General features: G+C 46.4%; 7 protein-coding genes and 1 pseudogene across 13 annotated transcripts; 3 read left to right on the top strand and 5 right to left on the bottom strand.

Moving 5' to 3' along the window:
- Positions 1-6,707: 6,707 nt before the first annotated feature.
- Positions 6,708-8,252, bottom strand: LOC114197960 (protein FAM209). Its single transcript, XM_028089185.2, has 2 exons — positions 7,980-8,252; positions 6,708-7,016 (listed from the first exon to the last, which is right to left on the bottom strand). The coding sequence occupies exons 1-2, from the start codon at positions 8,226-8,228 to the stop codon at positions 6,756-6,758; spliced, it is 510 nt and encodes a 169-aa protein (XP_027944986.1). The 5' UTR covers positions 8,229-8,252; the 3' UTR covers positions 6,708-6,755.
- A 4,009-nt stretch (positions 8,253-12,261) lies between these two features.
- RTF2 (replication termination factor 2) lies at positions 12,262-51,137 on the bottom strand. Of its 2 annotated transcripts, none has more exons than XM_028089133.2 (9): positions 50,973-51,137; positions 46,544-46,638; positions 45,743-45,836; positions 43,872-44,011; positions 39,745-39,823; positions 16,948-17,061; positions 13,724-13,778; positions 13,503-13,598; positions 12,262-12,550 (listed from the first exon to the last, which is right to left on the bottom strand). In XM_028089133.2, the coding sequence occupies exons 1-9, from the start codon at positions 51,039-51,041 to the stop codon at positions 12,372-12,374; spliced, it is 921 nt and encodes a 306-aa protein (XP_027944934.1). In that variant the 5' UTR covers positions 51,042-51,137; the 3' UTR covers positions 12,262-12,371. The 2 variants fall into 2 exon arrangements, with proteins under 2 accessions (XP_027944934.1, XP_027944935.1); XM_028089134.2 differs by having other exon boundaries at positions 12,262-12,547.
- On the top strand, positions 26,668-32,176 carry LOC114197927 (putative beta-1,3-galactosyl-O-glycosyl-glycoprotein beta-1,6-N-acetylglucosaminyltransferase 7). The gene is made up of 3 exons (XM_028089136.2): positions 26,668-27,637; positions 28,579-28,674; positions 31,826-32,176. The coding sequence occupies exons 1-3, from the start codon at positions 26,668-26,670 to the stop codon at positions 32,047-32,049; spliced, it is 1,290 nt and encodes a 429-aa protein (XP_027944937.1). The 3' UTR covers positions 32,050-32,176.
- LOC114197926 (SRA stem-loop-interacting RNA-binding protein, mitochondrial pseudogene) lies at positions 32,209-32,557 on the top strand (annotated as a pseudogene).
- A 4,555-nt stretch (positions 51,138-55,692) lies between the features above and the next one.
- On the bottom strand, positions 55,693-90,598 carry CASS4 (Cas scaffold protein family member 4). Of its 2 annotated transcripts, none has more exons than XM_028089180.2 (7): positions 90,289-90,598; positions 70,984-71,406; positions 65,782-65,883; positions 64,780-64,860; positions 62,513-63,823; positions 61,163-61,240; positions 55,693-59,121 (listed from the first exon to the last, which is right to left on the bottom strand). In XM_028089180.2, the coding sequence occupies exons 1-7, from the start codon at positions 90,322-90,324 to the stop codon at positions 58,711-58,713; spliced, it is 2,442 nt and encodes an 813-aa protein (XP_027944981.1). In that variant the 5' UTR covers positions 90,325-90,598; the 3' UTR covers positions 55,693-58,710. The 2 variants fall into 2 exon arrangements, with proteins under 2 accessions (XP_027944981.1, XP_087882937.1); XM_088026811.1 differs by having other exon boundaries at positions 61,163-61,237.
- A 7,453-nt stretch (positions 90,599-98,051) lies between these two features.
- CSTF1 (cleavage stimulation factor subunit 1) lies at positions 98,052-108,657 on the bottom strand. Of its 3 annotated transcripts, none has more exons than XM_028089139.2 (6): positions 108,491-108,657; positions 105,715-105,915; positions 103,844-104,121; positions 103,502-103,699; positions 102,272-102,662; positions 98,052-98,871 (listed from the first exon to the last, which is right to left on the bottom strand). In XM_028089139.2, the coding sequence occupies exons 2-6, from the start codon at positions 105,881-105,883 to the stop codon at positions 98,612-98,614; spliced, it is 1,296 nt and encodes a 431-aa protein (XP_027944940.1). In that variant the 5' UTR covers positions 105,884-105,915; positions 108,491-108,657; the 3' UTR covers positions 98,052-98,611. The 3 variants fall into 3 exon arrangements, with proteins under 3 accessions (XP_027944940.1, XP_027944939.1, XP_027944938.1); XM_028089138.2 differs by having other exon boundaries at positions 108,532-108,657; XM_028089137.1 differs by lacking the exon at positions 108,491-108,657 and adding an exon at positions 108,316-108,394.
- A 16-nt stretch (positions 108,658-108,673) lies between these two features.
- On the top strand, positions 108,674-127,072 carry AURKA (aurora kinase A). 3 transcript variants are annotated; one of them, XM_088026809.1, is made up of 9 exons: positions 108,674-108,879; positions 112,587-112,633; positions 115,303-115,582; positions 117,116-117,170; positions 118,658-118,846; positions 119,736-119,874; positions 123,308-123,456; positions 126,030-126,204; positions 126,332-127,072. In XM_088026809.1, exons 2-9 carry the CDS (start codon positions 112,592-112,594, stop codon positions 126,515-126,517), a joined length of 1,215 nt encoding a protein of 404 aa, XP_087882935.1. In that variant the 5' UTR covers positions 108,674-108,879; positions 112,587-112,591; the 3' UTR covers positions 126,518-127,072. The 3 variants fall into 3 exon arrangements, with proteins under 3 accessions (XP_087882935.1, XP_027944941.2, XP_087882936.1); XM_028089140.2 differs by having other exon boundaries at positions 108,676-108,879; positions 118,655-118,846; XM_088026810.1 differs by lacking the exons at positions 108,674-108,879; positions 112,587-112,633 and adding an exon at positions 116,269-116,380 and having other exon boundaries at positions 115,467-115,582; positions 118,655-118,846.
- A 1,855-nt stretch (positions 127,073-128,927) lies between these two features.
- MIMS2 (mitochondrial inner membrane scaffold 2) lies at positions 128,928-138,044 on the bottom strand. The gene is made up of 3 exons (XM_028089163.1): positions 137,822-138,044; positions 131,360-131,535; positions 128,928-131,159 (listed from the first exon to the last, which is right to left on the bottom strand). Exons 1-3 carry the CDS (start codon positions 138,005-138,007, stop codon positions 130,943-130,945), a joined length of 579 nt encoding a protein of 192 aa, XP_027944964.1. The 5' UTR covers positions 138,008-138,044; the 3' UTR covers positions 128,928-130,942.
- Between the last annotated feature and the right edge of the window lie 2,206 nt (positions 138,045-140,250).

Below are 140,250 nucleotides of genomic sequence, written 5' to 3'. Positions count from 1 at the left end.
TTAGTCATTGTGCCATTATTTGTCATTTCAAACTATTGGAAACCACCTGAATGTCTGCGTTGACCAGTTAAGCAAACTACTCTCAGTTTTGCTACGTGCACACAAAGGAGGACTCTGCGGGCAGGAAAAAGAACGAGGAAGGTCTCTGTGAGCCCATGAGGAGCCATGTCCAGGACCTGCTTTCAAGCAAAAAAAAAAAAAAAAAAAAGGCAAAGCCCCATAGAATATTGATAACATGGCATCCTTCACGTGAGAAAGAGGAGTTCTAAGAAAACACACGTCTGTTCATTAGTGCAAGAGAAACACAAGAAGGATAAAAGTGAAACCAAAGAAGCTGATTCTTATTCCGTGGGAAAGAGGAGGGGAAGAGGGAATGGGGTCCACGCACCAGGGACAGGGACAGAGCAGCAGTTCTTTGGGAATATCTTTTCCTACGTCTTTGACTCTCAGAACCACTGCGCTACGTCATATACCTTCACATACAATGAAACAAGCAAAACCAGCCTGGATATGGGGGAACCCAAACTGGAACGGACCTAACACACGCCCATGGACTCACCATCCCACTGAAGAGGGGGCAGGAAAGGAAGTCGTCCAAGGAACTCTGGAAGAAGCGCCTTGACTGGATGCGGCAAGGCTGTGGTCTGGTTAGTAAGTGTGCTCCTCGTGGGGTCGGGGCTCGAATCCTGAACTACTTCATGTGTGTACAAATCCATAAACACACATCTTGAGAGCTGGGTCTGTCACCGTAGGAGGAAGGAATTATAAATGGGGGGGGGTGGCTAGAATGAACCGAGGTGTTGGACTGGAATCAGAGGCATTGGGATTAAGTCACGGTCCCTGATACAGAAATACAGACCGGGGTGGGGGACGGGTAAGTCAGGCGCATTTCCCTGGTCCCCGCGGAGGGGGCTGAGAGCTGGGACAGCCCCGTGCAGACCAGCACAGCCAAGCGCCCTTCTCCAATGCAAGGAACAAGGGCTATTTGGAGCGGTGGTTGATTCCAAGGCAGGGAATGAACAAGATGACCCTGGAACGTCTGGAGTCGCCAGAAAGTGAGAAATTGCTCCAAAGAGGGTGCGGCTTGTTCAAAGTACACAGGAGCCAACCTGAAGGAACTGTGTGAGCAGTGTGGGTGTGAGCAAGGAAATAAATAACAACAAGATTGGATTCTGGGGCGCCTGGGTGGCTCAGTCGGGTGGGCCTCTGCCTTCCGCTCAGGTCATGATCCTGGGGGTCCCAAGACCGAGCCCCACATCGGGCTCCCTGCTCCGCGGAGAGCCTGCTTCTCCCTCTGCCTCTGCCCCTCCCCCCATGCTCCTCTCTCTCTCAAATGGATAAATAAAATCTTTAAAAAATATTGGATTTTGATACAATAAAATAAATATGTCTATACTGATACCAATAATCAAATAAATGGGGGAGAAAGGACAGATGTTCCTTACGGTGGTCTTCCAGTTAATAAATGAAGAAGGAAAGAGGGAAATCAAAATCACCATCAGGCAAATACCAATACCACTGAAGTAATTATTGCAGAAAAGAGCCGCTGACGGATGCTCACATTAGTGGGTGAACGTTTGAGGGGCCGACTGGTGTAGACTCAGGGCATCCTCTAAGATATTTCTACCTTACAGTGAAGAACCCAGGCGGCACCACTCTAATCAAATGATGAAGGTCAATATCAACGGTGTTGGGGCGCGTACACCAGGACATGCTACCACGTCTCTGGTGCTCTTGCCGGAAAGGCCTAACCTCATTCCCATCGTGAGAAAGCAAGCATCATTCAACCCAAATGGAGGGACGTTCTCTGGAAGAGCTGATCGCTATTCTTCACACTGGCAAGGCGCTAACAGGCGAGCCGGGGGACTGTCCCACTGGAGACTGATGCGGCATGGCTGAATGTGCCGTAGGCTGCTGGCTGGGATCCCCGAACAGAGAGGAATGAGATGAAATTCACTTTAGTTAATGAACAGTGTTGCACCCATATTACAGCTTTTGGTTGTCATCATTCTACCCTGGTTACCTAAGAGGCCAACATTCGGGGACACTGGGGGGGGGGTTGTAGGAGAACTCTGTGCTGTTGTTTTCTCTAAATCTGAAATGAGTTCCGAGTAGGTTTCCCGAGATCTGTATGGAGTGCCCATTATGTGCCAAGCTCTGTTCTAGGCACTGAGGACACAGCAGACACGTCCCTGTCCTCATGGAGCTTACATTCCTGGGGACACATTAAGAAACAGCTCAATAAAAAGCGTAATGTCACACAGTGATGGTATTGCCAAGAAAATAAAGCGGATGATATGGTTAGAGTGGCAGGGGAGGTCAGCTGGGTGGTCAGTGGAGGCCTCTCTGAGCAGGTGACCCTCTGGGCAAAGATCAGAATGACAAGCATAGCAAGCATAGCAGCCAGCGCCGTGACATCGGTTGGAAAGACTTACCGTAGGGAGAGAGGCCATGTGCAAAGGCCCTAGGGTAGAAATGGGCTTGGTGTGGCCTAGCTGGGAGGTGACAGGTCACAGAGCTCAGAGGTGGGTTGGATGGTTCTGTAAGTCTGTTGGGAAGGCCCAGAGGGTATGCGTTCTGGAGTGCTACAACGCCCATTGTGTTTATTTGTGTTTCATTAGGACTTCTAGATTTACTGTGTGTCCCTCACTAGAATACAATGTGGAATCTCATTGTAAAATGTTTGCCACCAATCCAAAGTTATAAACATTTTACTGGGGTGCCAAAACATACCCTTTCCCATATGACCCGGCATAAATCTGGGCGTTCATCCCAGAGAAAAAGAACTGCATGTCCACACGACAACCTGGACGTGATCCTCTGTAGCAGATCTATTTGTGAAAGCCCAAACCTGCAAATGGCCAAAATGTCCCTCAGCAGGTGGATGGTGAAATGTGCACGGAGTGTGGGTGCAGAGACCCACTCGCAGGGAACGCGGGGCGTGATGCAGAGTGGAAAAGCCAACCTCAAATGTCACACATGCTGGGTGACTCCTCACTCATGTAACATCCTCCAAACAACAACATCTTAGAGATGGAAACATGCACGGTCGCTGGGATGGGTGACGGTGGCGGTTCCTGTGCCCACGCGGGGGCGGCGGGCGAGGTCTCCAGAGCCGGCACAGACCTGTCTCTCGGTTGTGGGGGCGGGTGCCCAGTGTCCACGCGGGGTAAGGTGGCCCAGAACCCTTCACACACACCATCCCAATGTCGGCTCCCTGTTTTTGTTTTCATCCCGAAGTTAACGCCAGACGCAACCACTGCGGAAAAAGGCGATTCTCTGTTCTACCTTTGCAACTTCTTGTGAATCTATCCTTGTTTCAAAATAAAAAGTTAAAAAAGGGCCGTGGGCCACGTAAATGTGGCTGGAGCAGGGAGAGGTTCAGTCCCCGAACCAACAGTTTGTAACCACTGGTTTCAAGGAACAAGATATTCCCATTCTTTTTTTAGATTTTACTTATCTATATGAGAACGTGAGTGAAAAAGTGGCAGAGGGAGAGGGAGAAGGCGGCTCCCCCCTGAGCAGGGGGCCCAATGCGGGGCTCCATCCCAGGACCCCGGGGAGATCATGACCTGAGTGGAAGGCAACTGAGCCACCCAGGCGCCCCAGAAATCCTCGTTCTTGACCCTCAGCCGATATTCCTTTGGTCCCACTTCTCGGATTCAGAGGCCGATGCCTGGGTCAGAGGGAAGGTGGAGGCAACATCCCAGGCATCAGAAGCAGCAGGTGGAAAGATTTGGCGTGTTTGTGTGTGTCCACGTGCGGCATTGCTTTTTTCTATTTCTGTGTAATAAATTCCCACAAACTTAGTGGCTTAAAGCAACACGCATTTATTATCTCCCAGTTTCCGTGGGCCGGGGGTATGACTTCGGGGAGCGGACTCCTCTGCTCGGGGCCTCACCAGGCCGAAATCCAAGTGTCAGCTGGGGCTGGGGTCTCACCCAACTCGGGGGTCTCTTCCGGGCCACTGGTTGTTGCTAGGACCCATCTCATCACTGTGGTGTGACCGAGAGACCACCGGAAGGGTGTCTGGGCTAGGACGGAGCCTCATAGGACACGCTGCAAACATGGGAGTGACCGCCCCGTCACATCCAAGGGAGAGATTGATTACACAGGGCTGCGTGACACTCGGGGACGCCCAGGCTTCCGCCCCCATCCGTGCCCAGATACAGGAGAAAGACCTTGTGGATGACCATGCCAAGCAGGGCACCGACGGCCCTCCCACTTCTTTGTTAGTTCCTGACCCCTCTCGCCAGAGCAGCCTCCCTCTCTGCAGCGGGGTCTGGCGTGGGCCCCAGGCCTGGCGCTCACACGGGTGTAACCCGTGCCCCTGGAGTGACTTGTTTCTAACGAGTAGCTGATGTGACAGATGTTACTCCTGTGATTGCCTGACTCCTCCCACTGGCCTCGAGGGAGAAAACCCCTGTGAGTGCCCCCCAACCCCCCAGGTGATCACAGGGAGCCGGCGGTTATCCTTGGCCTGTCATGTGCTCTTCTGAAACCACAGTGTGGTGACATGCGGAATTGAGTTTATGCTAGGACAGCAGAACTCAGTAGCTTTCTTCAGCTCTGGATCCCGAATCGAATGCATTTTTACATGAAAATATTGCATGAAATTGACTGGGTTAAGAAAACACTGTTGTCTGGGCCAAACCGTGGTCTGCAGAGCTCTGCATGAGGCTAGGCAGAGACTCAGGGACACTATTTTATAGAAATTGCTCCATCCAAACGCACAGCAGATTTTGTTCTAATGTAGATCCTCGGTCTGCTTGCTCTAAGGAATTGTGAGGTTTTGCCTTTTCTTACAGTCCGCATCTTTCTTGGCTCGCAAACTGGACAGGCCTACAAAAAAAATGTGATTTATAAAATTACATGTTAGCCTAGCAGACAAATGTGGGAGGTTTGTGAAGTTTACAGCTGAATAGATCTGCTTTTCTTGAACACTCTCCCTGATTGTTAACACGTAAATAAGATTAGCATAAACTAGGGGTTGGCCAACTTCCTGTAAAGGGCCCGTCAGTAAATATTTTCAGCTTTGTGGGCCATAGGGTTTGTGCTGCAGTAACTCAATCCTGCCTGTGAGCACAGAAGCAATGAACGCTTGTGGCCATGCACCACACTGAATTTTGAGTTTCGTGTGATTTTCATGTCATGAAATATTACTCCTCTTTTCTCAACCATTTAAAAATAGAAAAGCCATTATTAGCTCGTGGGTGGTGTAAAGGCGGGCAGTGTGCTGGATTTGGCCCATGAGCCATGGTTTGTTGACCCCTGGCCTTTTAGATGATCTCCAGCCATCTAAAATCTGTGCCATGTTGAGATCACAGTGTTACGGAACCTGGACTGGATCGCCGGACGGAAGACCCAAGCGGCACTCGGAGATCTTGGAGGATCGGAGGTTTATTTAAACACCGGGGGGCTCAGAGGAGTGTGGTCTCCAAAGGTCTGAGCCCAGAGCACAAACAAAGGGGGCAATTTATACACTTCTACTTCCGTATACTTGGCACTTTCAGCACGTGCGCGAGGCGGGGCAGGGAGAAGGACCCGGAAGAGCCCCGCGCAAGGACTGAGACTCTCTCGCGGGCTCAGTTGGCCATCTTAGGACACAGATTTTCCTTATCAACAGATTACAACCAGAATATTTTTTTGATAAGACGGAACGAGATGGGCAGGTGGCTTTGGTCTGATATCTCTCTCTCTCTCTCACACACACACACACACACACACACACACACACACACACACACACACACAAACACACGGGACAGAGCCTGAAGAATTTGCCCAAACCGTGGGGATTCAAGGATGGAGATTCAGGACTCCTCTGCCTTTGGACTGAAGTAGAAGTAGGGAAACTTCCATGGTCTTCCCCACTCGCTTCTCTCCCCAGGCCTGCACCTGCGTGTCTGTAGAGCTGCCCGCTGACCTAGATTGGGGGTCAGTAAGCTAATTCAACAGCCTCGGGTGAGTGCAGTTCCCATCAGCCACACTAACATGCCAAAATGTCCCTATTTTTAATACGTATTATAAACATTCATATCGACTACTTTGGGAAGCCTTGGTTAGCTCATCTGTATCCAAATTCCACTGAAAATACAGATCAATTCTCTATATCTTTCTCCAACTAGATATTTGATGGAAGAAAAAGTCAATACATGTCATTCATGAGACAGAATGAATAAAAAGACTTTCTTGGTGGGAAGAAAATAAAATGTTTCTAGCATCCACCACTCCCTGACATATGCACACATGCGCGCGCACACGCGCGCACACACACACACACACACACACCCTCTTAATTCAATCATTTTCTTTTAAACCTATAATTAAAGTTGGCCTTTGTAATAAATTATAAAGATAAAAACTGGTTCCACCTTTTGCACAAATAGCTACTACAAAAATAACTACAATGAAAATGGTATTCACATCTTATCCCAAATTTCCTAAGCATAATCGTCCTCCAGAGGCCCGGACGCCATAGCCAAGAAGACTGCCTCCACTACTGTGCTGCTACTCTGTGCTCTTCTTCACAATCACTGCTCCAGGGGAGGTGAGGAAGGCAAAAACAAAAGACTAACTGCTGTGGTTACTGGCCTCACATTTATTTTTTCTTCCAGTTTAAAAAAAGAGAAAAGAAAAAAAGAAAAAAAAGGTGTCAACTTCAAGAATTCTTTTTCTTCAGAATAGTTTTATTGGTTTGCATATGGTTTGTCAACACTCAACTTTGTCTCTCCTACTCTGACACACAAATCCATTCATTCAGAGTCTTCTTCGCCCCATATTTCATAGATGGTAATATTATTGTGTGGGCTTGCAGGTCCCTCCATGTTCTGAAGCTTGAGGTTACTGCCAGTTGCCATGGCGACTTTCAGATTCCGCACCTTAGACACGAATTTCACAAGGTCCATCTCCAGGTGGGTTAAGGTATTGAACGCATAGTCTTTGTTGGGGGAAGCATTTTGATTTTTCTTTAGTGGAGAGCGAAATGAACAGCCTCGAAGGGCAGGATTCTGCTCCTGTCAAGAAAGATATTCAGGGTGAATAATATCGTTGCCTTTGCTGGTTTTGACACAGTTCCAAGAGAGTCGGGCTCCCCTAAGAAAAGATGGTTCTAGCATTGCACTCTAGTCCAGGGATTGGCAAACTATGGCCCAGTCTGGCCCACCCGTTGTTTTTATAAATAAAGTTTTATTGGAACACAGCCTTGTTCATTTATTTGTGCATTACATAAAGCTGCTTTCATGCTAAAACAGCAGAGTCGAGTCATTGCAACAGAGACTGTATGTGTTGCAAAGCTGAAAGTAGCTACTATTTGGTCCTTTCCAGAAAAGGTTTGCCAACCCCTGCTCTATCAGTTTGGACACAGTGTCATGAAGTGTTGGAACTGTCTAGCAGAGAACATGCTGTATTTCTCTCCCTTTCCCCGTCTGACGCTTGTTCAGCCACTTCAGGGAGGAGGTGCTACTTCTTTACACATTTATCCCTTCACAACAGGTCTTTTCCTTTACCTGGGATAATGATACCATTTCCATTCGGTTCGGCAACTTGTAAGAAATAAAGAATTTTAAAACAACAAGAAATCATTTATTCTAGGGAAATTAAGAATCAGGAGCAGTGAACCTGTCTCTGTGAGTAATTTTGACCTGAGACACACCAAGTTCTCGAATCTCTCCTTCATTAGGAAAAAACTCATTTAATAGGATAAATATCAAACCAAGCTTTTCTTTAGCGGATCAACGGAAGGTCGTCTTCAACCGTTAGCCCTGACCCCTGAGGGTCTGGGGACCGTTGTCTTTCCCAAGGACACGTCAGGGAATGAAGGTGCCCGCCTGTCGCAGGACCACCGGGTAGGTGCCTCGCATCCTACTTTGTTCTACTGAATGGCCCCGCCTATAAGGATGAGAACATCCGTCTCTCCGGGCCTGACACATCTGAGATGGAACGAACCAGCGCGGGGTAAGAAACGGAGCCATCCTTACCTTACTCTTCTCACTATCTCCTCGAAACTTCAGTATCACATACAGTACAACGACAAAAAAAAGCCAGAGCCATTTGCTCCCAAGCCAGCCTTGGGCGTGCTCTGGGAGATTCTGCCTGACCCGAAAGTGCCCTCCGCAAGGCACCTTCCCCTGGGGTTCTTTGACTTTATCTCTCAGAGGAGAAAACATAAAGGCATAGCCACAGGAGAGGCACAGAGGAAAGAACAAGAACCATGTTAGCGTCCGCATGGTGAGCAGAGGTGGGGGACGAAGTTGCTCATGGTGGGTCTGTTTGCCTGCGCACCTGGAGACTGGGTGCCTGGGGCCGGGCCGTTGGTGATGTCACAGAGCCCATTGTGATCACTTCCGGCCAGAGGATAAGGAAGCCCATGGTGGTCGCCGGGGAGCAAGGCTCAAAGGGAGGTGGAGAAGTGTCCAGCGGGCAGTTGAGAGCTGGGGGACGGGCGCCGTGGGACGCCAGCCCCCTGCCAGAACACTCTTTCTGACCCCCGGGCTCTACCAGGAGAAGCCATCACCTATTTCTGTTCCTCGCCTGTTGAATCCAGACACGATGTGAGCAGGGTGGACCCGGCACGAGTCCCAGCAGGACTGACAGCCGGGTGGGAGAGGGATGAAACCAGAGGCCACGGACTAGGAGCCACTGGTGTGTTTGGTTTGGCCTGCCTTGTTCCTAAACATGATTATTTGCCAGTATCCAGATGTTGGGAGCGACTTGACTTTTAAAACCAAGATTTTTGGCTTCCTCTGAAAATAGGGATGATCTGATCGCACTGGGATGTTCTCTGCTGGAGCCGAAGAGGCCCTCTAGGTGGCCATGTTCTGCCCCGTCCCCACTCCCTCGCCTCCCACCTCCACTCGCTGATCGTCCCTGAGTGTGCAGTGCCTGTGCTAATTAAGGGCATAAATGACTTCGTTAAAATTGTGGTGAGAACAGAACACTTTAAGGGAATAGAACGAGGGGACGACTCTAGGTTAGGTTATTCAGGGAGGCTTTCCCAAAAAAGACACCCGGGTCGTTTGAGGGGTGATAAGGAGGTGGCTGGGTAAAAGGCAGGGTGCTGATATCTGCATGTGTGTGAAGACCCGGAGGGAGAAGGGCCCAGCCTGTAGGGCAACCAAAGCCAATGTCAGGAGTAAAGCCAGGGCTCACTGGCCAGTGTGTTTGAAACCATCAGTTTTTATTTTTTTTTTAAGATTTTATTTATTTGAAAGAGAGAGAGAGAGAGAGAGAGAGACAGCAAGAGAGGGAACATCAGCAGGAGTGGGAGGGAGAAGCAGGTTCCCCGCTGAGCAGGGAGCCCAATGCGGGGCACCATCCCAGGACCCTAGGATCACGACCTGAGCTGAAGGCAGACGCTTAATGACTGAGCCACCCGGGCGCCCCTGAAACCATTGGTTTTTAAAATGACACGAAACCAAAAGAATCCTGGAACACAAGGCAGCTTGCACCTGTTCCCCCATGTCATCTGATTGACAGACTTAGTCCCTAGGAATGAAACATTCTGCTATCATCAAGGATCCGCTGGGAACCCTCCCTGTGCCTCGAACTGTGTTGAGCTCTGGGCATTGAGCAAGAAGTTTTGTAGGACTACTTGAAACCACTGGAAGACAGCTCCTACATGTGTGCAGCTCCTGGAGAGGCGGGGGCCTTCCCTACTTAGAAAGTAGGCAGTTAAGTAAATCCATTCCTCGAGAGGGGCTACTTTGTAGCTGCTCCTTCGGGACCCAGCTGGCTGGTGTCTGGAGGGGGTGCCCGGTGATCCTCGGGGGCTCATCCTTGGAACCGAGACTCGGTCCTGGCTCTCCTGAGCAGCCTCACGTGGCTCCTGTGGGACAGTCGCCCCTGTTGCCGAGCTACAGCTGTAGAGTATTTTGGGGTGGCCCCGTGTCTACATGTACCCTGTATGTGGTCACCCCCCCCAAACAGTGCTCTAAAATGTGGCGGTTAGGGTGCGATGCAGTGAGGGGCGCACAGACCTCCCGTACGTGATGACCCCACACAACGGGAATGCTCAGGAAATTTCAGCCCACCTGATTTTTGTTATTTGGAGATGTTGATGTAGATTCCACGATAGGAATCACACTGTTTTGGTTTATATTGTGTTCAAAAGCCTGAAAGCACTTTTCAACAGGGCAACGAGTGGGAAAGCAGGTAAGAAGCAGAAAGATCTTTGAGCCAGAATGCTCTCTGGGTCAAGAGGCAAGAACAGGTTCATGGTGTGGCATGGCGATCTCAGTTCATCGTGGGGAGGCTTTAATTCTATTTCTCAGAAATACAAGACCGTGAAACAGCCTGCGCCTGGGAGGCCCTGCCGGCCCGGGTCGCTCCCGGGTCCCGCCTGGCTAGCAGAGCGGCTCGGGCCCTGTGGGGCGAGCAGAGGAGGCAGGAGCTTGTGGGCACTCCTTGCACCCCACTTGGAAGCCTTGCACAGCGTCCATGGACTCCCCCACTTGGCCAGCACTTGTGGGAGAGACGGCGTGGCGTCCTGACCTGACCCGAGCTGTGAGCGCATGTGCAGTGCTGCAGGAAGGGAGGTGGTCACGGCCCCTCTCCGTGGGTCGGTGAGTCCCAGGAGACGAAGCCCACCAAGGGCTCTGCTCTTCGGGGGAACCCTCAACACGGCAGCAGCTCCGAGCCGTCATTGCCTCGCTCTCCTCCTCCTATGTCCCAGGCACCCTGCCAGGCCCGGGGCGACACAGGCAGACTGCTCCCCACCTCAAGGACAAGTGCCGCTCCTTGGGCCTCCGAGGACTTGATGCCTTGCTGGACACGAAAGGCTGGAAGGAGTCTCCACAGCAAGCTCTCTTCCGGGGGCGGCAGGGCTCTTGGGCGGGGAAGGCGCAGGCAGAGGCCAGAGGCCGGGGCCGAGGGGCTGAGGCTCTGGCCTGGCTGCTGGAAGGGGGAGGGTGTGTGGGGGGGGTGACAGGCAGAGTTGGGGGTGACCTTGAGGGGAGGCGGGCAGGCTGAGCTGCTCAAGTTTTGATGCTGGGGACCCTGTGACTGGGTCACGGGGAAAAACTGGAGATAGTCAAAATAATGACTGCAGAATAAAATTAAGGCTAAAATTAGGGAAATTGAAGTTGGCAGAAATAATGGCAGTTGATATAAAAAGATGCAACAACTAGGAAATGGTTTAACTGGGCTGTATAGGAAATGGGTAAGGAGGGACACCTGGGGGGCTCCGTCAGTTAAGTGTCTGCCTTCAGCTCAGGTCATGATCCCAGGGTCCTGAGATCAAGCCCCACATCAGGCTCCCTGCTCAGAGGGGAGTCTGCTTCTCCCTCTCCATCTGCCTCTCCACCTGCTCATGCTCTCACTCTCTCAAAAAAATAAAATCTTAAAAAAATAAAATTAAAATTAAAAAAAAAAGGGAAAATGGGCAATTCAGTTTTGTTCTGGAAAAGTCCACAACAAAAATTCACTGACGTGACTAGAATTCTGATTAAAATGCTTCTCTGTTCAAAACAGACACGCCTAGGCGCCGAGCTTCCCACCCCTCGGAGACAGAGGACATGGGGACCTGGTGCTCCCGCCCAGGCCTCCGGCCTCCCTCCCCGGCTCCGTTTCCCTCGCGCTGATGGAAACCAGCCAGTCCCGTCCAGAGTACAACTGTCTCCCGAAAGCCATGCTGACATGGGGTATTCCCGGCTCTGAATCAGCCCTGCCAGGCCACGTCCCATGGGACGTTTCAATGCCTGACGTCCCCACAGGTTAAGAGACACCGATTGTGTCATCATCTGAGAGAGAAGGGAACTCATGTCGTGGAAACGCTCTGATCGCCATCCATGGAGGCCGTAGTTTTCTTACTAAAACATTATGGAAGAGAGAAAAAGACAGACAGATGAGAGAAAAGGCGGATTTGCTTTATTTTTATACCAAACCCTCAGGTGCCCAACTAAAAAGTGATAAAAGAAAGGAACCTCCCTAAATACTCGCCGGCAAGCTCTGCTCAGGGGACACAGAGGCTGCCAGCAAACAGACATGCAGGCAGAATGCATGTAAAGCTCACTTTCTAAAGTACAATTTTGCTTGGCCTGTTCCACTGTTGGCAGCAAAATCATTAGAATTTTAGGCAAAATGGGCCAACCACACACCCCAAGAAATCTGGAGTCTTTATCTCAAGCATAAAAAGTGCAGGCCAACGCATCTTCCGGGGCCGTGGGGAGGGCACGAGCCTGTGGGAGGGGGCGGGCAGGGCCAGCACGTCACCGCGGGAACCCACGCGCCTCACAAGCACGAGCGACCACACCAGCTCCGAGGTTAGGGAGGACGACTTTATAGCTGGGCACAAAGGGGGGGCTAGCAGAGAACAGGGCACAGTAACGCCCACGCCACCTGCCCCGTGGCAACAAGACGGCGCCTGCGCGGCTTCAGAAACAGTAGGACGTGTGGGTGACCCAGTGGGCGGACTCCTCCTTGGAGCGCTTGGCGGAGCTGTGAGTCGTGAAAAGGGACTTGTAAGCTTCCGATTCTTCGCTGTCGGCAATGGACCTCTTTGTGGTTCCACACAGAGGCTTCCCGACTTTTCCAGAAGAGCTCCCATTTGCTGCTGGAAGAATGAGAAGCCAAATACTTTAAGGTTGGGCCTACAGATCACTGCAAATTTCACATTCTTAAAAAGGAAAAAAAGTCTGTCAACAGCAGGAATTTTCCTCTTCCTTTCTTGGGATAAATGTCAAAGTACATCATCTCAACTGCCAACTCCTAAAAACAGATGAAGCTACTACACTTAAGTCTATCATTGAAAACCACATCAGTAACTGTTTGCTGTATTCTCCACTCTGGTCCCAGCCCCGTGAATGCTGGAGATCAGATCATCCTCATGAGGGGTGCTATCAGCCTGTCTCACAGGGGTAGGAACAGAAGTACCAGGAGGCCAGGTCACCTAACCCAGGCCAGGTGGCCACTCCATGTAGGGTGGGGACTGGAATCCATTAACCACTGTGGGTGCCACTCACAAGATTACACCTTCTTTTAACCAATAATAAATCTGTGTTTCCTTTTTGTGAAATCAATCTTTCCTTTGAGTTAAGGGTAGTGAGGAGAAATGCACTGAATTCTGGGCTATGTGTCAAACAGCCCTCTGACACTTGGCCAAGAGGCAGTAAAGGGAAGGCTGGCTCTGAGTGCCACGTGTGGTACACATAAAACCCTAAAACCCCAGGCTTAAAGGGATCGGGAATGTTCCCGCCCAATGCCCCAAGCCTCAGACACTAACCAGTCTCTGCAGTAAATCTTAGTCCAGTTCCCTATGCAGCCTAGGTAGCTTGGCACCAAATGCGCACTCAATAAAAAAACAATTAGCATCTATGCCCAGACTCCTTCAATCAGGCTTTGGGGTAGAGCGACTGTTTCTTAGCCTCCAAGAGAGCTCCATGAACTACTTAGAAACATGACTTAGGATGAGCCTGAGCTTTCGAATTCACTCTAATAAAACTGTGACATCACCACCTGGTTTACCAGCCCTCTAAAGAGCTCCCTGTTGCCTCAGTAGGACCCACCTGCATTTTTGGGAGCTGAGCTGGCTTTCTTCTCTCTAGAATCAAGGCTGGTTTCTTCAGGCTTCCCTGTCTTAATTTTTGATGGCCCTGGAAATTCTGTTAAAAAAAAAAAAAAAAAAAAGGTAAGCCAAACAAAAGACAAAGCAAAAGCATGAACTTTTGAAAGAAACAGCTCCACAGCCGTATTTTTGCTAAAATAAGGACCTCTTTTAGTGCCTTACCTTCACTGACACCTGGCTTTGAGACAGACTCTGCCGCCTTGGGTTTCTTTGCTTTCTGTAAAAAGAAAGAGCAAACTGGAGACGTGCTTGAACTCTGTTTCAGGCTAAGTGTGGCTGCTGCTGCCCCGGGAGCCCTGCCGACAGGCCAATGCAGTTCATACAACGTAGGTGCTCATTCTGGAGCAGACTCTGAAACGCAGGAGTCCTAAACCCCGACCCTTGGAGTGTGTTTCCAGTTACGCACTTCTGCCTCAGTCAAAAAAATACCTGAAGAGATCTGTCTGGTTCTCTATTTATATTCCAAAAACCACATTCTCAAAACTCTTAAATGAAGACACCAGATTTCAGTGATAACCATGTTACTGGTGACTTCTGTACACAAAAGAGCCGTTAAACAAGTAACGAAGTATAGGTGGGCACCTGAAGTCCAGCCAGCAAAAAATGTACTGAATCTGACCCACTCCAGTCACTCTTGTTCAGAGTTGTCAAACTGCTCTGATGTTAGTTTACTAACTATAAAGACTTGAGGCTAGGGACACCTGGCTGGCTCAGTCGAAGCGCGCTCAGCTCTTGATCGTGGCGCCATAGGTTTGAGCCCCACGTTGGGTGTAGAGGTAACTAAGAAAAAATAAACAAAGACCTGACACTACGCTAAAGGACACTTTAGCCAATTCTCCTAAACTCTGGATTACTCCTGTTAGATTTTTTAAGCACTAGAATTCTGTCACTCATAATAATTACACTGGTCAGCAAGAATTTAAGAAATGAAACTAACCATTCTAAAATCTCACAGCTGTGTTAGAAGGGATTCAGTCAGAGAAAGCACAAACAGAAGGATGTTTGTTCAGAGAATTTACTTTAACATGCCACTTTCCTAACTATCCAAAAGGTGGCGCTAAAGACACACGGCCTAATCATTTCAGAAGGCCGCCGTCACTGGAACACGAGGGGAACAGACCTTCCTCAGGCACTGGCCTTGAACGTGTAATATAGACAAGCAAAGTGACTTATAATGCTTGTACACAATGTAAAAACTTCCTGTTTCACACATGCAAGGCACACATTCAAATCCGCGAGGATGATACCTAGTCCTCAAAAAAAGACAACTGTGGATTTTGAAGCCTTTCATTCACAGCTGAGGTTCTATAAAAAGCAAGAGCAGTAAGAAGTTAGAGAGGAAATGCTATGTCCCATCTTCGGCTGAGAATATATTTGGGAAATATTTTGGTATCCTGGTAGCAGTATCTAAGAGGCATTCCCAGAAGCTGCAGGGAGTATTTTGTGGAGGGGTGTGCGGGCCCCACTGGGCTTTGAACCCCTTGGCAGCAACTCTGGGACTGGAGACGACTCACCACCGTGGCACTGTTAATGACCATACAAACACCAGGAGCTTCCTCAGAAACACATTTTTTCCCCTTTCGTGCTTTTTAAAAACAGCTTGATCGATGACAGCAAGGAAGAATAAGCAGATCCTTTTTGATAACTGTCAAAAACATCTCAAGCTTTTTTTTTGCTCATACGATAACAAAATCACAGTCATTTAGAAAATGAACAGAGAATGAATGCACCTACATTCCAGGGGGACAGGGTCCTGCTCTTTCCTCTATGATGATTAAAAAAAAAACACAACTCTGAAAAATCTTTAATTATTACATCACTGGTAAATGCATGCCACACAGAGGCAGGCTGTTTTCCCCCACAACTTTATGTCCTCAGGACACTGAAACGCATTTTCTACTATTTCAATCATTCCTCTGACTTAGTTCTGAACACAGAATTTCTCCGTTTACCCTGAACCTAAACTTGTTAATTTTTAATTTTATAAATTAAAATTATGATTATTTTTTAACAATCTCTACACCCATCGTGGGGCTGGAGCTCACAACCCTGAGATCTAGAGTCACGTGCTCTGACTGAGCCAGCCACGCGCCCTTTTTTTTTTTTTTAAAGATTTTATTTATTTGACAGAGAGATACACAGAGAGAGAGAGGGAACACAAGCAGGGGGAGTGGGAGAGGGAGAAGCAGGCTTCCCGCCGAGCAGGAAGCCCGATGTGGGAGTCGATCCCAGGACCCTGGAACCATGACCTGAGCCAAAGGCAGACGCTCAACGCCTGAGCCAGCCACTCGCCCCATAACTTTTTTTTTTTTTTAAAGATTTTATTTATTTATTTGACAGAGAGAGACACAGAGAGAGAGGGATCACAAGCAGGGGGGAGTGGGAGAGGGAGAAGCAGGCTTCCCGCGGAGCAGGGAGCCCGATGTGGGGCTCGATCCCAGGACCCTGGGACCATGACCTGAGCCGAAGGCAGACGCTTAACGACTGAGCCACCCAGGCGCCCTATAACTTATTTTTTTTTTAAAGAATGAAAAACTTGCTGTCACAAAAGATCATAGGGATCATCTGTAAATAGTTAAGAAATAACAAAATTTGCTGCTGGATCCAGAATGGAGGGCACACAGAATGACTTCTTAGCTGATAAACTGTTTTGAGCCTGGTCATTATGCCAAATCAGGAGGCAATGAATCCACTGCTTATGGAGTGGGATCTAGACCGAGGGCCACAAAACAAAGCCTTCCCGTCCCACGTCCACGCAGAGCTTTGGTCACAGCCATGGATCCGCGGCACTGGCCTCCCTTCCCGAGAGCCAAGGCAGCCCTCACACCTAGAGGCCCCGGCTGGGGCTCAGGAAGGCCGGGGGCGGCTCCCAGTCATGGGAAGGCTGCTTAGCCCCCTGCTACCTGCGGTGCCTCAGCAGTGGGTGGGGATCACAGGCTCCCGGGCCCCCGTAGATCTCCAGGGGACTCCCACGACATTCAGACCTGGGCAGCACAGGCTCTCCAGATGTGCTGTTCACTTCTACCGTACAAGTTTTATACACCCACGACGTAAAGTCAGCACAGCACAGAGGTGGTGGCTGCCCCCGCCTCCCCTGGGCTGCAACCGGGCACGAGCTTGGTGACCCTCCTGAGCACGCCCACCCCACGCAGGTGCTGTCACCAGCCCCACGCCACGGATGAAGCAGCTGAGTGAAGGAGGGCAGAACTGCTGTGCCCCACACAGTGAGCCCAGGCCCTTCGAGGTTGTAAAAGCGCCTCAACCACTGCACACCCAAAAGCTGCCCCTGGCAGTGCAGTTCGGGGGTCTGCCACTGGCCCTCTGGCAGAGGCGGCTGGCAGCACCTGAAGACCCGGGGCTGGGGGTGGACCCCAGGGCTCTGTTACCTTCCCCAGCTTCGCCCTCAGCCTCCTCTCCTCCATCTTCCTCTTCAGTGTTTCCACGTCCTCCTTGGTGCCGTTGAGCACGATGACGTCGTCCTCCTGGAAGGCAGCCCCACACTGGAGAGGGCAGAACACAGAAGAGACTCCATCACCACGCGGTGGGCAGCTCAGCTACCCCCCAGACGCTCCCCGAGCCCAACCACTGCTCTGCGAACCCTCGGGAACTTCCTGCCTGTACCCTCGGCTTAGCCAGCTTCTGCGTGTGAGCCCTGCTTTGGCTAGTTCTGTGTACGGAGTCAGCACGGCAGGCCCGAGAGGGCTCTGAAAGGGCTTGGCTCTGCAAGGCCAGCCCCACACTGGTGTCTGCGAACCTGGAGGGCGCCCCCCATTTCCTAACTGCATCGGGCTTCTTTCCATCCAGGTGTGCACCACGGCCCCGACCCCCAGGTGTGCGAGGGAAGGGCCGTGCACAGCCGCTGGCTGCTGGTGGGCATTCGGGAAAAGTCTGCAGTGGGACCAGCAGTATCTATTCAGCACTCTCTGCTGGCTCGTCTCAGGACTCACTTCACGAGAGCCCGTGCTGTGCCTGCCGCACACCGCTGGCCCCAGGCTGAAAGGGAAGAAGCCCGTGGAGCTTCCGTCCCAGACGGAGCCCACGCTGGCCAGCCCGACCTGGCGTCAGGGTCTCCGGGAGCGAGGGGACCCTCGGCCGCTGGCAGATTCGGGAGCCCCAGGGTGGGGCCCCGTCACCTGCATTTCTCACGTGTCTCAGGTGATGCAGACGCTGCCTGGGGGGGGGAACCCTGCTTTGAGAACCCCTGCTCCAGTGTCCGGGAAGATGGCCAACTGGGGGAGCCGGGCTCCATCCCAGCAGGAGAGCAGAAGGACCTGTCTGGAGGCAGGGGCTGCACTTCAGCTCTCTCCTGGGCCGCTGCCCACTGTCGTTCCCACGGGGAGGGGGGTCCCTGCATTTTCAAAGGCCCACCTGGGGGGCCCACCCCACTGAGGGAAGGATCTGGGCCAGCATCTGCTTTGTTCTGTGTTCTTCCTCCTATGTGGGTCCCAAGGCCCAGATACACCCGTGGATTCTCTTGGCCTCAGTGAATGCATCCATTAAATGGGAAGTAAACCGAACTCCCAGCGCGGTCCGGGATGAGGCCAGAATTCAGGGCGCCAGCGTCGGGAGCACAGCACAGGGCTGGACAGCCAACGGTCAACCGCTGTGGGCTACAGCTGCGGGTCTGCGCTTTCCTGGAAGAGAGCGACCTGTGCCGACACAGACCATCCCCAGGACACATCTCTGTGTTTCCGACGAGCTTCCCTGGGAGAAACCTCACACGCACATGGCTGTATGTGTCTTGCTGGGGGAAAGTGGGCCTCTGTGCCCCCTCACGGAGGGAGAGTGTACAGATTCCCACTGACACCGCCTGGGTCTCTGTCCCTGACCCTCGGCCACGCAACCTTACCAGCCTGCTGGGATAAACGTGAGCCGTGAGCACAAACACGTGCTGACCCCAGTGAGGCCTCGAGAGCCTACCATGCCCGGAACAGGAACAGCCACAGACCCACTGTACCCAGAATCTCTTTTCTACAACACATTCTCAGCACAGGACATTGAAGTGCTCTTAAAAAGCTGCCAAGCTTTTCCCAGCACCTCCCAACACACAGGAGAGCCAGTGGACACATGCTGACTGCCCAGGCGCTGCCTTAGCTCAGTTATTTACTGTGGTTCTCACCTCCAAAACCCACAGCACAGGCCCAAGGCACCTCCTTTCCTAGGAGGGATCTGGTAAGATGTCACATCTGAAGAGCCACCCCCCTCCCCCAACCTCTGGCCCACACATCCTGAGATCAGGGACACAGAGAAGTCCTATGAACAACAGAAGGGGGGCTGTTAGGGCACCTCGCCGGAACTGCCTTGGAAGAAAAGGAGCTTGTTTTTTGCCATCACTGCAGGGAGGCCTCCAGGCTCTGCAGGAGGAGGCCTCCTGGGAAGCCCCGCACTGTGGGAGATTTGGGTAGAGCCTTCCCTTGGGGGATCTCCTTGAGTAGGGAATGAAAAGGGATCTGCAGGAACAGAATCAGGTGGCGGATACGGCCCAGTGGGGCTGGGGCTATGGCGTCAACGACCCTCCCAAGCACACAACCAAGAGGCAGAAAGGAGTCTCCATTTGTTCCATTAGCCTGCCCCCTCCTCCTTCCCCACTCCGGGCTTTCTGCGGCTGATTTTCACCAGTCCCCGGCACCCCCTTTCCTGGAGTGTCGGCAGTCAACAGTCTCTCTCCTCTACAGGTGACTGTTTAGTTGTCTAGACAGGACTGTGGACCCCATTCTACCTGCAGTTGTGGTGTGCTGTGCCCAGAGTTATATTTTAAAGTTGAATTAGCCACTAAGCATGAAAAGCTGGGAACCTCTCATACTAAAAATTGAGACATCTTGCTTTCTCCCCCAAATTCAAAAGATCCATTAATATTAAACCCACACTCTCAAGGCCTCAATTGCTGGGACCTGAGGAGGGCTGCCCCCTAGAGCCTGGGCATGGTCCTCCCACTGGCGGCGGGTCCCGTCATGCTCCTGGTGTGTGCCCGACGCTGGCAGGCTTCGGCCTGACCCCAGGAACTCGGGTGAGGGACCCATCCGTTGGGAGCACGTGAAGCCAGAGCAGGAAGCAGATTTCCATCCACGGTGCCAGTGGCCAGGCTGGGGCTCTTCTCTACGTACTGGAGGGTTAAGGGAGGGTTACTTTCGAAAGTGAGGGGAGGACTGCAGCAGAGACACAGCCGACCCAAAGGGCCGGACCCTCTCTGCTTACAAAGTAACGCATATCGTAAGTGAAAAACACCCATATTTTCCTGCAAACACATTTTTCCATGTGTATAGTTACTGCACAGGTGAAATCATGTCTTTATTTTAAATTAGCCTCCTTTTATCACTTGTAACTTAGATGTCCCCAAAATGGGAAAAATCACAACGCATTCTTAAAAAGGAAGGGCAGAGAGTTATTTCAGAGTTTCTGACAATGTAGAAAGTGTTTATTTTTTTTTTAAAGATTTTATTTATTTATTTGAGAGAGCGAGCATGAGAGAGAGCACGAGAGGGAAGAGGGCCGGAGGGAGAAGCAGACCCCCCGCCGAGCAGGGAGCGCGACGCGGGACTCGATCCCGGGACCCCAGGATCATGACCCGAGCCGAAGGCAGTCGCCCAACCAACCGAGCCACCCAGGCGCCCTGTAGAAAGTGTTTATTAAGCTAAAAGAAAATGACTACAAATTATATGTCCTTGATCTCTGGATGTCAACTTTTTTTTTTTTTTAAAGCATTAGGAAAGTGCCGAGGGAACGGGTACAATTGTGGTAACATGCTACTCTCTCCGCAGATCCGTATCACGGACAATTGGAAAAGCGGCTTCTCAATCACTGTTCTTACAAATGATATTTGCAACAGACATCGACATGCATCTCAGACCCCAAAATCCCACCTGTGGGACTCGTTTATTCTCCATCCCCGAAGCCTGTTTCCCGCGTAGTACTTGGCGGCACATAGTAAATGAACGTGTGCCTGTATGTGCGTACTGACTTTTAAAATAGTGCTTCCCTCTGTCATAGCGTGAGCTCCAAGAGGGGCAGACCGGTGGTTATCTGCCTTGGCTGTGGCCCAGGGGTAAGCCCAGGGTCCTGCACACAGTGGGCACCCAGGAACTAACTGCCGCATGCATGAAGGAAAACATAGCCCAGAGACATATTTCAAACCAGGATAAAATTTTAAAGCCAAATAGTTGCCCTGGAAGGTCGTATGAACTTTACACTCCCTACCACATGTAAGAATGCCCATCACACCCTAAAATTTGAAGGAACAAAACCACACTGATCTGAAAGGTAAAAGAAGATAGTTCCTTTTTGGCTTCAATTAAGAAACAAAATTCCCCACCGCATTCCTACTGCCTCTCTTGCAGATTATGTGTATATGCTGTAGGTCCACTTTATTGAATAAGATCTTTTTTTTTTTAAAGAGTTTATTTGAGAGAGAGTGAGAGCGAGCATGCGCCGGGGGTGGGGTGGGGTGGGGGGGAGGGAGAAGCAGACTCCCCGCTGAGCAGGGAGCCGCATGCGGGGCTCAATCCCAGGACCCCGAGATCCTGACCTGAGTCAAAGGCAGACGCTTAATTGACTGAGCCACCCAGGCGCCCCTATTTATTAGGATCGTCATTCAAAAATTTTTTACTTTAACCAATCTGTATAAGAAATGGATACATTAAGCCTATTGACCTTTGATCCACTTATCACAATAATTCCTCCCGTGTTTGGTTTTATCCTGTATTTCCCGTGGAGCTCTGGAAGCGTGAAGCTGTACGCAGGCCACTCTTATGTTCTCAGCTGTTTCTTCCACTGCTCTTTGCTTAGGAGAGTCTTCCTCCCTCCAGGTTTAGGGGGTGAGGTCCCAGGTGAAACCCAGCACCAGTCCTTCGCCCCTTGGGGCGGGACACCACGAAGGGCCCAGTTCACGGGCACCCACAGGCTGACCTGCCCAACGGGCACTCAAGGTACGAGGGACACAGCGACAGCAAGACTTCACCAGCAGCCGGTGGCCTTTCCTTTCCTGATTCTTGCCCAATAAACCTCAATCCTGGCATCTGAAGATGTGCCTACAAACACATACAAGGTCTCACCACCACTGAAAGGCAGCACGAACCTGTTTTTATATAAAAAGTACATATGCCACACACAGCCATGCCGCAACCCTGTGAGCTTAAAGAGACTCGACTCTATCTGCCCCAGTAAGAAATCTTCCTATGGCCACAGCGACATCTGTTCCGCAGAAGAGCAACAGGCACCTCGAGTCACCTGCTTGCAGGTGAAGCGAATCTGCACTCATCTGACTAAATGTCAAGCTCAGCTGCCTGGATACCTGCAAGAGGAGAAGTCTCCACGGCATGTGACTCCTGTCTCTTGGCTCCATTATTCTTACGTCTGTTTGTGGGAAACCCGATGAGACAGCAAGTAAGGGAAGCTTTGAAACCAGAGAAGGGAAAGAAGGGAAGCGGACAAGTATCCAGCAGCGGAGAACAACAGAAGGGAAGAGTCGCTGCCGGTGAGGCACAGGCCCCCTCAGCCGTGTGCCCTGGCCCAGCCCCAGCCCTGGTGGAGCCACCGAGCACCAAGCCGGGCACAGCTCCCCTGCGTCCCTGAGCTCAGGCCCTCTGGAGAGCCGTGCTGAAACGCTTGGATTGTTCCAAATGCCATTTAGGAAGCAAACAAGATTTTTAAAGGACTTTTATTATTTATCCCTTTAATAAAAAAGGGTCAGATAACCACATCTGGCCTCCGATTTTTAAAAGCATTTACAGAATTTGCCCCTCGACTACCAGGATCTCATCCAGGCTTCAGAACACCAGACCACTCTGCTGCCCTTCATCTGGGCCAGGCTGCTGACTCGTTGTTTTGTAAGGCAGTGATCTGGTCCTGGAGAAATACTCAGAGAGGCAGCCACTACTTTTCAATCTACAGGTCAAAACCAACAAGAATAAAATCCTCCAGGGATGAAACGGTAACAAAACCTGCCAAACAACTCTGTTCATGTGATTTAAGCAGAAGCCACGCGAAGAGAAGCACTGACTGGAGAGAAAAACCGGGCCTGGCATGGACGTGGCCAGCATTCCGCCCCTCGGAATCTGAGGAGCAGCTTCTGGTAAGTGCTTCATTAAATGACACCCAGGTCGTGAATGGCAGAGGCTGAGCAGGTATAATTATTAAAAGAAAATGTTTTTCTTTGCCTCCTTTATAGTTTTAAAACAGAAATACTGGAAGATCAGTAATATTTTTCAATGCAGATACAGCAGGCATCTTTTTCTCTCAAAATCAGCCCTCCGGTTTTTGTTTCAGCAAACGAAAATAAAAGTGGAATATTTTCAAGTTTGAAATTTGATTTTTTTAAAGATTTTTATTTATTTATTTGACAGAGAGAGAGAGAGAAGACAAGCAGGGGGAGCGGCAGGCAGAGGGAGAGGGAGAAGCAGACTCCCCGCGGAGCAGAGCCCGATGGAGGGCTCGATCCCAGGCCCCTGGGATCATGACCTGAGCCAAAGGCAGATGCTCAACCTGACTGAGCCACCCAGGTGCCCCTTTCTAAGGCCTTTAAAGTGAATATTTTAAATACAGTTTTTGTGGAGAGAAAAAAGGGTCTAAAAATCAGTCAGACTGCACTTCTTAATGAGCTGCGTATTCCCCACACTTGGAAAAATACCACTTACATGTCTTGGAAATTAGCTCAGTGATAGAAAAGTCACCCGTTTAATAATTACATTTTCATGATGGCAACAAAAGTCACGTTTACATTATAGACAAAACCACAACAAGTCACCAAGAATCAAGGCTAGGAAATGTCTGCAAAGCTGAAAATGGCGCAGACCCCCCCATTCAAAGAGGACCAACTGGCCAGTCCCGAAGACGCGGTGCCCACGGGACTGGCACAGCGCCCACTAGCGGCTGTGTTCCTGCAACAGCAAGAGCTACGACCGCCCGCGCCTCCGGGGACCTGCCGGCCTGAAAGAACCTGTGTTGAAGCGATGACAACAAAGCTCAACCGCTGGTGACCCGGGTCCCCACGGCCGCTGCCATTCGAGGGCACACCTACTTCTCCATCACAGAGGGAACCCGAGCTGGAAGGAAGGTGAACCGGGAAGCTGTGAGCGCTGCGCGGCCAGAACTGGAGGCAGAAAGGCGGCCGATGAAGACAGCCCAGCTCACACGCCTGTCTCTACAGAAGGGAGGGAAAACACTTAGCCCGGGTATTACCCTGAAGGAAAACGGATTACACACGGGGCTTGGCCTCATTATTACAAACTACTGAAAAGATCCAATTCCCTGTGGCGGAGCCACAGTTTACATGGGGTGTGATCTTGTCAGCGAAGTGGGGCTAACAACAGTTCTGTGATAAAACCAGAATCTTTTACTTTGACCACAAGCCTAGAAACAAAACCAAAGATGACAAGCCCCCAAACCTCCAAAACCTCCTCCCCACGCTACAGCTGTAACACAATGCAACAAACTACGGCACATGAGTGCCCTTTAACCAAAATTTGTCAAAGTAGTTAAAAGCTTTATTTTAATTTCAAGAAGGTACTTCCTTCCTGCTGAATTTCTAGGTTTTGTTTATTTTACAGACCAGAAAGGAAATGTGTTCATTACAGTTTTTGTGTTTATAAAAAGTATAAAAGTATATATACGTATAAAAGTATATATATATGTATAAAATGTATAAAAAGCATAAAAATGTCTTTAAAAGTATGCCATTATGTTTCATGTTTGGGGCCATCCACAAGCGTTTACTGACCTGGCATAGAACACTGTAACTTGGCATATCTGGGCAGTGACTGCTTTTTATTTTTGAAGCGGGATGGGAAAAAGGAACTATACAAGGCAAATACATACATTTTTTAAATTCACAACTCAAAATCAGCATTCACAGCTTTTACTGGTTCACAGTTTAAGAACACAAGGGGAGCTCAAAAGGCTGCCTAGTCCATGCTTCATCCAAATGGCATCTGTGATAATGATGCAGAAGGGCAAGGGACGACTAATGTCAATGTGAGCTAGAACACTGCTCAAAAGCAAATGGGCTTTTTAAACAGGCAATGATATGACTTTTTATTGAAACCAGGAGTCAGGATTTATAAACAAGAACAAAGTAATTACTAACACATGGATGTTTTACCTGATGATCAGTCTTCTTCCTAAATTTCAAAGGTGATGATGCCTTCACACATTAATAATTAATCAAAATGCTTTTGGTCACCTTGGCTCCTGCTAAACCTATTCAGGCATTTCTGTAGGGCTCCAGAAAGGCAACTCAATTATTATCAAATAATTTCATTAAATAAAGATACCTTGTTTTTAATCACTGAACCCTTCTTTAAAAAATAATCATAAACTCATGTCAGCAAGTCAAATTCTGCCATCACAAAACTTCTCTTGATTCTGCCATCACAAAACTTCTCTTGATTTGTTGCTTCATTTACTGGTAAGAGTTATAACATGATATAGAATAACAGCATAAAATGAACTCTGAATAATGTAAAACAGGACAGTATCTATGTCCAAAATAAATATTTAAGATTTTTTTTTTAAACTGCCAAGCTAAGGGCAGTAACACATGAAAATATGCTCAACATCATTAAACATCAGGGAAGTGCAAAGTAAAACCACCATGAATCACCACGACACACCTATCAGAATGGTTAAAATATGAATCTGACCGCACCAGGTGTTGGTGAGGATATAAAGTGACTGGAACTCTCCTACACCGCTAGGGGGAAGGTAAAATGCACAACCACTTTGGGAAACAGCGGGCAGTTTCACTGTTAGGTATTTAACCCCAGAGAAACAAAAACACAGGTCCTATTACCACCACCCTGGAAACCTGCTGACTTAACATTCCAGAAGTTTTTACACTAAGGGCTGTTTTAGTAAAACTGCCATTGCTCCTAATTTGGAATTGTGTTTAAAAGGAAGAGAATATACTTTCACTAACCGCCCCCACTGTGCCAAAACAAAGTCTTTTTTTTTTTAAAGATTTTATTTTTATTTATTTGACAGAGAGAGAGACAGCCAGAGAGGGAACACAAGCAGGAGGAGCAGGAGAGGGAGAAGCAGGCTTCCCGCAGAGCGGGGAGCCTGATGCGGGGCTCGATCCCAGGACCCTGGGATCATGACCTGAGCCGAAGGCAGCCGCTTAACGACTGAGCCACCCAGGCGCCCCAAAACAAAGTCTTAAGTACGCAAACATCATGATTATGAGCTTGCTGAAGTAGTCATCAGGATTTTCTATTACGTCAGGGAATGGAAGGAGATCTCCAGCATCACAAGTATTGCAAATGGCTACTCAGTGCAATGTGCAGCCTGAGTCCATCCAGGATGGCTGTGCCCAATTTTAACATCATGTTATGGGTAAATAAGCACTGGAAAATAAACCACAAACCCACAGTATATCTTTTACTTTTGTAAACATGATTTGTGGATAACTTTTCAGTTTTCCCAAAGGCTGATAAATATTTCAATAATTTGAATAAATCAGTGTTAATTCTGAGTCGGCACAGGTCACCTAACCAACTACCATGATGTTTTGGTGCTAAGGGCTACACCTTTCAATAAAGCTATTGAAATACAAAAACAAAAACAAAGGGCCAAAGACTTGTGCGTGAATGCTTGCTTATAGCATCTAGTAATATCCTAAAACTGGAAACAACTTCAATGTCCACAACAGTTGAACAGAGAAGCTGTGGCACGCCCACACAATGGAATCCTGCTCAGCAGTAAAAAGTCAAGGACGGTGATAAACGCAGTGATATGGGTGGAATCTCAAAATCAATATCCTAAGTGAAACAAGCCAAGCAAAAAGCACACAGTGTAGGACTCCATTTATATAAAGTTACAGAACATGCCAGCAAATCCACTGATGGGTTTGCCAGAGACAGGGTGGAGTAAAAGGGGCCCGAGGAAACTTTTAGGGGTGAGGGGAATGCTTGTCATGGTGATTGTGGTGATGGTTTTGCGGGCGTGTATGTATGGAAAAACTGAGCGCGTTATACACCTTAAATATGTGCACTTCAGTCACGTTGCAGGTTGGGGGAGGGCTGCCGCACCCTAAATTCTCCCTCTTGTTCTCTTAGGAAGCTTAAAGGAAAACATTTTCAAATCATGGTGATGAGAAGGCCCTTGGAGCCTGAAACATGAGCCAGCTGCGAGCCACGAAGCCTGGGCTCCTCCTGTGTGCAGGCATATGCATCTTTGTTTTTCTGTATTTACGGAATCCAACCCCTGAGGAAGCAGAGGAGGAACCCACCTACCCAGCAGTAGTGGAATGTGGCTTTTATCCGGATGAACTGTGTTCAGCTTTATTTGAAGGGAAAGGGGCCGCCCTCCAAATTGCAAGATTTTGCAAAAACCCTCGTGGTTCTCAAATTCTTGCTCATTTACGCACACCAGGAAATTGCTCTAGGATTTCCCAGGAGTTGCATTTCATAACCAGACCCTTGTCTGCAGAAGAGAGCAATTTCTCTTTGGCATATATTATAACAATTCATAAGGAACTGGCAAGGTTTGTGCAGCTTCTCAGAGCTACTTATGTGCCTCAAAACGTTTACTGTATTCATGTTGATGCAAAGGCCCCGAAGAAGTACAAGACTGCTATGCAAACCCTGGTTAACTGTTTTGAAAATATTTTTATTTCATCAAAGAGAGCAACAGTGGCTTACACTGGCTTTACAAGACTCCAGGCAGATATTAACTGTATGAAAGACCTGGTCCATTCCAAATTTCAATGGAACTACGTCATTAACCTTTGCGGACAGGATTTTCCAATCAAAACAAACAAAGAAATCATACACTACATCAGAACCAAATGGAATGACAAAAACATCACTCCTGGAGTAGTTCAACCACCAAACATGAACTCCAAGACAAGTGAAAGTCAGCCTGAATCCACCCCTGAAGGAAATATCTACATATCTCCAAACAAAAGATTCAAGGACGAACCGCCCCATAACTTAACAATTTATTTTGGAAGCGCTTACTATGTCCTAACGAGGAAGTTCGTAGAGTTTGTACTGACTGACACCCGCGCAAAAGACATGCTTCAGTGGTCCAAAGACATCCAGAGCCCGGAACGACATTACTGGGTGACTCTGAACCGACTGAGAGGTAAGAACAATCCAGCAACGTGGCGTCTGTTCAGATCAGAGGCAACAACAGAAGTTTATTCTCGAGTGAAAACTCTATTTCACTACTTTACTATGGCTCAGTAAATAGCTCTGCATTTTGCAAGACCTTTCACTTGAGGAGTACGGGAGGGTCTGGTTTTAGGGGTCTGAAGTTTGCTGAGGGTGTGCCATGTTCCCAAACCAGCCCAGTTGTTTTGTTCCCTCTCTGAAAAGAAGTCCTACCAGCATCTGAGCAGAAATCTTCAGACACTTCTTGATTCAGTCATTAAATACTACTACGTACCAACTAGTGCCAGACATTATGCTAGGGGCTCTTTAAGAATAGAAAATATTAGAAGTAGTAATTTTTTGGGTGGCAGATAGGATACCTCAGATAGGTTCCCTGAGAGGCAGAGGGAGAGTTGATGTCCTTCTTTATGTGGACTTATTTTCTCTTTGCATAAAGCTGAGTGGCTCCTGTAGGGGATGTGGCTTCAAGTTCGAACAGCTAAGTTAATCGGTCCAGATGACAGTGCAAACACTGGATCCAGTAAAAACTGGTTAGGTGCTTATTATAATCTCTCATATCCACTGAAAATCCTATTTTCGAATCCCCTCAGAGGGCTATCATGGGGAAAACACAATACCAAGAGACCCAACATCATCAGGCCAAGGGTGCGTTGTACTCATTCGGTGAGTTACTGGGGATGGAGAAAGCGATGAAAGCGAAGCACAGCGCTGGGACACAAGGCCAGTGTGGCCCTCTCCAGCCGCTCCCAAAGCGTTACCCCTCATCAGACCACAGCTGAACACTCCGAGCGAGGTGGACACCCCCCGCCCTGGACTCCTGCCTGTGCAGGAAGGGGGAGGGCCGGCACAGAAGTGGGAGCCAAGGGCTGAGGAGCTGCCTGCGCCGCAATGCCTGGTCTGCTTCCCCCGCAGATGCCCCGGGAGCCACGCCGGAGGCCGGCTGGGAGGGAAATGTTCATGCTGTGAAGTGGAGACACGAGGAGGGAAGTGTTCACGATGGATGTAAAGGTAAAAATCAAACCAAATCAAAAGCAAGCCTTCCCGTTGTAGGCAAACTTGACAACTGCTGCCGGGGTAAGGTCAGGAGACGCAGACGACCGTTAGCAGAAGTAGTGAGGGGATGAGTGAGGTTCCAATTCCATGGGGTCAGTTTTTTAAAAACTTCTTATGTAATTATAATACCTAGACAGCAAAGCGCACAAATCCTAAGTATTTGGGTTGATGCATTTTCACAAAGTGAACACTAAACCGGGCTGCAACTTTAAACGTTTTAAAATAAAAACACACAAGCTAGCTGGTTTCTTCCACCTGCTCCTAGAATTCAAACTCACCATTTATTTAAAAAAGCTCTGGGTCTCCCTCAGTCTCTACTAGAATAGATGAGGGAGTAACACAGGTGTATGCTCCAGAGTGGGTTCTTAAGTAGTTCTTGCTGAAGGAAAGTCTTTTCGCTTTTTGCCCTCAGGAGACTCTCCCGGGGAGCTGTGGATTCTTGTCTGGTGTCCCAGAGGTTTTAGTTACCAGGACAACAGAGAAAAGACAGACCTGGGGTGGGGAGGGCAGTGTCCCTCTTTGGTGGACAGGCTAGAAAAGCACTGGCTGACAGCAGGTTCTCAGGCACCACAGTCTGGGGGGAGATGCCTAGGGACTGGGAGGACCGGAACCAGGCTCCCTGTCGCACTGTTCAGGCCTACTCTCCAGGCGCCAGCTCTCCCTGACCCCCGCCGAAGCCCGGGGTTGGGCGGCTGCCCGAGAGGAGCACACGGTCTCGGGGAGAAGACGGAGGCCAATGGTCACAGTGCCACGTCCACAAGTCCAGTGGGGAGAGGTGCAAGCGCTCTGGGAGCCCACCCGGAAAGGAAAATGAGGTATCCAACCTTTATGGGGCCGCCAACTGTGTGGGACAGAGAAGGCGGGAAGAGCCGGGCAGACGTGCGTGCAGGTGGCTGGGGCAGAGCATCCTCTGTCCGAAGGGATCTGGCTTGCCCTTTCCGTCCACACGCAGCTTCCCAGCCACGCAGGAGGGGCCACCACATACAACCACCTCTTCTCATTGTGCATTTGAGTGTGGTCCCCTGGCTTGAATGACAGTACACCAGCTAGCCACCAGGCTCACCCAGTTTTCAAGCTGTTTAAAAGGCTGACCCAAAAGCAACAGGTTGCAGACAAATGAAAAGTGTAAAACCTAACATCAGAGTAATTCAAAGATGAGCAATTCCTGCTGCCATGTACGCAGCCACCCTCCTGACAGGTACCAGGTCTGGAAGGGCTGGAAGAATTTTCTAGATGTCTTTAATAAATATTTTAGCCAGTATTCAATTAGGGAGCTATTCACACAGTAAGAAGGTGACAGTCAAACAACAGGCTAAGGAGCACCCTTGACCTTTCTTTAGAAAGCAGGTGCTTGTTGCCATTACACACCGGGGTTGACAAGACTGGTAAATAAATGCTCGGGTAGGGGTGGGGGCCGGACGCTCAGATTCCTCCTGAAAACATGATTCACTCACAGTATAAGAAGTCATGAAGGTCTGTTGCTATCAATAATAATGATTTAGAATTCTTAGAGTGACAACCTGAATATTTCAATGTTTGTCAAAAAGCCCAATTACTGTGAATCTTAACAAAAATCATCATTGCCCCAAAGTAAACACTTCAGAAAGTTCTTGCCATTGCTCACTTCAGTGTGCAAACCATCCACAGTATAGCAGCTATGTGGCCCCTGCCTCAGGCCGAGCACTGGCGGGTGAGTGTGGCAGACCCTGCCCCCTTCCAGAGCCCGGCTCTGGGTCTGCAGCCCATCCTCACAATGACTCACAGCTGTTAACTACCATAGTCACACTTTACAGAGGAGGAAGCCCAGGCTCTGAGAAGCGAGGTCACTCCCCATGTCACAGGAAGTGGCCCAGGAAGTGGCAGAGCCAGGTCTCAAGCCAGGTGCCACTGCCTGATGCCCCTCCACTGGATATGCTGACACAAAGAGGGACAGTCACCCTGTTGTTATTTGTAATCACCAAAACAGCACGAGCCCGACTCTGAGGACTTTCCATTTGCTCGTGTTCCCTTCCGGCTCAAGCTCATGTGTGTGGAAATGAGACAGAATTATCCAGTTACAGTCAAGGTGCAGCTGAAAATCTTTTTACTCTGTCCTAAGTTTTTCAGACTGCCTGTCTTCACATTCAGACTTTTCAACTGGTGAAATGTAATTCTACTGATACTCCGTGACACTGTACCAAGAATGCCTACCAGAAAGATTTCAGTCATGACGACAGTTGTAGCTTAGAGCGCTCACCCTGCAGGAGCTGCTTGACCCTTTACCGGATGAGCGCCTGCTCACCAGGGGAACGTTCTTTCCGCCTTTTTCCCGTCTCACCAACAACACTGGATGATTCTGTGCATGTAGTTCCGCCCCTTTCCTATATTTCCCTCAGACAGGTTTTTAAAAGTAGGATGACTGGGTTGGTGTGGAGAGAAAGTAGGGCAGAGCTGGGCACAGAGCAAGGTCTCCAAAATGGGGAGACCTTTCCCTCACAAACAAACTGAGCGCTCGCTTCTCTGGGAACCGAAGGTGGTAATGGAGTCACCTCAGGGTGTTGGTGGGAGGGTGACAGAGAAGGAAGCGCCAAGCACAGCGTCAGGCACATGAGACATGCTACTGAGCTCATCTCGAAGGAATTCAGCACTGGATTCTAACTATCATTCCAATTTTAATTCCTTCCGTTTGTATCACACACTCACTCTGCAAGAGCAAGAACGGACTGCAGCAAGGAACTGTTACCACTGATGCAATTCTTCTGAACTACCCACAACCAAAGAAAACAAAGTTTGTAGAACCTAACAGAATTCAGAGTGGGCCAGGCAAATGAGTGCTATATTACACCTCTCTCGTGTGTTCATTAATAACGAACATTCCACAGCAGTCCCTTAAAGTAGCCATTAAACATGCCAGAGATCACTGACAGAAAAAATGAAACATCCCTGTCCCCACGGATTCAAAATCCAGCACAGAAGCCCCGGTCAGAGCGATCCGAGAAATCATGCTCGGTCTGAGCTCCTGTGAAGCAGGGGCCTGTACAGATGATCCTGGAAAAGTGTCCCTTTTTGTGTGTGAATGTAAACTGATGACACAAAGGCAGCTCGGTTTTTGTGCTTCTTCCTGCAGGCCGCTACGTCCACGAGAGCTGCGTGTATGGACCAGGAGACCTGCCGTGGATCATTCGGTCACCTTCTTTGTTTGCCAACACGTTCGACTCGACAGACTCTCTGGTGGTGACCTGCCTGGAGCGGTGGCACCGGCTGCGGGTGCTGCGACAGGCAGAGGCTCCTGTGGAGCCACACTGGCGTTTCCCACAGGACGGTCACTTCAACAGGAGACTGAGCCACTGAGTGGGAAGCTGCAGAGTGTTTGCTTTCTTACTGCTACCGCTTGTTCCTGACTTGTAATAAGAGAACTCTGACCCAAAGAAGGAAGAATGAGAAATGATTCCTTGATACAAGCTAGTCATCAGATGAATTTAGAAACATGCTGTTGATGAGGCCCTTGATCTAAAGATGGTGGCTTCAGCAGTGAGGGGGGCTGTGGCGCTGCGTACGAGCATTAGCCGGCCCGTGGCTTTTGTCAGAAAAATTCCCTGGACCGTGGCTTCGAGTGAGCTGAGAGAACACTTTGCACAGTTTGGCCATGTATGAAAGTGCACTGTACCCTTTGACAAAGAGACTGGATTTCACAGAGGTATGGGTTGGATTCAGTTTTCTTCAGAAGAAGAACTTCAGAATGCACTACAACAAGAAAATCATAATCTTGATGGAGTAAAGCTCCACGTTCAAGCTCAAAGACCAAAAGTTTTGCAAGGGGATCAAACATCTGATGAAGAGAAAGATTTTTGAGACTATTACTACCTATTAAACAAAATTAAAAAAAAAAGAAACATGCTGTTGACAAACCGTTCCTATTAATCGTAGGCCACTTTTTAGCTCTGAGCAAGAAATCAAGAGAGGAAAAGTGACTCAAAGGTACTGCTGGGGGCCCCTGGACCTGCCAGCTGGACTGCTTCCATAAACAGTGGCGGCAAATCAAAACCTCCCAACACTAGATCCTGACTCAAATTAGATAAGAACACATCTTATTTCTAAGATACTACTGTGTATGAGATTCTAATAAAGAACAAACTCCCACTGGAAACGAAACTCCGCTTATCTACAACAGTCCTCTTTGGCTGTCAACCGTGTTAACTTTGTTCTGGTAATCCTAGAAAAACACAGAAGAGTCTACTTCCTTTGGGTAAAATGAAACTAATCTAGAGTTGAAACACACTTTCTTAAAAAGGTTGCCATACGTTTCCGCAGCCTCGCGGCGCTAACAGAACCGTCTGCCCTGATGGCTTGCTCTGTGCTACGTCTGGGCTGCCCCACGCCAGTGACCACGACCACGACCATGACCACAGGGGCTTCGGGGTATTTGAAATGTAGACAGTGTGACTAAGTGAAACTTAATCTTTATTTTTAAAAAAAATTTAATGAACTGAAATTTAAATAGTCACATGTGGCTGGTGGTTACCACACTGAACAGCACTGGCCAAAGGCAGGAATGATCTTAATTTTCTCTACTCACAGATTCGGGTCTCTAAACAGTCCATGGCTTTTTCATCATTCTGTGAGGACTTTCTCTATATTCTCTTTCTCTAAAATAGTTTGTGGCATCGTACAAGACTGAAAATGTTAAGTGGCACAACATGGAACAACCAAAATAAAGGAAAAGCAGGAACCACAGAAGACACTAAAGAAATAAATGTGTAACTCATAAGCAGAGTCTAAAGCCTCAGTGATATTTATTGCAAATACCTCTGCAATAAAATCAAATCAACTTAGTCAATGCAAATAGCCCTTGGAAAGCACAAAGCTAAACAGAAGGAAAAGAGGCTCTGAAAGCAGGTCCCACAAATCAAATGTAAGTAACCACAGAACATTAAAATCTTCAACAAACATTTCTTCCACTCAGACACCTAATTTCAAGGAAAGCACACACTGAAAATGTTCAGACTGTCAAAGACAGGAACGCAAGAGCCCCACGACAGCACAGCTCTGCTTTTCTACACACTTCTACAGGCAAACACAGTGCTCACCAATGGTGCCAACTGGCTACGTTCTGAAAGCTCGAATTCACCACGACTGTGTCTCCTATATTTTATGACAACTCACTAGCAAGTTAAGGGCAAAACCCATTAAAAAAAAAAAAAAAAAAGCTTGTATCTTTTCAAGTTACTTGAAACACAAGCCTGCCTTCATTTTGTTTCAATGTTAATTGAATATTTCGTTTCAATGTCAATTGAATAGTCACACATCAGAAGGGTCTAATCCGGGAACCTACTTACCAGATTTGCCACAAGGATGAAGCACTTTAGAATGATTTCTGACTCACCTCACCGATGAGGAAACTGAGGCACAGGGCAACAGTGGGACTTTCCAGGACCACATGGCTAAGCAGGTGAAGCTGGGATTTGGACCTAAGCAGGCAGTCTGGCTCCAGAGTCCAAGCCTTTACCACACCCCCTCACCTCATACAAAGAAATGAACTCAAACACAGAGCCGCGCTCCAAGGGATCAGATATAATAGAAGAAGCTATCTCAACAAATCCTTCCAGTAAAGATAAAATAAATAAATAAAAATATAAAAAATAAAATACTAAAAAAAAAAGTAACTTAAAGCCACGGTGCAACGAAGCGGCAGGAGATTCAGGGAAGGACAAGCGGGGTTTCAGCAGTGTGCCGGGGGAACAACGGGAGCCGAGGGTGACAAACAGGCAGCCACCAAGGCCGGGACAGGCCAGGGAGGCCAACAGAAAGCAGCAGCCTCCGTTGGTGTTAGAACCAACAAGAAACTTCTGTTCACTCTACTCTGAGTCAGACTCTCACTGTGTTCATTTGTAAGAAGAAAATTAAATCATGTGCAACAAGAATGTCTGAAACAGACCACTACAGACTGTACCTTAAAGGTGATGCATTAATCGGGATCTTGAGATAATTTCCCTTTTTGGGAGTAGTACCTTCTTGCTAACAGTGTAGACTCTACAGTTCAATTTTTCTATTAGATTTCTCTAACATGTGAAAAAGTTCAAGGCTGCCTGTGTTGCATGTTATGCAGTTCCCTGAGGCTTAATACCTCCAAAGACCATAAAGATGGCAGAAAGCTAAAATTACCCGACGGACATCAGAGCTTGAAAAAAAATCAGCATTCGCAGACCACTTTTGAAGATACCCCTTTCCCTAACATTTTCTCCCGTTTCCATTCCCCCTCCCCACGAAAAGACAGCAAAAGAGTGGTGCCCGGCTGGCTCAGTCAGTGGAGCATGCAACTCTTGATCTTGAGGTGGTAAATTCAAGCCCCACATTGGGCATAGAGATTACTTAAAAAAAAAAGAATCAGCATGAATGTAAATTTTTGTTTCACTTCTGACTTTAAAATATCCACATATCCCACTCAATGACCACAAAGCCTAAATAAATGAAGTCAGTGGCAAGTCAAATGCTACTGGGTCACAACTCTAACATCTAAATCAGGGATTCTCAAACTTTATAGTGCATGCAAGTTTCCAGGGCGGGGGTGTGAGGGTGGGGAATCTTGTTAAAATGCAGATTTTGATTCCACAGATCTGGAGAGGGACCCAGGAGTCTGCATTTCTTAAAAAGAGAAAAAACAAAAAACCTCCCAGGTGATGCCAATATTGCAGGACCATGGATGACGCTCTGAGTAACAAGCACATCGTTTATTTGGCAAACTAATTACTCCAGTGTGTTTCTCTTTATTACAAGAAGGGAAGAAGACAGTGGGGAATACAATTAATTTTTTGGCTAGTCACTTGTTTATAGCAAAAACAAACAAACAAACCTAGCAACTACATCTCTTTGGACCCTGTTTACGGAAATTAAGTGTGCACGCCGTGTGTTTCAGAACACACAAGCAGAGAGATCTCAAACCCTTGAGTCTCTTCCAGTGAACTGAAAAACCAAATGTATATGAAACTACAGAGTGGAAAGTAGAGAAAACGTGCACCTAAATATCCCTGAGGTTCCCAAGGCATTCGCAGGACACTGGTTTCTCTAAATTTCAGACATTACTTAAAAAACCGAAAATACTTGTTTTAGACTTTGATGCTGTGGCTTCACCTCACTTCACTGACATTTCCCTGATGCACTGCAGTTCCTGGAGCTGCACATGACTCTTCCTTTTCGCAGTCTTGGCAGAAATGGCTGGTGTCCACTTCTTCCTGGGCATCCAGCTCTAGTACCTTTCCCAGGCTTCCCTGCAGTTCGGTGTGGCCACATGACTGAGCGATGGACAACGGAACGGGAGCAGAAGTGATGAGCACCACTTCCCGACCTGGGCCATAAAAATCTCCTATGCTGTATGCTCCCTGCCCTGTTCCCATCAGTCAGCCGAGTGCAGAATACTCCAGACCCCAGCAGGAGTCGAGTCCTTGAGTCTCCCTTGGGAGAAAGCTGCCCGACCAGGAACTGTCACTGCATCAGCCACGGGAATGTGAGGGCTGTGGGTCATAGCAGTTAGCCAACCTTGAGTGATACACTTAGTATTCCTATACTTTAGAGACTTGATTTTAGACATAGGAGTTTGATTCCTGAGAGCAGTACATACATTTGTCATTTATTATTTTAAAAATGTTATCATTTGGAATCTGGATCTAAAAGGAAAGTGTCTTAAGAACTTATTATAATCCTTCATTTTACATATTAGAATCTGGGGCCCAGAGAAATGATATTCCCAAGCCAGCGCTGGCGTGTGACCCAAAGCTGATCCATACCAGGCTCTCAGTGCTGGTTACGTGGATGAACGACTCCTACTCAAGTGGGCCACTGGCTGTCCCGTGCTCTGTGATTTTCTAAACTGCACGGTGTCATACGCTGAATGTGTCCCCCACAAAAAGCGGAAGTCCTAGGCCTCAGTCACAACGTGACCTTCTTTGGAAATGAGGTCACTGTAGATGTAGTTAAGATGCAGTTACTGGGCGGCGGGGGGGGCCTATTCTAACAACTGGTGTCCTTATAAAAAGGGGAAATTTGGACACAGAGAGAGACTCCATAGAGAGAAAGCCATAGGAAGGCACACAGGGAGAAGATGACCATCTCACACCCCTCAGAAGGAACCGGCCCTGCCAGTACTGTGATTTTGGACTTCACACCTCAAGAACCGTGCGTAAATTTCTGTGGAGTCACCCAGTTTCTGGGGCCTTGTTGTGGCAGCCGGTGTTAGCAAACTAATACTTGGAGTTTTTTCTGAAAATATTTTCCCGAAACTTCCTGGAGGATAGCCAGTGTCCTTTCTTGCCTGCAGGAGGTTTCGACAGCCCTGGCAGCTGCCCTCATGAGACAGGAAGAGCCAGCGCTCCTGGTTCTCACCTGCCCTCTGCCCCCTTGTGCAATCCTGCCACCCTTAGTTCCTCTTTCCACCTGCTTCCTTCCCTTCCTTTGAAGTGCCCAAGGTGCTGACATTTAAAAGTTCAGAAGTGTCCAGTAAAACTTGTCAAGTATCAAAAAAAGGTTTCAGACTTCCCCTGCAATTATTTCCATGACATAAAATCAACTTCTCTGTAAAGCTCTGTGCAGGCAGTCCTGTTTTGCTGCAAGTCTATTAACGTGGTCACTGATGGATGTGTGAGGTCAGCCTATGAAAAGGACAGTTGCATGCCATCTAAGGGATGGTGACCGTTATGGGCAGAAGAAAATCAAAGTCTGGCTGCTTTGGATCAGTCAGTCCCCCAAGCCTGGCTGCCCACTGGAATCGTTCTGGGAACTCTCAAATATAAGCAGAAATCCCTGGAGCTCTACCCCAACCATGAAGATTATAGATTTAGTGGGCCTGAAACAGGGGATGGGAGCATATCCTAACGTGGAGGTTCTACCGCACAAGCCTGGTTTGGGAGCCACCGATTTAGGGTATTTGGCTTCTCTAATAAATTTCAGCTTAATTTCCCACCTTCTCATATTTCTTTTCTTTCAACCCTGGAAGCAGACTTCCAGAATGTATTTGCAAATGTCTAACACATAAACAACACCTTCCATACTACGTGGGAAAACACACACACCTGAACACAACGTATGTGGAGTTGCCTTCCTGCCTGAAGGAGCCCCAGGCCAGCCGCGGGCCGGCTCCCACGGTGCTTCCCCCACAGGAGCCCTGCGCACACCTGCTGCCAAACGGCTCCTCTTGGTCGGCCGTCACCCTCCGTGCGTCCTGCACAGGCCTACACACTTATGCTCCCAGAGGCGTCAATGGTGCCACACCGCACGCCCACCTGGACCTGCTCCCTGGGCTGGCCCTCAGAGTTTCCACCATCCAGTCCGACTCGCTTCCCAGGCCTCCCTCCCGGCTGGCACAGGCCACCCTGCCCACGTGAGGACTACACCTCGCACTATACCTCCGTCTCCGCGGGCCCTTCTGATGCAGCAGCTGCTCTCTCCCTCCTCAACAGCCCCCACCGCCCCCACCCACATCCTACCGCCACCACTTGCGCCCTGTCCCATGGCTTCAGGCATCCCTGCCCACGTACCATCAGTGTCTTGGTGTATTTCTGTAAACGAGCCCATCGTTTCTCATTTTACTTAAGTTTACTTTAAATGTTAACATTATCTCCTGCCATAAATATCAAAGCAGCACCCCCGGCCACTACGGCAGCCTCTCTCCGAGCTCTGGGACATCGCCCTGTGTTCCGTTCCCAGCATTTGTCACAGTGACTACTGCCGTACTCAGCTCTCTGAGCACTTCTCTCCAACTGGACTGTGGGTTCCACGGAGGCAGGGGCTGTATCTGTCTTATCCACCAGGCTATCCCACCGCATGCACCGTGCTTAAAGCAGAGGCGAGCCCCTCTCAGGTGTTCAGTGAAAGCTGCTGAATGAAAGAACAGTTCACAATAGGGAGAAGGAGGGCGAGGGGCCCAGTGAAACAGAAGCAGAGTTCATATGGGTGAAAATACCAACAGGAGCTGTTGGCATCCATGCCATTAAACTAAGTGGTAGGTTTTCCGTGGCCAACAGAACACCAGAGACACAAACATCTGGGTCTGCGGCAGCGACACCAGGAAAACAGGGCCATTGGCATTTCCATCATGTGAGCTGCACGGGGGAGCTCCTACATCAGGTATTTGCTCCCTCGTGTGAGCACTCACCAAGGACATGTGACATGCTCTGGAGGTGAGACATGGACAAGCCTTGCTCCTTGCTCTCAAACCCTCACAGACGGAGCACAGAGGATTGTGAGCACAGCGGAAATGGTAAATACGTGTCCCTGCCTGCCTGAGCCAGCCCCAGCCGTCATTATACATGTCATTACACATTTGTCCAAACCCATAGAAGACAGACACCACCAAGGGAACCTTAAGAGATTTGGGGTGATGGTGTGTCGATGTAGGTTCATCGGTTGTAACAAATGCAGCCCCCCCCCCCCCCCCCGTGGGGGCGTTGATAATGGGAGAGGCTGTGCGGGGGCGGGGGGAGTGCAGAAGGAATAGAGAAAATCCCTTACTTTCCTCTTAATTTTGTTATGAAAACTACTCAAAAATAATAATAACGAAATAAAGTCTTACAGGGAAAAAAAAAAAGGAAAAAAATCAACTGTCCCAGTCCAGTGGGGAAACCACGACATGACTACCAATTACATTCTGATGAGGTCAGTGGGATAACAAGGTGCCCAGGGAATGGGGAAGGCGGCTTGGCAGCAAGGGTTCACAGAGGAAGCAATCGCTCTGGAGCGAAGGTTCACAGGGGGCATGACCTGCCCCAGCTGGCAGGTCAGGGCAGAGGGAACAAAGGCACACATAGGAGGTGGTCAGGGAGCGGCCCAAGCTTGGCCGGAGCTGGCCAGGCACGCAGGGACATGTCATAAAAGGCAGTCTGAGTCTACACCCAGCAAGGATGAGCCATGGAAGGGTTTTAAGCAGAGAAACAACAAACTAGATCTGTTTCAGAAAGAACTGAAGGATGTTGAAATGCCACATGGAGGGAGGGACCCTAAACCATCTGATTTCCTCAGTTACCAAGACAGAAAAAACGATATATGCCAACAACTCACTGTGTGACAAACTTCTGCTTTTATCTCTTTTAAGGCTCGTTCAGAAAACACACAACCGCAGCACCGCAGGAAGCAAAACCTGGAGAAATAATCCAAAATGGAGGATGACTTAAATAATAATTTAAAAATGATCACCCAGATTATCGGTTAACATTTGTTTAGTCTGTACAAAGGCCAAAAACTACAGAGAGAAAAATGGTCACATTTGATTCCATTAAGGAAAAAAGAAAATTAGTATGTCCCATATATATTTATTTATACTACTTTAAACCAGAAATATAGGCCATAGTCCCATTCCTGGTCCCTTGTAATAATCCTTTAGAATAATGTCTCTCCTACAAAAAAAAATAAATATAAATATATTAAAGAAAAAAAAACCCCACAAACATAAAAAGTCAAAAGACAGAACAGGAACTCTTGGGAGAGACTATTTTAAATATATATGAGATTCAGTGTTTTTTTTTGTTTGTTTTAGATTTTATTTATTTATTTGAGAGAGAAAGAGCACAAGCAGAGTGAGCGGCAGGCAGAGGGAGGAAGAGAAGCAGGCTCTCCACTGAGCCGGGAGCCTGATGTAGGGCTCGATCCCAGGACCCTGGGATCATGACCTGAGCCAAAGGCAGACGCTTAACTGAATGAGCCACCCAGGCGCCCCGAGATTCAGTGTTTATGAATATTCAAAAAGGTCTCAAAAAGCAAAAATAAACAATGTATTAGAAAAATAGGCAAAGGCATTAACATGCGATTCATAGGAGAAATATAAATGGCCAAAACATACAAAAAATGCTTAACCTCAACTGCTAATTAAAGAAATTCAGTGCAAAACAATGATGTGCCATGTTTTACGTATCCGGCAATAATGAGAGAGACTAAAGTTATCCAGCTAGAAACAGAGGAAACAGGCATGTCTGTTGGTGGTGGGCACAACACGGTGCGTTTTAGAAGGACAATTTGTCAGTATCGAGGAAAAAAAGCACTTTTCCGAGCATCTCCTATAGAAACATGCTCACGATTGTGCAAATGCATAAATATGTACTTATGAAGTTGTGTAAGACAGTGCTGCTTGTAACAAGGAAAAAGAGGAAAGCACCTAGATGTTCATCAACAGAGGAATGGTTATATAAATTATGAACACTCACATAGCTATTAAAAGTAGCAAGGTAAAGCTATATGCAAGGCCATGAAAACATGCTCACATTAGACAGAGAAGTAGGAAACAAAGAGGTTACAAGATATGTATAATACGTTTCCACGACTCGAAAGAATATACATTTATTTATAATTCCAATGGCAGAGGTGTAGGGAAGTGTGGAGTATGTGTGTTGGTGCTAGGCAGGTCTGTGGGGCGGGGGGGTGGGGGGGAGTGGGAAGGTGAAACTCCAAACAACTAAGAACACTGCCATGGGAGGCAGGGGCTGGGGGAAAGGGGCAAAACTTACCTGCACATTTTACTTTATATATTCCTCTAAAAATGCCACAATAGAAAGTCTCTCCAATTCCTTAGGGATTATAGTGGATACAGATTGCGTTAACAAAAACCCAATTAATAACACTGTACTACATTCATTTACTGTTGTTTAGGACCAAAAAAAATTCCTATTTTATGGATGCTTACTAATTATTAATAATTTAGAAAATTATTTTTTTAAAGATTTATTTATTTATTTGACAGAGAGAGAGAGAAGCAGCAGAGGGAGAGGGAGAAGCAGACTCCCTGCAGAGCAGGGAGCCCTATGCGGGACTTGATCCCAGGACCGTGGGATCATGACCTGAGCCAAAGGCAGACATTTAACGACTGAGCCACCCAGGCGCCCCAGAAAATTATTTTTCTTTAAACAAAGGCTCAATGTTTTCATTACACTAGTCATTTGTTTCTATTTTTCTCTATATTTAAATCTTTATTATATAGACTTTAATAAATGTATGAAGTCACCCCCAGATCAATTATCTAGTGTGGAGGCCATATTAATAGCAGGAGGGCAAAGCCAAAACAGGCCAAGCTCAATTAACTGGGAAGAGAGAAGAGAGATTAACCAGTGAAAAAGGGGAAAAACTAGGGAAGCCACAATCGGAGCAACAGGCTACAGGTAACCCCTTGCTCAAGACCCCAGAGTTGAGTCTGTTTCTGCTAAGTTCCTCTTTTGAGGTGAACCGTGGTTTTCTTAAAAAGAAGTGGGAAGCCAGACACAAAAAGTCAAATACTGAATGATTCTATGTATAGGAAATCTCCAAAATAGGCAAATCCATGAAGACAGAGAGCAGACCGGCAGTGGCCAGGGGCTGGGGCTGGGGGAATGGGAAGGGACTGCTCTGTGTCTACGGAGTTTTCCTTTGGGGTGAGGGAAATGGAAGCAGACAGAGGCTGGTGGCTGCACAGCACTGTGGTTGTAACAAACACCCCTGAAACATGCACCTTAAAATGGTCACTTTTATGTTACAACTTTAACCTTGAAATAATGTGTGTGTATACCACATACAGAAACGCACACAAAAGTGGGATGAGGTGAGTCTACTTCCCCAGAACTTTAGCTTTTTAATTAATTCATTACTTTTTCTTTCTTTTAGCTTTATTTAGGTACAACTGACAAACACACATTTTCTATATGTAGGGTGTACAACTTGATGATGTGATGTATGTATACACTGTGAAACGATCATCACTATCAAGCCAATTAACATATCTACCACCTCACAGAGCTATCACTAAATGGTAAACCCTGAGAGGCTTAAATGATTTAAAGTCAGACTATCTGAAGAATATAATTTTTAAAATTAATTAATTGATTTTTTTATGTAGTGTTCCATGATTGTTTGCGTATAACACCCAGGGCTCCATGCAATACATGCCCTCCTTAATACCCATCACCAGGCTAACACATCCCCCCACCACACCCCCCAAAACCCCTGAAGAATATAATCTTTAAAAGCCCCTTGGGCCTAAAATTTTACTCCTCTCCAAATCCACAAAGCCACAGGTTATGCCATTTCAGGGCATGGTGGTCACGCTGTCTGGCACAGTATGCCACGCATAGCGCACACACGTCTGTTGAACGGATGTGTACAAATGTGCCAGAATGCTCCAGATTCAAGGTGGTTGTTTATAGCTCAAAGTTTTTACTTACTTGAGATTCTCCCCGTTTCACCCCCGCCCATTTCCTGAATGAAAATAGTAAAAAAGTACTACCTTTCAACAAGTAATATGTTAGATGGAAGATTCCAGATGGCAGGTGGGACTACCAGTTATTAAAGGTATTTCGAAATGGTGGGAAGAGCTGAAAGCTTTGGCTTACTGAGACATTCTATAAAAAGGCACCTGCTACAGTCAACATTCATATTTTTTAAGGCAGAAATATACAGGTCACTTATGTTTGCTATAGAACTCTTGACCTTAGGATTTCTGGTGCTCTAGTCAGAGGACTTGTTTGCTACAAATTCAAAGCAAGTTATCATTATCAGCTAGGTCTTTAGCTGACTGACTGACCACACATTGGGTGACACTGTTTTCCACCACATGGTTTTCAGCAATTATAAGGAAATGGGAGCTGCCTGATGGGCAACATTTGTCCTTTGCTTTCTTCCCGTAGAAAAAACCAAATAATCCAATTCAAGTCTCATAAAGTGTCACATGAGAAATTTTTAAAATCCCTCTTTACTCTAAGTGCTCCTACTCTCAAGAACAGAAAGCACAGACACCAAAGTTGAGTGGACTTGGTGGGACACCACATGAGAAATGGCTATTGGGGAATGAACATGGTCTTATGGCAGCACCACTACCTCTAAGACACAACCCAAAACCAAAGGAAACCTTAAAGAAGACTGTGTGATTGGGGTGCCTGGGTGGCTCAGTCGTTAAGCGTCTGCCTTCGGCTCAGGTCATGATCCCAGGGTCCTGGGATCGAGCCCCGCATCGGGCTCCCTGCTCTATGGGAAGCCTGCTTCTCCCTCTCCCGCTCCCCCTGCTTGTGTTCCCTCTCTCGCTGTGTCTCTCTCTCTCAAATAAATAAATAAAATCTTTAAAAAAAGAAAAAGAAGACAACTGTGTGATTATAAAGCTACAGCACGAATCCTAACAGCACCAGTGTTGTCTAACCAGACTCCACACCATCTGCCCCACATCCCTTACTGACCTGTGCCGGCCATTCATCTCCAAGCCCACAACGGGGCAGATGAAACGTGCCCGCTGGAGGTCATCGTGTTTGTCACCTTTTGTGTTTCCTTTGTCCCCTTCCCAGGCAGGATTATCAGAAAGCCTGAGTTCTGTCACATTCTGTGAAAAACCATCCATAGTTTAAGAATTCATCTGATAAATGGATCATCCTTAGCCTCAATTAACCACCTAAATTGATAGAGAAATTGTTATTCCAGTCCTTTCCCATCCAAACCTCTTCTTCCTAGCTCCTTTTCTTTGGCCATCAATTGTAACATGGATAAAAAAATTAAACCATAAACTGCAATAGAAAACAAGAGCTTTAAAATTCAGACTGGTAAGTGAATTAGTTAATTTCTATTTTATAAATATTTTGCTATCTAAGGAAAAGTACCTTTGGACATGAAAAATAAGTCCACTAAGAGAAAGCTCTGTATTTTCATCCAGAAAGGAACATTTTCTTTCCCTGCGAATGAATCTTCACTGAGACTGTTCCATATTCCTGGCGGGCCATATTTATTTAGTAATTGAACAGACAGGGGCGCCTGGGTGGCTCAGTCGTTAAGCGTCTGCCTTCGGCTCAGGTCATGGTCCCGGGGTCCTGGGATTGAGTCAAGCATCGGGCTCCCTGCTCAGCGGGCAGCCTGCTTCTCTCTCACCCACTCCCCCTGCTTGTGTTCCCTCTCTCGCTGTGTCTCTCTCTGTCAAATAAATAAAATCTTAAAAAAAAAAAAAAATTACTGGGGTGCCTGGGTGGCTCAGATGGTTGAGCGTCTGCCTTCAGCTCAGGTCATGGTCCCAGGGTCCTGAGATCGAGTCCCGCATCAGGCTCCCTGCTAGGCGGGGAGCCTGCTTCTCCCTCTGCCTCTCTCCTTCTCTCTGACTTTCATGAATAAATTAAAAAAAAAATTACTAATTTTCCTGAAATTAACATATCTTGTATCCTGTAATCACTCCCAAGAATTCAAACAAAAGGCCTAATACAATAAAAAATTTACAAAGAAAGAAGAGAAAAACCCAAAGCCTTATACGGAGAGCCAGGGACTCTGGTTCTGGGTTGGGGCCTCATTAGCTGTGTGGCCTCAAAAAGTCATGGAGAGGGGCGCCTGGGTGGCTCAGTTGTTAAGCGTCTGCCTTTGGCTCAGGTCATGACCCTGGATCGAGCCCTGCATCGGGCTCCCTCCTCGGCGGGAAGCCTTCTTCTCCCTCTCCCACGCCCCCTGCTTGTGTTCCCTCTCTGTCTCTCTCAAATAAACAAACAAATCTTAAAAAAAAAAAAAGTCATGGATAGTGAGTATTCTCACCTGTGAGATGAAGTGTCTGACAAGGTTGATGGTCCTCAAATTCTCTACCACCTTCCTGATTTTTCTCCCATTGACCAGATTTGCAAGATTTTGTCCTCTCAATCAACTTCCTTTACTAAAAAACTTGTTTTTCCATTTTATAAAAGAATTTTAACTGCCAATCAGAACATCTAATTAGCAGGAGATACCACAATGACTTAATAATGATCTACCTTATAAAATTCTCTAATTCTGTGTCTTCCAAATCAAAACTTCAAGTAGCTGAGTTTTAACTACAAAAATGATGTCTCCAAACATGTATACATCACATTGTTTTCAAAGTTCTTTTGTACATATTAAATTATAACAAATTTATAAGGCAGGAAGGACAGGCATGGGAACTCTTGGCTTGAGCTTTAAGTGACCTGCCCCAAATCATACTTTCATTAGGTGGCTGGGTGGGACTAGAATTCCAAATTTCTGAGTTCAGTCTATAATGTACCTGAATTCTATAAAATAAACGTTAACCACTGAGACCCCTGGAGAACTTCCGAATCACTGGTCTTACCTTAATGCTTTTAATGTGAGATGCTGCCTTCCCAAGAGCCTTTTCGGAAGATTTGTCCAATAGAAACTCAATGACGGCATCTTTGTTATAAAGTCTGCAACCATAAGGATGAGTCAGAACATTCTAGCAACAATCAACCTCCACACAAAGGAGTAAGATGAAATTCAGTACAATCCAAAGTCATTTATATCTGATGACAGGAATGCCCTGCATTATTAAAAAAGTAAATTAAATCCTGTCTCAACTATTTCCACAGTATACAAAGAAAGAAACTAGTTTAAACCAAGGGTTGCAAACTGGCAGTCTGAGGGCTGAATGTGATCTGAACAGGACCTTAAAAATTGGGAAAATTAATATAAAAGTACATTTTCAACTTTTCCTGGGGAAAACAATCAGAAGTTCTGGAATCACTAGGCCCGCATTCTTGAGCTGCAACAACTGGCTGGAAATGAGCAGCACCTACCCTTTTAGACAGGACGTGAACTCTCCAGTTTCCTCCAGTCCCCACCATTCCCTACTACCCCACACGGCTTCCTCATGCATTTATGTTTAAAACTGAGCTCCTACTGGCCCCTGAATTTTCAGATCATGGATTAAATAAACCCAACTGACTAAAAAAATGCAGAAGTATGTTCAGAGACAGGGAATGACAACCTAGGCTTCACAAACTTGTTCAAGATGATTCACATTTCATGAATCAAGAACCGCATTTACACATTAAAATTCTTTTTCCTTCACATTAAAATTCTTTTAAAAATTAGTTAATAAAAACTCATCTCAATTAAGTAGAAGGAACCATACCTGCCGAGTTCACAGGCAACTATTGGTCGCCTTAATATTTCTTGACTTAGAGTACAATAGTTCCATTGGGCCACTAATTCAGCATCTTTGTCAACCTAAGAAAAGAAAAAAAATCCTTCCAATTAACGTTCACCTCTGAAAGATAAATGGTCCACAGTTCTACCTATAAGGGCTTATTTAGTTATACCCCATGTGATGATTTTTGTCTTTTAAATCAAAGATAGTGACACATGAAGCTGGGATTAAAAAGTCCAAGTAACTAATACCATGTCAAATCAAGTTCCCACTGACCAGGACATGTACAACAAAACAGTTCACATCAAGTCATTAAATTGCTTACGTAAAAGCTGCAAATAAATATTAGTATTTGTATCTATTTTTTACGGTTTATTTACTTTTTAGTAACCTCTACACTCAACGTGGGACTTGAACTCACGACCCCGAGATCAAGAGTCACTCTTCCGACTGAGCCAACCAGGTGCCCCTAGCATTTGTACCTTAACGGTAAGTTAGAGAAGCAGTACAGAAAAAATAAGCAATACGGGTTAATTTCTATCAATGGCAAAGGCTCCAAAGTTTTAGCCGAATTTAAAGACTGAGAATTTAGAAAATAGTTATTTTTTTAAGTTCAGCACAAAGACTATATAATTCTTTATAAAAATCAAATCCAAACACAAGACCTTCTATTGCCCTCAAATGATATTTCACCTATATAATATTCCACGTCCCACTATTTTCCCCTCCTAAAATGCCAAACCTGGATAATAGGAGGGCACAAGTGGGAGAAAGTAGGGAGAGGAAAAAAAATACGGAAAAATTCCCTTAAATTTACTTTTTGCAGTAACAACTGCTTGTTTACTGTGTGCCAAGTGCTGTGTTAAGCAGTTTCTGTGACTTAATCTTTCAGCCCTCATAAAAATCCTAAAACTTAGTATTTTTACTTTGTTACTGAGGAGATGGAGGTACCAAGAGGTTAGGTTACATGCCCAAGGTCTCACAGCAAGTAGATGAAGATGCTAAGAACCCAAACAGGCTGGCTCCAGAAACCAAGTTTTGTGTTGTTTTTTTTTTTTAGATTTTATTTATTTGACAGAGAAGGGGGAGGGGCATGGTGGAGGAGAGTCTCAAGCCGACTCTGCGATGAGTGCAGAGGCCAAGGCAGGGCTTGATCCCATGACCCTGAGATCATGACCTGAGCTGAAACCAAGAATCAGACACTTAACCAACTGTGCCACCCATGTGCTCCAGAGACCATGCTTTTAATCACTACTTTTACCGCTTTTCTATTATTTCAAATAGAACAAAATAAAAACAAAACCCACACGACTGCAACTGTTGTTCTATCCATACCCCAGATCCAAGAGCTCTACGCTGGTTGCTTAAATAACTTTTATCAAAATTCACAATGTAGGGGCTCCTGGGTGGCTCAGTCGTTGAGCATCTGCCTTCGGCTCAGGTCATGATCCCAGGGTGCTGGGATGGAGCCCCGCGTCGGGCTCCCTGCTCGGCGGGAAGCCTGCTTCTCCCTCTCCCACTCCCCCTGCTTGTGTTCCCTCTCTCGTTGTGTCTCTGTCAAATAAATAAATAAAATCTTTAAAAAAAATATTCACAATGTAGCCAAGCCCCAAGAAAAACCTGCCACCAGTGAAGTGGATTTACTACACCCGTTGCAGAGTCAAAAAAGCCATGTTCAGCCAAGTCCAGGTTCTCCTTTCTGGATCCCTCACCTGCTTTACCCATAGTCCTTTGCTGATTCAAAAGATAACTGTGATAGCTGGGGACAGGGAGAAAAGTGATAAACTAATCCTTACCCGGGTTGGTAACCCCAAAAAACTTCTGAAACCTTTTTTTTTTTTTTTAAACCAGGGTCTTTCTTCAGGGAAATGTCTTAAATTACAGCAATGGTTTTACCAGACAAAACACACCATGTGAGTGATCAAAAATATTAAATTATTATATATCTATTTGAAACGTAAGCAATGCAAAGGCTGAACTCTGTTCACTGCCGTGTCCCCAGGGCCTAGAATAGTGTCTGTGATAAGCATTTAATAAAGTATTTGTTGAATAAATAAGGATAACAAAATCCATCCTGCCTGAGCACTCTGGTTGTCTCAGATCACCCTTTCTTCTTTTCTATCCCCTTCTGACACCTCACCAAGCTTTTCATTAAGCTACGCCTCTTCAGCCCTGGCCACAAGTTAATGAAACTAGCTGAATACTTTTTGGCAAAAGCTCTCGTGAGTGTTAACTATTTAGCATTAGTCTATGCATCTGTAGGTGTGATGAGAAGGAACACTCCATCCTCTTGAGAGTCCATTCATTCTCAAATTCAACACATTTACCAGGTGTCTACTGTGTGGTGGACAAAGGTAAGACACACAGTCTCTGTTCATGTCTGAGAAAGACAGACAATAAACAAATGAAAACAGTGATAAGCACTATAAAGAAAAGTAAAGCAGCAAAAGAGGATAGAGGGCGACGGAAGTGAGATGTATTTTGGCGATAGTGGACTCAGATGACATCTGAGGAAAGAACTGAATGAAGTGAAGAAACAAATGATATGAACATCTCAGTGAAGAACATTATCAGGTTGGGGAAATTATACTCCAGGCTGAGAAACAAAGGCCTGTATGGCTGAAACAGAATGAAAGGCCGGGAGAGGGGTAGAAGATGAGGTGGAGGGGCAAGGCGTCTGATCACACAGGACCTTGTGGGATTTTGTTCTGAATATAACAAAAAGCTGCTGGAGGATTTTAAATATAGTAGTGATATATGAGATTTACCTTTTGAAAAGATTTTCTAGCTGCTGAATAGAGAATATATGCAGCATTCACATGTGCCAGGCACTGTATTAGGTACTTTACATGCCTTCTGTTATTAAAAAATAATTACTGGGGAGCCTGAGTAGCTCAGTCTGCCTTCGGCTGGGGTCATGATCCCAGGATTCTGGGATCGAGCCCCAGATAGGGCTCCTTGCTCAGCAGGGAGTCTGCTTCTCTCTCTCCCTCTGCCTACCACTCCCCCTGCTTGTACTCTCTCTCTGTCTCTCTGTTAAATAAATAAATACGGGGCGCCTGGGTGGCTCACTCGTTAAGTGTCTGCCTTGGCTCAGGTCATGATCTCAGGGCCCTGGGATTCAGCTCCCCCCGCCCCGGCCATCGGGCTCCCTGTTCTGCAGGAAGCCTGCTTCTCCCTTTCCCACTCCACTCCCCCTGCTTGTGTTCCCTCTCCCGCTGTCTCTCTCTCTGTCAAATAAATAAATAAAATCTTAAAAGTAAATAAACAAACAAGCAAACAAATAAAATCTTAGGGAAAAAAGTAATTAACGCGGGGCGCCTGGCTTAGCTGGTAGACCACGTGACTCTTGATCTTGAGGTCATGAGTTCAAGCCCCACGATGGGCGTAGCGATTATTTAAACAATAAAGGGTTAAAAAAATAATCACCAATGCTAACTTTTTTTTTAAGATTTTATTTATTTATTTGAGAGAGAGACAATGAGAGACAGAGAGCACGAGAGGGAAGAGGGCCAGAGGAAGAAGCAGACTCCCCGCTGAGCAGGGAGCCCGATGTGGGACTCGATCCCGGGACTCCAGGATCATGACCTGAGCCGAAGGCAGTCGCTCAACCAACTGAGCCACCCAGGCGCCCACCAATGCTAACTTTGAATTCCTGAATAAATGGTTGTAAATCCTGGCTTCATTACCTGTCAGTTGTGTGATCTTGGTCATGTTACTGACTCAATTTCCCTGTTTAGTAGCATGAAAATTATGACATACAGTTTTTCTCAGTTACCTGTGAGAATTAAGAATTATTCACTCATTCATTTACTCACCGTTTTACTGTGCCAAGAATTGTGCTAGCTGCAGAGGAGAAAAGGTGAAGACTGCGCCACAGGGAACTTATCTTTTTCTGTGACTGACATTAATCAACCATGAAAGCAGTGTGCAGGGTGGTAAGATGGTTTTTTTAAGAGAAAGACCTGATCTTATGTGGATAAGAGAACCTTTGGGACGAATTCCCGGAGAAAATGAAGTTAAGTGTGTATAAAGCTCAACAAACAGCAGCCATTTGTTTCATTGTAACTAACGGCAGACAAGCTTTAGATCCTGGCCTTGCCACTTACTAGGGTTGCAACTTTGTCCTCTTGGCCCTCAATGTCTTTGCCTGAAAAGCGAGGATGATGACAATACGTGCCCACAGGGCTGTTGTGAGAACTGTACGAGCCACCGCATATTAAGCGTACTGCCAGGTGAGTAGCAACAGTAAGCACTCAATAAAAGTCTGATACTAATATTGTTGTTAATTCTGAGTTCTCCAAATGAGATAAATGAGCACGGGAGCGTCAGGAACCCCGCTAGCTCCCCGCCCTTCCTTCGCTCCCTGGGGACCCCCCCTACCGCTGGTCCCCACCGGACCCACGTCGCTGACCTTCTCAACCTTCTTCGGCCCCTTCACCAGTTCATGTCTCTTGGGGATTGTTCCTCCGTCGCAACCCATCGCCAGCCAGGAGTCAGAGTCAGCAGCGATATCCCGCAGCGACCACTTCGGGGGGGTCCCTGGCGACCGCTGCAGTCACTTCCGGCGCGCCGGGATGACGCAACACGCCCGCCGTGACGCATGGGGCGGATCCGTTGCCAAGCCCCGGTTGCCATGGAGAGCGTCGCTGGGCGCTGGGCGAGGCCCCGCGGCTAGGGCTGCCGGAGCTCCAGCCAGTCCTTGCACGCACAGGGGCTGGCGGAGCGTCGGCATCTCCCGGCCCGGCCCGTTCCTTCCTCCTTACGGTGGGTGCAGGGTTTCTGCCGCACCGTGGCGATCGCTCGCCGCGCCTCGGGGTTAGGGGTGACTCAAGAGCACCCCCCGTTCTTGGGCCCCGTCCCACCCCAGTGTGTCTGACTGTGGGTCTGGCACATCCCCGGCGCTCTGAGCGCGGCGAGGGAAAGGGCCGCATTTTGTTAATGCGATTAACGAGGCAGGTGAATGGCATCTGTTACTTCAGATAATTAGGTTTTTAAGTGAGAACTTTTTATGGAGCACCACGGTGACTTCTGCACTCACAACAAATCCTGTGAAGTGGTGTTATAGGAGATTCGGCGGGGGAAGTAAGATTCTCTAAGGCCTGAAATTTTGACACTGCCATGCATACGGTCTATAGAGGAAAAGTTGCAAGGTGTCTGTATGTGCACGTATTTGATTCGCAGACTCCTTTATTTTTTTTTTTTTAAATCAGGTATACTGAACAGGGGCAGGTATAAAAGCCACACTGATGTTTACCTGCCTTTTCCGAGAGACAGGTTGTACTACGTCTGTAACGAGAACTCAAATCCCTTGCAAAACCCCTCCTAAAATCCATGGCTGTCTGCTTCTATGCTCTTGACTATATTTCTAGTTGTTCCTTTAATTATTATAAATATGAGGGGAAAGTCTAACCACAGCGAGTAAGGTGGACCTACATAATTGGATGTCACCTTGCTGACCAAAATGAGACATAAAAAAAAAAAAAACCAAAACCTGAAAATATTCCCCAGTTGGGAACAGAAAATATGTGGACATGAAAACTTCACGGATTGTAACATTGGATTATCTGTTACTGCAATTAATGGGAATTAAAAGAAAATAAATCCTTTAATTTGTTGGTCTCTCATTGCCTTATGATTTATTTTTATACCAGTCACAGATATTGTAAAGTCTGTGAGGGTAGGGACTTCGCTTTAGTCCCCATTGTGTCCCCAGTGCATGGAAGAACCTTTGGCACACTCAATATTCATTTCCTCAATAAACCAAAAAGGAAGTACTGACATATTCAAGGAGGGTGACAAGTCCAGTTTTGGCAGACCCTAAAACTGATTAGTACTATGAGAATCCATTTACAAATAAGGAAATAGAAGCTGGGAAAGATCAAAGGACTTGCCCAAGGTCCCACAGCTAGTAAGAGGGAGAGCTGAGACTGGGTTACAATATTAGTTTTCCCCCCTCTGTCCCCAAAGGACAGAAAATCAAGTTAGAAAATAGCATAAATGCAAAGATCTTCAGACAGACTTTCAAACCAATGCTCTTTTCTGGAGACTCAGTCTTCCCCTCCCCGATTTCATTTGGAGAAATGAAAATAAAAATAACCACTCTTTATTAAACCATGACTGTGCATTGGGAGATTTGGAGCATTGTTTCCTCTGTCTTCATAATTTAGGAGGTAGGGGAGGTAGGGGATATAATGCCTTCCATTTTCCAAATGAGAAACCTGAGACTGAGGTGTACAGTCTTGGGTCAGGGGCCCACAGCAGTTGAGTAAAAGGAGTACAAGATGAGAGGCTTTCTCAGATGAGGCCCATGTGACTACAAATGCCTTGTTCTTTAACCTCTCCCCAAAAGCTGCTGTGATGCCCAGCAAGGCCAACTGGGTGATGTTGAAGCTCTCCGGCAGCTGAATTTTTTTTTTTTCCTCTTCCTCCTTGGTTTCCTCATTTAGAATACTGGTTTTTAGGCTACTGTGTGCTGCAGACGATACACAGCTTAAGCTTTTGTAGAGTTAGTATCATCAACGGCAACTAATTTGTGTTGAGAGCTGGCTGAGAGTATCAGGTCCTGTACTCAGGGCTTTCCGTGATTTGAGCCATTTTGTTCTCAGCACAGTAAACACACTGACATCATTAGCTGCCATTGCTTTCCACTGCCTTTGCTGAGTGAACTGAGACAGGATATTCCCTTACAAGGATCTTTGGTGACAACTTCGTCCCTTACAAGGATCTTTGGTGACAACTTTGCCCCAGTCAAACTGTGGATTTAAAGGGCAGGAGAGGAATAAAACCAGGAAAGAGAAAACCATCATCCTCTGGCAAAACCAGTATTTCTTAACCTCTTTGGGGTTATTGGACTTGATAGAGAATTTGATGAAAACTTTGGACTTATTCCCCAGAAAAATATGCAGTGGTACACATGGAAAATTTTGCTACTGTTTCCATATCTATGTATTTCATGCATCACCCGCTGAGGCCCAAGCTAAGAACAAGTACTCTAAGTGCTCCTACTGCCCGTTACAATCTTTCCCAAATGTTTCAGCCTTCCGAAACTTGAGGGTTTGATTTCCGGTGAGTGCTGCCCATGCGCTCTCCCATAGCTGGAGTTTACAATTCTGTCTGGACAAGGCAGACAGGCAGAGTGACTCATGTTAAGAGTTAGCATGAAAAAAACAACAACAAACGACTGTGTGTTAGGATTCTTCAAGAGTCTCAACCATTATGTATGGTTACACTTCTGAGGATGTCCCAAAGAGGGTTAAAGTCAAATAAAGTGGACAACTAGAAGTAATTAATCCTGACATAATTCAAGACAAAAAAAAAATTACTTTTAGTTTGCAGTTTTAGGGAAGCTAAACATATCTCAGGAATACACAGGCCTTCCATGAACTGGCCTCGGGCTACCCATCCCAGAGCATGTTACCCGCTTTCCCTTCCCTCTCTTGGTTCCAGCCACACTGACCCCATCTCTCCCTTGAGAGCTCCAGGTTCATTTCCACTTCTGGGTACTTGCCTCACGGTTCCCTCTCCAGGAACACTCTTTTCCCACTGTTTTCTAGGCTGTCTCCCTTGAGTGACTCAACGTCTGCTCCTGGCGGGAGGGGGCGGTGTCTCTGCCGAGCTCCTTCCCCGACCTCTCCCAGCAAAAGATCACCCTCCCTCCATTCATCCACCCACCACCCCCACCTTAATTTCTTCATTGCACTTACCGCCACTGACCTCATGTTTTAAATTTAAATTTTGTTACCTTGTTCTACATGGACATCTTTACAATGATTGTGATTTTTTTAAAACACTGCATCAGGGCGCCTGGGTGGCTCAGTTGGTTAAGCGACTGCCTTTGGCTCCGGTCATGATCTCATGATCCTGGAGTCCCGGGATCGAGTCCCGCATCTGGCTCCCTGCTCAACGGGGAGTCTGCTTCTCCCTCTGACCCTCTTCCCTCTCGTGCTCTCTATCTCTCATTCTCTCTCTCAAATAAATAAAATCTTTAAAAAAATAAAAAAATAAAACATTGCATCAAAATACAATGTATCTTGATTATTAAGTTTTTGGGTGCCCCCTTATATTTTGATTTTAAGGAGAGTGCCTTACTCACCCCACCTCTTCTTGGCCCTGGTTTCCCACCCGCCTCAGCTGGAATGAAGGCTGCAAAGTGCAGAAGCTTTCATTTATCCCCCGCAGTTCCTCTAGTGATCAGTAGAGGCCAGGTAGATAGGAGATGCACACTGAATATTTGTTTAATGAATGAATGAAAGGAAAAAGACATTAGCCAATCACCTACACAAACGGGCAACTTTTGTAAATGGGCAGCCTTTGGAGACCTGGGTGCATCCTTGGGGAGAATATAAAGTTTTAAAAAGATGTTTTATTTTTTTAAAAAAAGGATAGTTGTCCCCAAACTAGAAACCCAGCTCCCCAGGGCTTGTCACACTGGAAGATCTCTCAACTAGGCTCCTCACCACTTCCATCCTCCTGATGAAATTTAACTTAATTGAGGTCAAGTTGCTACCACCACCACACCACCCACCATTTCCTCTTCCTACCTTGAAAGGAAGCAGCACAGAATTCTAGGCACGAAAGAAAACTACTTAGCAAAACATTGCTAAAAGTTAAAAAATGCGATATTCTTCTTTTAAATGTTTTTCAGAAGTAATTATCTTATCGAATTAGAGGAAACTCATCTCATAACTGCCCTCTTTCAAAAAAAAAAAAAGGAAGGAAACACATTTAGCTAAGAACAGCAGCTTTTATTATTTTCAACCCAATGGTTTTGTACTTTGTCAACAAAGGCCCTTGGTTTGAACTCGTCTCAAAATACATGTAAGAGACAAAAAAAATATAGACAGATATGTTTCCATATATGTTTATCTACCTGCTAATCTACATACATACATCTATAGTATTCTGAAAGCAATAGGGATCTGTGATTACCTGTTAGAGCCTCTCACATATGAAGGACGAAAAGAGTTAAAACAACTAACTAAAGCATCAGAACAGGGTCTGGAATGTAGTAATCACTTAATAAATACGTGCTGTTGTTATTACTATGGTGCAAAAATCATCTTGCCGGTTGGACTAAACAGGTCCTGGTGCCTCCCTGCAACATCCCCCCCCCCACCCCTCCCTGCCCTTCTTGCAACAACATTCCCAACTTGGGTTGGAGCCCCTGCTGGGACACAGTTCTTGGGGCCTTTGCATTTTTTCATGTCCTTTGAGCAGAGGCATTGATGACATTTTGTTCTGAATTACCTCTTCAAGGTGTTTTTTAGCAAACACCCTGGGAAGACAGAGATCATGTCTCTCTCCAGAGCAGAAAGGCAGGTATGTTTGCTGTCCAGTATCACTGGAGGCAATGTCTCACTCTGAGGCAAGACTTGGTCAGGTTTTCGCAGAGACCATTAGGAAAGACTGGGGCTGCCTATGCTGAGTTCTTTGGCTTTGACACAAACTCAGTGTGTGCATAGCCTCACCTGCGCCCTCTTTTGCTCTGCCCTGGGACTTGGGTTAAGGTGGAAATGATATAAAGATGAAGCATAAGCTGCTTGCAAGGCTGTAAGGAAAATCCTTTGCCTCTGGGAGGAAGAGTTAACATAGCAGGCATCAATAATATCCTTGGAAAGGCTGGCTTGCAAGCTTGGCCTTTGGTTGTTTATAAAAACCTGGATTGGGGGAAGGTTCCCACCATCCCCAGAATTGATGAGAATGGGTCAGCGTGCCTAAGCTGTTTGTGCAAATAATGTGGTTCATGCTGGACACCTGCTTGCCTTCGAGAGTCTGGAATTCGGGGCTGTGCCATGTACAGGCTGCCTACATGATCAGCCCCATGGAAACCCTGGATGGGAGACTCTCATGACCTTCCCTGGCTGGCAACATCTCACAGGTGCTGTCACAATTTGTTGCGGAGGGAATTAAAAGTGTCCCGTGTGACCAGGGAGAGAGGACTCCTGGCCACCTGAGCCTGACTTCCTTTGTACTGAACCTTTGAGCCTTTCCCTTTGCTGTCTCTTTTCACTGTAATAGATCAGAGCCATGAGTACGAACATAATGCTGTGTCTTGGGATTCCTTCTTGTGAATCATTGGACCTAGCCGTGGTCTTGGGGGCCCGAGACATAGTCTCTGATCCCAGAATCTTCTGTCTTCTTGCAACACCCATGAAATTGGCAGGCTAACTTGTTAATTTAAAGTAGGGGGATCTCAGACATGTCATAGTTCTTGGCAGGGCTATTCTTTCCCTCTCTCAGGACACATGGGAGTGTGTGTGTGTATATGTGTGTGTGTGTGTGCGCGCGCGTGCGCACACGCACGCACACATGTGCCTGTGTGGAGGAGTGAATCCCAAGTCTAGGTCAACCTGGGTACTACATGCCCTCCTTGTTGTGGGGCTTTCAGGGGCAGGCACCTGCTGTAAGCTAGTCCAAGCAGAATCAAGCCTCTTTCTTCTCTTCTGGCCACAAACCAAGGACATAACCTGGGGCAGCCACATTGCAATCATGAGAATTAACACAGAGAAAGTGGGACTGAGAAACTGGGCACCCACACCGGCCGGCCTTGAACCCGGTCTGCCCCTGGGTTATTTTAAGATACTTGAGTCAATTAATTTCCTTTATTGCTTAAGAAAGAGTGGATATGGTTTTTGATCACTTGCAACAGAAGGAGTCCTAACCGATACAGATCACAGCTGTTCAAAGAATGTGGCCTCTCTGTTCTAAATTAGAGAACCAAGCAAGCCTCACAAAGATGCGATCTTTCTTTAGAGGCCCTAGGAGTAACTCGGTGAAAATAATCAGCTTTCTAACAGCCAACCATTTAGAAGTGCCTACTAAGTGCCGAGTAGCAGGCAGGCTGGTGACATTTCAGATGACTTCCAGCCTGAGGCTGCTGATTCCAGGCTACAAAGGTGTTTAGTGGTTGAGATGTATGTAGGAGACATGGACCTTTCACTTGAAGTGAAGTAAAGATGATGTAACCATAGCAACATGAGCTGAAGACCCAGCTGCAAGGAAAGGAAGAGAAGGTGGTTTGTCTTGAGGGGAGCTCTGCACCACTTTCAGATCTGTGCCCAGCAATGGATATCCTGTCTGCACCACCCCTTCTGGTTGCCACCATGAGTGATGGCTTCGGTTTTGCCATACTCGCTTTGTGCATGAGCACTTGGCGTCTACTGCATCTCCCTGCACACTTTGGGGGAAGCATTTGAATAAGAAAAGGAAACATTGGTGGCTTTGCTTTGGCATCAGAACCTGGGTGACATGGATCATCAGCTCTTCCAAAGGATTGCTACAAAGAATGCTTTAATTCATGATTATATTTACATAACTTTATAAATGGTAACAGATTTGAGACTGTTGAAGTACAAGCCTTTTCTGAGTAAACATACTGAATTTATCAACATCGACTATTATATACAAAATAAATTAATAAGGAATCCAACAGAACATGTTATGTTGTAAATATAACATGTATCTTTAGCTCGGTTAAGATAAAATAAAAAATATATATTGCATATATATATATATATATACACACATATGTTATATATACATATATATATGTTGTATAAGATGCAGATACAGAATTTGTACCAAATCTCACAAAATTAATTCAGTCCAAAATGAAAAACTTATCACATTTGCTAACAGATGCAACAGAAATTCATCACTTGAAAATAAGTCTCTCCTCCCTTACTGTCTCCCTAGCACCTGACATATTGTGTATGTAATTCTTCATCACTTATCGCCTATCTCCCCACTAGATGGTAAGCTCCCTGAGGACAAGGCCTTTGTTTGCTTCACTGCTATATGCCCAGCACCTAGAATCTGACATAAGTAGATGCCCAATAAATAAGTGTTGAATGAATGAGTTTAAAGCAGGCATACATTCAACCAATATAAAATTGGTTTCTATAACATCACTTCATACACTGACCCCACATGCTATGCTAAAAAACTTAGCAAGGTTCTTTCTTAATACCTGGCTCTCTGTGGCATAAGCCAATGTCCTGGGCTTGTTTAACCACTTGGTAATACCAGCTTCCGCCCATCAGTGCATCCCTAGGTTGGCTTTGCCCGTAGGACAGAGTTGCACAGGTTGGGGCTAGGAAGCAGAAGCTAAGAGGTTAACCTTAGGGAGGGAGAAAGAGGGGGCAGGAGGCTCATTCCAACGTCCCTCTGAATTGCCGAGTGTGTTGCTCCAGCTTCTGGGCCTCGGCCTGGAGGTGCCCCAGGGCTGCAGGGCTGGGGTACTTGAGCACGGCGTGCTTGGTGGCCAACGCGAGGTTCTTGAGCAGGCTGCAAAGGTGATTGCTGCCACAGAGAATCTCGTTGCGCACGTCTCTCTCCTGTGTCTCTTTGCACAGCGTGTCCACCAGCTTCTGCCCCACCATGATGACCAGCTTGCTCTGCGTGATGAAGATCTCGGGGGGCTGCCTGTTGCTGAGGCTGCTGTTAAATACACCGATGGCTTTGAAGAGCGCCCCAAAATAGAGCCGGCAGTGTTCAGAAAGGTGGAATCGCTTCTCGGGCTTCTGCTGACTCAAAGGCTGTGGGATGAGAGAGCTAGGATTCTGGAAACGGGAAGAAAACAATTGATAAGAGACAGATTTGATCACCAGGCTGTGGTTGTCTCCTGTTTCCTGTTTTGCTCAATTTTCTAGACTGTTTATAAGAAAAAAATACAGTTTTGTTTGGGATGCCCCACAGTGCACCATCCGCCTACCAAATTAATCTTTTCAAAACACTGTTACATACAAATTATCGTATTTATATATACAATCTTACCTATTGTGTTGTCTCTATAACTGACATGTTAAATATATAAAATCTTATTCAATACTCTCAACAAACCATTAGCAGCCCATTCCAAGAAGCACATTGACAATGACTAAATCTATAACTTTAAAAAAAAATAAAAGAGGGACACCTGGGTGGCTCAGTCGGTTAAGCGTCTGCTTCCACTCAGGTCATGATCCCAGGGTCCTGGGATCAAGGCCTGCATTGGGCTCCCTGCTCAGCGGGGAGCCTGCTTCTTCCTCTGCCTGCCACTCCCCCAGTTTGTGCTCTCTCTCTCTCTCTCTCTGACAAATAAATAAATAAAATCTTTGAAAAAATAAAAGAAAACTTGATGGTGAGATTTTAAAATTTACTCAAAGAACAGATTTTAAAGGATTAAAAAAAAATCCTTTCTAATTCCAACATCGGCAGTAAACCTGAGCCCCCAAAATTTCTAGAAGAAATCCAGATATGCTGACCTATCTGCCTTAATATTATATTTCTCCAACTTGCTAGTAAGATTTCATCTAGAATTTTACTTCCACGAGTTGTATTTTCTGAAATGTGGAACCAATGTCTTCCCAAAGCCAAGGAAGGCACTGTTGAAAGGTTCATGGCATCTAACTTAGTGGCAACCCCTCCGGGTAAACACCCAAAGCCCTTTTGTTAGGAGAGGTGGAGAGACTGGTGTTCTCTGAAGTGAGGGGGCTGCCCGTGGTCATTCATGTAGCAAAATGAAGAGCCGGAGCTCTAAGCTGAGTCGGCTAAGTCTGGATTCTTAAGTCTTTTCGTTAAACTGCTCTCTCTCTCATCCACCTGCGATCTCAAAAACTCACAGCCTGGAAGCACTCAGACAGTGTGAGAGGGTCTGACTTTTGTGCCCCCAACTTCGTACGTTGAAACTCTACCCTGTTACGTGAAGGTAGCAGGAGGTGAGCCCTTGGGAGGTACCTGGGATTGGGTGGGGCCCCTGATGGGATTATGCCCTTGTCAGAGCTCATTTTCTTTCTCTGCTCTCTGCCATGAGAGGACACAATTAGAAGACAGAGGGGAGCCCTCCCCAGGACCTGACCATGCTGGCTCCCTGACCTAGGACTTCTAGCCTAGGGATCTCGTTCCAGTTCGCCCCTGAGAAGATGAACGATCTTGTCCATGTCATGAGACATCTCTGTCCTTCCCTCCTCCACCCCCACCCACCCCCAGCCAGGGAGTTAATCTGCTTCACTGATCCCCAGGCTTCAGGTATTCAGACAATCTTCACAAGTTATGCCCTTTTTGCCTCCCTCTTAACCTGACTTGCTTCATCTTTGTCTTTAAAGGAATCCACTGGTTTTACTTATATTAGTTTAATGGAAACTCTTCAGATTGGTAACTGGAAAATCATTGTCATTTGCCACAAGTAGAAGGTAACCAAAAAAATAAGCACAACGATAACATCTTTGACTAAAAAAGAAGGAAGAACATCGAGTGTCAAAGAGGTGTTGATGATACACAAGCCCCAAACCAAAACAGTTTTTCTCTTGTAATCAGAAGCATCAAAAGAGGATGTCAAAGGGAACGTGAGTCCAGGCCATCAAAGGCCATGTCAGTCCCACCCGTGATAAACCGGCAGACCACCGAGAACTATGTCACTAATGGTTCAAGAATCGTGCTCCACATACTGGGGTTCACTGGACTTGTTCGGGGCTCCTTCTACTGCAAACAGGAAAAACTGTCACAAAAACATCTACTCCCAAAGGGGTCATGGCTAGAATGCCGACTTCTTCATAGCAGGAGACATCTCGAGTGATAAAGTGTATGGGTCAGAAGGCCGGGAGAGCCAGCCCTATCACTTACCTGTCCTTCGAAGTGTTTGTTTTCATCCAACCTTCCTTCCAAGATGGGTTTTTCTGTCTCTTCTAGGTTAGGCAGCTTCTGAAAAATAAAATCCCTTCCAATTACCAATGTGAGTGGTTTTTACACTGTACAGAGGTATTTAAGTCCACTTTAAAACTTGAGCATTTCTCTTTATATTTCTGTCAATGGTTCTGCCTCCGGATGCTTTATTTTTAATTTAAAATCAGTTAATTAACATATAGTATATTATTAGTTTCAGAGGGCTGATGCCTTTTTTTCAACAAAGGAGACTTTGCAAGACCCAGGGCTGAATTTTGCCTACCAACATGACTTGATACAAGGACACATGAGTTTTTTATTTTTTTAACATTTTTTAAAGGTTTTTATTTATTTAACAGAGAGCTAGAGAGAGAGCACAAGTAGGCAGAGCGGCAGGCAGAGGGAGAGGGGGAAGCAGGCTCTCTGCTGAGCAGGGAGCCTGACGCGGGGCTCGATCCCAGGACCGACCTGAGCCGAAGGCAGACGCCTAACAGACTGAGCCACCCAGGCACTCTGGACACATGAGTTTTTAAAAAATTGTATATATACATTTATATTTGTGTATAGTATACCTCTTTATATCTATGTCTATATTTTTAAATTAGGGAATGAAAAATACCCACGTTTCTAGCTTCTCTAGAATGTGCGAAAGCTGTTACACCAACCAGCAGGCATTTTAACAGAATACCACACAAGACTGGGGCTAAAAGGGCCAAGTCATGTTGTCCCCAGGTTACGGGCCGTGCCTCTTGGCACTTGCAATCCTTGAACCAGAGGTTCTCTTTCTACAGCATCTGAACACATGCAGCAAAGAATTTCTAACAGTAACTGCAGTCTGGAGGCTGCTCAGACCATGCACAATTTGGAAGCGTGTTTACACTTCCTCTTCTGTTTCTAAGAAACACAGAGGCAATGACTAAATCAACAACTTTCAAAAATGCAAGGAAACTGGGGGGTGAGATTTAAAAAAGGTGCTCAAGGAAAGATTTCGAAAGGTTTTCGAAGTCCTTCCTAACCCTAGTATTAGAGATAAACCCCTTGGGAGTTTCCAGAAGACATCCCCAAGTGCCTTAATATTAAAGTGTTTATCTTACTTCTTAATAAGATTTCATCTAGAACATTACTTTCATGAATTTTAATTTTTTAAACTGGAACCAATGTCTCTCAAAAATCATTGAAAGATCATTATCTTTCAATATCCAATTATTGAACTATCTAACACTTAGTGAAAGGCTCTTAGCATCTAATTTATGGGCGACCCCTCCAGATGAAATTTGAAAGGCTCCTTCTATTATACCACCCTGAACTCACCAGTTCGCAGATAATTGTCCCGTTTTTCTTTAGTAGCTCAGGGGAATGTTCACTTTCCTTTTGTTTATTAAAAGGAGCACTTCTTTGGTAGGATTCAATTTCCCTTTGGGGAGGCTGGATGCATTTTGCAAGCTCCAACTGTGCATTGGGGGTCATTTCCAAGGTATCTTCCTTTTCACAGTTCTGCTTGAAAAGGAGCTTCCCATTGGCAATGACAATGGAGGCAAACCTCTTGATGTCTTCTGGGACCATCCGTGCCACCATGACAAATCTCTCGAGGTCATCCAGGCTGTTTTGGACTTTGTCCGTCACAAGGACTTCCAAGGACCAATTGCAGCTATCCAGGCTTTCCTTTGTTCCAAGCAGGATCTGGTAGGAATTGGAGATGGTCTGTAGCTGGTCCCTAATTCTGGCCTGAAGGTTAGTGTCGCTGAGGTTACAGGCAGTCCCCCGGACCCCGCGGGCAAAATCCAGGAATGCTCTCAAAGATTCTTCCACGTGGTCTGCGGCACTACGGATGGCGCTGAGGTTGGCCTCGAGGTAGTCTCTGAACCTCCACTTCCTGCTGACGAAGAGCATCAGGCTGGCGACAGCGCCAGCCACCTTGTGCTGCAGAGACGCTACTGTCTCTCTGGCCAAGTCCGGGTCCAAGGAGAGCTCCTTTCCTGACTCCTCCGAGCAGGAGCTAGAAGAGGATTCCATGGACGAGGAAGAGCACGAGGAGACAACGCTGGCTCTGCTGTCAGAACTGGAAACGGACAACCTGTCCGGTTCCAGAGACAGCGAAGGGGCCTGGCCAGAGAACAATGAGGAGCTGTGGTCCAGGGCATTCTCCGGGGCCCCGTTGACTCTCGCCAGCTCGTTCACGGCCTGGGGGCCGCTCAGCATCACTTTAGGGATGTCATAAATGTTTGGCTTGGTGTCCTTCTGTTCCACGCGGGGGTTCAGAAAGCTTGGAGGCACCTTGTAGCCAGCACCCTTGTCCAAGGGAAATGTGTCCCTGGGTGCCAGGGATTTATAAGAAGGGATTTCTGGAAGGCTGAGTTTTTTCTGCATGGGCACATTTTTATGCAGGTGTGGATAGAGGGACCTTGCTTTGCTGTTCAGAGGATTCTGGAAGCTGGACATATACCTGGGGGGAGTGTGGGGCTCTGATTCTTCCACAAAGCTGCTCAAAGATACATTTCTGCCATTGGCTTTTTCTGGAGACACTGGTGTGTCATAAATCCATTCGGATTTCTGGGGGCTCGGTAACGTGTTATAGCCGCCTTGCCTCACGGTGATTGCTGACACCAGGGGAGCGCTCTGCCCCTGTGAAGAACCACACAAAAAGGCCCAGGTCAGTAGCAATAAAAAGAGGGTTTGAGCAACTCATTTGACAAAGGTGCATTTACACTGAGGACCTACTAAGTGCTGGATACTGTGCTTCTTACAGATCTGATTGTCGCTCCCCTCCTCAAGCACCTTCAGTGGCTCCCCATTGCCATAATCACTGAAGACCCTTCATCATCTGGTTGTACCCACCTTTAAGCTTCCCCACCACGGCGGCCACCAGCCTCCTTGTGGGTCCAGTCACCCCAGTGGTTCACCTTTCCCTGAACTCAGAGTGCTCCCTTAGTCCACTATAGTTCATTTTCCCCAAACCAGTCCTTCTGTTCTACATGCCCTCCTGACCCGCCCCTTACCCTCTAACAAACGCCTATGCATCCCTCACAACACTTCAGAGATGCCATCTGTTTTTTAAGGCCTTCCCCAAAAAAACTTGGGCACAGGTCTATGTATTGTAAATGTGTGACAATTTGACAACGAACATGGATTCCAGATTTTCAAATTAAGACATGTCCCCTATAAACAAATAAAAATCTACCTTAACACAACATATCTCTGAGGTACAGAAGAAGAAGATGAAGAAGAAGGAGAAGGAGAAGGAGAAGGAGAAGAAGAAGAAGAAGAAGAAGGAGAATTTTCCTAAGATCTACCGAGCTTTTGCTCTGTGCCAAACACTATACGTGTACAAGGTTCTCCACAAGAATTATCTCAATCCTCACAATTAGTCTGTCATGAGAAACTGAGGCATGGAGAAGATAGGGGACTTGCCCAAACCACATTATTCACCCTGTTCCCGAACACCACTGCCATCAGGGGTTCAAAGGAAATAAGCTCTGTTCTGAGGGATTTGCATTCCCAATTTTGACCAAGCTGATAAAACATCTCAGAGGATGATCACATTTTCCTAGCATCAGATCTCTGTGCCTTGTCATACTTACATGTGGTTGGCTGGCCAAGGGACCAAGTCCTGCCTTTTGGGGGCTGGGGGGTATATCATATAACTGCTGCTTCTCTGGCTCCTGGGGAAAGACAGAAAAGGATAACTTGCATTTTTCCTTCCTGCGCAAACTCTGCCCACTCCAGTGTTTTGTTTTGTTTTTCCAAATGAAAATAGAAATCACCAAAGACTTTGGGGCTTTTGGTCATGATGCTCACATGGTGGAAGTTTATGTGGTTATGTTTTCAACAACGAACTCTCTGCTTTAAAAAGATGCCTTCTTGGGGCGCCTGGGTAGCTTAGTTGCTTAGGCGTCTGCCTTCGGCTCAGGTCATGATCCCAGGGTCGTGGGATCGAGCCCCGCATCGGGCTCCCTGATCATCGGGGGTGTCTGTTTCTCCCTCTGACCCTCTTCCCTCTCGTGCTCTCTGTCTCTCATTCTCTCTCTCTCCCAAATAAATAAATAAAATCTTAAAAAAATCACAATGTGAGAAACTCATGATGAACAAAATGTCACCATTTTCAATAAAGACAGGGTCAAGAGGGTTGGGGTGAGGGTGAGGTGAGTGAGGCGAGTCCTGCATGTGTATCTTTAAGACTTTTGTGCCCAAGGCGTAGCCGTGCTCCTGGCGTCTGTCCTGGCAAAGGGAACGAGTGTGCTCATCCACGGGCCACAGGTGCAAGTGTGGGGAGAGGAGAAGAGACGCTCAGCAACAGGTGCAGGTGTGAGGAGAGGAGAAGAGATGCTCAGCAACAGGTGCAGGTGTGGGGAGAGGAGAAGAGATGCTCAGCAACAGGTGCAGGTGTGGGGAGAGGAGAAGAGATGCTCAGCAACAGGTGCAGGTGTGGGGAGAGGAGAAGAGATGCTCAGCAACAGGTGCAGGTGCGGGGAGCGGAGAGGCGGAGAGAGGAGAGGCTTGGCGGCACTTGCGGGAATGCAGAACAGCAATCTGCCTGACATGGGGAACCCCACAGGCCGGGCAGGACCAGGGCCGACACTCACCTTCAGGGCTGGGGGGCCCCAGCTCTGGGCCGGTACGTCATACACCTGGGAAGGCAGCGTTGGCAACGAGGCCCAAGCAGGTCTGGGGATCATGAAGAAGGCCTTGGGAGACAAAGAAGAGCGAAGGGAAGGAGACATCACTGCAGAGTCCACAGATCATGTTCCAAGTTACCCTCACACAACAAAGGCAGCCCGACAGCATGGAGGCCATGTCCCTGCACCCCTGACTGGCAGCCCTTCGCTCAGACCGCGGACCCAGGACGTGGGAGGGGAGGCCCCGTGGTGGTGGCCAGTCTTCCTCACGTGGGGGCCCGCAGCTGCCTGCGTCAGCCTCACCTGGACAGCAGGCTCAAATGCAGATTCCCGGGCCCCGTGCCAGTCGTACTGGAGTCTCTGAGTCCTGCTGGGGAGCCTGGGAATCTGCAGTTTCAGCGAACTTCCCAGGTGATTCTGAAGTTCTCGAGGGATCCGGGGCTATGATTCCAATCTGGGGGTGTTACTGTGTTCATCTGATGATGCTGGGGATGGAGCAGTGAGCTGGACAGGAGAGGCTCAAAGGGTGTGAAGTGAAGAGACTCAAGGTGGCGGGGAGGGAGCAGGGGCCTGTCACAGGATGTGTCGCTGGGGATGAGGGTCGCTGGCGCAGCAGGAGGCGACCAGACCAAGGTGGCCCTCAGCCTTGGAGGCTGTGCCTATAACTGGATTCCAGTGAATCCTCCGGAACTCATGAATGTCCACTCTACACCGGGTACCACGCTGGCTGCTCCAGGGGCCGCAGCTTCCAGACCTGGCCAGGGAACCAACCACCTGGCGAACTTCAAAATGATACGGTTGCCTGGCTCCACATCAGACCTCTCAAACAAGGACATCTCCAGGACGGGCCTGGAAATGGGTGATTTTTATAAGGGAGTGAGTGCTGTCTGCCAGGGTCAAGGTCTAACGGGTGGGGTGGGGACACAGCCAGGACGCAGGCTGGAAAGCGAGACAGGGCCTTGAGGAGAGGAAAGGGTCAAGTCCAGAGAGCTGGTGGAGGGAGACTGCATTTCCCACTGGGTCCCCAGGAACCTGTCACTGGAAAGGGTTTTCTGAACTGGCTCACGTGGATGGTGAGGACCTGAATATGTGCAGCCGGGGAGGGCAGTCCAGGTAGAGGAGCAGCTTATGAGGACTAGATCAGAGTCCCTTTGTTCACAAGGGCGACCCAGCATGGCATGGAGGAAATGCGAGCATCTACTTATTTATTTGCTCGTTTTGGGTGAAAGAATGTGTACAGCTTGAGGCACTGGTAGTGGACCAGCGGGTCCCACCACTGATCGGGCTGGAATGACGGACGCAGATAAAGCAGCCGCAAAGCGAACAGGACAGACATTCCTCCCCCAGGACACAGTCAGCTGTCGAGTGTCGAAATAACCTCCCTCCAAATGATGACTGCTTCCTCACTCACACAGAAAGCTGGTTCTCTAAAATCCTAGGCTGTCGGGAGCACTGCAGTCTGAAGTTCTATCAGTGAGAAGGAAACATCCCACTCTCATCGGAGAAGCAGGCTCACCTTCCTTCCCCAACACAGAGCTTGTGACAGGAGATATCAGATGCGACATTCCCCATCTACCTCAGCCTGTAGGGTCCCAGAGACAGAACAGCCTGCTTTGCAGTCTGGGCTGATGCTGAGCCCTTTACACACTGCCCTGTTGTGCATAGAGCCTATCAAGACAGGCCTTTGTATTCACGTCACCTTTTCCCAACCCCATAACTAATTATGCTCCCTTATCCTCTGTTTGTGAGACAGCCCACAGTTCCTCTGCTCTGTGAACCCTCTCTCTACAGTGGGGCAATAAAGCTGACTTTGTCCCTTCTGGTCTTTGGCTGATTGGTCTACGCTCCACGCTGGGTTAAATCCAAGCTCCTGACATGCCTGCCCTGTCCAATTGCCAGGCCATAGGCCGTCACTTCCACCTCTGGCTTAGTTCTGTGCCCTATCACAGAGCTTTTCCAAATGCACTCCCATTGCCTCTTACCCTCTAAGGCCCCAAGCCCCTTGTCTTTCTGCAGCTGACTTTGTGGGTAGACCACCCACAGAGAGCAAAGGGGCTTTCTCGTGTGTGGAATTTCAGGTGGAGGAAGCTGGTTCAGAAATGCCCAGTGTTTCTTGGAACACAGAGGTTCAAGGTGGCAATCCATTAAGGAACATGTTTGAAAACCACAATTTCAAAAGGTCTGGGGGGACAAAAGGAAACTCCAGTTCAGGAACTAGTGGGTCTGAGAATAATTCCACCAGGAAGTTGGACCCTTTTCACTTGAAATATGAAAGATTCCCCTTTCTGAATTCAAACCAACATCAAATATGTTCTTTGTACGGTGATTAAAAAAAAAAAAAAAGTCGGGCCGGCATATTACATTAAGGAAGTTGGAATAAAAAGTAAAACAAAGCTCAAAGACAGTGGTTACCCTGGAGGAAGTGACCAGAAGAAAGCGTGAGGGGGCTTCTGGTGTGCTAGTTTTGTTCTGTTTCTTGACCTGGGTACCAGTGACCAAGCTAACCCCTTGGGATCTGTAGGTTATGTCTCAGGAAAAAGCTAATTGCGAAGAATAGATAGCGTCAGCCACCGAGTCGGGAAAACAAAGAGCAAGGGCATGCAGAGTCTAAGGGCATGGGCAGCCACGTGCGGGCACAAGGAAGTTTTGGTCCCTGGTATTCATCCCCCTGTTACCCTGGCTGGGCCCCTTCACCTCCCTGGAAATTAGTTCCCTCGTTCGTAGCACGGCAAGTCGTTCTCAAGACCCACCGAGGCCTCTTCCAGCGATAGAGACATCTGATCCTGACACGTGGATTCCTTGATTAGACAACTCGAGAAAAGTGACATATTTTCACCTTTCTTGGTTTTTAATTTTTGGCCAACCTTAATCTAGCGATCGTCCATGCAGGGCCGAGGGGAGTATGTGAAATGGGTCACATGGGCCAGTTCCGTGCCTGTGAACTGCCCCTTGGAAAACAGCTCAAAGCTAGTGGCTGGATTTGCCTAGTTCTATCGAGCACTTCTGCCCACCAAGGAGTCAGGGCTAACCCCCAGACTACTCGGATCAGAAGCTTCTAAACTGGGTTTTATCCACTTCTTCTAGCTCTTTCCTTCTTGGGGTAGAAGAAGGAGTGGAATTATTTAGAATTGCCAGAAGGCACAGCTTCAAGGAGCACTTAGAAGTGACGTGCCAAGACAGAGAGGTATAGAGGCATGTTGGGATGGGCCCACTCTCCCAGCGTGGTCGCGGCTGTCCTGGAAGCCAGGTGACCCTGCACTGCTGATTTCCAAGCCACAGCTGACATGTCTTGCTCTCAGAGATCCCCTGCCTCTCCCCCTGCCCCTGCAAGCACAGAGAAGGCGATATAAACAAAAAGTGTGGGAGGAGGGAGAAAAATGTAGATGGGGCAGCCACGGAGTAAACGGAAGCAGGAGAAAAAGGCAGGAAAGTTCCCCAGGTGTCTTACTGGGCCCACCTCAAGAGCCCCTGGTTTCTGAATTCCCCATCGTGGTTGTGGTTTCTGTCCACGGCCACAGCCTTACAAGGGCGGCGGCGGGGGGGGGCTCCCAACACAGACACGCTTCACATGGAGGGTACATCTCCCATCCAATGCCCTGACCCTTCACCAAGTTAGCTTTAGAGAGTAAATGCATCGCTCTCTTTGTTGCGATGCCCGTCTAGAAGTTGGGGTCCACGGTCACTTCATTCATTTAACAAACGTTGAAGCAGTAGGAGCCTTCCCTGGGCTCGGGTGCCCGGGACACCCAGTGAACAGAAGACACGGCCCCTGTGTGCCTTTTGGGGAGAGGGGGAAACCCAACTTAACTTCGGCAGAGACTACTTGCTTGTGGAGGAACCCCCACCAAGGCCCTGCCCTGAGTCAGCTGCTCAGACAGCAGCTGAGCGTGCCAGGCCTCCCCGTGGGCCAGCCGTTCCGGGGTCCGCCTCATGGGCTGCTGCAGAAGGCGTGACCAGCTTACTTGTGGGGTTCACAGGCGGGGGGCGGGGAGCAGCCTTCCTGGACGCAGACCTTGCCAGGACCCCTGCCCAGAGCTGGGGCCAGGTGGGATGTGTCCTTTGAGCCGAAAGCAAAGTGTGCAGAAAACACCCACAGTGACAGAAGACCAGGCTAATCTGTTCTGCGTGCTTCACACCTCATCAAGGCCTGGGCCTGGGGACAGCAATACATTATTTTTTTCCTTTCTTCTTTAAATTCCTTTCCATTAAAAAAAAAAGTTTTCATTCTGCATCTACCTAGTGCTTCATTTCCTCTGTCTTTTTTTTTTTAATTGCTGTTTTTGAAAATTGCAGAAGTCATACATACTGTATAGAACACACAAGTCAACTTCCTGATCTCTCTGCTCATTGACCGGGCACCCGCCCCAGGCCAGGCACAGTGGCAGGTACAGGGAACATAAGAGTGACCAATTCCACTTCCCAAGGGGACCTCTGTAGGTGTGTGTTCTTTCAGTGGTGAGCACACACATATATACACACAGATCATTTGGGTTTTTTTTTTTTTTTTTTTAGTTTTTGTTTGGTTGGTTTTGTTTAAACGGTTATTTTTTCTCCCTTATACATGCCTCCTAGAACGACTTCATCTTTTTTTGACAAGTGCCTAGTATGTTGTAGGGATAACAAACATTTATGCAACCAATCCCCCCATTAACAAACATTTAGGCATCTTAGATTTTTCCCTACAACAAAAAACGCTATTATGGCCATGGCCTCCTCACCCAGATATATGTTTGCCTCCTTGGGTATTTCTGTAGCAATTCTGGAAGTAACGTTTCTTGGCTGAAGGGAATATAGATGTTAAATCTGTTGGGTAATTTCTTGCCTTTGAACCGATCACTAGAAGTCCTAGTGTCCAAAAAGGCCATGGTGGAAGTCCTTAATACTTTCATGAACAGCTCCACTAAGCTTTCAATTTCCTGCCAAGCGGGGATGTCTTGGAGAGCAGGGGGCGGGGGATGGGGTGGGGGAAATCACTGGAGTGCCGAAAATATTAGTGAGAACTGAACTGGGGGCCAAATACGAGCTCCCCCATCATCACCCAATCAAAGGGGTCCAGGGTGCACTTTGCACATTGATCCTCCCAACGGACACCAAGAACTCAAGGGCGAGGTCAGCCCCTGGGCGTTACATATCCCTCGACCCTTCTGTTTTATTTGGAAACATGCATACCTGTTTCGGAATGCTTAGAGTCTTTTCACAGACGATTCTGGCGCGGGCAGGTGGGTCAGGGAATTCGTAGACTTGCGCGGTGGTGGGTGGAGGCCCCTCTACCCAGCCCTTCATGTGCTCATATACAGGGCCTGGAGTCGGGGGCTTGAGCAGGGTGGGCACCTGGTAGGTCTCCTCGGAGTTGGTGAGAGCTTCCTCCAGGCCTCTCAGGAAAGGGGGACAGGGCCTGTCGGCGGGGGCCTCAGGGAGGATTTGGAGGCGGTTGGCAGGGGCCAGACCTTGCCTCCCGTGGAGCAAACACTTCCACCAGCCCTCGCTTTCTGGCACGTTTTGTTCCAGAATGGTCAAGATGTCTCCTCTGCAGAAAGCCAGCTCGTAGGAGCAGTCTGGGTGGTTGTCATAAAGTGCTCTGGCCAAGAGTGTCTGGGGACGGGAGGAGAAAGAATTCATTGTTATTACTGTTGCCAACAACCGCTCCGCCAAGCCCCTGGCTTAGAAACACATTCTTATGTTTCCTTGACCCCACAGGCTTTTTTTGTCCCTACTCTTTGCCTGATTTATTCCGACCCATCCTTGGGGTCTCTGGTGAAATGTCATCTCCTCAGGGCAGCCTAACCTGTCGAGTCTCCTGACTGTGCTCTCAGGGCACAGTTTTCATTTGCGATGACCATGAGCTGCTCGGGGGAGTGCAGCAGAGCACATAGTCGGATTGAAATCCTGGCTCTGCAACTTCTTAGCTGTGGGCCTTGGAGCAAATTAGCTATTCTCTCTGGGCCTCAGTTTCCTCGTCTGTCAAATGGGACTAATAACATCTTCCTTAGGGGGCAAGAATGAAAAGGGTTGTTAGGCACGTAAAGCTCACTGAATAGCGCCTGGCAGTCAGTAGGTGCTCAGTAAAGGTTGGCTGTCACTGTCCTAATGATCATAGTGCTCTTTGTCTCGTAGTCGTTATTTTTCTCCTGAACTGGATTCTAAGTTCTGTGACTGCTGGGACCGTATCTCACTTATTTGCTGCTCTGTCCCCAGCATCAAGAACACAGGTGCATGCGAGATGCTCCATCAGTGTTCACTAGCGGGGGAGTGATGGAATAGAGACAGGAGTTAGTGCCTAGTCTATGTCACACAGCCAGGGTCACAACGCAGTCAGGGGCCTCTGGGTGGCTCGGTCGGTCAAGCATCTGCCTTCAGCTCAGGTCATGGTCTTGGGGTCCTGGGGTTAAGCCCTGTGTTGGGTTCCGTGCTCAGCAGGGAGTCTGCTTGTCCCTCTCTCTCTACCCCTAGCCCTGCTCATGCTCATTCTCTCAAATAAATAAGTAAATTCTTAAAAAAGAAAAAAAAAAACCAACCCAGTCAGTCTCCCTAGTTCTCAGATTCATGCTCTTTCTGGAAGCCACATGGTCCTCAAAGGAAAATCACCCTGTCTCAGGGGCAGCAATGGGTAAACCTCCTTCTTATGTGGATTTTGGCTGTAATTAAATGAAGGCAGTTTGTTTCTGTGGGTTTTAACATGATCGCCTATTACTATATCAATGCACACTTATCACAGAAAAATTAGGAAATACAGAAAAGAAAAAAGAGGTGAAAATTATCCATAATCCCACCACTTAGAGGTAACTTTTCAGGCCATTTTGGTATTTATCCCTCCAGTTGCTTTTTTCTTCCTTCGACTAAATTTAGTTAGTTATACCTCTTATACTCATAAAACAAAGCAAAAATGCTGAGCCATCCCATTACATTTGTTAAGAAGTGTTGCTTTTATTTACTTCTTTGCATAAAGTTTTTCTGTTACAAAAACGGAATCATGTCCAATTGCTGAAAAGTATCATTTTAAACACACAGTAAGGTCTCTATGTATTTAGAGAAACACTGTTGCATGTCTGTGTGAGAAGCATAAGTAAAGTCAGATCCTGACAATCCCACATAAAATCTACTGCAGTTGAGGTCCTAGGAGATCCTGAATAAGTTTTGCACATGGAACTTCCTTCTCGCTAGGAAAACAAGGACAGAGAGAGTACAAAACAATGAGAAGCAAATAGAAGAAAACAAAAACGCCTGCCGCAGAGAACCACTGTCACTCCTTTGGTCCGTGACCTCTCAGATCTTGTGTGTATTTGTTCATATACATACCTAGAATCAGTTGTATTTTAAAAACCTCATGGGATCATATGCTACATATGGCTTTATAATCTGCTTTTTTTCCCCGCTTAATAATAGATTATGAACATTTTTCCACGTCCATGAACAGCTTTCTTCACCCAGTATCTTTTTAAATAGTGGTGCCATTTTCCACTGTGAGGATGAACCATGCTTGTCCTTCCTGGTTCTGGGACATTCTAGCTAATTCCAGTTTTTAGCTATTACAAACAGTGCTAAGATGATCATCTTCATCGCTAAATAGTTGCAATTCTCCTTATTTATTTCCACAGAGAAATGTCCAGGTGGGTGAAATCCTTAGGGCTCCTCCTTTCCTCACTGCCCTTGGGCATGGTTGACCCATGTACACTTCCGTCCATTGTAAATGAGACTGTCCATTTCCTCCCAGCCCATGACCCTCGGCATGAGCTCTCAGTTGGATGGTGCATTTGTTTTAAAATCTTTGTCATGGAAACTTGAGAGGTTTTTGAACTCATTCTTGGGTGAGTTCAAATGAACTCATTTTTAAAAAGAAGGAACATGGTCCTGAAGCATTAGAGGTGTGTGTGTTGTGAAGGACATTCCTGCCTGTGGGCATCTCCTCTCCCACCCCGGGTGAACCGAAACCCTCCCCTGAGAGGGAGGCACAAATCTCACTGGTTGGAGGCGGAGTGAGTGTATGGGGTTTACACTGAAAAGCAAAGAGTCCAGTGAGGGCTAATAAACACCGATTGCCTTCTGGGTGTGAGGGACTCCATGACGTGTCCCCTTGGCCAACTACGTATTCCTTCATAAGGGCAGCCGACCTTGGCTGAATGTTTACGAGCTACGGCACTGTTCCCCGTGCTTGAGTTTGGGGATACCAACTTTGATCGTGTGATGATCCACTCTGTGAGTTTCCGAGGCTCCCCCGTAGCCCCTGCTCTCCCCAAACCTTCAGGGCCCTGAGAGATTGCACTCCCGCCTACATCTCGGGGCTTGTGGTATCACTTCCTCATCAGCCCCACAGGAGCACCACCCTTTGTGGGGGCTTGAGTCCTTCCCACAGGCTGTTCCCTCTGTCCAAGAGTCAGCAGTTGTGTGCCTAGTCAGACCCACTCATCTTTCCAGACTCCTCTTAGATGTCCCTTCTTTGCAAAAAGATTCCTTGACACCCAAACTCCTTCAGACTACCCTAGTCCTCCCCATTTTTTTTTGCTCAATGCTTTTCCATGTCAGGACTGATGACGCTCGCATATAATCCATAAAGTACATGATGATCATTTTTTGGTGTCTATGTCCGGGCTAAAACACTGGCTCCGGGAGAGGACACCTTCCTTGCTCTAACTGCATCCCCAGCTTCCAGCACACAGCAGGTGCTCATCAGTTGCTTTTTGAATTAATGGGTGGAGAAGGCTGAGTAATGTAATACCCTTGTGTTCAAGTCTTTGGCAGATAAAGGGACACGCAGTACCGAGATGAGAGCCTCTGCGTCTTTCTAGAGTAGGGTAAAAAGGAGGCTCTCTGAGACTCTCTGCCCATCCCATTAGGTGGTCTTTGGTGAGAATGACCACCAAGATGTCCCAAAGATGGGCCGCAAGACCCGGCTAGTCTGCACACTCAGTTACTGTCCCATGAAGGTGGTGTGAGTGTGTTTCCAGCCTGCGGAATCTAGCAGAGATGAAGCATTTAGAGGGAAGAGAGTTTTAGAATCTTATAAGATTTTATTTATTTATTTTATTTGAGAGCGAGAATGAGAGAGAGAGAGAGAGCATGAGAGGGGGGAGGGTCAAAGGGAGAAGCAGACTCCCTGCTGAGCAGGGAGCCCGATGCAGGACTCGATCCCGGGATTCCGGGATCATGACCTGAGCCGAAGGCAGTCGCTTAACCAACTGAGCCACCCAGGCGCCCTGAGTTTTAGAATCTTATAAAAAGTACCAATTAAAGGCCAGGATTTAGTGAAGTTCCATGTTATTTTGTAGATTTTTTTTCTAGTTAATAATAATCTCTGAATAGTAAGAAAAGAACCTGAAAGGTTACAGTTTATTACTTTGTCAGACTTTAACCAGACTTATAACTAGCCCTGCAATCCTCTCTTAATAATCCTTCATTAAATTGCCTACAACTACCTAGATTCCTAAATGCTCTTTGACCCAGTTTGAACATCTTACTGGTTCTCTCGTTAATGAATCCGTTTAATAAAATCTTTGACATGAGTTCATTGTATGTTCTCTTGAGGTTCACGAGTTTACCTTCCTGAACATTACACTTCAACTGTCCACACTGGCGAGATAACAGAAACACAGTCTGCAGCGAATCCCCACAACTTCACGAAATACACTTGACACATCCATGAAAGAAAAAGCTGATCATCTGAGATGTGCCTGTATTTGTCTGGAAATAAGATCATGCGTGCGTCCAGAGAGCAGTTGCTGCAGTGTGGTAGCTGCTTGGAAACGTCCAGACTAGCACCAGCTTCGTCGGTGGATTTGCCTGTTGTGAGAGGCAGGAACCATTTCCTAGAGAACAGGGAGCTCGTACGATCACCCACTCCAGCGGGCACCCACAGCTGTCCAAGATGGTCAGTCTTATTACTCTGCTTCCAGCCTGCAGTCTGCAGTGCAGCCACGCCTACCTCACGGGCTGTAAACTCCCAGCAAAGGCAAATCCTATGTATGGTGCTATCACTTAATTCCCTTGGTTCTAATTGGCAGGGATATCTCAGGACACCTCATGCAATCAGTCAGTGTCTCAGAGTTTTAATAACAAAGCCCATTAAAGTTTCTGTTCCAAAAGAATTTAACACAAGTGAGGCATCTTGAGGGCTCTTCACCTAGAAAACAGAGGACCATATTGAATGGGGCCCTATTTTGTGTTGGGGGCGATGCAGTCATTATATCACTTAACTCTCAGAAGCCTCAGAGGTGGGTTTTCTAATCCTCGTTTTACAGAGGAAGAGACTGAGGGTCAGAGAGGTCAAAGTACTTGTCTAAGGTCACTTGGACTCAAACTGCTCTTCTCGCATCCATTATTGCACCATTCATTCCCCTTACAACCCATTCTCCAGACATTTAGACACATACATATTTATATCCTTAAGTCAGATCGTGTTGGTTTCTTATTTAAAGACCTCCAATAGCTTCGAAATCCACTTAGAACAAAACCTGCGTTCCCTGTCTGGTCGCCCTCCTGGCCCACCACTCTGCCTGTTAATTTTCCTTCAGCCACGTTGTTTTCTCCCTCTTCCCAGATGCACTAAGCTTGCTTCTACCTCTGGACCTTTGCGCTTGCTACTTCTCCTGCCCAGAACACTCTTCCGCCAGATCGTTGCATGCCTGGCTCCTCTTTCGATCTCAGCTCAAAGGTTACCTCCGGCAGAGGCTGTCCCTGCATGAAAGTCACCTTTTGCCTCGGTGTCCCTGACCACCCACGTAAGGCTGTTCTCCTCCTTTGCGTCCACACAGGACTGAGACGCTGAGCCTTTAGGCGTGCTGAAGAGAGAATCGAGTCAGGGTGAGCCAGACTTTTTCGGGGCAACGGGTGGTGCGGGGCGGAGAAGCGGCGGCAGCAAACACTCAGCGTGCCCCTATGTCCAGGGCAAGGGGCTAAGCTCTTTATAGATAACACTTGGAAGCAACGACCAGCCCACCCCAAGAGAGCCTAACAGCGATTGCAGTACTCTCTGAGGCCACTCACAGGTATTTTTTTTTAAATAGGGTGTTAATTTGGAAATGTCTGTGTAGATATTTAAGAGATGAAGGAAGACGTATGTTTATATTTTTGTCCCCTGTGGGCAAACTGGCAGTTAGATTCTGTGAGCAGTAAAACAAATATCCCTAATTTCCAAAAAGGGCATTTCCCTCAAATGCCCACCTTCATTCAACAGCTGGAAGAGGGGAAAGGAAAATGGAATATGCATTTGGAAGAAAGAAACAAAGACAAAGGGTAAGTTTCCCTCTCTGGAGAGACCTTCACACAACCGCCAGATGCACTGTGTTCATCTATGTTGAATCAGCAATGAACTATGGGATTAATTAGCTACAACTGGAGAAATCTGGGATGTTGTTCATTCGTTCGTTCATTCATTCATTCACGAAGATTGTATTGAGCATCTACTATATACCCGGTGCCCTGCTGAGATACAGCAGTGAACAACACAGTTCCTGATCTCGTGCCAATCTACGTTCCAGCGGAGGAGACAAACTCCAATCAGATTTTCACAGAAAGCAGCATAGGGTTTCTACCTCTCTTCCGGACAATGAAGGAAAACACAGGAAGTTATGAGGAATATGGGTGTAGTGAGAACGGAGCCGTGGAAATTGCGCTCTGGGGGTGAGTAGGAGTTAGTCAGCTCAAGAATGGGGGCGAGATCCTCCAGGCAGAGGAAGAGAAATGTTTGAGGGCTGGGGGGAGTGATGGAGGGAGAGAGAGTGGGTGTGAGAAGTGGGTGGTGAGCTGGAGGAACTGAAAGATGACCAGGCTGGCTGGAGTGAAGTAAACAAAGGATCCGGAGCTTGATTCCGTATTGGTTGCTGTTTATATCTGGTTGCTGGGCGAGAGGGATCGGAAGGAGCAACTGTGAGGCCAAAGAGGCTCATCAAAGCCAATCGCCCAGGCCAAGTGGGAGATGCCCGCTCGCTGAGATGAGGGTACAGGTTGGATTTAGGACAGCCCGAGGGAGGAGGTGGTGAAGGATCGCATGCGATCTTTAAGGCGAGTCTTGAAAGAAAGGGCAGGATTGTAATTACCAGAGAGGGGAGGACGGACGCAGTATGGACCAGGGAGAGTAATTGCTTCTCGGGCTTTCTGTCTCCAGCAGTGGCATAGAGAGCCAGTGCCAGCAGCTACCGCTCTCAGCAGAACCAGACTGAAGGAGCCCGTGGAGGTGCCACCCGCGGAAGCATCAGTTCTGGGCTTCTTCATTCATCACCCTCTAGACCAAGAGGGTGCGCACAGCTCCTTGGGAACTCTGCAAGAGCCCCACCTGCCTTTCGGCTTTACTTTCCATTTTCCTTTTCTTTACTTCACTTGAAAGAGCGGAGCTTCAGGAATTCAGAGCGTTAGAGCGGGACAGCGACCCTGGATGCTGTCTTCCGGGTTCGCCTCATTTGAGAGCTTTATGTGCCTGAGACCAGGAAGGTTACTCGACCTGCCTAGGGTCACACAGCGGCAGGCAGCAGTGCGGGGATTCACACTCGAGTCTGTCTGGTTCCACAGCCTGCTTTGCCAGCTGGAAGCACAGCCTCTCCAAATCCAGGTCAACCTCTTGCTCTGATCTGCTAAAGTCTAAAAGCATGTACTTTTAGAAGAAGCTGCTTTAAAGACATCCATAGACAGGAGCAGTGAACTCATGATTACAGAAGCTGGGCAGAAAGTATATGGAGGCAGGCCGGGTGTAAGACATTTGGGAGTGTTGGAGACTGTGGCACGCTCACACAGATTTTAAAATACAACTTCTTGGGCCAAGTGGAGTGCTCTGCTGCTGAGTCCAGCCCACCGCTGGGGTCTTCGAGGCCCCATGCCGCTCTCCTTTGCAAACCCAAAGTTAATGGGCAGGAGGCTGGAGCATTTCGACTCAGTGCAGGGCTCCTGAACGAACAGTTGATCGATTGGCTTTGAAGTGCCCCCCACCCCCCGCCCCGTTACGTTATGTTATGGCCAAGACTTTGTGCTAGCTGCTCACAACTTGAGACTCTCTCTACCCTTTCTTGCTTGCTTCTCTCCTCCCGCTCACGGCTGACACAAGCACTATCCTCACCCCCTGTACTCTTGTATTCCTAAAATTAAAAGTTAGTAACCAGGGGGATAGGAGAGACCCCGAGATGATTTTCCTTCTAAGTAGCCAGAATATCATCATTTCCTTGGGAACGTAAATCGTACCACAAGGTCTCCAGCTCACGGCAGGAAATAGCAAATAAGTAAGTGCCCCCTAACAAGAAATAAGAGACTCTACATGTGGCAAGAACCTTGAGCGGCAAGTGATGATTGGACCCCCGCTCTTACACTGTCATAGAGCCTCATCACTGACAACATGGGCATTTGTCTTCTATTAAACTCTTTCTTTGAAAAATGTCCATCTTTAACATTTTAGCTTCTTTCTCATAGATTCCATGATTTGTTTCCAAGAATTCTTAGTTTTAGGAGAAGGTGGCAGAATTGTTCATACTTCCCCTCTGAGGATCATGAGAGAATAGTTAACATATAAACTACAATTCTTTTTTAAAGCAGACACTGTAAATATTTCAAAGCCTTTGACGTTTGGCAAGTATGAATCTCTGAAGTTCATAAAGTCTTCCCCTAGATGTAGGAGCTTTGACTTTGAGATCAGTGAAAGCTTCTCTCATAGATCTTTATGGGGCAGCTGAACCCAGACTCGGAACATCAGGAGTAGACACAGAGGGGAGAAAGCCCTTTGATCGTCATTAAGGACAACAATCTCCCCTTGAATGCACTGGAAGAATTCACTGGAAGTATCTCATGCTGTGTAAATACGCAGATAGGCTTGGAAAGATCAAAGCAGAGAGAATGGTGCTATCAGTTGGCTTGCTCATGTTTATTTTCCATCATTTTTAAAAACATGTTATGTTAAAGAAAAGTTTCCAAGAGCAAAAGCAAAATCCCCGCACCACCTCCATTGTCTCACCCACATTCTCCAAAAACGGAAGAAAGACAGAGGAAGAAGGACAGCCCTGAGGAACAGACAAAGTATCTACATGACACTCGTTTTGTGAGAGGTTTGGATGGGTAACAACATTCTGTGAAGTGAGATGACAGGGTCGACGTGTTTTTAAGGAGTCCTGGCAAACACAGTCTGGAAAGAATTCTGTTTGCAAACCCCATGTAACAATGCAGCCTTCTTCTGACACGTGCAGTGTGTCAGCTACTACTAACTTCCTGTAATTAATCAAAGAGAAAGAAATTCCCTTCGGTCTTTTGGCTGCATATTGAGTCAGGCATCACGTTACTTTTGTCATTTACTATTTAGCCAATGCCTCGTGGATGAGGATAGCTCACAGTCTTTCAACTTCTGTGCCAGGCACCGCGATAATTCGCCTGGATTGTCTCTCTCGGTATTCACAATCCCATGAAGCAGATACTGTGACTCATATTCTGTTTGAGAGATGAGAAAACTAAGGCACAGAGAGGGTGATCAAGTAGCTTAGGGCTGCTCAGAGAGCAAAGCACAGAACCAAGAACACAACACAGGCAGTTTTGACCCCGGGGTCTGCCCTTTTGGCCCACAAATCACAGTGCTTGGCACAGACTCCACTGCAAGATGGCATGTGCGTCTTGATAGACGAGCCAATGACAAAGTGTGCTTCCGAGAGAGGGATGGTAAACTGATAAATACATTTTATCTCAGGCGTGTACGTTGCCTGGTCATTTATCAGAATTAGATCCTGCCCTAAGAATTCAGGACACTGGTAAATAATGATACATTTTTTATAACAGAATACCATACAGCCATTTAAAAGAACGAGGTAGAATTTGTATGTGTTGAAATGGAACAATCTCCAAAATATAGTATTAATTAAAAAAAATCAGGATGACAAACTGTGTGTATGGTATGTCCCCATTTATGCTCTTGTGAGCATAGCTTCTTTCTGAAAGAGGACATAAGTTTTTGGATGGGGCTTTTCCTCTGGCCAGGGGGACCAGAGCCCTGGAAACTATAGAGATTTTGGGAGTAAAGGAAAACATGCTTTCAGTCCATGCTCATTGGTACAGTTAGAATTTTGTAAACCATGGATGTGTGTTTTAGTTTTAAGAAAGGATTCTGTTCTATTGGAAGAAAATGGCTTCATGTTGGTAAACTTGAACGACTGGTGGTCACTAATCACTCCCATCCATTCTACCCTGATTGGATAGAAGGAACCTTGCCTCCAAGTCAACTTCATCTCGGCTGAAAGCAGTTTCCCCCGCACGGAGTCATACAACCAACAACGAAAACTAGGATGACCTGTGGTAAGACACCAGAACTGGTGTTGCACGCCTGTACCATGGGGAAGGGCAGCAAGAAAGACCTGCTGCCCCTTCCTCACCGCCCCCCACCCCGGGGCGATATTCTGAGGTCTGCAGTTGAGATGGGACCACCTCCTCTTTCTTTCTCCCCACCCCACCACCCCATTTCCTGTCTTCCATGTGTCCCTCCTTCCTTCTTCCCTCCTCTTGAAGAATCTCCCTTGGAAACCATTGTTCAACAAAGAAGCTATTACCTTAACTTCTGTTTTCCCTCACAGATTTCAATAGCTTTCCAGAGCAACACTGACACTGACAAGTACAATTATTCCGCAAGGTTTGGGGAACTAAGCATCACGGAAGATAGCAAAATGGTATATTTCCTAATCAGAACTCGCCCTGGGACCTGCAACTGTATTCAATTGCTCGCCTTTCATGTGTCATGCCTAATGTGGTGAGAGAGTTCGTTGGTGGTATCGTGGAGCTTGAGACGGCTCTGCTTCAAGAATCTGCATTTTAGTCTCGGAAATATTTAGGCTTTTTTTTTTTTTTAATGAGGTGACAGCTGAGTAATTTCTTGCTTCATCCTATGACATGAAGAAGAGTTGTTTCTCTTGGAGCTGGTTTTTAGAGACTTAGCAAAGTGGGTAAAGGAGAGACGCTGAAGGAAAGCTGCTGTTGTCTGCCAGAGAGCCCGGGGGAATCGGCAAGCTTCGGCTCCAGCAGCCTCTGAAAAAGTGGACGAGCTCTCCAGTGAAAGGCTCCAGAATGTGGACAAAGTGACCCCAAGTGTCTAACTGGAAGTGAGGCACCGAAATACCTTTTTTCCCCAATTACCTTTATGTTTAGAGTAACACTTAAGCTTAAAAAGAAAATTAACCGAGGGGCACCTGGGTGCCTCCAGTCAGTTAAGCGACTGCCTTCGGCTCAGGTCATGATCCCAGGGTCCTGGGATGGAGTCCCGCATCCAGGGAGCCTGCTTCTCCCTCTCCCCTCCCCCTGCTTGTGCTCTCTCTCTCTCTCTCTGATGAGTAAATAAATAAACTCTTTAAAAAAAAATAACAGAGTAGAATATAGCTTTTTAAACAAAATATAAATTCTCCCTTTTTGGTTTCAAAGCCAAAAATGGGCCATAGAGCAACTTTCAGTTACTTCCACTGGTGTGATAGCTATTTGAGGAGCATCACCACCTGCTCCCCTAACTTAGGGGAAAAATTTGAAATAACAAGTAACAGACCCTTTAACATGGTTAATTTAGAGTCCCAAACAGTTTGAATAGTTGCAAGAAATGGATGCCAGCAGAGAAAAACTCAGATACTCACATTCACCTTCATCTTGATCCTTTAAAGAAAGTATTTTTAAAGGTGATTATTCCATATCCTGGAAAACACCGACAGAAATCGCTTGGGAAGGGAAGTTCTTCGGTGGCAGTTAGTGCGGGAATGCTGAGAGGTGTGGGTCTCAAACATTTGTGCGTGAACAGTGTGCTCTTCCTGCAGCTGTTCTCGCCAGCAGATCTGGGCTGAGCCCAACAGCCCTGGGCAAGGATGGGGCTGGCCACACCATGCATTCCCTCCATCTGCCTCCTGCTTCCCCCCTACCCCCATCCGTCTGGGTGCCAATAGCCATTGTGGTGGGAATAACCCTTGTGAACTTGGAAATGAGAAGCTATGTGAGAAAAAAAGAACAACTTAAGTCAAAGAGTGATTCCTTGTCTTCCTAACACCTGTAAAAATGGCCCTGGATGACAGCATCATCTATGAAAAAGCACAAACGTGAAGTGATTTCTCCACCGTAACATTGACCTCTGATCCCTCCAGCTTTCAATTCTTCCTGATGGTTCAGATGAAAAAGCCCCTCATCACAGGACTTCCGTAGCTGCAGAAGGCCCTGTCCACTGATGAGACTTTGAGGAAGTGACTGGCTAGAAAAAAATTCCAAAGCTGCCCAATGGAAGTGAAGTATTTTCTTCCCTGAGGCCTGAATTCTGTGGTTTCCCAATAGGTTTGGGTCTTGACCAGATCCACTTGTTTAATCTACTTCCCCTATTCATGGGAACCTTGCTAGAATGTACTTTTCGTGCTTCATTGATTGGGCAATTATATATTAAGCACCTACTGTATGTCTGACAACGTGGGCTAGAAGCGGGGGGGTGGGAGTGGAGCAAGCAGCACTAGGTCCCCTTGATCTAGGATCTCAGGATTGAAATGATGCAACAAGAAATCAGGTCTTCTAGTAATTGATTTTTAAGATATGGCCCAAGACGGGCCCTGTTATACGAAACTGTGTCCTTCAGCCCGTAGAGCCCTAGAGATCCAGCAGCTCCATGCCTTGCCATTCCCCCTCCAGCACCTCCATGTTCACTCTTGGCTAGCCTCGTCCTTGGGTTATTGATTAAGATACCTCTTTGGAAAAAAGAGAAGTTGGAAGCAACTTCTGGAAGCTTCCTTTCCTCTCTTCCTTCTTTCTTTCTCTCTTTTTTTGAAGGGAAGAGAAGAGGAAAGGCAGGGGGGATACAAGAAGGTGTTCTGTGTGATCGTACCACCTCCGACGAGGACACTTTATCTAAGACTGTGCTTCTTCAACTCCGTATGTCTATTAATGGCTTTCTGTCATAGCTATGTGCCGTCGGTACTTTTTTTTACTTAAAGTAAAAAGTTAAATGAAACCAATTAAAAACAACTCTCCCTAAGCAACGTTACCTATAAAATTACATTTGATGAGCAGTTTTAATTTTTTCTAATGCACATGACAATACATAACTGACGTTAGAAAAATGTTCTAGTCATGGCCCGCGTCTCAGATCGTCTTGGATGCCAGCAGTCAAGGCCCCTGCAGGGTGTGATTTTTTTCCATCTGGTTGATCAGGAAGAATGCAAAGCTGGCCCAAACCATTTAACAGATCACAGAAAAATAAGGGAAGGTTCATGCCTGTTCACCAAATTCACCATCCCCCAGGGTCATTTCTAGGGGTGTTAGGAAAGCAAGGAGCCACCCTGTTATTTAAGCTCTTGGTCTCCCCCTCTGTGGGTGCGAATTTATTCCAGTCCCTGGGCTTATTCATTGTGTTGTCAATAACGGGCTACAGATAGACCCACTGCAAGTCTTACTTGGGAGACCACAAGGAAGTTGGGACGGGTGTGTGTCACTGGCTGTGTTGATCTCAGGATGCTCATTGATCGCCTCGCTTTGGGCAACATCATGTAGGAAACAAGCAACTTGAAGTACTCGCTGTCTATAACCAACTCTAGTGCCCTTTCAACCTCGGGGCAAGTTTACACTCTGAACCCGAAGCCAACATCCCACAAAGCCCCTTTTTACTTTCTGTTAACCAGAGGGCAAACATCTCCAAGGGAGAAAGACCCTACTGCTTTCTCGTCTCATTTCTCCTGTTTTCTTGTCCCCAGACGACAGACTGCCAGTAAGAGATGCATAGCAAAAGCTGCTTTTGATTCTACGGAGAAGCAACACTTTAAAGAAAAAGAACAATACTGTACATCCAGTAACTTCGAAGCTCACGGAGACATTCTCTCTGGAGTGGGGGGCCACACGGGGAGCCAAGAAGTGCCCGTGGGTAACTTTTCAGTGGTTTCCGTGTTTTCTCGAGAGGGGTTTGCAGAGACGGCAAAGCCTTGGCGCAGGACCCTGAGATGCTGTCCCAGGCACAGGACACACTGCCTTCTTGACATTACCTCTGTTCCCATGGTGTGGACACAAGCGTCTTCTTCCATTCCCATCCTCAAGTGGCTTAGAGCAATACAGCTGGACACGGTTCCTAAAATATTTATTTCCCCTTTTTGCAAGTCATGTTGGAGTCTCCAGATATCACTTCTCCCCGCCCCCCACCTCTGTCCTTTGAAGTTATTCCCCTCCAGGCACTTGTCATTTCCTCCCTTAGTCATCCTAGTTCCAAAATGACCATGTTCTCTTTCTAGGGCTGCTTCCCCATTCAGCGATCATGCAAGGCCACTTTTCTTTGAATAGTCTGGTAACTCTGGGGGTCGTGAGGCTGTTTTGTATAGCTTTTTTTTTTTTTATAGTGAGCTCTCTAGCAAATAAAATGAAACAGGAATGATCATATAATGTGATGGACTTTTTATGAACTAAAATGACGGTTTATTATATTGAGGAAGGGGCCGAGACACTTTTGTCCTTGGTGGCATTTAGAACAGTGCGTGGCATAGGGCAGGCACCCAATAGTTATTGAATGAATTAAAGGTATATTGTCTGGAAATAAGGTTGGTAGAAAACAAACATCGGTTTCACAAAAAAGGGAGGTGTATATTGAACACGCAGTTCAATAAAACCTATTTGCACCTTTATTTACTATTCTTTCTGTTCACATCCCCTCATGGTTTCAAATGTCAAAAGTTTTTTTTTCAAAAGGCAGGGCAAGCTATTTTTTTGTCCGTGTCCATTGAGAACAGCATGGCGGCCTCCAAAATGGAAAGAGAGGCCACCTGCCCTTGTCTCCTGACTCATCCCCTGCTTCTGCTCTTCTTGGCCAACAGTCCATTTGTTGCATAGTAGCCTGAGTGATGTCTTAGAAACATAAATCAGACCATGTCGTCTCCTGCTTTAAATAGGCCAGTGGCTTCCTTTGCAGTTAGAATGCACCTCAAAGTTCTTACAGGACTCTGCTTCTCCCTCCAATCTCATTTCTGCCCACTCTCTCTCCTTGTCCCTCTGCCCCAACAACGCTGGCCTTTTTACGGATCTTTCACCATGCTGAATTCCTTCCCCCTGCAGGGTCTTTGCCTTTGCTGTCTCCTCTGCCTGGAATATTTCTGCCATCATCCAGGTCTCCAGAAAGCCCCCTTTCTGTCCATCACCTCTATCAGATCACCTTGTTTTATTTTCTTTATGGTAGTTATCACCAGTTGAAACCATTGTGTCCAGGTACTCATCTACTGACGTTCTGACCCCACTAGAACATCAGCTCTGTGTTGATCATCAGAACCCCAGGACCCAATAACTACATGCCGGGTAGATGGCTAAACAGTGGACAGTGAATTGTATTCTCAAGCTGGCTGTTGGACCTGGACTGTTTTGCTTTGTGAGGCAAGTGAAGGTATGGAGCTGCTGGACAAGGTCACTGGGAGGCTGCAGGTCCTTGTGACCTTGACTTCAGCTGCAAAGGCTCAGATCTAAGGCAACACCTGACCATGGGAGCAGGAAGGGGGCCAGTTCTTGCGAGTCAAGGCTGAGTGGGTCAGGCTGGGGTCAGGGAGGGGTTAGGGACCTTAGAATCAGAGGCGGCTTCGGTTCCCAGGTGTCTGACAACTAGGAAGTCCTGTGTCTGACCTTGGGGCAGGGCGGGGCTGTGTCGCAAGTGTTCCATCCGCACTCTCTGTGACCTCCCACTGATTCACACACACTCAAAGCATTTATCGGGCACCTGCTATGGGCAGGCACTGCTGCAGGCACTGGAGATGCAACACTGAATAGGAAAGCCCAGCTCTGTCCCTTGTGGAGCTGACGCTCCAGAAAGGAAGACAGATGATGAACAAAGGGAGAAACAGTTGGGAGAGATGATTTCAGCTGTTGATAAAGGAAGAGGAGGCGGAAGATGAGAATGACCGGGGAGGGTGTGGCTGGGGAGGTGACTTGGATGGGGCAGTCCAGAAAGGGGTCAAGCAAGCAAGCGAGCGAGTGTGGAAGATGCTTGTGGGGAGGCCCCGTGGGATCCAGCCCCCAAATGGAACATCCCAAGGCAGGGGAAGGGGAGGCAGTGAGGTGGGGGGGGCGGCTGGCGGGACTGGGTCAGGCTGGCCTTGTCGCCACAGTAAGTTCTCTGTACACATTCCCGCTTGCCATTCCTCAACAAAGACGGAGTTAACATGTCTTGCTTCCCACATCAGAGGTCCTAAAGGCACAAGGAGAGCCTGCAATTGCTCTCCGCCCACTAATGACATCCCCAGTGCTCTTGCCCAGAAGCACTGAAGCAAGCTCCATCCGGGCAGGCGGCAGATGCATCGCCATTGGGTCTGTCTAGACCAGCCCTGGGAATGTTGGCGATTTTAACTCTACGTCTTTACTGAGACCCTCCTGGAGGGGCCCGAGGACAACTCCACCCAGAATTGGGATGGAAGAGGGCTAAAGGATATTTGCTCTTTACTTGAGGCTGGATCCGAAATGTTAAGGACATCTAAGAACATTTAAATGTGTGTAAAACATAAATATTATTTTTGATCAGTTCTCTGGACATCCACCCTTTAGTAACTAGGGAAAGACGCTTGTTTGAAAACTCCTTTCAGAAAACCAAGTGAGCATACGGCCATATTGACAGAAGAGAGAAAGTACAGGTTGTAGAGAAAATACTGTGAGAAAGTAGGTTTAAAACAGAATCAAGTTGGGGCACCTGGGTGGCTTAGTCATTAAGCGTCTGCCTTCGGCTCAGGTCATGATCCCAGGGTCCTGGGATCGAGCCCCGCATCGGGCTCCCTGCTCAGCGGGAAGCCTGCTTCTCCCTCTCCCACTCCCCCTGCTTGTGTTCCCTCTCTCGCTGTGTCTCTCTCTGTCAAATAAATAAAATCTTAAAAAGAAAAAATAGAACCAAGTTTCAGAAATTCTCAGAAAGTGAAGGAAAACAAATACCATGCTTCTTTGACTCTGTAATTCTCCTTCAATTCTAGCGAGACAAAGATGCCTGTGCCCAAAGATGCCAATTTCAATATCACCTCTCAGGTGTGCACTCACGGGCACACACGTGCAGGCACACGTGCACACTCAGAAGTGAATACAATTTGTAACACATGGGACTCCAACACTAAAGTACACGCAGACTCTATTTTCATAAATAAGGCACTTTTGAAACTACCCAAAATCCCAAACAAGGGTTTACATATAATGAAATCACTTATTCACCCTGTCTTCTAGACCTAACTTTCCAGCATTTCTCGAATGGAGTTGAACATGGAGTCAGCCAGCTACCGTTCAGTAAAAGCCAACAAATGACGTGTTAGACAGACCACTTTGCCACACATGACGAGCTTCTACCTCTTGCAAGTGTACTGCTCCTAGCATTTCCTATCACTAATATCATCATATTTATCTTCCAGTTTCTCTTGGTTTCATACAAGATTTAGGGAAAACCTAATGAAAGTCAGACAGCTACACAAAGGCTGCTGGGCACAGAGGTGAAGACTACCGACATGGAACTGTTGGGTGACAATCAGCAGCACCAGGGGATGGTGTGATGCGCAGTCACTGGTCACCACCCACTGTCCACAGGCCACCTGCAGGGTATGAGAGGTGTTCCGGGGTGCCCCTGATGGACATGAGGGTGCTTCAAAGCCAAATGCACCAAAGCTGAGAACCACTTACATGGTATGACCCCTGACTGCATTGTGTCACCATCTAATAAAAAGCAATTATTTAACAATAATCAAAGAGATCAACTGTGCTAAAATAAATGGAACTCTAATATGTATTGTTAATTGTAAAAGGTGAGAAGCTCAACCGTTGTTCAGTTAGTGCTCCTGTTTGTAGAAAGCCTTTTATTTATTTTCATTTTTTAGATTTTATTTATTTGACAGAGAGAGACACAGCGAGAGAGGGAACACAAGCAGGGGGAGTGGGAGAGGGAGAAGCAGGCTTCCCGCAGAGCAGGGAGCCAGATGCGGGGCTCGATCCCAGGACCCTGGGATCATGACCTGAGCTGAAGGTAGACGCTTAACGACTGAGCCACCCAGGCGCCCCTTGTAGAAAGCCTTTTAAAAAGCATATTATATCATAGGGGCACCTGGGTGGCTCAGTCTGTTGAGCATCTGCCTTCAGCTCAGGTCATGATCCCAGAGTCCTGGGATTGAGCCCCATGCCCGCTTCTCCCTCTCCCACGCTCCCCCTGCTTGTGTTCCTACTCTTGCTATCTCTCTGTCAAATAAATAAATAAAATAAAACAAAATAAAATAAAAAATAAAATCTTTAAAAAAAAGTATATTATATCATATGTGCATTGACAGTTTGTAGGGGACCCAACAAGAGCTGAATTGCCTCTGGGCTAGGAGTTGAAGATGTGAGTTCTTGCCCTCGTACTGCTGTGATGTAGAATGAGTATTAGAAGGATGTTATTAATTCAACGTTAAATTTCCTTGCCTGTGATCTATTGGAGTTGTGTAGAAGAATGTCTTTGCTTTTAGGAGACACATGTTGAGGTGAAGCGTCATTTAGGTGTGAAATGTCATTATGCCTACAATTTGTTTTCAAATGGTTTAACAACAGTAACAACAAAGTGTGCGCACACATGTGTCTAAATATACACAAGTAGATGCAGACAAATGTGACAAAGTGCCAGAAATCAGTGAATCTAGGTAAAGGATATGCTGGGATTAACTGAATTGCTTTTTTCCCCCCAGTTTTCCAATGGTTTAAATTTTTTTCAAAGAAAATAGTTGGGTATAAAATTCTAGGGTAGCTTAGACATTTACATGCAATCCATACAAGAGAGGCTGTCATAGTTTACTCGGTTACATAAATTCCACTGGTGACATCCATTGTTATTATTTTAATACTAAGTAACATATATGTAATTCATATAAAGAAGCTTCCCCTTTAGTAACTGTTTCATTTTTTTCCTGTTCTACTTCACATTTTAAAAAGGCAGAGCAAGAAAATCCTTGAGCTTCATTTTCCTTGTGCCCCAGCTGTTTTTCCTTTAAAGCAACCATTACAACTTTCTAAATAGTGACTCTTTTTTGATTCATGCCACAGACTTGAGCCCCACTCACACATGCCAGTATAAAAGTTCCCGGGAAATGGTGTGCGGAATGCCCCCTGTGGACTCAGCCCACGGGAGGCTGAAGCCAGATCTAGACTCTGCTCTTGGGAAGGAACACAGAATCAACCAGGTCGCCTGGGAGTGACACTAAGTGTCTTCAGGGTCCAGAGAGAAGAGAGGTCAAGGTGGGCTGAGGCCGAGACTCGCATCTTGCTCGAGAAGTTTGTTAGAAAGCTAGTGGACCCAAAGGGATGGATGGGTTGTGTCGTGAACCCCAGAAACTGGCTTCTGCTAAGGAAGTCATTTGCATCCATCTCTGAATCAAACTGGCAGTAGCTTTACAACACTTTATCTTTTCCACACTAAACTTACGTTAAACTTTTCCATCTCAAACTCACATGTTACTAGTATTTACCTTTTGACTCCACTAGAAACTTGGAACGAAAATCGGTCACTGTCCTTAACCATAACGGGTTGTTTTGCCCCTGCCCATCCAAACAGCCCCCGTCACTCACCTTGGGCGCACCATCCATGATGCCTGCCCCCTTCATCTTGGTGTGGAACAGCTCCTGTGAGCTCTCCCGCTGGTATCTCCGGCTTCAGAGGAGGATTATGCAATGTCACTGCATGCCTCTGGCTGGTTCTCAGAAATTGAATTCTATGGAGCTATCTGACAACACGGGAAATTGTCAAAACGATTCTCCCAGCAGGCAAACTTCCTGGAAAGCACGATAAGAGTAAAATGAAGGCGCTGATGGAGAGGAGACAGAAATCCAGGCCACACTCACTCCTCGATGCCTGGCATCTCTCTTGGTCTTTAAGTAGAGATTGTTACACGTTTGCTATGTGAAACCACAAAAGAAGAAAAAAACAAAAACACTCTTCCGCTTTATAGGGTGAAGTTCCTACTTTGAAAGCTCAGGGTATGAACGCTCCGCATTCTCGTCCCCATAAACACTGTGAACAACTTCCACCAGACAGACTAAGCTTATTTTTCTGATTAGAGGCCGCTAGGCCAAATTTGTGATCGTGGTCAGTCTCTCTTCCTTCCTGCTTCCTAAACTTGCTCCTAAAACAGCCAGGAGGAAACAAGTCAAGGCAAATGCCCTAAAGGACCTAGTCCCGATGCATCTCTCCTCCAATACACACTGCTCCTTGCTCCGACCCCATGCCCACTTCTGGTCTTGGCTCACAAAACTTCATGATGAACATTTTCTGAGCACTGACTCTGTACCAGGGCTCTGCTGAGCACTTTTCAGTACAATAAATTATCTGTTAAATCTCAATCACCCATCGTCAGAACTTGAAACCACAGCGCTGGCTCATTGCAGTTCAGCATTACTTGCTAGGTTTTTTTACTTTCCCTAAATTCAGACTAAACATTCAGAGAGAACGTACAGGGAAGAAGACTCCTTGTTAGGCACATTCCCAGTTGTATTTCATTTAAACGAACTGGCACGCATTCTTCCGAGGCTGGCTCAGGTTGCATTCCAACAGGTGGTCTCTCCCTGTTGCTACCTTCCTGCCATTATAGCACTCACTGTCTGGTCTGCTGGGTATCCGTCGCAAGTCTGAGCACCAGGAAGGATTTCCTGGTGGGAATAGCTGACTGATTTCTGGCTGAGACAATTCATATTTTAAATTGTTATCATCACTGGAAGTTAACTTCCGGGGCCAGGTAATTGATGTGTCGCAGATGGGAGCAGATGACCGGGAGGGAAAAATGACCCCACAGAATGAGAACACAAGCTGACTTAGCACCAAGTGCCAAGTGGAGATCCACAGAGAGGACGAGAGAGATGGGAGAATGGGGAGTAATTCAGGGAAGGCTTCATGAGGACGGCGAGATATGAGAAGCAGGGGCAGATGGGTATAGAGGCAGAACTTGTTTCCAGCCGCAACACCATGAATATGCAAAAAAAGAGATGGAATTAGCAAATTCCATTTAAGGTAACCAAGCCGACTCAGATGGAAGAGCGATGAGTCCTAAGGGCTGGTGTTATGAATGACAGCCTGGACTAGCAGAAGGATTTTAACCTATTGGTTTTTACAGATAGGACAAATCACTGAAGCGGTACTCCTGCAAGGCATAGAGCTAGTAATACTTGTAAGGCGAAGGCCTCTACAAGATGGCAGGTGATTTCCATGTCGTTGAATGTGAATCCAGATGGTTCGGGGGTGTGCCTCTTCCCTCCTGCTTTCTTCTGGCCCTAACCTGCGCCTCTGTTGTGGCGGGTGTGGGTCATCCTGCGTCTCAGATGAGGAAGATGCAGGCACGACTGAGCTAAGCCTGAGGTTCACATTTCCAGGGTGGGATCGATTAACCTCAATTTGATGCCTCCATGTATATTTAGATGTAATTATGTCATGATTTTGTTTTAAAAAGTCCTTATCTCTCAGACATACATACTGAAATTTACAGATAAAGATCTGAGATTTGCTTCAAGATAATTCAAGAGAGGGGGAAAAGACTAGAGGTAAATGTAAAAGATTAGCTATGAGTAGCCAGCTGGGGAGTCTGAGGGATGGCTACATGGAAATTCATTAACCTGTACTGTTGACATTGAATTAAAAAAAACAACAGCTTTATTTATTATTTATTTATTTATTTATTTTAAAAAAACAACAGCTTTATCAAGATAGAATTCATATACCACAAAATTCATCCTTTTAAAGAGCACAGATTCAGTGTTTCTTTGTTTGGGGTGGCTTTTTTTTTTTTTTTTTTTTTTTTTTTTTAGTATATGCAGAGTTGTGCAACCATCAGCACTATCTAATTTGAGAATATTTCATCACCCTAGGAAGAAACCCATACCCATTAGCGGTCACTCATCGCCCTGTTGGCCTCCAACCCCTGGCAACCATTGTTTTTTTATTGTATAATGGACCTTTGCATATATTTGAAAAGAAGTAAAAGGGACGGACAAACTTGTTCAAGGTCACACAGTGATGGGACTGAGCCATCCAGACCCAGGCTCCAGACCCAAGCCTCTCAGAAAAACGCTAGACTTCACGCCAGGTCCAGTCTGGACAGTCCCCACCATCTTGGCAAACTCCTCTGACAGTGATTCCTCCCAATACTGAAGGGCCGACCCTGGAGTTCCAGATACGGGTTAGAATGCTGTAATTTGCATGTGTTCTTATTTATTCACTTCTTTAGGAGAAACAACCTAAATTTAAAAAACAGAATGAAGACACAAAAGTCATAGATTTGGTCCCAAAAGAAAACAGACTCACTCTTACATGGATACTTAGTGTCATATTTTGTGAATGCCGGGCTTGCTTCTCAGTCTGCTATTTGGCCCTGTCATTTTTCTGAATGAAAGCCCTTAGACATTTTGCTGCAATCCATTTGTATTTACTTCTTTAGGCAAATGTGTCCTTCCGTGCACAAATATTGCAAGAGTTTGCTATTCCTGGAAATTGGGTGGCTTTAGTAATATCCTGCTGACTGAAGGTTGAAACAGCTAGAGTTCAAGGGAACCAACTCTGAGACTCTAATAAGGTAATTTCCCCCTTCTCTTTTTTTTCAATAATTTTTTATTGTTATGTTAATCACCATACATTACATCTTTAGTTTTTGATGTAGTGTTCCATGATTCATTGTTTGTGCATAACAAACAATGTGCTCCACGCAGAACGTGCCCTCTTTAATACCCATCACCAGGCTAACCCATCCCCCCTCCCCCCTCCCCTCTAGAACCCTCAGGTTGTTTTTCAGAGTCCATCGTCTCTCATGGTTCGCCTCCCCCTCCGACTTACTCCCCTTCATTCTTCCCCTCCTGCTATCTTCTTCTTCTTCTTTTTTTCTTAACATATATTGCATTATTTGTTTCAGAAGTACAGATCTGTGATTCAACAGTCTTGCACAATTCACAGCGCTCACCGTAGCACATACCCTCCCCAATGTCTATCACCCAGCCACCCCATCCCTCCCACCCCCCACCACTCCAGCAACCCTCAGTTTGTTTCCTGAGATTAAGAATTCCTCATATCAGTGAGGTCATATGATACATGTCTTTCTCTGATTGACTTATTTCACTCAGCATAACACCCTCCAGTTCCATCCACGTCGTTGCAAATGGCAAGATCTCTTTCCTTTTGATGGCTGCATAATATTCCATTGTGTATATATACCACATCTTCTTATCCATTCATCTGTCGATGGACATCTTGGCTCTTTCCACAGTTTGGCTATTGTGGACAGTGCTGCTATAAACATTTTCCCCTCTTCTCTTGACAAACGCTCCCGAGAACAGTATTTTGGATGAATTTTCTCTTCACAGCCTGGAGTATCCGACCACTTCACTTCTATAGCTCCTAATAAATGCACAGGAAGGTAGACTGCTTTTGTAGATGGAAATGTTTTTTGGGATGTTTTATACTGTTTTCATGTGGACTTTGAGCTCTCAAGCTCCTTGAGGGGTGGTCTTCGAAGGCTGGTCACTCAATGCCTGAGTTTTTAAAGTGAAGCTGGACACCAGGTGAAGAACATCCAGAGCATTAAAGGCTTAGCAGGATATGTCAGACTGCATGGCTTTAAAATCATCTAGTAATCTGGCAGCTTTTAACCTCAAGAAGATAACTCAAATGGAGCTCTTTAGGTGAAAGCAGAATTTCATAAATTGTCAACAAATTCACCTAAATTCCCTAATGCATGGATAAAACAGGGAGGACCGGGATTCTAATTGTCAGTGATGACACTGTTTAATAGCCTAAATTTTGATGCCAAGGTGGAGAGGGAAAAGGAAGCAAGACTTGAGAAACAGGATGCAAAAGAAATGCTGTGGGCATCAAGTAGGCCAAGAGCTGGAGGAGAGGGGCTGAGTGTTAAGAGAAGCTCGAGAAAACCCCAGGGTGGAACATGGCGGCACAGGCAAGGGGTTGCTGTCAGGTGAGCGACCAGGCTGTGAAGAGTAAATTGGCCAAAAACTGAGTGGGAAAGAGGCTTCACAGACTAGAACGCCCACAAAGGGAGTCGGAAGGCCAAGCAGAAAAGCTCCAGAAAAAGGCCAGAAACCTAAGGAATGAAAGTGATAGAAGTGTCAACCATTGGGGCGCCTGGGTGGCTCTGTTGGTTAAGCGTCTGCTTTCAGCTCAGGTCATGATCTCAGGGTCCTGGGATGGAGCCCCGTGTCCAGCTCTCTGCACAGCGGGGAGTCTGTTTCTCCCTCCGTCAAATAAATAAATTAAAAAAAATCTTTTAAAAAATGTCGACTATTTTCTAAAAGGTTTTTGTTGTTCAAATCCCCTTTGTCACTTTTTTAAGTCTCTTGGTCATCGGTCCTGTTTCAGCTCTTCATATTCTATGCACTCACATCTCGTGCATCTGATTAATTCCAAGTCTTCAAGTCTGACTATCCTGTGTAGTTTCTAGTGCTTCTCGCCACAGGGTCAGTTTCCTTACATACTAGATTATGACCCCACGGTTCTCAGAGCTGGGGGTAAAGATGCGTTCTTCCTTCATTTGTGCTGGCTTCTGTCAGACACTCTTAGACTTGCTTTAGATTCTCGGCTCGCTTTTCTCCAAGCCGCAGAGCTAGTGAAAGTGGTTTGTTCCCACCTTATGTGGACTAATAGCTTGTAGATGGGATTGTCAGAGAAGACCCTCCCCCCAAACCTGAGCCAGCACCCGGTCAGGCAGCTATCCTCTCTCCGGGAGGCGGAGTTTTTGTCAAGTTCACCCTTTCAGGGAATGGGGCACTTTCTGGGTTCTGGGCTTTCTTCCTAGGTCTGGACCAAAGCTCCCACCATGTGAGGTCAGAGCTCAGAAATCATTTAGGCTCCAGGGGATTGACAAATGTCCTCGGTGCAACTGGCTGCCCCCGAGCTCCTGATTGTCTGGATTTGTGATTTCTGGTTGTTTTGCCTCTCAAAAATTCCCTGAGGGTTTCTTGCTAACTCAGCTGTTTAGAGATTAAAAATAAAAATAAATTCTATACAGGTGTGTAATGAAAGGGCTCTCAGAGTACCTGGTCCACTGTATATTCAAAAACAGAAGTCTCCCCCTCCCCCAAATCTGTTTCTAGCATGCGGTGTTAAAAAAAAAAAAGTGCCTTACTGATTGAGTGCATGTTGGAGATGATTTTGATTAAGCTCTTTAATCACAGATAAAGAAGCTGTGGCCCTGCAGAGAAGTGGCTTGCTTTACTACTAAACAAGTCAGTAACAGAGCTGAGACGCCTCCCCCATCCCACAACATCGCCCTTCCTAAGGGAAACCAAAGTCTAAGGTAAAAGGTTGGTTTCTCTGACTCATCAAAAGAAATGGAATTATACTTTAGTTTTAGGATAAGGTACATAGCTAAAGGCGATTTGGCTATAAAAATCTGACTTCTAGAATGAAATACTAAAGAAACAGTATGAAAAGTACCAAAGTCATAATTGCTGCTTGAGAGCACATGTTCAAATATGGAAACATTCAAAGCAAGGTCCAAAAAAAAAGAACTAGCTTTAAATTATCATTATATACAAAAAGTTTATTTTAGAAATCACATATCTTTAAAAAATAGCATAGAAGGTATAAGTTTTTATCCTGACTTATTATTCACTGTTTGAAAGCCAGGGTGTTCCGTGGTACAGTTAATGACATGCTGATGTCAAGCCCATGTAATAATCCTGGCATTTATACCAGTTCAAAATATTAATGTGATTTTTATTTTTTTAACGATTTTATTTGTTTATTTGAGACAGAGATAGCAACAGAGACAGGGAGAGAGAGCAGGAGTGGGGAGGAGAGGATAGAAGCAAACTCCCCGCGGAGCAGGGAGCCGGACACGGGGCTGGATCCCAGGACCCTGGGATCATGACCTGAGCTGAAGGCAGACACTTAACCCACTGATCCACTCAGGTGTCCCTTAATGTGATTTTTAAAAGAAAAAAAAGTCTGTTTTGGAAACACACAAAAGTATCTTGATCTTGTAAGTAGGAGTCCTGAAACTACAGATCCACTGGTGAGACTATTCCAGAAACTGGAAAAAGTAGGCATCATTATTTAAATTCATGAACAGTTAAAAAGACCCAGTGGAACTTAAATTGGGGAATGCGACGGGGTCACTCTACTGCATGTGGTGGAGCAGAGGGACGCAGAAATGTTCAATCTCTGTGGTAGTTTCATAGGGCTGAAAGCAAAAGAAACAGCAGAAAAAGAAGTGAGGAGTTTTGGTTGGTAATTTTTTACGGAACTGGTTATTCTTGTTCCTATTCAGTAGGTTTCTTCTAATCTTACAAAAGCAGCAGCCACAGATAGCCAAGTTCAAGTGCTGGAGAATCAGGACACAAAATAAAAATAAATCCAAACTCACTATAGACCAAAAAATATAGCTCTTTGGAAATCTGAACTGAAACTCTGATTTAACACGTTAAGCATGCCTAAAATGGTTTCATAGACCAAAGAGTTGAAATGCACCTTGAGGATGACGAATGCAGAATTTTTATGCAGTAAACCTCAGAAGATTTTAAAGTTCCTATAAAACACTTACTTTAACTTTAATCTATTTAATATTTTTATCAAATGACCCTAGATTCTATTTCTAGGTACTCCTACCCAGATCATGAGGTACTTGTATTTGGGGATAAATATAAACCAAAGTCTATCTGTCAGAGGGGAGGTCAGGGTTCCCTGACCTAGCTTGAGCTGAATCCAGAGAAATAGTGTCACTTTCTTTTTTTTTTTAAAGATTTTATTTATTTATTCATGAGAGACAGAGAGAGAGAGAGAGAGAGGCAGAGGGAGAAGCAGGCTCCCAAGGAGCAGGGAGCCTGATGCGGGACTCGATCCCAGGACCCCAGGATCATGACCTGAGCCGAAGGCAGACGCTTAACCATCTGAGCCACCCAGGCGCCCAAAATAGTGTCACTTTCTAAAAAGTTTTGAGAAAAAGAAAACCCCTATCAGTTGGTTAACTGCAAAAATCTTCCAAGAACATAGCTGCGGTGTGCATCCATGATGAGTAGTGACGATTCATGCTGAAGAGAACTGAAAAATGAGATTTAAAATTACCCAAGAACAAAGTTGATCGATAGTAATCATCTGTGAAACAAGCAACACCGGAGAGCAGCAGCGGGGTCACCTAATTTTGATTAGATAGATTGGATGGATCTTCAGTTAGGTTTTCCATCAACTGGTAATAATCTTACGAGAAGTGTTTACTGAAGATAAGCATTGCAGGCAATGAAAGGAGAAGGTGGGACCTATGACGAAACATACTGTGTCCTACAAATCTTCAGGAAAAACTGGCCGCTAATTTTATGGAAGTGAAAAAGGTGTAACACTAAGGTTGGAGATCCGAGCTTTATTTTCAGAATGATGTCATTTTAGGATAGAACTGATGGGATTCTCTAAAATGGTTTTAATATGGCACAACACTCTTGATTCTCAGAGCTGTATGCCTACTTATCTGCCCAAATGTATTCTGCAAGGAGATATATAAAGAGGTTGTAGAACAGGCACAGAAGTTGACAAAACCACCAAATGAAAATTCCTCAGGACAGATCCACTTGAGATCTAGAAAGCACTTTAATACTCTATCCTTCTTCAAATGATCAAGAGATTCAAGAGAAATGGCAAGTCCTGTATTTACAAAACCGATGAAAATCACACTGTAATAATCAGTGAATGCAGAACCACTGCACAGATCTGCGTTTCCAACTTTTCCCACCATGATTCTACATCAAGGTAAAAAAAGGTTCTTTTGTACAAATCCAAGAAGGATGGAGAGGCGGCAGCACGACTGCCAGGTGGTGCAGTGACTTGCTACCGGAGCTGGAGCTGGTGATGGGACGCAGGGGCAGGAGGGGCACAGTCCTCAAGAAAAGAACCCCATATCCTGGAGGGGGGCTAGTCCGTGGTTGATCTCCGGTACCAAAACCGTGCTCGGAAGTCATCGCTGCACGTCATGAAGCCAGGGTTGGTGGGCGAATGCACGATGCAGCGCACGATGTTGTTGTGGCCCAGGGAGAGCAGGTTCCGGCGCTCGGCTGTGCGAGAGTCCCAGCAGCAGAGGCTGATGGTCCTCTCGTCCGGCAGCAGTACGTAGTCCTCGGTGTGGTTGAACACGGCCTGCGTCCGGTGCACCTGCCGCCCGCTCAAGCCGGCGCCTGCAAAGAGAAGAGAGGGTAAGGGTCTGAGTGCCAGGGCTAGCTGTCCACATTTACATTTGCCATCCTCAGACTGCTGTACTTTGGTTAATTATCCCGTCAATGGCAAAACAGCATTTTAAAATGGAAGGAATACACATTTATTGTGCAATTTGGAACACTCCATGAAAATATGCAGAAGAAAATCACCCCTGGCTCATCACCTCAGGCAACTAACTGTGAACGCTCTGATGTACTTTTAGGCATAAAAACATCTTTAAAAAAATACAAAATTGGTGCTATATTATATGTCTTTTCTGTAATAGTTTAAATCAACTTTTTGTTGGGTACATTCATTCTTCCATGTTTTTTACTGACTGCAAAATACACCACTGTTAGGAAGCACTATTACTAGCTAATTCTTTTCCTGCTAAGCATTTAGTTTGTATCTGACTGCAAATAACACTGTGACCACTTCTTTGCACCGAACACATTATTTCCTCAGGATTAAATTCCTAGAACAGAATTACTGGGATGAATGAACATCTGCTCTCCAAAAGGAAGCTTTAGGCTTTTTTAGGACCATGAAAATACAGATTTTATGTTTAAAATACTGTATGAAGCATAAAAAATAAAAACTGCCTGACAGTTTTACACCCAGAGTCAATATTTTGATGAATATCCTTTCTCAATCTCTGTATGTTGTCCATCATTTGTAAAGCAGAGCATACATCATGTGCTTTTATTCAACAGTCTATAAAGATGGAATATAGTTTAATGGATAAAAATACAAGTGTTAGTGTCAGATCTGGATTCAATAATTATTAGCGATGTGAACACGGACAAATTACATAGCCCTGTTACACCTTCAATTTCTCTTCTGTTCTGTGGAGGATAATTACAGCACCTACCCACAAGGTGGTTGCAAGGATCAGCATGAAGTATAACACATATACAGCTTTGCAGGGTGAGTATTTACTTTTATTTATTTTTATTTTTTTTTTATTTTTTAGAATTTTTATTTATTTGACAGAGAGAGACACAGTGAGAGAGGGAACACAAGCAGGGGGAGTGGGAGAGGGGAGAAGCAGGCTTCCCGCGGAGCAGGGAGCCCGATGCGGGGCTCGATCCCAGGACCCTGAGATCATGACCTGAGCCGAAGGCAGACGCTTAACGGCTGAGCCACCCAGGCGCCCCGAGTATTTACTTTTAAAGGCTGCATATTGTGAAAAGGATGCTGAACAACAATTTACTCAAAACTTTCTGGTGGACATTTCTGTTATCTCTCCCTTTCCCCTCCTCTAGATAATGTTGGGATGGACATCTTTCTGTGTGTGCCCGTGCATGCTTGACAAGGAGTCTTTTTAGACTGAATTTCTAAGAATGCAGGGCACCCGGGTGGCTTAGTCGTTCAGCGTCTGCCTTCGGCTCGGGTCAGGATCCCAGGGTCCTGGGATTGGGCCTTGCATCGGGCTCCCTGCTCAGTGGGAAGCCTGCTTCTCCCTCTCCCACTCCTCCTGCCTGTGTTCCCTCTCTCGCTGTCTCTCTCTCTGCCAAAAAAAAAAAATCTTGAATTTCTAAGAGTGCACTTGGTGGGTCCAATGCTGAAAATTTTGATACAGGACACCAACATGCCCTTTAGAAATACTTTACCAGTTGACACTCCTAACAATAAGATATTTAATTTCCTAAAATGTTGATCAATACAAGATACTAGCAATCTTTTAAATTCCCACCATTTGATGAGTACAGTAAGATCCTTCCATTTTCATTTCTTAGGTTTACAGTACCGCAGGTCACCTCGCCCTCCTTGAGCTCACTGACCACTGATATGTGTCCACTTCACATGCTATGCCTATTGTTTCCCTAATTCAGCATTTTAATTTTTAGTGTTTTGAATTAATTTTTAACACTGAAATTTCTAATGCTTGTTAGTCTTTCCTTATCTTTCATTATTTTAAGAATCCTTTGAATTCTAACTGAACATTGAAGCTGGAAACACAGAACTAAGCATGCTGACATGGAGTCTTAACCTGTGAATTAGAAAATGAGGGAATTTGTATATAAATTTAGTATAATCTCATTTTAAAATTAAATCCCAATTCTCCACCAAAACAAACCAATCAGCCACATATAAGCATGAAACATCCCAATATTCACAAGACAAAACAAACATAATAAATCTTGTGAGAATCTAGCGTGTACCCTTCCTGATACATCACACTCAGATGATGGTTGTTACTTCTGAAGATGGAGGAGGCTTTCCCACTTTTACTTTGATCGCTTTTGTATCTTCTTTTTTCAACAAGCACACAGTCCTTGAACAGTAAGAATTAAAGAAATTCTTCAAAAGAGCTCCATACAAAAGTTTTTCAACAAAGTCACCAAGAATTATGATAAAAATGACTCTTCCCAAGACTTGCTAGTTAATTGTACTGTGTATGTCAGAAGGCCGACGGATGGCAGGAAGCGAACTCTGGTTACCAGATCAATCTGAGGGGGTTATGCTGCACCCTAGTGGTTCAGATGTCTCAGTCTCCACCTCTTCAATTTTCTTCCCTAAAAGGCTAACTAGTAACCACCGCTGCCCAGCCCTTACAATGCGTTGTTTTCTTATAGAGTTCTGGTCCTGGTGATTTTAGTGTATGACACAAACATCTCACAACAGAGGAAACTGGCTGAAGTTTCCTGGAGGTCTTCTACCAAACAACAGCCTTTTCAGCTCCGAGGAACAGGGAATGAGACACAATATTTTACCAACACTCACTGGCAAGTAACTATTAGGGCTACCTGCACTCTTAGGAATAGGCCAAGATCTTCCCTCTCAGCCTTCTTTCCCTAATGCACAGATTTACTGAGATCCACTAACTCAGGCTTTTCTCTGGACTGCTCTTATGTTTGAGGGAAAAAGGCAGACCACTGGTCTACAAATGGACCACCAGAACCTCAGATGTTACTTGCATGGAATCAGATCTTGTTGAAGTTGTAACATATGGAGAAGAACAAGGTTATGAAACTATGGTTCTATTTCCAGCTCTGCTTCTTACGAACTGCAGACTTGGCTAAACTACTTAACGTCTAAGCCTTGGTTTCTTATCTAAAAGAGGGATCACATCTGCCTTGCTCAACGCATACATCTATTGTGTGGCTCTCATGAGGATTTAAGACCTCTGGAAACCATAAAATGCTACAGAAAAGGGGCGCCTGGGTGGCTCAGTCGTTAAGCGTCTGCCTTCGGCTCAGGTCATGATCCCAGGGTCCTGGGATCGAGCCCTGCATCAGGCTCCCTGCTCCACAGGAAGCTTGCTTCTCCCACCCCCACTCCCCCTGCTTGTGTTCCCTCTCTCCCTATTAAATAAATAAATAAGGTCTTAAAAAAAAAATGCTACAGAAAAAATGTTAATAGCAATTTTTCGCATACCTGTGTATCTGACCAGTGTTCGTCCTGTTGATATCTCCCAAAGTTTAGCTACAGAGTCTTTTCCACTGGAGAGAATGTATTTAGAATTTTTGGAGAAAATGGCAGAACAAACTTCAGCACCATCATGGGCTTTCTCAAAAGTTGTGATGCATCGATTTGAAACACCATCCCATAACTTGATGCAGCCATCCTTGCTACCAGTTACATACATATTGGCACTAGGATTGTAATTCACGGAGCATATAGCATCGGTGTGTTGATCTTGAGGATTGCAAGAGACAAAACACTGAAATGTATTGATATCATAAAGCCGAAGAGTAGGATGCTGAGTCCCAACAAGTATAAAGTCTCCGGAAGGATGAAAAGAGATGGAGCGTAGCATTTCAGCTTCCTGTTAGGACAGAGACATTAACATTAAGTGACTAACTAGTGAACAATTAAATCCAGAGGAAATGTGGGAAATATTTGGTTGATGGAAAGAATACACAATGGTCAGACGTTACACAGGTATAAGAAGGAACAATGAACTTTCTAGAATACGAGAAAGTATCATTTGAACAGAGATTTCAAAAACTATTTACTGGTGAGATTATTTATTCCAAAAACCACAGAAGCAAGCTTCGTTATTTGCAAACGAACAGCGGGTGAACTCAGAATGGACCATTATCAGGCTGGGACACATGCACACGAATGAGCAGGGATAAACACAACTTGTACACGTGAACAGCTTCTTCAGTTTGTCCTAGGTCTCCAAATATTGAGTAAAAAACTAAGTTAAATTACTAAAAGGTAGAAGCCACCACCAAAAGCATTAGTATTTCTGAACTGCAAATTCAAAATGCGGTACCAAATGTCACTTTTCCAGGAAACCTGTGATTGTTTCAACTGAATAATTTTTTGATTCCCATTAAGTTACATTTCAGCGAAGTTGATTTGTTTTGTCTTTAAACAGGGTTCTGCAACCTTTAAAACGTGTTACAGATTCTGAACCCTTGTTGCATAAACTGGCCAGAAGTCCTGACTGGCCAGAGGAGGTGGGCAGAGGGCAGCACGTGGACCACGTGTCCATGCAAATTGGATTCCCGAGCCACCTGCGGCATGTGTCCTTGCTGTGTCCTCCTGTTTTATTCGATGATCACTGAGACTACTTTAAAAAAGAGAATAGTCATACAATAATAGCTCTTTGTTTTTAAGAAAAAAATGTAAAGCTCCTTTCCAGACATTCCTAACCTGAATGTATTTGAAGGCTCTTTTTGCAGATGGTTTGGAATAGTCAAATAATTTAAGAGTATAATCCCTTGAACCAGAGGCAAGGATCTGTTCTGTCGGGTGGAAAGCGAGACACGTGACTTCATCCACGTGGTCGTAAAGCGTTCGAATCACTGGGTGGTTTTCCATGTTCTGTTGTGCGGTCTCATTCATCATGACCTAGACCAATGAGAAAACAGATGCTCAAAATCTAAAATCTGTCTGCCTCAAAATACCCAACTATGCTAAGTTAGGTCCGGTCTAAACTGGTCTCTCATTCTCCCAACGAACAGGCAAATAGTACATATGTTACTGGGATTTTACCTCTATTGGCATGGCACTTTTGGCCAACATTCTTTCTGTGTCAAGTATCTTTATGGAAGCATCAGCAGATCCAGTAGCTATTAACTGCCCATCTCTACTGTAGGTGGCTACGCGACATGGTCCTTTATGGGATGTGACATAGCATGTTTCGTACTCTGAAGCCTCTGGGGACATAGTTTGGACGTCTGCATCAAACTCCAGGTCAATTCCTGTGCCCGGGGCAACTGTATCTGAACGACCAATTGCATACTGAACTGCAGTATCATCATTTTCCATTCCTGAAAGGAATAAAAATTAAGTGCATGAGGGGTGCCTGGGTGGTTCAGTCAGTTAAGTGTCTGCCTTCAGCTTGGATCATGGTCCTAGAGTCCTGGGGTCGAGCCCTGCGTTGGGCTCTGTGCTATGCAGTGAGCCTACTTTTCCCTCTCCCTCTGCCCCTGCCCCTGCTCCTGCTCTCTCTCTAATAAATAAGGAAAGTCTTTATAAAAAAAAATTAAGTGCACGAGAAAGTGTTATTTTAAAAAGCCAAAACAAAATTCTGGATCCAATGTCAATTTACTCTTTCTTGGAGCTGCATGACACCTAGCGCTTCACAAAATTATGTATATCAACCTGGGTGTATGCACGGTGACAACACTATAGGCAATATGGATTATAGAAGGTTAGGCTCCAATAGGTTACATCAGCTTCCCCGATTTTTGCCTCCAAAATTTTCTACTTTAATTACAACTACAGAAATGTAAAAAAAGCAGTCCTATAGTTAAGCTGTCCATTTTTTCCCATTCTGGATTTTAATATTTTTAGTGCTGAGATCTGTTAGTAGCAGCCTTGAGGCTCATTAAGTCAGATACATTGTTAGCATTAACACTAGTGAAACATATTGAAAGAATGTTGATATTTAAATAAATGGAAGTTTCTCAAGAAAATGCATTTTAAATTTAAAAATAACTTCACATTTCATATAAGCAGTATGTTTATTAGTATAAGAAAAATTAGGAATACAGATGAACACAAAAATAAAAATGACCTTCTATTAGATCACCCAGAGATAATTACTGTTAACATGGTGGCATGATTCTTCTGGACCTTTCTCCATGCACAGTTGTTACAATTCTTAAAACAAAAATAGAACCACACTATATGATATTTTGTAACTTATTCTTTACTCAAACAAAATAAACATCTGGCCAGTGTAATGTTTATCTACAACAGGTTGTTGGACCCAATGTGATGGATACAAGAACGTTCACAACTAATTCCTTATTGTTGGGTATTTCAGTTGTATTAATTTTATTTCCTCAAATTTGAACACAAATTCTCAAAATTGGCACTGCTAAGGCAAAGGGTATAAACATGTTGCTAATTCTGTATTTTACTGAGTGCTTTCTACAACCCAGGCAAGCACAGGATATACTGTTGAACAAAACAAGATCCTGATCTTTATTGAACTTGCTGTCTTTTCTGGGGAGGTACAGACTATATGGGAAACAACCTGAAACAATGAAGAAAATTTCAGATAGTGATTCTGTTATGAAGGAAATGGGACTGTTGTTTTAGAGTATCTGGGGAGGTATGGGGAAGACAGTGGGTAATTTTAGAAAAGGTGAAGAGGACTCTGAAATACCATTTGAGCTGAAGTCTGAAGTCAATAATACAACGAAAGAACGCTTCAGATAATTCTTAAACAGAGCCTGAGGCTAGAACCAGCTCAAAATCTTCATAATCTGGGGTTTGCTTACTCTTTCAGTATCGAGCACTGTACTTGACACATACGAGGCACTAAAACTAAACAAAAATAATCTTGAAAAATTCTGATTATGAAAACCTCTGGAACCTTGTCATGGAATCAATGAATCTGCGTTCAAAGCTACCTAGTTTGATGAGATGCAGGAGCTGCTCCGAGGGTGCACAGACAGACTGAGGCTTGATTTCATTAATGAGGCCATTAGCAATGCTGATGTAGCCATCGTAGAGGAGCTGGCTAATGATCAGCTTGTAGAGCTGCTGGCGGTCCTTCAAGCCCACTTTGGTTCTGTACATCGTGGAGAAGAGGAAGACAATTTCCTTGCCAGCTGCAAGATGAGAAAACAGGGATGGTGAAGGGCAGAGGCACTAGTGAGTCACAGAAGTAACAAAGCCATCCGGTCAGCCTTGCGGGGCATAAATCCCAGCTCTACTAGTTGCATCACCTTTGGTCATCAACCTCCTTCCTCTTGAGATCATGTTCCTCAGCTGTTAAGCAAGTCAGCAAAGGTTAAATAAGATGGTGCTTGCAGAGCATTGAGCACAGTGGCACACAGAAATTATTCAAATCGTATTAGCGAATATTTACAGAACTTTCCATCAGATTTTCTTCTCTGTCAAACTACCTGCCTGCCATTTTTATTCTCTATTGCTATCCCAGAATCTTGCTTCTTTTGTTATAAGACACTGACTGGTATTTGCAATAGGTAAGACAGCTGCTATTGTTGAATGTCTAGACACTACTGTTTCCACCAGCTGAGCTGTATGTTTACTGATGTCAGCTATGTTCATTCTTAAAACACATTTTAAGATAACTAAATTTGCTAAATTACATAATTTATTTAGCTAGTAAATAAAAACACAAGGGCACAAAAGCCACAATGCTTTGGAAAGATTCAAAGATGCTTAATAAAATACTGGCAAGTAGGATATGGCCAAAACAACGATAAAAACGTGAAAAAAAAGGGTAAAAATCTAAAGGATTGTGCCCTTAGATTGGTTCACAAGTGCTTAAGTTCTCTCTTAGAAAGTAAATGGTAGATGATGGTTTCTGGTCTATGCAAAAAAATAAGTCCAATTGGTGGACATGAGTGGATAATTTGACTTCCAAAAATCAATGTTTGTATGTGTATGTTTATCTGGACAGCGATCAGAAGGCCACAGCAATCTGGGGCCAGTAATAAGGAACAGAAGTCACAGGCAGACAAGAAATTGAAAGAGCACAGGGGAGAGAGCGGAATACCAGAAAGGAGAGGAGTGAGCAGTAACACCAGTACTGCCTGGATTGCTGTACTTTATAGGGAAAGATTCTGGAAGGGGGTGTCTTACAGCAAAGGAGTGGGGAACCATGTTTTCTAACTCCCCCTGGAGAATAACTTAACCTACTGATCGTAAGAACAGCCAACAGTTACTGAGTGTTCAGCATGTTTTTTCTTACTTAGTCCTCAACACCATCCTGTAAGGGAGGCCCTGTAATCTTGTTTACAGATGAGAAGGGAAAATAACTTGTCCAAGGAGCCATGACCAGTGCCTGGAGAAACCAGGACAAAATACAGATGGTTTAACTCAAGGACTGTGTTGTCCCTGATGACTATCTGTAGTGCTCCTTAAAAATTTAATGACAGGGGCGCCTGGGTGGCTCAGTCCATGAAGCGTTTGCCTTCAGCTCAGGTCATGATCCCGGGATCCTGGGACTGAGCCCCGCACAGGGCTCCCCGCTCATTGGGGAGCCTGCTTCTCCCTCTGCTTGTGCTCCCTCTCTTGCTCTCAAATAAAATTCTTAAAAAAATTCAGTAATAAATTAGCTAAAATTTATTAGACATAAGTGTAGTATATAACACAGTGTAAGCAACTTATATGCATTACCTCATTTAATACTCATCTAATCCTATTTTAGAGGCAACCTGCGGTGCAGAGAGGTTAACTTACCCAGGATCAAAAAGCTTGTCAATGACAGAGCCTGGATCCTTACCCAAGCTATCTGACCTCAGAGCTCCAGTCTTTACTGTGCTGCACTGATGGGTGTTAATAACAGCAGCAGCTACCACTTATTAAGCACTTGCCAGCCATCGTGCTAAGCACTTTACAAGCGTTAGCTCACTGAATGAAATCAAAGTATTTAAGCACACGTAGAAGCAACTGTATATAAATCTATGCTTGTGCATACAACAGTAGGCCACAAGAGAGATGATGAAACCGGCATAAAGAGGTTAGGAAACTGAAAATAAAATGTGGCTGAGTAACTCGTCAAGTGGCCGCCAGGACTGCGCACCCATGCCAGGAGCATCGCGGGGTATACAAAGATTAAGAAAGAAAAGAAAGGACGAGGCCCGCTTCTCAAGTCTCAGAACGTTCGCTCGCTGGGCTAGTAAGTGCCTAATTACCACCCCTAATATGCAGGTGAGAAGGCCGAGCCCCAGGACGGGAAGAACAAGCCCTAGGAACTGTCTGCACCCGAAACTGGAAGGGGGACCAGGGAGAGAACACACACGCCCCCTTCACGAAGCTCCGCTACCATCCCGCGGTAGAAGCGAACTAAGGATGGAGTGAGGGTGGGAGCGAGGCCTTCGAGGAAGAGAAGAGGGTGTGCAGGCCCAGCCTAGCAACTCAGGGCGCATGCCACCCCACTCACTATCGGGCCTTCCCGCCTCGCTCATCTTTCCTGTGGTTCCGTAAAGACCCCAGCGGACCGCACCAGCCGCTCTCCCGGCATCCCAGGCCCCCAGTACCCGCTCGTCCGGCTCTCTTGATCTCCCGCTTTCTCCCAGAAAAATGGAGGCGCGAATTCTGTCCGATCGATCGCTCTGAGCGCACGTTCACTGCGCACGCGCAAAGGGCGAAGCGCCGAGCGCTGCGCTATCGATCGGCCCCACCCTCTCCTGCCCTTCTCGCCATCTTACTTACTGGCGCGTTGGGAGTGGTTTGTTAACCTCCTCCGACTTTACCTCTTGCGCGACAACGTTGATTGGCACCAAGGAAATGCTGTCTCGCCGACAAATGTCGGATCCCGGAGAGCACCGCGGGCGCTAGATCGGCCAAAGTCTGGCGGGCGGTTAGCTCCACCACTTCCGGGGCCTTACCGGGCAAATGCGCCTGCGCGCTGTCACCGCCTTGGACGGGACTCAAGCCGTCCGGTTGGCTGTGAACCAATCAAAAGGCAGCGCCTCTCTAGCCCAGGCCAATCAGCTTTCAGATTAGAGGGTTTAACTCCTATTTAAAATGAAGACTTTGAATCTTAACGGTTGAGCTCTCGGGAGGACTGGCCGCTTTGGGTCAGAGGCGGGAGTCGACGGGTTCGTAGAGTCTGGGACAGCTCTGTGAGACGGGTGGGCGAGGGCGGCGGGCCTGGGTGGCTTTTTAGCGGGCGGCGGGACGGGTGGGAAGGAAGAGGGCGGTGGGGCCGCGGGGCCGGCAGGGAAGAGTCGGGGCGAGGCCTGCCTCGGTGCCCCGTCCCCACTTTGGTCCTCCTCGGTCCGCCTCAGTCCTTCTCTTCCTCTCCCCACCTGCATCCTCCCCGCTCCCTTCCTCTGCCCCCCGGTGCTTTCCCAGCGCCCTCCCCTCTGCTCGCGGGTACTGGGGCGCCCTGTAAGATGCCACTTGGTGTTTACTAAACGCCTGCAGTGCATGGGGTTGAGCCCCACCCCATGGGGTGGGGGTGCTTTCTGATGGGGTTCTCGTATTCGGTGAGCACCTGGGTAAGAAAAAAAAATAGGGCTTTTGCTCTCTGGGGGTTTGCGTTCTAGCGGTGGTGGGGCGCCAGACGACCAGCTGGCCGGAGAACTTGCAAAAGAAAACAGTAGTGTGGTTTACCGGGGGCTCCTTTGGATAGAATAGCCAGGAAGGACCCTTGTCCTGAATGGATGAGTGTGTGGACTAAACGAAAACTTCCTCAAAGAGGTTTTTTTTGGCTAGTGCTTCTCAAGCCGCAGGTCTTGGACCGCGTTTATCGTGATTTCAGAGGGTCCTTGTGAAAAATGTAGACCCACCTAATGAATCAGAAGCGCTCGGGCCTAGGGGACTCAGGTGTCTGTAGTTTGTCAAATTTCCCAGGTGATTCTGATGTTTCATGGAGAGCCAGTGATCTAGACCAGCGCGTACTAGACGTCTGGGGATGTTAAAATGCAGGATCTGCTTTGTTTGGTCTGTGGTTGGGCCCGAGAGTCTCCATTTCTAACAAATACCTTCCAGATGGAGATGGAGCTACTGCCCTTGACTTTTAACGGTTCCTCCTCTCTCCTTAACCTCTCTTGTTCTTTGAATCAGATACTTTTCAGCCACATACTCATTCCCACTCTCCTCTAAGTCTATGTGTTCCTAAGACACTAGCAAGTTTGATGAAGAAAAAGTCTATAAACGCACAGTGCTATATAATCTTAACAGTTTTCCTGTTTAGAATAGTATGAGTATGTGGCTTGAATTGCAGGAATCTTGTGCAGGTCATTGGGTCATGTGAACCTGGCTGTGGACTGGAATCATTTGAGAAACAATTTTCCCGGGGCGCTCTCCAGAATTTTTGGATCAGAATCTTACTCCATCCTGTTTGTTATTATTCATCTCCCTGAGAAGGAAAAATATATTCAGTTGGGGCAAATATCTAGTTTCTGTTGACGATTATTGAATAAATGCCCTTAAGCCTGTGTGATCTCATTAGTCTGCTGCTTGTGATTGTTAGGGAAAGTGAAGAAAGCATTAGAGCATGTGTGAAATTAATGTTTGCATAACACGAGCTTATAACTCCTTTTTCCTTTCTGTCATTTCTCCTAACCTGTTTGATATAAGGACTCCTTCCTCTGTAGCTGTGGTTCTGTCTTCAAAGTGGAGTTATTTGCTTATTTGTGAAATGGATGTGAAAGTGTGGGGGTGGGGGACACTTTCTGATTGGATTCTAGAATTCAGAGCACCTGGGCAGGAAAAATACAGAGAGGTTTCTGTCTCTTGGAGTTTATGTCCTACTTACTTGATAGATTGCTGTGCCTGACTCACAGTATGAGCTTAGTAAGTGTTATAAACTATTTGCATTATTGATTTGCTTTCTTAATGGATTAACTCATTCCCCAAACACTGGTGTAGGAACTATGTACCAGACATGATCTGGGGAGGCAACATAAACAAAATGGGACTAAGCCCTCGCTCTCATGGAGCTTACTTTCCTTGGGGATACTGAGCGGGTAGCTGGATATTGTCTGGGAAGGCAGAAGTAAACAAGTACAAGTAATATTATGTAAGATGTTAAGTAAGGGCCATGATAAGAGCAAGATGGTCAGAAAGGAAACATCTGAGTGGAGACTTGAATGTAATGAAGGAGCAACCCAGACTTCTATTTGAGGGAGGAGCCAAGTGAGTAGAAGAGCCAAGTGGGTAGAGGGAAGTTCAAAGGCCCTGTGGCAGGGGACCGCTTTGAGGAAAGAAAGAAGCCCTGTATGGCTGGTGTGCAATAGAAAAGAGGAGATAAGGCCAGAAATGTGGTCAGGGTCCATACTGTGAGACTGTAGGCCTGTCTGTGCAGGTAGGATTTTGAATTTGAGTTGAGGGACCATGAGGGGCTTCTGAACCAAGGACCAGCGTAGCTGACTTAATAGTTTGCGAAAGGACCATAATGGTGCAAGGGTGGAAGCAGAGTGATCATGGGAAGCCTGTTGCAAAGAGTTGAAGGGAGAGAGCATTGGTTTGATCAGGTGGTGGTATTAAAGGTCCTGAGCAGTGATTTTGAAGGTAGAGCCTACAAGATATGCTGATGGATTAGATGTGGGGTTTGAAGGAGCACCGTGTAAAAGATAGTTGACCCAAGCAACCGGCAGGCTGGGTTTGCCAGTAACTGAGATGGGGACATCTGTGAGAACAGGGTTGGACAGATGGGGGTAGGGAGGGAGCAGGAATTCAGTTTCAGACATTTAAAATTGAGGGGCCTCTGATTACAGGCGGAGATGTTTCATAGGTGGTAGTTCAGGAGAGGTCTGGACTGGAGAAGGAAGTTTGGAGGTCCTGAGCCTGTGAATGGTATTGAGAGCCAGGAAACTGGATGAGTTCCTATAGGGAATGAAGATAACTGCAAAAGAAAGTGTTTCTGGGCCTAAGCTCAGGCTGCTCCTGAGAGCAGAGGGGAAGAAAAGCTAGGAGGAGAGAAGAGGTTCTTTCTGGATGTGTTGGGAGTGAGGTGCTTGGCAGACTTTTCTAGGGGTACTGAGCAGGTAGGTAGGAGTCTGGCAGTCAGAGGAGAGGTTAGGGTAGAAGATGTAAATTCACATCATCTTAAAGATGTTTCAAGCACTGGTGCTGGATGAGGGGTGCCCTAGGAAGGGTAGGAATGAAGAAGTGGGGTCAAAGGACTCATTCCAGGTCACCCCAGACTTTAAAGTTGGCAAAAGTGAGGCTAATTGAGCAAAGGAGGTTGCAGTAGGACAGCTGATGACGTGGGGTACCACCCTGCAAGCTAGCAGAGGCTGGGAGTGGGAAAAGAGCCACCCTGTGAAATGCTGCTGTGGGACACCAATCTGGTAACAGTAGAGGTCAGTCATGAGCTGGCCCCTTGGGTATGAAATCCTGATGGGGGAGGGCTAGAGGCTGAGAGAAATGGTGGATGTGGTGAGTGTGGATGACTGTTCTGGAGCTTTGTTGTTGAAGGGTGAGGGGAGAGATGCTGTCATAGCCAGAGTCCGTTATGGGGAAGAGAGGACCTGCTTTTAAAAGGCAGCAGGGTTGGAAGCAGGCTCCTGCCACTGATAAGTAATCCTTTAGAGACAAGCTGGTGGAACGAGAGGACTCGGGGAGTGAAGCTGGGGGCTGGGGGAGGGGATGCAGTGCAGGGTGGAAGCCCCACACCTGTCCCTTATGTCACCTGAGAAAACAAGGCTCCCTGGCCAGCTTCATCTGGACAAAGGAAAAGTGTGAAATTCTGTGTTGTGGAGGCTTTTTCATCAGGAGCTATAATCCGGATCTAGCATAACCGCACTTGGAAGCATGAGGATTTGTATAAATTAAAGATGGTTCTTTTTCTTTTCAGGCATCATGGACCGATCTAAAGAAAACTGCATTGCAGGGCCTCTTAAGGTAAATTGGGTAATCTGTAATCTCGATCACATTTATAAAACCCAATGGAGATTGGTTTTATATCTGGAGTTCTTCTCACTTTTACTTTGGATTGTAACTTTAGAACTCTCTACTACATTCCTGGATGTCAGTCTCTTTTCCTGGCATTCAGTAACATTTTGTGGATTGTCACTGTAGCTTTTATTTTGTTCTGCTTTGTCTTCTAGCTAGCTGTTTAAGTATCTGCATTCCTCCAATGTGTGTAGGATAATACTGTACACAACAGGTTCCTAATACTTGCTTGTGCTTCCTTGCTCACCAGAAATGAAATTGCTTTGCCGTAGTTTGTTCTGGTCACGATTCAGGGAATGGTAAGCTCAGAGGCTGTCAAGCTGCATTGTGGTGACCATTTCCTGGGAGCCCACTTTGAGCCAGGTTCTGTGTCAGATGCAGGGATTACAATGGTGAAAAGCACATGGTCTTTGACATTGAAGAGCTTAGCCCTTTGGGGGAGTTATGTGAGCCAGTACCACGCCTTCATAAAATATGTGTATATGAAATGACTTGAATAATTCTGCCAAGGGGTGCTCAATTCAGATTGGGCTAGGTTGGAATCCAGGAAGGCTTCACCTAGGAAAGACCCCTAGTCTATGAATATTTGTGGAGCAGCTGGGGGAATGAGTCTTTATATAAAGATCCTTTAATATAAGTAATCCCCAGATTTTATTCCTTCTAGGAAGTCAGCATAAAAATACAAATCTTCCTTCTTGATTTGGGTGTGTGGGGGGGTGTCTTGTTTTTAGAAGTTTTTCTTTTTTAAGTTTGTGTTTTTTGTGTGTGCGTGGTTTTTTTTTTTTTTGAGAGAGAGAGCATGCATGAGCAGGGTGTGGCGGGGGGAGGGGAGGGTATGGAAGAGGAAGAGAGAAAGAGAATCTTAAGTAGGTTTCACACTCAGGGCTGAGCCCAACCTGGGGCTTGATATCAGGACCTCCTGAGATTACAACTGGAGCTGAAACCAAGAGTTGGACGTCCAGTCTCCTGAGCCACCCAGGTGCCCCTATTTTTAACTTGTTGAGGACCCTCCATACTGTTTTCCACAGTGGCTGCCCCAGTTTGCATTTCCACCAACAGTGCACGAGGGTTCCTTTTTCTCCACGTCCTTGTCAACACTACTTTCTTGTGTTTTTGACTTTAGCCATGCTGACGGGGTGAGAAGTTTTCATTTTCGAACAAATGGATACTTACCTTTTTTTTTTTTTTTTACTGGCTGAAAGTCTAAAATAACCAATTAGAAAAAGGCTAACTTGAGTCCTTGTGTTTGATTCTCAATTTCTATGATAAAGATCATTTTATTTTTTTTAATTTTATTTTATTATGCTGGTCATCATACATCATTATATTTATTTTTTTAAAGAACTTTTATTTATTTGAGAGACTGAGCACGCACTAGCAGGGGGAGGGGCAGAGGGACAGGGAGAAGCAGGCTCCCTCATGAGCAGGGAACCCCACACTGCCAATCCCAGGACCCTGAGATCATGACCTGAGCTGAAGGCAGATGCTTAACTGACTGAGCCACCCAAGTGCCCCTGATAAAGATCATTTTAAAAGACTGCTGTTTAAAATGTTTGTCACTGCCTGAATGCCTACTGTGTTGTGGACATTGCTAATTTCAGAAGTAATTGACTTTTTACTTGGAAGTTGGAAACTGTCTCTTGTGAGGCACTCTGAGGCTTCCCTTGCCAGCCTTGTTCCTTCGTTTATGAGGAAATTTCCTCCATTGAAGTTGGAGGAAGTTTAGTTTGATTAGTTCAGTCTTAGAATTAACTATTTTTTAAGCTTGTGATCCCCTACTTACAGGCATGTAAATAATTTTTGGCATAATTCTTCGAAGAACCTGTTTGTTTCCTCTTAGCCATAGTTCTTTTGGCTCAGACCCATTTTGTAAGTACTTGGGACAATGAAACATTAGTAAATAATTAATAGTAATAAGTATTTTGTGGAAAATCTGGAATATGCAAAAATTCAGACTTTTTTTTTTAAAGGTTTTATTTATTTATTGGACAGAGCACAAGCAGGGGGAGCAGCAGGCAGAGAGATAGGGAGAAGCGGGCTCCCGCGATGCTGGGCTTGAACCCGGGACCCCGGGATCATGACCTGAGCCGAAGGCAGACGCTTAACTGATGGAGCCACCCACGCGGCTCTCAGACTGTCTTCTAAAACATCTTGACTCGAAGATAACTACTGTTAAATATTTTGACGTATTTCTTTTGTCTTTTTTTCCTAAACGTCTATACGGTATTGCCAAAGAAATTTCAATGGAATTGGAATTTTGGTATAAAGTTTCTGTATTGTGCTTTTTGCAAGTTATTGTGCTTTTTCCAAGTCATTGAGAATTCTTGGAAAGTGATGTCTCCCTCTTCAGATGCAAGTTTAGTTAATGAACATTTATTTATGGGAGCATGATGTTTAGGGGTGGGGTGTTGGGGTGCGTGGGAGGTATCCTTCAGGTATTCCTTTCAGCTGTATATTAACCATATCCTCTGGGAGTGCTGATGAAAATAGCTTTCCCCTTCCATGGGTTATCAGTGACCTTCAGTGTTTTGTTATACTAGAAAATAGACTGTGAAATTCTCAAAATACTGAGCTTTTGTTGACGAAGACATGAAATTTATTTTTCCCTCCCAACCTAGACTACAATTGCACTCGGTGATGGCCCAAAACGTGTTCCGGTGACTCAGCAAATTCCTTCTCAGAATCCGTTATCTACGAATAGTGGCCAGGCCCAGCGGGTCTTGTGTCCTTCAAATTCCTCCCAGCGAATTCCTCTACAAGCACAAAAGCTCATCTCCAGCCATAAACCAGTTCAGAATCTGAAGCAGAAGCAATTGCAGGCAACCAGTGTTCCCCGTCCTGTCTCTAGGCCACTGAATAATACCCAAAAGAATGAGCAGCCGTCATCATCAGCCCCTGGTAAATCAGCTTTTTGAGACTTCTATTGGATAGTTATTATTTATTTTAGTTGCTTAAAAAAAGGGGTAGTGGCAAGTGAATAGACTTGCATTTATTGTTCGGAGCCCTTGCATTTACATCTTTTTTTATTGCGGATGGGGGGAGAATCTCATGTCAGGTTGAAGTAGCTGTGTCTCCTGTGGGCCAGCCCTGTGCCCAGGATGGAGAGCTGATTCCTATCCTCCTGATATGCTTGAGGAACTGAAAAGTTCCAAGGCTGGGAGTGTGGAGGGCAGTCAGGCAAGTGGATGGACTTGGATGGACTGAGGCCGTGGGGTAAGGTCACGGTGGGCACTGTGGCTATGTCGTGGAGTGGGGCTTCATCCCCTGTGAATGGGGAGATTGCTGAAAGGTTTTTAAGCAGAGGAGGAGCTGGCCTTTAGAAAGAAGCTTCCTCTGGATGTGTGGAATGAAGTGGAAGATAGTGACGGTGCCCTTTGGGGTAGCAGACAGGAGGCAGGCTGCTGGGGATTAGGTCAAAGACGGTAGCAGCCTGAACTGGGTGGAGCAGGGTGGATATTAATAGTTACTATTTACCAGCTTTGCATGCTCACACTCAGGAGAAGTGCTTCCTTCATCCATGTTGTCTCATTCAGTCCTCGGAAGAACCACTGTGAAGGGAGTCTGTTATTAACTCTGTTTTACAGACGAGGAAGCGGAGACTCAGAAGCATTCACTTACCCTCAGACACAGCCAGGATGGAGAAGTGCAGGCAAATTCGAGTGCTCACTGAGGATGCAGACAGGATAGACCTGGGCGGTAAACTGGTCATAGGGTGGTGGTCATAGTGATGGCATTAATGGAGATAGTGAAGCATGAAGCATGGAGGGAGAAACCAGTTGGGGCCCGCATTCAGGTATCTGAGCAGAGCGTACCCTGCTGCTGCTGGAGTTGGAAGTGGAAATGTCCTATAGAGCCTCTGGTGACTTCACCCTGTTGTGCAATTTGTTTATTGTACATTTCGCTGACTCCGTGGCTTCTATTTTTATATTTCTCCCTGGCAGCTAATCTAGTGGAAGAAAGGTGGTTGGTTTATGTTTTGATGCACGTCGTTGATAACTTGTACATACATACGTATGGACGGTGGACTAGCCCACCTAGTGGGGGAAAAGCTGATGAGTGGGGGCATATCATGGATGGAGATTTTGGCATTTCTGCTTTAGAGGCCCTTCATTTGGAAACTCAAGCTTCAGGGAGAATCTGCATAGTCTTGAGTCTTTAAATTTTCAGAGGACCTAGCTGTATATGTATCTGCTCATCTTTACTCTAGAAATCTATAAAGATTTCACCTGGTAGGAGTCAGGATAGGGTGTGATAATCTTTTTTCTATAAAGAAAACTAAAAATAGCCCAGATCTACCATTCTGGACATACCATTAATATTTTGGTGACCATTCTTTGTTTCATTTCTGTTCATAGGTTTTTAATTACTTATAGTTATTCTAAAATAATTGTAGTTATTCTAAAAACAGATTTTTAAATTTATTCTATATAGGAAATAATTCTGAAAAGGAACTGGCAACAAAACAGAAAAATGAAGAATCAAAAAAGTAAGCTTTGGGGCTCCTGGGTGGCTCAGTTGGTTAAGTGACTGCCTTCAGCTCAAGTCATGATCTCTCAGGGTCCTGGGATTGAGCCCCGCATCCATCGGGCTCCCTGCTCAGCGGGGAGCCTGCTTCTCCCTCTCCCACTTCCCCTGCTTGTGTTCCCTCTCTTGCTGTCTCTCTCTCTTTCTCTCAAATAAATAAATAAAATCTTAAAAAAAAAAAAGTAAGCTTTATCCTATTTACAAAGTCCTGTGCTATCATTCTATTAGAATACACCATTGCAAGTTTAATTATGGGAACGCGTTAAAAAATAAAAAGGTCTTATATTTTCACTCAAAATATAAATCTTCCCAAATTCTAACCTTTCAAAAGAAAAAAATAAAAGGAATTTTAATGATGTTTACTAGGGACTCAAGCTTTTCTTATTGCTTTCCAAATTTAGAAAAAAACTTGCTGGGGCACCTGGGTGGGTCGGTTGGTTAAGTGGCTGCCTTCGGCTCAGGTCATGATCCCAGGGGCCTGGGATCGAGCCCCACATCAGGCTCCCTGCTCGGCGGGGAGCCTGCTTCTCCCTCTCCCTCTGCCTGTCTCTCTGCCTCCTTGTGCGCTCTCTCTCTCTGTCAAATAAATAAAATCTTAAAAAAACAAAACAAAACTTGTATGAATCTGTTACAGAAATGTGTAAAATAAGTTTCTCTCTACCCTCAGAAGTAACCACTAGGTAGAGTTTAGGTATGTTTCTATATTTATTTCTATTCTTATACAAAAGAGCAAGTTTGTTAAACAAAAGGCAGTCATGTTACAAAACTAAAGACACATGTATATATGACTCTGAATATTTTGACACTATCAATTGAAGTATTCTTCATATCTTCCCCAGGTATTTTCCAAGAGTCTGCTCTCAATTTCTGGACTGTCTAGACTCTAGAATGTAGAATGTTATGTCTAGAATACAGTAGGAGGAGCCAGGAATGGACCCACAGCCTTTTTTGCTTTAGCTGCTCCTGTAATAGCAGCTGAGAATCTAAATCCAGTGGTTCTCGCCCCCTACCCTGTAGGACCCATCCCACTTGCTTTATCCGGGTGGTTCTCCACCGCAGAGAGTTAGCATCTCTGGGATGGAGGAGGAAGCTGCTGTTAGAGTTCTGAAGACTTCTTCCAGTTACTTACCTAACCTTCCCTGTGGTCTTCAGTGGTGGTGGTAATAGGTCTGTAATTCAGAGTGTAGTAGTGCCTTGGGACACTTTGCATTAGTCTTCAGCTCTAAAAGTCCAGATTGTTCCTTGTCACTGACTTAAGTCGTTGGCAGATGGGGGAGTGGGGCTTTAATGTCTGGAGACTCACATATGGTGGTTATTGGCTTGGTTCTTGCTGAAGTACATACTGAATACAACTTCAAATATAAAATTATTTATAGGTACATCCACAACTCCTTAATAAACTGTTAGATAATCTTTGCATTTTAAAATGTTCAAATTTTTTCCTAGAAGGCAGTGGGCTTTGGAAGATTTTGAAATTGGTCGTCCACTGGGTAAAGGAAAGTTTGGTAATGTTTACTTGGCAAGAGAAAAGCAAAGCAAGTTTATCCTGGCTCTTAAAGTATTATTTAAAGCTCAACTGGAGAAAGCAGGAGTTGAGCATCAGCTGAGAAGAGAAGTAGAAATACAGTCCCACCTTAGGTAAGTTTCCAGATTGATGTTCAAAAGAATGTGCTGCAGAACTTAATTACAAAGAGTTAAACAGTGGAAGGCCTGCTCTGTAGGACTGCAAAGAGTGATTTAATTCGTCATTTTTCAAGGATTTATCTAGACAAGTGCTGTCGTCCTGAAAAATCACTTGGAGGTTTGTGCTTTGTTAATGACTTACGTACATGAGTCAAATGTGTGTGTGTGTCTGTGTGTGCATAATTGAGGGGAATGATACTTCTGAGCTCTAAGCAGAGGTTGCAAACTGGCAGCCTCTGCAGGTTGACTTTGGCCAGTGGGTCTTTTTCTTTTCTTTTTTTGCTTCCAGTATTTTTTTTTTCAGACTTGAATTAGCCGTTCATACTGACAAACCTGTCTGCATCAGGCCTGTATCCTTCCCTGGTAACAGCTGACGGGAGCTGAAGGCTGCCGTCCTGGGCGGTGTTCTCAGCTGCCCGAAGTCCTCAGCAGCCCACCTCTCCTGCCCAACACTGCTTTGAAGTTGTGTCTCCTAGTGTTTGGGGATCAAACTGCTGTGGGGATGCCATGTCTCTCTTTCTCTAACGTGCAGAGAATTAACATTTAGCTGAATTTTTTCCCCCTAAGAATAAAGATGGCCCGAGGGAAGGAAATAGTCTTAACTAAACCTGAGGTCCATTAATACCTTGTAATGTTTGCCAACTGACTGCAGATGCCTGTATTTTTTTTTCCCCCCAAGTAGGTCTGTAGTTTCAGATTCTCAAGTAGGTGAGGGGTGCGGTGGGGTGGTCTGTGACCAGAACCAATTTTCACTAGTTTTACATAAGGGGTTTGATTAGTAGTTAGTACATATTTTTGTATTTTTTCCAAAACCAGGTGTTAGAGTATTCATCCTTTGTTGCAGGCATCCAAATATTCTCAGACTGTATGGTTATTTCCATGATGCCACCAGAGTTTACCTAATTCTAGAGTATGCACCTCTCGGAGCTGTCTACAGAGAACTTCAGAAACTGTCAAAGTTTGATGAGCAGAGAACTGCTACTGTAAGTTTTCATTTATTGTCCCGGCTAATACTGTTTACTGTATTCCTGTCCTACATAGCAGTGTGCCTTTCATTATAGTCCAGTGGGTTTTATCTTAGGAAAGAGAGCTCAGTGGGATCAGGTCTTTGAATGAAAGAATCAGAATACCTTAGTTGAACTATATGTACAGGTAAATTTGGGTACCAGGTGGAATACTATGGCTGGTTTGTTTCCACAGCTGTTTTTTTGTGGAAATGTATATATGAAAAGTTGCCCTCTTTTTAAAAAAATAGTTTTAGAATAGTTTTGGGTTTTGAGAATGTAGAGATAGTACAGACTTCTTTTCTCCTGTTCATCGTCCATTAGTGTGGTCCTTACTAGAAACCTGGCTTATCACTGAGGGTGTTGGCCTTGGTGACCTGGCTGAGGTCACGCTCGTTAGGTTTCTCCCCTGGGAAGTTTCTCTCTTTCCATACTGTGCTCTTCCCCGCACCGCCCACACCGAAGAGGGGGTGGGGGTTGTGTCCCACCTCTCCCTCTATCTGCATATATCATTTAGAATTCTTCTGCATCAGAGATTTGTCTGTTCTCATTTATCCAGTCATTTATTAATGTGGACTCAGATATTTTATACTTTGAATTAAAATCTCATACTACTTTATTTTGCTGCTCGAAGATCTGGGTGCTAGCTACGCTCATTGCTACTGGAGTATCCTGTCCAGGCCCTCGGTGGACAGAACAGGGACATAATGTGGACCCTTCTGCCCAGGCCCTCGGTGGACAGAACAGGGACATAATGTGGACCCTTCTGCCCAGGCCCTCGGTGGACAGAACAGGGACATAATGTGGACCCTGATCCGTGTATATACATATATCTATAGTTTCATCCATTTGTATCCACGTTAAGCAAAACATGAGTCCAGTGCCACACGGATCATTCTACCCTTTTCCACTTATTTATCTGTAGCCTCGCAGTCCAACCTTGAAAAACCTGGATCCTACCATCCACCAACCACTTAATTATTCAGTTCCAGTGTACATGTGTAGTGGTATCAGAATAATTAACCAGTTACCCCTGGGGGGGGGAACCAATTATATGCATTTAAGGGTCATCTGTATCCTTTAGGGCGTGAGCACAGTAGCTCATTTTTATTGCTGAATAATATTCTGCAGCATGGACATAGTTCAGTTTATCCCTCTATCTGTTGAAGGGCATCTTGGTTGCTTCCAGTTATTGGTGATTATGAATAAAGCTGCACAAAAAAATCTGCATGCATGTTTTTGTGGGACATAAGTTTTCAACAGATTTGAAAACTAGCTTGTGTAGTAAGGTCATGTGTAGCCTTGTAAAAAAGCAAAACAAAAAACAACTGTTAAACTGTCTTCCAAAGTAGATGTAGTGTCTTTGCTTCCCCCCCATTAATGTGTTCCTGTTCTCCTCCACTAGTGATTGGTATTGTCAGTTTTTTGGATTTTAGTCTTTCTCATAGGTGTACATGGTACCTCATTGTTTTAATTTGCAATTCTCAAGTCACAAAAGATGAGCATCTTTTCATGTGTTTATTTGCCATATGTGTATCATCTTTGAGGTGTCTGTCAGGTTTTTTGCCCATTTTCAATTGGGTTTTGGTCGTTTTGAGTTTTAAGAGTTCTTGTATATTTTGGAGACCAGTCCTTTATCCCGTGTGTTTTATAAAGGTTTTCTCCCTGCCTGTGGCTTGTCTTTTCATTCTCTTTACCTGGATCTAATCTTAAAGTCCAACATAATCAGGTTTTTGTTTTGGGTTTTTGTTTTTTCCCCCCTCTGGATTACGCTACTTTATTTGAATGAAATTACTTGTTTGAAGAAGTAAAGGGTCTTTGGGCGGGTCTTTGTTGACTTGGCAGATGATTGGTATTTACTCTGCCTTCTGTTTCTGGAGAGTAGGGGCGTTGATTTAAATGGCATTTCTTTCAGGTGGTTGTACTTTTGAAATCACAGCACTATTGGTGAATGACCCTTTGGTCGTGTCTCAGCAATAAGACATTTTATACTTAAGTATTTGCTTTTTGGATAAGTAGAAATAGATTCATTTTACTTTTTTTTTTCCATCGAGGCATTTTATTTGCAAGTATGTATTACATCCCTAGAAAAAGAATCCCAGGATTTTCCCTCCTGTGTGTTTTCGTCTTGGTTCTTCATGGTCCATGATGCCAGCTGCGGTTGTCAGTACAATGGAACCAAACTGGTGGAACGGGAGCAGGTTATTCTGCCATTTTTCTAGATCTTTCAGTTGTACATTGAATCTGGGGCTTGATCACTGCACACTTGTTTAACCTGCCCGTGAGGTTCACAACAATCTTCCCTGCTCTGTGATCATCAGGATTTCAAATTCGCCAATGTAACCATGCTTCATCATCACAGTGAGAAACCGGACGATGGCTTTGGAGCACGGCCTAATAAGAACCTGGCGTTTGCCTCTCTCCTCAGCATTGTTAGTGCTCTTGAGAGCATCTGCCAGGACATTCGTGTGCACCATTACGGCCGCACAGAAAGATGGCGGAAAGAGCTCATTTTACTTTTTAAATATTAGCTAACCTAATTGTCTTATTTAATTGGCAATTAATACTTAAACTACTACTCTTTAATGCAGACGGAGTTCATGTTGATCTAAGCACAGAGTTATTGGAAAGAAGAGCTTGGCTCTTTCTAGATTCCCTAGTACTTAGAATGAATGTTTATACACTCTTGTTTCCCTTTTCTGATTTATTCAAATAAAACTGGCTGTAGAGAAATATTAGGGATCTTTACCCATATTCACAGTCTGATATGGGAGGTGTGGACGAAGTAGGTGCTGAAGAGCTCAGCTTTAACTACTAGCTCTTTTTTTTTTTTTTTTTTTAAGATTTTATTAGAGCATGAGCATGAGCTGGGGAGGGGGCTCTGGGGGGAGAGGGAGGAGCAGGGAGCCTCACACAGGGCTCCATCCCAGGACCCTGGGATCATGGCCTGAGCTGAAAGCCGACGCTTAACCAACTGAGCCACCCAGAAACCCCTGATCTTGGTTTTATAAATGGGAATTGACTACTTTTGCAAGTTTTTTTAAAAATCCGTTTTTTAATTGTTTACATGTCTGACTCCCTAATTGGTGCTGGTTTCTCAGTATTATCGTAATTCGTTGCTACTAGGCCATAAATTGCCATGTGGTGATGAGTTCTAGCTAATCAGTTTTTCCTCTATTTCCGATATCCTATCTGCTGTATTAGCAAATAAATAACTTAGTATGGGATAACTTGTATTTTATGCTAAACACTAATTTGGTTCAATTTTTTTTTTTTTAAGAGTCTTCAATTGTTTCTAGCTTTTGCCTCAATCTACAAAATCTGTGTTGGGTTTCCTTTCAGAAGAGATGTCTAAAATTGTGTTACATAAAATATAAGATACAGACTTTCCATACTTTATTTTTTTAAATAGTATATCACAGAGTTGGCAGATGCCCTGTCCTACTGTCACTCAAAGAGAGTCATTCATAGAGACATTAAGCCAGAGAACCTACTCCTTGGATCGGCTGGAGAGCTTAAGATTGCAGATTTTGGGTGGTCAGTACATGCTCCATCCTCCAGGTATGTAACTTCAGAGGTGGAACTTACTTAGTTTAGCAAAAGCCTTGGGGGCTTTCAGGAACTAAATAGAAAAATACTGAAGCATAGATGTGTGGAATCGGGGCAGGTAACTGATGCACATACTTGGAGTAACATAGACCTGATAGAAGTGTCTTTGAGAACGTTTTATTCTGCAACTATTTTGAGGCTTTTTAATGTGTCCTAGGCCTGGGTTAAAGATGCTTCATGTCCTTAGAGGCTAATGAAGGGGACCTATGTCACAAGTATGTGACCAAGGAAGTGTAGGATGTGTGTAGGTGGTGTTGCCTGCAGTGGGGCGGGGAAACGGCACTCTGCTGCTTCCTGGACAGGAGACCAGTTCCAGGGTGTAGCGCCCACAGATCTGGAGCTGAGAACACAGTTCTTTGGGGGAATTTCCAAAACCAGATTGGTTTCGATAGAACTTTCAGCATAGTGGTTAAGATTCTCTGTGGTCTGCTTTTGTCAACAGCGGAGTCCTTTCTTGTCCCCTCTTCACACAGAGAAATCTAATGAAACAATTTAAATCTTAACTTTGCAAACAAGAGTTAAAATACTGTTTTAATTTGGGTTTAATTAAGCTTTTGAAGCCTCATGTGAGGTAGAGCATTAAAAACATCTACTGATATGTTTGTCAACTTTGAAATAGGACTTAAAAATTACAGCTATAATACTTAAATACAGTTAAAAATCGTATAGCCTAAAATAGGTGACATGGTGGGGGTGGGGAGCTTTATTTTTGCTAGATCACTTCTAATTGTTGCAGCAATGCATAAATCTGTTGTAGTCCCTCCCTGTTTTTTTAAGCCGGTTGTCGCTAGGTGGGAGCTGTTGGCATCTAGGGAGGCAAACAACAATGAGGAATTGTAGGCTTTGTGCAGTTGCAGGGCTCACTTGGACTTTAACCTGTCCAACGGGGTCATGTGATGGGAAAGATCAGTGTCCTTTTCAGAAAGGATTAAGCTGTGTACATGCTGATGCTCTCTTTGCCCCACCTCCCTGACACGAGCAACTGTAAGAGCTCCCAGGTGTGGTGTTGTTCGAGAACCCTCTGACTCAGGCCATTTCCACCATCTCAGTGGTGCTGCGGGGATAGAAGTCTGGAGAGGTAGCTCCTTCATCCCAGGCCGCAGGTCATGACTGAGTTGAGTGCATTCATATGTACTCTGTGGGTGCTGGGCATGGTGACTGGCCTCAGCATGACCCCCTAGAAGAGCCAATGGCAAAGAATAACTGATAGAAAGCAATAGAAACCTACGTGGTGTTTGCTCCTAGTTCAATGTTTGCCACCCTCCGCTTATTTCCAGCCTTCCTTGTTAAAAACTCAAGCATACAGAAATGCCGAATGGGTGGTTGACTGCTCAGCTGTGTATCTAGAGCCTGCATTCAGCAGGTGGTAACATTTGCCCTATGTATGGCCACACAGTTGCCATATTTGGTGGTGTCTGTTTTTTTTTTTTTTTTTTTTTTGGTGAACCTTCAAAAATAAGTTGCAGACCTCATGCTTCCTTCTCTGAGCACTTGAGTATGTATCTCCTAAAAATAAGGATGTTGTCCTTATAATCATAACCATTATCACTCCTAAGAAAATTAACAGCCTTGTTATATTTTTTTAGTCCATGTTCTGAGTTCCCCAGTTGGCCACAAAATTTTAGAGCTCTTTAAGTCAGAATCCAACTAAGGTCCATCCATGCGTTGTATTTGATTATGTTTCTTTGGTCTAAATTTAGACCAATTGTCCCACAATTTAAAATGACCCAAAATGGTGTCACTTGGTCCTTCATCCTCTGTAATTGCTGAGAACTGGAAGTAGGTCGAAGGGCCTACACAGTATTTTTGGCAAGAATACCTCATAGGTCACCCCCAAATTTAAGTCTCTTTGGTACCGGTGGTGTATCAGAGGCCAAAGCTAGTGCTTTCACAGTGGGACAGTTTTTAGTTTGTCACTCATGTCACCTGGCTCTTAAGCTTCTGAACCTATCTGTAATATAAAAACAAATATGGAACTCCAAACTATTTACAGAGAACTTTCATGGCTGCTTTTATATAGAAGTGACTCTTTAAGTTTCTTATATTGTAGATCATTTTAAGAAGGTTCTGGGGTTGGACAACTTTGGGGTGTGGCTTGGTTGCTAGCTGTGTGATGCTGCACATCTCTCTCAATCTGTTTTCTGTCTAAAACGGGGGATTTATTTTTTTTTAGATTCATTTAAGAGAGCATGTACACACGCGTGTGAGCATGTGGGTGGGGAGGAGCAGAGGGAGAGGGAGAGAAAGAATCTCAAGCTGACTCCCTGCTTGGCACAGAGTGCGACTCAGGGCTCGATCTTATGACCCTGAGATCATGATCTGAGTTGTCGAAATCAAGAGTCGGACACAACCAACTGAGCCACCCAGGCGCCCCTGAAACCGTGGATTTAAATAGTACCTGCTTCATAGCACAGGATGTGGCCTAGGAAGAGCGCTCAATGTCAGTGTCATTGTTAATGACATTTAGCCGCTCTTGTGCTCATACAAACAGAAGCATACCAACCTGAGCCTTCCTCTATTTTTAGGAGAACCACCCTCTGTGGCACCCTGGATTACTTGCCCCCAGAGATGATTGAAGGCCGAATGCATGATGAGAAGGTGGATCTCTGGAGCCTTGGGGTTCTTTGCTATGAATTTCTAGTTGGAAAGCCTCCTTTTGAGGCAAGCACATACCAAGAGACCTACAAAAGAATATCGCGGGTAAGACCTAATGAGAAATGATCCATTGCTTCTTGTAGAATTCTTCTCAGCTTTAACTATGGCTGTGAGCTATTTCTACTGTTGTCTCTAAGCTGCGTTTTGTGACTGTCAACTTATTGTACTCCAGGTTGAGTTCACATTCCCTGACTTCATGCCGGAGGGAGCCAGGGACCTCATTTCAAGACTGTTGAAACATAATCCCAGCCAAAGGCCAACTCTCAAAGAAGTACTTGAGCACCCCTGGATCACAGCAAATTCATCAAAACCATCAAGTAGCCAAAAAAGCAAAGAATCAACTAGCAAACACTCTTAAGAATGGTGCAGGGGGAGGAATCTGAGAGGCAGGGCTGCTGTATGGTGTCAGGAACAGGCCTGCCCGTGCCCGAGGGCGCTGCCTCGGCCTCCCCACCCAAGAGTCCCCTTCAGTGAACACTGTGCTCTGGAGTGAAGGTAGCCACAGGAAGTGTGGCTATGTCACTAGCTTCACAATCCAGAGCCGAGGTCCACCTGGAGCCTCCCCACAGCCTGGTACGAGTGAGGCCTCCTGGTGGAGGGAGGACAGGCTCGGGGTCTGACTGTGGGGAGAGTGGCCACATCACTGTGACTCATCAGTGACAGAGGCGTGCAATAACCTTCCAAGTACCTTCGTGTGTGTGTAACTTATTGGGTGGCCAAGCCTGGGAAAGCTGTCAGGATGAACATGTGATTCTTTCTTTTAAATGTTAAAATAAAGATTTTTGTATAGACTTTTACCTTTCTTTCCATGGCTTCCCTTTAGGACTGTGCTCCATGTCCCACACCTCTGCCTGGCTAGTGAGTCCTCCTCATCTCCTCCGAGACTGAAATAGAAACATGTGCTCTACCTTCATCTTGGGGCTGGCTAGATTAGACCTGTCGCAGCTCCTTCTAAATGTTAAAGGGCTTATTATTTCATGGTTTTGAGGTTTTAGTTTTTGTAAAGCACATTAAGTCACCTATAAAATGATTATAATTAAAGTTCTCCTGTGTCTAACCTTGAAATGATAATGCATATCCCAGTTCATTCTACCCTTTGAGAAATGCTGGGCTGAGCATGGGCCTGCTGGGAGGGTGGGAAGGCGCCTCCGTGGTGCTGTCGGGGCTGTGGTTCTGGAGCTGTCCTGGCCTGTGAACATAGCCATCCTATGACGACTGGGGACACAACTTAGGGGAGCCACTGACCGGAGCAGGGGAGGGGCGACAAGTCAGCGAGCCGGCAAAACTGATGGGTAATTAGGTGGGAGAGGCACCCCGAGGGAGTGGCATCTGAACTAGGCTTCACGGGAGGATTGAAAGGATGGAGGCAGGAATGGCAAGAGGTCCCCGTAGGCCAGGGAGGGAGCAGCAGGAAACATGGCAGCACAGGCTACAGGCACGCGGCTGTGTGACTGGGTGGTGGAGGGGCACCAGGAGTCGGGGGGTGGGGGCAGCCAGCGCCCTCTCTCCATCCTGCAAACTGTCCCGTGTGCCCGGGAAGCGTGAGTTCCCGTCCTAGGTTCTGGACGTTCAGGGCAGGGCAGCAGCCCAGCTCATGGAGCTGGGATCCTTGGTGGGTCCTCATCCTGGGGAATCAGCTGAGTCAGCAATAGTTCATAGAAGTGGGTACACCTGGCCTGGGACCCTTGGGGGTTCACTGGAGCTGCAGGTGGTCAGGACAGAGGGAGGGATGAAGGAATCGGTCATCTACAGCCATACCTGCCCACTGGGCTCTGACCATGTTTTCAGTTAGATGCAAAGAGCTCACACGTGGGGTGAACTAGTTCTTTGCAAACTGATTTTCCAAGCGTGGCTCCTAATTCTCTGAAGGAATATTTGCTTAACTGGAATCCCTCATTTCCAGCCGTGGGGCATCAAGCCTGCTGCCCCTTCAGTACAGCTGGTAGAGGCTTCTTTGCTCCCCTTGTTATCTGGCTCCCAAGGGACACCTGGCAGGTTATTAAAATTACTTTGGAGTTATGGCGTGTATGTAAACTTCAAACCTAAGAACACAAATACATCTTGGCTGCATGGGTAATTCTGCTCACTGCCTGTTCACGGTTGGCCTGGAAATGAGCAGGTATGGTGAGAGGAGCAGGTGTATCCCTTTTCTGATCTCATGTACTAGGTGCTCCTAATGCATAAAGTTACATAGTTGTTTCTAGCTGCCAACTTCTCAGCCAAAGAGGGTGAACTTGACCTTGGAAACGTTGAAGTTCCCGAAAACTACGAACTATGTTTTCATGGCCGACCTTCATTTGACGCAAGGAACTAGATACTAGAAATGACAAGTGGCTAACAGACTTCCATGTCAGCTTTGGTGACACAGTGACAGAAGCTTCAGAGCACAACAGAATAAAGCTGCAGGTGTCCACCCAGATAGCCCCCTGGGATAAAGGAGCTTTTCAGTCTTGAGTTAACCAACTTTTACATTCCCAAAGTAGTATTTCATGCACCATCCACCCAAGTGATAGTATGATGTGACCAACTTCACCAGTGATACCAGCTAAACTTCTGTCATTTCCCCAAACAGAATCCCACACAAGCAAAGAAAATAGTTCATTGTAGTAGCGCAACATTAACTAGTCACACCCAGGGCTGCTTCCTAATCAGCGACAGTTATGGCTTAACCAGAAGAGGAATCCAAAGTTCTTCACCACAAAGATGTTTGTTTCAGGGAATTTAAGCGGCTTGTTTCATCAGATACTAAGTTAGGGATGAACAATGGCTTACATTTTTAAAATAGATGTTTTATTCCCCTAGTTCCATAAAAACAATGTAAATACAAGCAATCTGTACATCTTGCTGGTGAAGTCACATATTCCCTGATCCTTTGATCTCATCTTCTCCAGGTTCCCTGTTCTGTTGCGGCCACTGGCTGCAGGAGTGGAGTGGAGGTGGGGCTTAGAAGGGAAGGCCGTGGCTATTTGGTTTGGTGATTGGTTTTATTGCTTGCCCTGTCAGTCCACTTCCATTCCTCCAAACATGGAATCAAAGTTTAAGATTTCAGCCCTTAAACCTGTAGGACTCACCATCAGCTTTTTTTTTTGCATAGGCATTACTAGGGATCTGAGTGGTAGAGAGCCTGGTCGAGAAGGTGGTTAGGAGCGTGAAGCCAACTGTGTAAACAGAGCCCAGACCACAGGAGGGACTGCCGAGCACTCTTATCAGGCATCTTGTTCAGCTGTGTCGATGTCCTTGGAATTAGATCCCAGAAAGGCAGTTCCAACTTGAAATCAGTAAAGCCTTTTGGCAATGGGCTAATTGCTTTAAAAGGGTGTGTGTGTGTGGGGGGGGAGTGCACTTTAACAATCTTGCAAGTGGAGAATCTGTCCCACAAATGTTCTTGTAAAAGTTAACTGAAATAACGGACATAGGTTACTAAGGCTTAACCAGGGAACGGTCAGCAGCCAGGTGGTAAAACCAGGATGGTCAATTTATAGTTCCTTTAGTTTTCTGACTGTCACATATGTAATTAAACCCCCTCCCCAAATTGGATCTCTCTTGACCCAGGTGGCAGGGCAGAACTGGTTGAATCGGAGTCCCAGTGTGGACCGTGCTGTGTGGATACAGCCTGGAAGGTAGCATTACATGAATCCCACAGAAAGGAATTCCTCCAGTCTGCCTGCTCCTGTTTCAGGGACAAAAATGTCAATTTGAATCTGTGTGCTTGTTTCTGTTTTTAACTAATAATGTCCCTCACAGCACTGGCTCAACAGAAGGTAATAATACCTGCCTGCCCCCTCCCTCCTCGGCTTGTATTATTTTGTATTATTTCACAGTATTTCACAGTTGCCTCCCATTTACAGCAAGTGCAGCTAACTTTCCTTTTTAGAGAGTGACACAAAATCTTTTTCTACATAACAACTTTAACTCAATTAAAAAATATAAGTAGCAACACAATGTAAACATTGTGATGGTAGTTCTGGAATGTCTGAAGTTTGAGAGAGAGAAGGTTAAGCAAAGATTGTCTTCGCTTTCCATGTGTGCAGGATCCAAATTCACCCGTGGATAAGGCCGTCAGGAGCCACGTGATCCCATTACTACTGGATAAAATTCCCGTATTTTACCTAAACAGAGACAAATGACCCTGACCTACTTCACTGAAATTTGAGAAAAGCCACCTGAGATAGGGACCAGCACGTCCAGATTTGAAGGTGTTTTCAGATCAATGAAACACACCAGAAATACTCGGTTATTTTTCTTCCCTAAAACAAGTGTAATGAACGTCCAAGCGTTGATGCTAATTTAGATCCTGATTACATATTGTTAAGTTGGAAATTCTGCTTCATCAAATTCAGCTGTTTTGCATCATATCATCTATTAAACCGCAGGCAGCCTGACGACAGATACTGGAGGAACGGGAATTTTAAAAAGCCAGCTTAATGAATCGTCGCCCTTTAAGAACTTGAGCGAAGGTTAACCCCGGGGGCTTCTGCAGACTAGAACCTCACCAGTGACCTTCCAGGAGCATTTCGTAGGCTAACGGTCTCGTTTGAGATGACAACTCAACTTGTGATGTTTTGCTGACATTTTAGATTATGCATATAAGCCCTATGATGAATAGCATTAACTACATTTGTAAAGCAAAATAATTACAATTATTAAAAGAACCTGAATTTTGTTGCCAAAGGTAAAACTTTACCAGAACATAGCAATTAGCTTCCTGTCCCCACCCCAGAAAAGCTCTATCCTAAAACTAACCCAGAATTTCTATTTAAAAGAAATAGGTTTGAAGAGTTCATCAAGGCTTTGCAGCTGGAGGTTTAAAAAATCCCACTTTGCGAAAATATCTGACAATGAAGGGCACAGACACTAAGGTGATGCTGATTCGCACCGGGGCAAACAGCTTGTGGATGGCGTAGGCCACCACAAAGGTACTTGTGCCCGCCGCCATTTTCGACTGCACCAGTGACTCTTTAAATCCGAGTTTAAGCAGGATTGCAGACATGTCCACACCACTGCAGAAAGAGACCAAAAAAAAAAAAAAAAATCACAAGGGGTCAAATTAGGTAATCGATTTGGCTCTAAGATTTAAAGTATTTAAAAAACATGACAGACGTGGCTAGATGAATACACATTCATAGGAAAAATGTTCTCATTCACAAAGAATCATACGTGACAGTAAAAAAACAAAGATTTGTTCCTGCTGAGATCTTACCTTGAAACCACCATGTAAAATATGCCCAAGGAGATTAGTGAGATTCCAATGTGCAGCGACACGCCAACGGCACCGTACTCTTGAAAAATCTTCCTCAGCTGCTGTGACTTGCTTTGCTTTTCCTCCCCTGTGCTGCTGACAGGCGGCGCCGGTGTCTCAGAGATTTTGCTGGGGTCCTGTGCACAAACAAACAGAAAGGGAGACATTCTGGGGCAGGAGCAAGGGTCTTAGTGGCCATCAGCAGCTTTCATATCGCGCAGTGTTTTACTCTCCCTCCTGCCCAGTGAGGGACCAGTTGCCCCCTTCCTGCTCGGTAAGCTGAGGCTAATGCCCACTTTTGACACTGATCACCCTGAAAAGCTGGGTATCGGGTATGATCGGCAGAATGACGGCCCCCAAGATATCCGGGTCCCAATCCCCAGAACCCGTGACTGTGTTACCTAACATGGCAAAAGGATTTCGCAGATGTGATTAAGTATCTTGAGATGGGCAGAGCATCATGGATTTTCTGAGTGGGACCAATGTAATCACAAGGGTCCTTATCAGTGAAGAGAGGGAGGCAGGGGGTTCAGGGATGATGTGAGTCCAGAAGCAGAGTCAGAGATCTGAGGAAAGGGCCACGGGCCAAGGAGTGCATGTGGCCTCTAGATGCTGGAAAAGTCGGGAAATGGATTCTCTCTCAGAACTTCCGGAAGGAACCAGCCCTGCCCATGCCTTGACTTAAGCCCACTGAGACCCATTTTGGACATCTGGCCTCCAGACCTGTGAGGTAATAAATATGTGTTGTTTTAAGCCACTGGATTTCTGGTAAGCTGTTAGAGCATCAACAGTAACTAAAACCTTGGGGCTCACACACTTGGGGACACCGATGGTGCTTTATTGAGCACTGTCTGCCAGCCAGGCAGTCCTCAGATGCTTCTCTCCATCTGCTGTCGGCTTTCATCCTTGCGATCACCTTCTAGGTAGATACTGTTTTCTTCCCACTTTCCAGAGGAACAACACAGGCCTCAAACACTGAAGAATTGGCCCAAAGTCACCAAAACTAGAATCCAGATTATCTGGGTCCACAGCCTGAGCACGCGACAACCATCTTAGACTCTACAAAACAAGGACAGTGGGTGCAAAATAAAATGGAGCAGAAGCTAGGGTCTATTTACTACCAGAATCAGGGTTTACCCCGGAGATCTGAGCAGATACAGGGAGGGCCGATTCCTGGGCCATAAACGCACCGGCTGGGATTTGCACAGAAACAAACCCCCGGACTTGGCTTCTCTTAACATTTATTGAGCACCTACAGGGCCTGGGATATTTGGGAGAAACAAAAAACCCAAGAATGCTGGATTTCTTTTAAAAAAGGCTCCTTCTCAATATGGAGAGTGCCTTTTTTATGAAAAGATTTCTTGAATCTTAATGACCTGTCTCAGAGCTCTTCCTGGGAGGAAGTATCTGGGTCAGTGAGCTCCAGTTTCTGCCTCGCAGCATGATTGGTTTTTCCTTCGTATTTTTAGAGCGGGCTGTGCTCGAGCTGCACTTCAAAGGCAAGAGGGAGGAGTATGACAGCCCAGAGTCCCCAGGAGGGAGGCGCAGGACTCCCCGAATGAAAATGAAACAACACAGGGGCCTGGAGCAGCACCTCCAAACCTAGCAAGGCTCCTCGGGGCTGCAGGGGACCTCCAAGCCCTGCCCTGCTTCAGGAGCCCCTGCCCTGTGGGCTTGAGCTTTGACAAAGCATATGGGGCGGGGTGGGGGGTAAGTGGCTTTTCTCATGAGCTCCCAGGTGGCTCAAGTGCTGCTGGTCCATTTGTACCTATGTCCAGGTGCCCAGAGTCGGATTTTGTGCTCTGGGGTGAGGCCTGGGCACTGGGATTAGTTATCCATTGCCCGGGGTTGCCAGGTAAACCCCTGCTTACCAATCCTGCCTCACCTTGCGAGGCTTTCCCACCCTCAGCATGTTCTCCAGGGGGGCCCTCCCTGGCCCTTAGATGCACCTGCTGTGCAGCCGACGGGGGACTCCTACCCATAAGCTTCGTTCCTGGAATTCATCTCAATTTCATTAAACGCTGCCCACATTCCTGGGAATCAAATGTTACGGCCACTTTCAGAGTTATGAAAACAGAGACTTAATAAAAGGGGAGGGGCTGTTGAGATCCAGTACTGGGTCATGGATCTCAGAGAGTGCATTTTTTTTTTTTTTTTTTTTTTTTAGAGTGAGCATGCACACATGGACGGGGAGGGGCAGAGGAAGAGAGAGGGAGAATCTCAAGCAGACTCCTCACTGAGCGTGGAGCGGGACCCTGAGATCATGACCTGAGCCAAAGCCAAGAATCAGACGCTTAACCCGCTGAGCCACCCACGTGCAGCCCCCCACCCTTTTTTTTGATTCAAGATTTTTTATCTTTAATCTCTTCACCCGACGTGCGGCTCGAATTCACAACCCTAAGATCAAGAGTCGTGTACTCCACTGACGGAGCCAGCCAGGCGCCCCTCAGAGAGTGCATTCTGATAGGCAGGAGCGCAGAACTTCTGAAAGGTTTTAGGGAAACCACCTGTGTCCTCAGGCTAGGCCCCCTTCTATTGAGCCAGGTGCTGGGCTTAGCAGTTTAAAGGCGTCATTTCATAAAAACCCTCATGGTAACCCCATGATGTGGGCACCTCTGTGGCTCCCACTTTGACAGGCAGGAGACTGAGGTTTGGGGCGAGTGGCGAGCAGGCTGGCAGTGTCTGGATGGGTCACTGCACTGGCCACCTCGAGGCCACACGGCTTCTGCAGTCAGACTCGCCTTCATGTCCTGTAAGAGCTGAACACTCCTAAAGTTCTGGAACACTTTTCCTGGACTTCAAGGCTTTGGCAGGGAGAAGGAAAACCAGCCAGTCTCCTTTAGGTTGGCTAGCACGTGTAACTTCCCCTTTTCCTCAAAGCTTTTGCCTGGCTCTGCCTCCCACCGGCCAGAATGGCTGCTCAGATCAGGTTCGGTTCTTTCTGATAAACAAGGCCCCACCCACCTTTTGGCTGCCAAGGAAGCCCTGCTCTCCAGACGTCAGGCGCTGATAGCACAATGATCTACAATCTACAGTCCAAGTGCCAAACAACGTTCTGAGGCTGAGGAGGGAGAAAGCCCCTTTCATTTGCCACCCTTGACACTTGGCCCGACCAAACTTAATTACGTCCCATCTGTCCATTCACCACAGCCGAGTGGAGCTGTCTCTGTTGAGGGCTCTTTTCTTTACAACCTCTATTTTGGCAAAAGGACTTTTGGCCAAAAAAGAAAAATAAAGAGGCAGCCAGACTTCCAGCTACAGAATAACCCACATCTCCTGCAAAACAATGGGAGGGATAAAATATTCAGACACGATGGACAATTTCCTGTTAGCCAGCAGCAGGGTTCATTGTTAACTTTCTAGATTTAGAATCTTGGGACAATTTTCTTCCTTTTATTGTGGTAAAAGGAGGTATCTTTAAGCACTGTGAACCATTCGGGTTTTCTTCCTGACCCTGGAGGAGAATGAAGAAACTAAAACAAAGGAATTTTTGAGGGGGTGGCTTCAAAGGAATGGAAACTTTTCAGACATTCATCTCTGTGAAATATCACCCTAAGTACCTGTGATATGTTATGTTAGGCACTGCCCTGGGTGCATGTAACATTATATATGCCCTAGTGTCTGTACTTAGCCAAAGCACTTTTATATCCATGCCTCTGTGTGTGTGTGGGGGGGGGGTGGTGAGAGAGAGAGAGAGAGAGAGAGAGAGAGAGAGAGAGAGAGAGAGATTACCTCCCCCCACCCCCAAGCCAAATACTTATTAAAGTATAAAAAGCTATATTAGAAGGGGCAGGAGGGTTTGAAGAATAAGGCACAGATGTTGCTCACATTGTCTGGAGTGACATCTATTTTCATTCATTCAATAAGTAATAATACTAAACACAACATTACATTGTGTTTATTTTGTACCAAGCACTCTTCTGAGTACTTTGAAAATATTAACTCAGATAATCCTCACAACAGCCTTGTGAGATAGGCACTATTGTCATCCTCACTGAACAGAAGAGGATCCTGGAAGCCCAGAGAGGTTGAGTAACTTTCAGAGGGTCACACAGGAATTACCTGTCAGGGGTGGGATCTAAACCTGCTGGTTCCAAGGCTTTTGCTCTAAACAACTATGCTGTGCTCCTCACTTACTCATGGATAACGGCTCTATGTGGGGCACTGCTCTAAGTGTGGGGGATAGAGCCATGAAGGAAACAGACAAAACTCTACCCTCAGGGAGCCTATGGTCTAGTGGGGAGGGGAGGGGCAATACACAGAAAAGGAAAGTATCAGGGCTGCTAGCTAGGACAAGTGCTATGGAGAAACCTCAAGGAAGGGAGGCAGATGGGGAGGACTGTGGGGAGGGATGCCGCCAGTTTAAGGTCAAGGAGGGGCTCCCTGAAAACGCAGCACATGAGCAAGAACTGACAAAAGACACCGGGGCTCAAAGAGAGGCTGGGATTTGCCTAAAATTTCCCTCCCATAGTTTAACTGTGGGCAGGCTCTGCCAGGTGAGAAGACATGAATCAGGTTAAGGGAAAAAGGCAGCATTCTCCTGTGGCTTTACCTCCTTCCTCCCAGTTAGAGTGGAGACCCTGCTAAAGGCAGACGTGGGAAGGTCTCTCAGGTACTTACTTAAAATCCTGGCACGTCTGGAGACCCTAGCTGCACTCCCTCCTCCCAATGGCCAAAAACAAGGTGCCTGTGGGTAGCCAGGAGCGGCTGACAGGAGAGACCCCTGCACCTGCTCCCAGTCCCCACCAGAGATGTATTTTCTCAGGGAGATGACACTTTGAATGATGAGTATCTTTTGTCCTAACATCCTGTTAGGTTCTGATCCCACTTAGATCCTGCCCATCTACCAGAAGCAGGAGAAACAAGCACAGCTCATGGAGCCCTGTGATTTATACATTTACTGTGATAGTAACATCAACAGCTAACATTAATTTAGAATGTACCCGATGTCAGGTTTCACACTCATGCTCCAAGAAATGTGAATTATTAATATCCCATTTTACAGACGAAGAAACTGAGAAACAGAGAAGCGGGGGGATTTGATCAAGGCCACAGAACTAATGAATAGACACAGGAATACGGGGAGTCTTGAGACCTCAGTTGTTACTATTGTATACACAATATTATGCACATACATATGCATATTTGCACATGCTCTCTTCCTCTCTCTCTCTCTCTCACACACAGACACATGCACACACCTGCCAGTGCCAAGGCCTGGGCTGGGGGCGAAACTGATGCAGCTGATGGGACAGACAAGCAAGTCAGGAGACCATTCCAGATGATGAGTGCAGAGAGGATCCACACCCATGGGACCGAGGGAGGCCAGTGGAGGCACCCAAGGCATCACTGGTGGTCAGAGAAGGCTTCCTGGAGGAAGGGACAGGTGGGCTGATCCATGAAGAGTCACGAGGAGGCAACCAGATATGTGTGGAGGGCTCAGGATTTAGCGACAAGATCTGCTGCCTGTTGGATGGGGGGAGCAGAAGGCCGGAGGCATGGTAAGGGTGTGAGTCAAATTCCCATGGAACATTCATTCAGGAAGCTCCACTGGCACTGTGCTCAGGCCTGCTTCAGCTCATGGGGCTGTCCCCCAAACTCTTGTTGGGAAGCTGCTATCTTTAGCCCTTTGAAAGGTCAGCAAACAGGCTCAGAGCCTTCAGCCTACTTGGGGTGAGGTCACAGGGCTGGTAAGCGGAGGGATCCCATTCCCTAGGCAAAGGGACTGCAGGAAGCCAGGTTCTGCGCGTCCCGACTCGTCAGTCCTGTGTCTCCAGACTGCGCTACTTACTACTGTTTTTCTTTCAGGAGACGAACTTAAAAAAAAAACAACTGAAAAAAAATTTTTTTTTTTAAGAAAGTTCGTATTACTTTTCTGAAGGGAAACCAGTTTTCACTTACCATAGATAGAAGGCAAGCGAAATGAAACAGGACGGAACAACACTGCTTCTTGCGCGGGTCTCCCCTGAAGCCTGGTAGGGAGGCCTGCTCTTTTGCTTAAATGGGGAGTAGCAGCAAGTGATGGGAGGGTGTTCAAGAGAGCAGCACCTCCGGGGCCGTTCTCCTTGGCCCAGTGCGGAGGAGGCTCTAGCGCCACTTGAAGGAGAAACAACTCTGACAGCCATGTGAGCACGCTGCTAGCAAGTCCAGGCCCCAGCGACAATTCTCTGGGCTGCCGCCGCTGTGCCGGCCGCGGGGGCTCAGTCAGAGTCTGTGCGACCTTGGGCAGATCACCGGACCTCCCTGAGCCTCGGTTTCTCCGGCTGTCAACTGGGAGGATCGCTTCCTTGGCTTGTAGGGATTGGGGCCTCGGGGACCCTGGGGGAATCGGTCTCGGACAACTGGGCGAGTAAAGCTCTCCTTCGGCGGAGGTGGACCGGGATCCGGGCGCCCGGGGACCGGGGTGGGGGTGGGGAGGCTTACCTGGCGGCCGCGGCTGTCCCCGCGGACCGCGCGTAGCAGCGGGGCGTCTGGCCCGGGCTGGAGCAGCGGCAGCAACAAGGGGCGCGGAGCGTAGGGAGCGGCGGCGCCCAGGAGCCAGGAGGCGCGAGGCCGGACCCGGGCGCCCACCCTGCCCGCGGGACCCAGCAGCGCCAGCAACCCGGCCATGGCGCGGAGCGAAGCGCTGCCGCGGGCGCACCGGACCGGAGGGGGAAGCGAGCGCCGGTGGGCGGGGCCCGCCAGAGCCGGAGCCTGGAACGGCGTGGGCGGGGCCGGAGCCGCGCGATCCCTCCCCGGCCCTGCCCACCGACCCCGCCCCTCCGGAACCGAACGCGGGGTGGGCGGGGCCGGACCTGCGCCATCCCTCCAGGCCCCGCCCTCCAGACCCCGCCCCTCCGGATCTCGAGGCGCACGCGGGGTGGGCGGGGCCGAACCGAGCGGTCCCTCCCAGGCCCCGTCCCCGCCCCTCCGGAGCTCGACCCCCGCGCAGAGTGGGCGGGCCCGGGCCCCGAGCGCCTGGCGGAGGTTGCGGGGCGGGAGATTCGTGCCTTTTCCCTGTCGTCGGAGTTTAGGCGGTGTCGATTCGCCTGTATTCTGTTGGTTGCAAGAGAGTCGGAGGGTAGCCCAGATTCAAAAGCGAGGGGGTTAGACTCCTCCGACGTGACGGAAAGTGGCGAGGTCACCTGTGGAAGGCCTATGGGATGGGAAATACTGTTGCGACCATCTTTGAGAGATACAATCTGCCCCAGTACTCGATAACTATTAACTGATGATAATGATAATAATAATCTTTGGTCTTCTACAGAAGAAGAAACTGAGGCTCAAAGATAATGGTGCCTTCCCTGAGGCCTCTTCATACACTTTTCGTGCCTGACATCTTTAGCATTTTTTGGTTGAAACCAGAGGATTCTAAATGTTGCTAGATCTTCGCTATTTTAGGCAGAAAATAATTTAGCACAGGGAATTAGTGCTTGGAAAATCACTGGAAAAGCAAGAGGAGTGGGCGTTAGGTGCGGCCCCCAGGAGAAACTGCCTGGACACAGCAACGCTGACCAGCCACAGCTGGGAAGGTGGGCATCAGGAGTTGGCCAGTGGAATGAATGAGCTCTAGAACGCACTGCCATAGCTGTGATCCAGGGTTCAGGAAACTGCCACCACTGCACCTGCTTTCCAGCTCCTGCAGAACAGGTCACCGCACCCTGGAAAGGCAGCCAGGCTGCTGTCTCTGCCACGACTCCCTGTCCACACCCGTGGCCTGGTGACTGGACACCTGAATTCTGCTGCAGAAAACCCCAATCTCTGCAAACTTGTTTACCAGCAGCAAAGAGCCCAAACCTCAGGAAGATGTCTCTGCCCCGTTTCTGCCTTCAAAATATTGTGCAAGTGCAACCAATTGGCAGAAATGAATTCATATCCAGAAGCCCAGCTGCAAAGGAGTCTGGGAAACTTTAGCTTTTCTGCCAGGAAGGTTCTGTAAAGAGATGGGATCAATGTGCCCTAATTCAGTAGGGCAGCAAATAAAAACCCTTTCTGGACCCCGCCGCCACCCCCCACTAGAAGAAGCCCCTTCTGTCTCATTGACTAGAACTGTGTCACATGATCACTCTTAGCTGCAAGGGAATCTGGCAAAAGGATGCGGAGTTGGCTTAGGAGCAGGCACATTGTCTTCCTAACACAGTTGAGGTTCCGTTGGCAGAGAGCTAGAGGAGGATGGCTGCTGGGAGGTGGGGTGGTAACTCCCTAATGGTGCCACAGGGCTGTGTGTGTGTGGAGTGAATAATATGGGAATGCATGTGTGCAAGTGGGAAGTGGCATACTCGAGTGTGTGTCTGTCAAGTGTTGAGGAGGAAGGGGATGAGGTGCTGAAGGAAGAAGTTTCCTCCCTTCCATCAGAGGAACCCCTTTTCCCAGTTTCCAAGGGGGAACACGTTATTAATCTGCTCTGGGGTCGGGGGCCTGTGATTATTCATGTGGCTTGTTTCTATAGGAATGTGGGGAAGAGATTCCTGAGCCCAAGCAGGGGCACTGTGTTAAAATGGACAGTGGGCAGTGTTTGGGAGCAATTGCTGTGTTTCCTCCCAAGGCATGTTCTCTGACCATACCTAAGTCTTTCCGCGGACAGGAGCATTTTTATTCCCGTTCTCTTTCTCTCTTTGTTAGATGAAGCTGTTTTGTTAGATGTGACTGTTCCAAACCTTTCTGTCCTGTCTGGAGTCCTCCTTCTGTGTTTGTCCCTCTTCCCCAGGCAAACCCAGCCCCCCGCCCCCTTCCATCACTTCTTGCCTCCCGTCCTCTCTGTTCATTCCAATCAGTGTTTCTTATTCCGATGGCTCTGTTGTGTTCTTATTCCGATGGTTTCTGTCCTGTCTGGAGTCCTCCTTCTGTGTTTGTCCCTCTTCCCCAGGCAAACC

Source organism: Eumetopias jubatus, unplaced genomic scaffold, assembly GCF_037043125.1.
Source record: "Eumetopias jubatus isolate StellerSeaLion01/CBP00866 unplaced genomic scaffold, mEumJub1_p1.0 scaffold_9, whole genome shotgun sequence".
Lineage (NCBI taxonomy): Eukaryota > Metazoa > Chordata > Mammalia > Carnivora > Otariidae > Eumetopias > Eumetopias jubatus.
Note: the sequence above shows the minus strand (reverse complement) of the source record. Positions and strands in the feature narration are given on the sequence as shown.

Bases quoted from the DNA above. Each gene is read 5' to 3' on its own strand.
- RTF2 (XM_028089133.2), bottom strand. From the start codon at position 51,041: ATGGGTTGCGACGGAGGAACAATCCCCAAGAGACATGAACTGGTGAAG. The intron at 46,639-50,972 runs GTCAGCGACGTG...TTCTTTTCTTAG, and splicing joins GGCCGAAGAAGGTTGAGAAG to GTTGACAAAGATGCTGAATT. The intron at 13,779-16,947 runs GTAACAGAGCCC...TTCTTTTTACAG, and splicing joins TGAGGGCGAAGCTGGGGAAG to AAAGCAAAGAAACCCAAGGC.
- AURKA (XM_028089140.2), top strand. From the start codon at position 112,592: ATGGACCGATCTAAAGAAAACTGCATTGCAGGGCCTCTTAAG. The intron at 112,634-115,302 runs GTAAATTGGGTA...CTCCCAACCTAG, and splicing joins GCATTGCAGGGCCTCTTAAG to ACTACAATTGCACTCGGTGA. The intron at 118,847-119,735 runs GTAAGTTTCCAG...CCTTTGTTGCAG, and splicing joins GAAATACAGTCCCACCTTAG to GCATCCAAATATTCTCAGAC.
- CSTF1 (XM_028089139.2), bottom strand. From the start codon at position 105,883: ATGTACAGAACCAAAGTGGGCTTGAAGGACCGCCAGCAGCTCTACAAG. The intron at 104,122-105,714 runs GTAGCTTTGAAC...TATTCCTTTCAG, and splicing joins CCTGCATCTCATCAAACTAG to GAATGGAAAATGATGATACT. The intron at 102,663-103,501 runs GTTAGGAATGTC...CTGTCCTAACAG, and splicing joins GAGCCTTCAAATACATTCAG to GAAGCTGAAATGCTACGCTC.
- CASS4 (XM_028089180.2), bottom strand. From the start codon at position 90,324: ATGAAGGGGGCAGGCATCATGGATGGTGCGCCCAAG. The intron at 65,884-70,983 runs GTATGCATGTTT...TTGTCTCCCAAG, and splicing joins CTCTAAGCATTCCGAAACAG to GCCTTCTTCATGATCCCCAG. The intron at 59,122-61,162 runs GTAAGTGATAGG...TCCCGTTTCCAG, and splicing joins ACAAACACTTCGAAGGACAG to AATCCTAGCTCTCTCATCCC.
- LOC114197960 (XM_028089185.2), bottom strand. From the start codon at position 8,228: ATGCGGACGCTAACATGGTTCTTGTTCTTTCCTCTGTGCCTCTCCTGT. The intron at 7,017-7,979 runs GTAAGGATGGCT...CTTTCTTGACAG, and splicing joins GAGATAGTGAGAAGAGTAAG to GAGCAGAATCCTGCCCTTCG.
- LOC114197927 (XM_028089136.2), top strand. From the start codon at position 26,668: ATGAGCCAGCTGCGAGCCACGAAGCCTGGGCTCCTCCTGTGTGCAGGC. The intron at 27,638-28,578 runs GTAAGAACAATC...CTTCCCCCGCAG, and splicing joins GACTCTGAACCGACTGAGAG to ATGCCCCGGGAGCCACGCCG. The intron at 28,675-31,825 runs GTAAAAATCAAA...TTCTTCCTGCAG, and splicing joins TGTTCACGATGGATGTAAAG to GCCGCTACGTCCACGAGAGC.
- MIMS2 (XM_028089163.1), bottom strand. From the start codon at position 138,007: ATGGCCGGGTTGCTGGCGCTGCTGGGTCCCGCGGGCAGGGTGGGCGCC. The intron at 131,536-137,821 runs GTAAGCCTCCCC...GTTTGTGCACAG, and splicing joins GGGACAGCCGCGGCCGCCAG to GACCCCAGCAAAATCTCTGA. The intron at 131,160-131,359 runs GTAAGATCTCAG...CTCTTTCTGCAG, and splicing joins TTTTACATGGTGGTTTCAAG to TGGTGTGGACATGTCTGCAA.